Source organism: Catharus ustulatus, chromosome 14 (genome assembly GCF_009819885.2).
Source record: "Catharus ustulatus isolate bCatUst1 chromosome 14, bCatUst1.pri.v2, whole genome shotgun sequence".
NCBI classification, from domain to species: Eukaryota; Metazoa; Chordata; class Aves; order Passeriformes; family Turdidae; genus Catharus; species Catharus ustulatus.
Genome location: NC_046234.1, coordinates 19729523 through 19873701, shown reverse-complemented (window position 1 = coordinate 19873701; position 144179 = coordinate 19729523).

Sequence of the window (144179 nt, the reverse complement as noted above, 5' to 3'; positions counted from 1 at the left end):
TAGAATGCCAGTCTCAGAATCCACAGAAATTAGGTATACATGTGAAATGAACAGCCATTTAATTTTTGCAGCCCACATCTGTCTGCAAATCTGAGTTGGAGCTCCCCTGACAATAAATGCCAGTAACTGTTGTTTTCATTTTCTGATCTGGTCAGACACACAGTGGCAGTTGGCACCAGGCTTCCTGCATTTTCAAATCCAGTTCTGGTTACCAGTATAATTATAATACATTATCAGGAGTAGATTTGCTGCAGTTCATAAAATGATAACAGCATAAATTACATCATGTTTCCAGATACTGATCTCACCTTGAAACTAAACAGAAAGAGGAAGTGAAAGAGTTGAAAACAAAAGAGCAAGGGCACTTCCATTGCTGCTGATATTGGCACTAAAGCAAACAATTTATCCCGCTAATTACAAACAAAATTGTGCTAATTACAGAGTTTTTGTTTATAAATCAGCCCTAAAAATTAGTGTGTGCATTTGTGTGTGTGTGTGTAGGGGTGGGGCAATCTTTTTCCAAAACAAAGACGTTTGTTTCATATTGAGCTGATGTTTTATTTGACTGAAAAAGCCCTGGCAGGGTTTTGTTTCTGAGCAGGACTGAAGGGTCAGGTTCACCTGTAATTCTGGCTAGGCCTTACCTGGCAGCTGGAGATGGATGTTTGTGTCTGGCTCTGTCTGAAGGACTGGGAGCCTCCACCTACCCCAAAAAATGATCTCAGCTCCGGGCCATCCTTGCATGGATTTCACTGAATCAGGCCAGTAAGTCACACAAATAATCATGTTTTTGGATTTGTGCTGTCACATGAGCTTCTGAGCAGGGCACTGCACAGTTTACCTCCCTGGAAAATCACATTTCCTTCACCACAAGAAGAGCTCCTCAAGCCCTATGGAGCCCAAGGAAGCCCTGGGCAGGCGGTTCCAAGCTGGAATTGGGGTTTGTGTGATGCAGGGATGAATCACCACAGCCCAGCCAGCAGCAGGCTCTGCTCAGAGAAGGTGGGCGAGCTGCTGCTCCTCCAGCAAGCTGGGCAGACAGAATTTCCCCCAATCTTCCTCCCCCTGCCTGTTTTCATTAGCTAAGCATGCTTACTGCCTCTGACCTACATTTGAAACAGTTCCAGAAAGCACAGAACTGTGTTTCTGGGGAATTTGATATTTGCTAAAAATTTTCATCCAACCCATTTAAAAATGCTATATGCTAACTGAGCAAACACAGCCATCAGAAAAGCACACAAACCCCAAGCAATTGTCCTGGACTTGTTTACAACACACTGCTATTAATGAGCAGCTGGGATGAGTATGGGATCTCGTACTATGGATCTCATGATCTGTACAATAATGGCTGATTTTAATTGACTTTTGCTTCATATAGCAAATCCCAATTGGAGAAGTTCCAGGATGCTGCTAGTGAGGAGCTGTGGGCGGGTGCATGTTTTGAAGTGATGGTAAACATTGTGACATATACTGTGTGTGCCACATATTCTCGCATGCACATTTTGACTTTTGTTGCCTTGGCTTTCACACAGCATTTCTAACATAGACATCCCTATTTGCCAGTTTGAGTGGAAATCTGTTAATATGAGAGCACTGCTCGCCAGCACCTGACTCTCAGCTCTCTGCTCTCCCACGGACAGCCAGCCCTGAGCCCCCGTGGCACCTGAGGCTGGCAGGGCTGTGCAGCACAGCTCTGGGAAGGTGGAGCCCAGCTCAGGGTGAGCCACTCATTTCCCATGAAGTCACATCACTGAGAAGGCCTCTCTCTTCTGCTGCTCTCAGTTCTGTTTTCCTTTCAGGAGATGCTGGATGCCAAATTTGGTCAAGCTGTTTTAGCACTTGGAGTGCTGTGGCTATTAAAATGCCTCTAAAGGTCTGGGACTGTGAGCCAGATTACCTGTATGATGTATTTTAATGATTAGCCAGCCCTTCTGCTTGAACTGAAATTTGTCCTGAATCCACATCAGCTCTTTGGGAACCTGAACACAGCCAAGATTTGCACAGGTTTTTTAATCTGACACATTAAAACCTCCCCTGCTGCATATCCCATCCTGCCTGGCTGCAATATTGTGGCCAATATTAGACTAACAATTTGGGTTTAGGCTCTTTCTACAAAAACATTTGCATCACACAGAGCAGAGCTGTGAGGTATTTACAGACAATGTGTGTCCTCTCCCTGGCCATGAGGTGCCCCGGGCACAGGCAGGGTGCTCTGCTGCTGCCCATTTCCCCAGGGATGTCACACCACTCCTCCATTTTAGCTCTCAAATAATTTTTTGGAAAAGAAAGGAAAAGAAATAGGTTTTTGAAAGAAAAGAAGTACATTTTCCTCACTGCAGCAGAACCAGTTCTCACAGAGCCCACCTGGCTGCTAGACAGGATTCCTGCAAGGGAGATTTGCTTGTGTGAGGAAAGCAGGGCGAGGAACCTGCTGGGATCTCCTGTGCTGCACACGGTGAGAGAAATGCCGAATGGTGAAGGGGTGTTTCTGCAAGGTAACACTTCCACACGGCCAGCTCCAGTGTCACCCAGCACTGCCAGGAGCCAGGAGCCATCTGTGATGGCAGCTGACAGGGAAGGGAGCAGGATTCCAATGAGCCAGCACCATCAGCATCATCATCAGCAGCAGCAGCAGCAGCATCATCATCACAGCGTCATCATCACAGCATCATCATCATCACAGCATCATCATCATCATCATCACAGCATCATCATCACAGTGTCATCATCATCATCATCATCACCACAGCATCATCATCAGCATCATCATCAGCAGCAGCAGCAGCATCATCATCATCGTCATCGTCATCATCACAGCATCATCATCAGCATCATCATCAGCAGCAGCATCATCATCACAGTCATCATCATCATCACAGCATCATGATCACAGCATCATCATCACCACAGTGTCATCATCATCATCATAGCATCATCATCATCACAGCATCATCATCATCATCATAGCTTCATCATCATCATAGCATCATCATCACAGCATCAGCATCATCAGCATCATCATCCCATCATCATCATCACAGCATCATCATCATCATCATCAGCATCATCATCATCTCATCATCATCAATCATCATCATCATCATCATCATCACAGCATCATCATCATCATCATCTCATCATCATCACAGCATCTTCACAGCATCATCATCCCAGCATCATCATCATCATCATCTCACCATCATCACAGCATCACCTCAGCATCATCATCATCATCCCAGCATCCTCCTCCTCCTCCTCCCAGGCTGCCAGCAGCTCTGCAGGAGGGGAAGGCCCTGCCCAGCCCCAGAGCTGCCCCAAGGGATGCTGAGCTCCCCTCCTGTCCCAGGCTGGCTCCGCAGAGCCCCGTGCCCTGAGCCGTGCCCTGAGCTGGGCTGGGAGCAGGAGCTGCCCCGGAGGTGGTGCCAAGGCTCACGGATCATTCTGAGCACGTTATCTAAAGCCTTGTTTGCAGTCCTTTTAACATGTCTCCTGGTAGCAAGTGCCCATTGTTTTCATTGATCTTTGCTGCTTCTGGGTTTATTTTTCTTTCTCTATCTCCACGAGCCTCTATCTCGTGTCCCTTTCCCTGCCAAGCTATTCATTTGCTGCTGAACAATCATGTGTTTGTGTTTCAGGGAGTTTCCTGTTTTGTGCATCTTTCTGTTCTATTGGCCATATATCATTTTCTCTGCAGATTTTTCCTTATTGTGCAGTGGCATGTGGCTATCTGCTAATGCCAATATTACTCCCTGAGAATTCTTTTTCCTTGCATCATCAAGGATTTAAGTGGAAAGCCTTCAGCACAGTGCAAATTTCACTCCTGAGAAAATCCATCTTTTGAGGTAGCTGATTTTAATTAAAGAATACTCTCTCTCCCTCTCTCTCTCTCCCTCTCTGGATTATACTTTAATTTCGGTTTCTATCACAACATTAGATACTTCTTAGATAAAATGTATTTTTGTCTCTTTTCATCGGTGATTATCTGTAGTTCTTAAACACTTGGGGTCAGCAGCTGGTCCCCAGTTGATGTAGTTCAGGAAAAATTCTATTCAAAGGAATTAATTCAGAACAAAATTGGTTTTAAGTTCAAAATCAGGCAAAATGTTCATAAGATTCTGCCCTTATTACATACGTGAGAGTGAAACTCTCAGAAATATCAGTAACAGCAATCATGGTAATAAACAATAATCTCTGAAGTGTATAACACCTTCCACCTGAGCATTTTAGACATGAACACTTTAAGCTACTGTCATAGGAAGAAATGTCATTATCCTAATTTTACACAAGGGGAAAAGAGGTGACAGGAAGTTAAGGAAGCAGCTGAAAATCTCTTAACAAGAGCTGAGCCTCCACCTCCTGATCTCCTGTTTCTAACACCCTAAGCACAGAGGGAATCTGTTCCCAAAGGATATCAAATTGAGGTCTTGAAAGTTAATAGTTATGAAAGAATCAACACTATTCAAGCACAAGTGCAGCTTGAGTTTCTGCCTCCATCACTTTGCCAAATTAAGACTGAAATATTATCGGTACCTAACTCGAATTGTTTATGCATGACAAATTTGCACAGTTAAACACTTTCCAGGCTTGTCAAAGAAATGGTTGAGTAGAACCCTGGGCAGGGAGAGCCTTGCTGCAGATTTGAAGTTTTACTGCAAAGGAAGCTGGAGTGAAACTCTCCCACTTCTGAGGGCAAAAATTCCTCTTGTGGCAGGAGAGGGATTTTGGCCAAGGTGCCCATGGCCACCAGGACTCCTCAAACCCCATCAGTGCCAGGGCTGGGTGTGCCCGTGCCCATGTCCATCTCCGTGTGACAGAATGCAGGCAGATGCAGCTAAACCCACACAGAAAGGATGGGATGAGAATTCAGGCTTGTTCTATTTTTTGTGTGCAGCAAGTTGTTAAGTCATTGCAGCAGCCATTACAGAGTTCCCCCTCCTTTTGTCTGCTTTTTTGCCTGTTTAATGCCCCTCCAGCCTGTGCACAATGCAGATATGTATCTCTGCTTAGTCATGCATTTCTGTGCTGAACAGAATTAAAGGAAAAAATATCTATGTAGGATAAGGGTAGGAATAAAATGTGCTTTGGCAAAGTGCTTTAAACTGCCTTTCTGCCAGTAAGCCATTAATTTGTGCTTCTTTGTTTTCTCCAAGCTCAGAATAATTCCCATCTGCCTTGACTCACTATCTAGCTCAGAAAGGAAGAGGTCCTTTTTTGAGCATGGATGAAATAGGAAACTTTATGTATAAATGAAGAATGGAGCTTGGGATTCTGGTGTTTCTACCACTGGGACCTAAAATAACTTGAGGTCCTGCTCTTTTAATTAATTTCATTATGATGAGCCTGCCTCTCCTGCTCTTGTGTTTTTTCCAAGCTTTTGTGTTCCTGGCCTGCCTGCAATCCATATGCATTCCCCTTCCTTCTTCCTGCTGAAGCTGAAGACGCAATCACATCTTAGAACCATCTGGTTTTTAATTTATTATTCTCCCCCATTGCATTGATGGGCTCTCATTTTTCTGTCAGGGTAACAAGTTGGCTCCTGTTTATCTAAGATATGTTAACATGCTGTTCCTCTTCTGGGCGCCCGCTCAGTCTATTGTATTTCCTGAAATTAAACACCAGGGAGGTTTTAATATTATTTTCTTCATCAGACCAGGGAATACCCCCTACCTTTACAGCCTCTCTTCCTCCTTTTGTTGCTCCAGTGAACATTTTATGACTCTTGCTAAATTTAAGCTAATATCTTATTTTTCTGTCCTCTCCACATCATTGGCAGGACGATTCACTGGAGCCAGGCTGGGCACGTTCCTGGGTGAGGAACCTGCAGAGGAACCCACTGATGTGAGCTCCCAGGATCCCCAAATCCCCACAGGGAGCCCTGCAGAGCTCCTGCTGTGTCCCCACAGGGCTGGACACGAGGTTTGGGAAATTCCTTCCCTGTTCTGGTTCACTCACCCCCCAAAGGAGCAGCTTGGAGCAGCGGGGTCCCTGCCAGCAGTGACAGGGAGCTGTGCATCCCAAGGGTGCTGGAACTTCCAGGTAACCACAGCGTGGAGAATAATGTGGATTTATATTTGTTACTTTACTTTCCCTCCCGAGAGCCTTCTGAGGCATTCCATTCTTTAATAAGCTGAAAGTGCTCCAAGATTTTTCTAATGAAAATGATATAGGAGCACACAGTGTTATTATTACAACCTCTCTCTTTTTCTCTAGGAACTGCTAAAATACATTTACAGTTTATATCCTTTTTGGTGAGCATTAAAGTTTCTAATTTAAAATAATAAAGCCTGGTTTGCTCACTTTCTTTCCCTTCTATTTCAAAAATATAAAACCCGACAGTTTTCTAACTATTCTTATTTTGCTGAGTGATTTTTGGATTTCAATAAAAGTAACACTGTGGTTACAACACTTCACGAGATAAGCAAAGAGATTTTTAAATTTTTTTTTAACAGCACAATTATGGAAATTTCAAAGAATCTTATAAATATCCTGCTATTTGCATATATGAGATAAGCATATTTTAGTGATGGTTATGACAGGCTAGCAAGGAAAACGTGTGGGACAGGCACACAGTAAATGCATGCACACATGAGGGGGTGTCTGCAGTGCTCAGGATCCTGGGGGTCCCCAGGAAGGCACCAGCCCAGCCCCGTGCCTCAGTTTCCCTGGCAGCTGCAAGCCCAGCACTATTTCCTGATGCCACAGGGCAGTTTGGTGAGCCCAGGTGGTGGCAGAGGAGGGAATTCTGCAGCTCTGAGTTTTGGGTGCCCTTAGCAGAGGCTCTGCAGGGATCCCTGGGGGGGTTTGGGGATCCTGGGCACTCACAGCAGAGGGTTCCTCACCCAGGGGTGTGTCCAGGCAAGCTCCAGCAAATCATCCTGGCAATGATGTGGAGGGGATGGAAAAATAGGATTTATCCTAAATTTATCCAGGGACAAACACATGGAAGGTCTGCCAGCCCCTGGGGACATGGGGACAAGGGGACACCTGTGCCCTGTGCTGCCACTGCCTCCCTCTGCCACAGCCCTCGCACCTCAGGGACGAGGCCACCACTGCCAAAAAGCCAGCACAGCCCCAGTGCTCCCCAAAAACCAGCTGGAGCCAGCTTGGTCCCCAACACACACCCAGGTCCCCATGAAAATTCCCTGAGAATGGAGCCAGAGCTGCTTTGGAACAGAGCTGTGCTTTTCTTCTCTTGTTTGCCTTTGTATTTTTTAAGTTGGAAATTGCTCTTCTGGTTATTCCTCAGAGCTGCTGGGAAGCTCCTAGAATTAGTGTGGCAATTTTCTCAGTCCTTTGTTGAAAAGGGAGAGTCCACACAAAAAATGCACTGGCGTTCCAGCTGCATAAATAGTGTAAATTGCTGTCAAACAAAAAGGCAATTTAGCTACAAGAAACCCCAAACAAACAACCCCCTCCACACACACTTGTGTGTCCCCATTAGAACTGCAGGTTTCCATTCTGTAGATCTCCCAGCCATCTGCCTGGCCCTTGAAAGAGTCCTTGAGAAACCGAAAAATGAAAACCACTTACTTTCTGAAAACTAATCTTGGCTTCCCGGTGCCTGGCTTTCAGGGGAGCTCCACTCCAGCCTTGATTTCTGTAAGTGCAGACACTCACCATGGCCTGAACAATTAGATGCCTTTGAGGATGTTGAAAGCTAGACATAAAAAAACCAAACCAATCTGGAGCCTTGTTTGACAACCGACACTATTTCTAACGAAAAAAAAATAAAATTATACATATATATCCAACCATCAAATAAAATAGTAATAAAATAACACCCAGAAAGCTCAAAACGTCAAAGAAAATCTACCAAAATCTACCTCCACTCTTTAGGTTTTGAACCACACTTTTTTAAAATCAAGTTTTCTTTAGCCTGGCTAGAAAAAAATGACAGAGGTGCAGACCCATCTTTGTTCCTCCTGCTGAAGCTGATGACTTTTTCCAGAAGCCAAAGTCCCCTGCTTGTGCAGCACAGCCAGGGACCCTCAGGAGCTTCACTGAGGGCTGGTAATGGATTTCTCCTGGGGTCTGCAATTCCTTCTTCCTTGCCAAAAGCTTGGGAAGAGTTGGGCTGACAGCAATACCTGAGCCTGGAGAGTCTCTGGGTGCATTGGCTCAGCCTTGGGCTGGAAAGCTTTGGCAGGAGCAGGGCTGGGGCTGCCCAAACTGCAGGAACTCTGTTATCATTTGTTCCCCAGCCCCACAGAACCCTCTCCTGAGCTCAGGGACGATTCCAAGCAGCCACTCCTCCCAGGCTGATCTTCACAAGAAAAACAGCAGAGCAAGGCAAGGGCAGCTGTGCCTCGTCAGCTAATGATCCTTGACTCTCTCACTTTGTGTTTTTGGGAGCAAACAGAAAGAGGTCACACATGAAACCCTGGCAGAGTGAGGTGTCTTTATCAGAGCTATCAGTGGGGTTTGTGCAGGGGAAGGTGCAGCAGGGGCAGTGACACCAGCCTGGCTGGGCTGGGGTCACTCGGTGTCACCAGGGCTGGGTTAGTGCCATGAGCTCACAGCGTGGGCTTGATGAGCAGGGTTTGATGAGCAGGGTTTGATGAGCAGGGTTTGAAGGGCAGGGTTTGATGAGCAGGGTTTGATGAGCAGGCAGGGTCCCTTGTTTTGCCTGTGCCCTGTGGCCAGGCTTTGTGTGCAGGGGGAGCAGGGAGCTTTTCACTCATCCCCCAGGCCAGGCTCCGAGCGCTCCCCGCCCGCAGGAGCAGAGCACAGAGCTCAAACCCATCTGAAATTGTCACTGTGATTGTTTGGGCTCAGGAAGAGTCTTCCTTTTTGAGCATCTTTTCCTTTTCTTGATTTTTTTTTAATCTTCCCCCCACACACCCTTTTCTTCTCATTTTCAACGGGCACCAGGAGGGCAGAACAGAAGAGGCTGCTCAAAGACGTTTTTCGCTTTCTCTCAAGAGATCTGAGCTCATGGCAGAAGGAACAAGCTCCTCTGACAGGAAAAAGAGTCCCCACCACAACAAGGCAGTTTTCCCTCCTCAGCTCTGGACTGCTGGCACAGGCTGGGCAGGGCAGAGGATGGAGAAGCAGAGAAGGGGAGAGGAGGACGTGGTGTGATCTCCAGGAATGCAGGGGGAGGAAGGGACTGAGCATGGTGCTGATGGCTGTGATTGGAGGTGACAGGAACAGCAGTGCATGGCTGTGTCTGCACTGCTGTTAGACACAGGCTGGCCTCTCAGGAAAGGGGGAGCACAATACTTTTAGATTGAAGTGGATGGGGCTGTGAAATGGAGGGAAGAGGAAAGGAAATTAAACATAAGGGCATGTGGGGCCAGTGTTTTCCTTCCAGCCACAGCAAGGCACGACTGGCTCTGGGAAAGTGGGGCTGATGCAGCTCTAAGCATCCAGATGTGCATGGCCAGGGAGCTGGGACACCTCAGGGATGAGAGAGCTCCAGCCCAGCCCTTGGTGCTGCACAAGCTGCAAACTGCACAGTGAGAAGAGCCCTGGGTGTCTCAGGGAACATCCCTGAGAGCTCCAGTGTGGAACACAGGCAGCACCACACCGACACAGCTGGCAGGACACAGACCTCAACACCAGAGTGCCCAAATTCAGTGAAATCTGTGCTCAGTACAGCTGGCAGGACAAAGACCCCAACACCAGTGTGCCCAAATTCAGTAAAACCATGCTCAATACAGCTGGCAGGACACAGACCCCAACACCAGAGTGCCCAAATTCAGTGAAATCTGTGCTCAATACAGCTGGCAGGACAAGGACCCCAGAACCAATGTGCCCAAATTCAGTGAAATCCGTGCTCAATACAGCTGGTGGGACACAGACCCCAACACCAGAGTGCCCAAATTCAGTGAAATCCGTGCTCAGTACAGCTGGCAGAGCTGCCCTTACCCAGCACAGCAGATCCAGGTTTCTGTGCTGATAGTGAACACTCCTTTCTGTCTTTGCCTGGAAAGTAAAGATAACTTTTCTTATGGCTTTTCTTATGTTTTTCTCCTTTCCAAAGCTTTGGCTGTGATTGATGAAGCTGCCTGACATTGTCAGAACTTACTTGGACTAATAAACAATGGAAATGCCTTGATTTGTGCTGGTGCCAGCTCCATCCCACTCACAGCCCCAGGTGTGCTCTTTGCTGGGCACCCATGATGTACTACCTGAACCCCTACTCACCATCCTTCATCTTGATTATTTACCTTTTTCTGCCTTTTATCTATTCCAGGAACATTTTGCCCTAATTGCTCAGCTATTTGTTGATTATCCTGCAGTCGTTTGTCAGATCCTCTTATTCATTAATCTGTGAGACCCTTCAGTTGCTATTCATCTGATAAGGAAGTTTTTAAGCATCAGTTCTCTCAGAGTCATATCTCACTTCATGACAAGATCCTACAAGGAATAGAACCATGGCAGACTGCAGCTGTTTGTGGAGTCATTCAGATGGGGACACCACATCCTACTTTTGGCCATTCACCTGTACTAACTTCCTCAGAGCTTCCTTCAGAAGCTAAATGCTTCACATCCTGAGGTTTGTGGGCATTCTGCTCCGTGCTTTGTAACCAGGCAGGCAAAAAACTTGTTCAGCAAAATGCAATCCTTGCTCCTGGTTTGCTCAGCCCGTGGGGAAGCACACCTGACAATGCCTGTGGGATTGCTGCCACTCGTAGTGAGCTGCCCCACTGCCTCCTGCTCCTCCCTGCGTGTGCTGGAGCACATCTTGTGCCAGCCTCGCTCTGCACAGCCCCAGCCACCTGTAAAGCACATTTCTGGTTTATGTGGATGCATTCTGACAGAGGCAATTAAAGCTGCACAGGCCACTGCACATCAGGAGCTGCAATACCTGCCTGCTGCTGAGCACCCTGCTCTGCTGGAGCCCAGAGCTGCCCGTGCCTCGTGTCCTGCCCCAGCTCCCACTGCAGCCACCCACCAGGGCTGTGCTGCCAGCCCAGAGCTCCTCAGGCACCACCCAGGGCTGCCCTGAACACCTTGTGTTTCAGGGAAACACGGCTAGGGTGTTGTGCCATTGGCCTCCCTCCAACAAGATAATCCAATTTTTCTGATTCCCAGACTAAATATACTCATTCCTTTTGACAAGGAGTTGCGGTGTCAATAAGATTTGAGATGCACAGACAATAGCCTGGAACACGGTATCTCTCTTTTTGTGCCAAATTGGCACTTTTTTCCCTGGCTGACAGAGGCAAACCATGCATGAGGAGCCTTCCTGGGTCCAGACAGCCCAGCTCTGCAGCTCGGGCTGGGCTGGCTTCAGCTTGGCTGAGCTGCTGCTCTCCTGCACCCTGCTCCCACTGCCTGGTTTTCTCTACAAGCTTAGCTGGAGGATGACTCACTTCAGTGAACATCAGAATAAAATCCTGCATACAATTAAATGTGCTGTGCAGTGCTCTTAGCCAGGCAGAGCAGCGGGGCTGGGCAGCTCTGGAATTAATTCCACACTCTGTTTATCAGGAGCCCGGCCTTCAATACCTCGTATTGCTCCTAAATATTTTACCTCTTGTTGCACTAATTGAACCTTTTGTCTGTTGACTTTCAGTCCTTCCTCCTGGATGGCAGCCAAATCTTCCAGTCTGCTGACATGCTTGTTCTTCAGCATCTCCCCAGTTCAGGTATGAGCCACATCTGATGTCACACACTTGCAGGACCTGCAGGCTAATTTCTCCCACATTTGGCTGATGTGGATGTGACAGATCACAGGAGCTTGTGAAATCCTTGAGGAACTCAAGCGAAATGTTCTTTTTCCCTCCTGAACTGTAAACCCCAAACTTTTACCAACATTTCTCTGCTAAGGAGCTAAAGAAAAATGCATTTGCTAGATCTATGGCCAAAAACCACTTAGCTCCTTGTACTGCTGCAGCCGTAATTTCTGGCATTTTAACAAGAAGAGGTGATGTTTGCAGAGTTACAGCGTTTAATGCTCTGAAATCCACAGTCAGATGCATCTTTCTATTTCCCTTTAACAGCAGCCCCACAGGGAATTACACACCCTGGGTCACTGCACTGGCACTCCTTGATCCAGGAGGCTCTCTGGGTATTTACAGCATTCTGCACTCTTGGATCAAGCCCTGCTATTAAAGCACAGGCATTAATCTTCCCATACTCAACTTATCTCCAGCTTATACTTGCAGAAAGGTAACTGACCCTCATCCCAGCTCTTCTGGCTGCTTCAGGAGCCTTTACAGGAAAACATCATTTTGTAGGTAAGGTAATTATGACTCTTTCTATTTCTGTATTATCCTTGCACAGTTAGTCAGATCTAAACTCACCTATTTTGTTTAAGAAGCAGGCTGCTGAAAAACCAATTTTTTATCCTGTACATGATGCTGAATACAAAAGCCCTCAGGCACACTCTCCAGTGAGCAGTTTGCAGTTTGTGTGGGGCAGAGCTGGGGCTCTCCCTGCGCCACAGGAGACCCCAGTACCCCTGTGTCTGCTGGGGCTCCTTGTGGGCACCCTCACTCTGGCACAATGCTGATTTCAGTAGTCATTGAGGCACCAGAATCTAATAACTCTTTGGGCTCCCAGTAGCTTGTTTTTCATTGCTGTTGCACAGTTCTGCCAATTTATGCATTAAGACACTAATGGATTTCATATTCCATCTAGCCAGATCTTCTCCCAGGCTCTAGCTCCCTCCAAGCCCTATTTCATGTCCACTTCAAATGCCATTTCCAAGATTTATCCAGTCCAGACAGGATACCCTCTGCCTTCCTATGGGCAGAGAGCCACAAACTGCAGGACAGTCAAGGGCCCTCTCCTCCTGCACAGCTTTGGGTTTGTCCTCTGCACCCTGATCCATGAAAGCAATCATTGCTGGTACCAATTGCTTTGCCCAAGGACTTCCAAGTTCCTTTTGTTTCCAGAGAATACTTCCAGTCCTCCTGGCACGTCCTTCCAGCCCTGTCCCTAATTTATGTTAGCAGTATCCCCAGGTCCCACAGCCATGCCTCACATCCAGCAAATTCTCAATCCCAGCTCCTTATCCCCCAGCAGCAGAGCAGAGATACACCAGGAGCCATTTTCTAGGAATGTTTTTTTTTCTACTTCTTGGCTTTTTTGAGTTTAGGCTCAAAGCCAGCCCTCACTGGTAACCAGCTGCAGTTAGCTGAGTCTCTCACTGTCTCTCTGCCCCTCTGTCTCTCTGAACTAACAGCTTTCTTTACCATGGGGGATCCTCCTTGCCTGTATCCTTGCCAGGCAAAGGAGCACAGGGGTGCAGGGTGTGTTCTGGGTGAGACAGGAGCATTCCAAAGATCTCCATCCCAGTCACCAGGAGCATTCCAAAGATCCCCATCTCAGTCACCAGGAGCATTCCAAAGATCCCCATCTCAGTCACCAGGACCTTTCCAAAGATCTCCATCCCAGTCACCAGGACCTTTCCAAAGATCCCCATCCCAGTCACCAGGAGCACTGCTCCTCCTCCAGTTTGTGCTGCAGTCAATATATCCAGTTTAGCTGACAGCCTCTGTTTATTTTTCTCACTTGCTTTCTCAGTGGAGTCTCAGAATTCAAGTGTTCTTGTTCACTCTGTGTGGCAATGATTTGATTTCTGCTGCTGCCCGCTCAGCCTCTCACTGCTGGGTTCCACCAATCTGCCCCAGGTGAGGCACAGCCTGTGATGCATTCAGACACCCCTCCTGAAGGAAACTGGAGAAGTGCTGCCCTTGCACCAGACCACTTTGGGGCATTTAAATGTGCATTAAGGTACCCAAATGCCAAAGTCAAGCCCGAGCCTGCCAGTGGTGAGTCCTTCTCAGATCCCTGGATGGTAGGTGGCATCTTCTGGCTGCCGAGGAGGATTGTTCTTTTAATGATGATAAAAAATAAAATATGATTGTTCATGTCACAGCCTTGTTTTCTTCCTTCTATTGCCTGGTTTCAAGGGCAAACACTCCTGATCTGCCTGTCCAAGCCTTTATTTTCCAGGTTAACTTTGCAAATACAATCGTGTTACAATCTGAGTGCAATGAAACGATCCCTGTGAGACAGATCCCAGCTCCCAAACAGCTTCCCAGCCCACTCCAGACCCACCTAGCACCTTTGGGCTGGCAGGAGCTGGGTGACCAAACAGCACAGAGGTCACTCTCTGTGCAGTGACCTCTCAGGATTGATGTCCCCCCTTTAACCCCTCCTTGCCCAGCTGCACAGAGCTGCACACACAGAGCTGCTGACCACACAGGGATCACACTGCCCGTCCCTGGGGCTGCTGCCCATGGAGGTTTGCCCTCCCCAAGGTGTCCCTTGAGCAGTTTGGGGGTCCCTGGTGGCCCTGCTCCCTCTGCAGCCTGGGATCTCCCGTGCCGCGCTGTGGCAGCGATGCCGCGCGTGCAGAGAAGGACTCTGTGATTTGTGGTGCCATAAAAGCTGAAAACCTCCATCATTGCCTTTTATATATAATTGAAAACACAATAATTGAGTGCAGTGCCAAGTGAAGAAGGCAGCAGCCCCTCGGAAGCACGCTCAGGCGTCCGCGCACACGCGGCCGCCGCCAGCCGCTGCTGCGTGACTCGTCTTAATAGAAGGCTTAAAATAAATCAGAATTATTTCCAGATTAGAGGGAAAAAAATCCTGTGAAGATGTTTCAGTTCAGCACAAAGAACACAAAGAGAGCAGTCTCTTTGCCAGTCAGCACAGCATCTGCTTTCCTCTGGTCCTTTGCTCTCCTGATCTCCTCCTGCTCTCAAAAACAAACTGGCTTCATCTTTTTTTCTGTCTGAGACAGGTGAACACACAAGATTGTAAAGCTGCGTCCACACTGGTGGGTCTGTGAGCGAGCTATGCATCTCCCAGACTCTGCCTTTTAATTTTGTTGAAGGAGGTCTCAGCCAAACTCACCAAATCGTGGCTGCTTGCTGAACTCGGTTTCAGCCACAGAGAACACCACCTATAGACCCAGTACCCAAGGCAACACCTCTGCTCCTCCTGGAGCAAAAACCTGCCCAAATCCCAACCCAAGGAGCAAAAACCTGCCCAAATCCCAACCCAAAGAACCCTAAGCCATGTCCCTGAGGTCCCAGAGGGCTCAGGAGCAGCTGGCAGTGCTGTGTGCATCTCTGCCAGCCCAAAGGTGCCCGTCACACGGAGCTGCTGCCCTGCCAGAGCAGAGGGAAAAGCTCCTCTCTCCTCTCCAGGGCTGTGGAACTGGGGACAAAGTCACTGATTGCAGTCTTGGAGCTCATGGGGATCTCACACAACTTCCTCGGTGCTGCTGCTGGAGGACAAAGCCTGGAGATGCGCTGTGTGAGGAGTAGGGAGAGGGGGAAGGGGAGAGAAGGAGGACAAAGGCTGAAAGAAAAGCAAAAATCCCTCTCAGGACACCACCAGCACCCTCCAATCCAGCTGCTCACATTGGGAGAATATTCCAGTTTTGACTGCTCAAGTGTGTTGTTTTGTTTACCTTGGGGACTTTAGGGTAAATTATAGAAACAGGCCAGTTTACTTCACTCTCATTTTTAGACAGGTTCACTTTCAGCCTCTTCTGCACAAACAACATGCTACAATTTGGGGGCTGCAAAGGCTGCAGGGAAATATTGATTTCCTCACAATAACACTAAAACAGTGTTCGACCCAACATTTTCTGAAGGCTTTTACAAAACATACATTTTGAGGGACAAGTTTGGCTTGACAGGCTTGTTTTAAAGAGAGCTGCCTTTCTCGTGGGCACCTTAGAACCCGTATTTACAGTAATTTCACCATTATAAGCTGCACCTTTTGACTAAAATTTTGGTCCGAACCCAAAGTGCAACTTATAATCAGGTGTGGCTTATATATGGACAAAGAACAAAAAGTTGTTGTTTTAGTTTGGAGGACAGGTGTCTGCTGAGAGAGGCAGAAGCTTCTCTCTGAAATGTAGAATGTAAATCCCCTCCCTCCAAATTATTATCATTTTGAAATCAAGGGGCTCTCAGGCAAAGATATGGGAATTAGGAATAACAGTTCTGTACTAGGGAAATTAAAATAGAAATACAGCACTACAAAGAACAAACCCCAAACCCTGACACAGTCAGAGTACAACCTGACACCCGTCAGGCAGAGTGTTGGCAGCAGTCCCATCCCATGGTGGCTGCATCCTCCTGCAGTGACAGATGTGGCTCAGCTGGAGCAGTGCTCCTGTACAAGGTGCAGTTTCCCTCTGGAGCTCCAGTGGGGATGTGGAGAAATCCGGTTTTCCTCTGGAGTCCAGTGGAGAAAGGGGCTCCCTTAGTGTCCCAAAACCTCTGTTTTTATCTTGGTAAGAAATGTTGGGCTCTTCCCCCTGGCTGGAGCAACTCCCAATGGGATGCAGTAATTTTATCAGTCCCACAGTGGGACTCAATGGCCATGAGCAGAAAATGACTGGCTGGAGGAAGGATGGGTTGTGAAAAGATAAAGAACAATGCCCTGCCTGGTTTCAATGGATGGCCCATTAGCAGAATATCTGCCGTGGAGATCAGGATCACTGCCCCACCCTCAACAGATTGTGATAGAACAGATACCTTTTATCACACTCTGTATTGTAATGTGCGGTTTATAATCAGGTGTGGCTTGTTTATGGACAAAGAACACCTGGAGTACGGAATGGAGTCACCCGGTAATTTGGAAAACCCGGACTGGATTCCGCCTGGAGTCCGGAATGGACTCGGTAATTTGGAAAACCCGGACTGGATTTTGCCCGGAGTACGGAATGGAGTCGGCCGGTAATTTGGAAAACCCGGACTGGATTTCTCCTGGAGTACGGAATGGAGTCGGCCGGTAATTTGGAAAACCCGGACTGGATTTCTCCTGGAGTACGGAATGGAGTCAGTCGGTAATTTGGAAAACCCGGACTGGATTTTGCCTGGAGTCCGGAATGGAGTCACCCGGTAATTTGGAAAACCCGGACTGGATTTCGCCTGGAGTACGGAATGGAGTCAGTCGGTAATTTGGAAAACCCGGACTGGATTCCGCCTGGAGTACGGAATGGAGTCGGCCGGTAATATGGAAAACCCGGACTGGATTCCGCCTGGAGTACGGAATGGAGTCGGCCGGTAATTTGGAAAACCCGGACTGGATTTTTCCTGGAGTACGGAATGGAGTCGGCTGGTAATTTAATATATCTGCTTTATATTACAGAAAGACAATTGTGGATGCAAGAAATTTCTCAGGTAAATCCCTCTAAAGTTTCAGGTTAACTGACTACATGAAAAATCTGCATTATAATGCAAGAAAAATTTCAATTATTCAGCTAATTAGAAAAGACTTAATTATAATATGGAATAATTAATTTCTTTTGATACTTACAACTCAGAAACTCCCTTGTATACCTCAGGGGCCCAGAAGTTTTAGCAGATGCAACAATGGGAATTGCTTCTCAGAACTGAGGTTTTTCTGAGCCTGGCATGAGTTCTGTATACCAGAGTAGGGACTGATGGCCAGCGTCATAGCTGGAGATCCCTGAGCCATCAGATCTCAAATGCAGAAGGTCAGGTGCCACCTCAACTATCAAAAGCATTCTAAAAAAAAAACACCAAAGTTCCCCAGCTGCAACACTGCTCCTGCATTGTGTGAAGTGCAGCTCTGCTCATCTCATCTCATCTCATCTCACCTCATCTCACCTCATCTGGCCATCACAGCCCAGCCCAACTCCCCTTGGAGTGCCACTGGACTGGAAACTCCAGAGGCAGTGTCCCCTTTGATCCCTGTGAGCCAGGTTTCAGCCCAGGGAGAGCCTGCTGACACACAGCTGAGCATTTGTGCTTTGCTGACTCTTTTCTCCCAGAAAACATTGGAACTGAGAGATTGCTGAGAGCCTGGTGGGGTGTCAGGCCCAGCACCTTGGCCTGGGGCTCTGTGACACCCAGCAGCACCTCTGTCCCCTGTGAATCTCCCAGCACACCCCATAATGGGATCCTTCCCCATCCCCTCATCCTCCTGGACATCCCTGGAGATGGAGGCAGGCCAGTAACACATCCCACACCCAGGCACACTGCTGGACACTCAGTGGAACAGACAGCTCATGCTGCTCACACAGAAGCCCCATTTCTGCTCTTGATGGAGCACTAAATCCCAGTGAAAGTTATTGTGCCATCTTATTTCTTGCTCAAGGCTCTAAATCTCCTCTCCACCCCTTCATGTGGCACAGATAAGAGCTGCATTTACATCCCTTCAGTCACACCCTGCTGCACAGGAAGGTAAAGCCACTTTGCACAGGTTTGTTAGCAATGCAAGACCCCTTCCCACGATGGAAAACTTCTTTCTGCCATCTTTGATGGCAAAATAGGAAAAAGAAAATTCGATTATATTTCAATCCCTAATAAAATTCACTTATCTTTCATCCTTTTCTATTTTTAAATTATACCTGCATTTGCTGCTTTGACTGGATCTTCTCCCTCTTAATATTCAGTAAACTGTGTGTGCATCCTCACTCATCTCCTCCTCTGTGAAGAATTAGAAAGAATTAATAAGCTGGGATATTTGAATAAAATCCTTTTTATTTCATGGCCTGATTTTACTTCCATAAACTCTGCATTTATAGCAACCTCATAAATTACCAACGTATACAGAAAATAAATACTCCTTGTCTCTCCTCCTAAGCCTGCAGACTTAGCAAACAGATCTCTCAAAATCGCAGGAAAAGGAAAGGATATTTTCTTTTCAACCCATTCAACTGGAAATACAATTTTGAGAAAAGCAAAGCAGTGTTTCCCTTTCGCTGTTTCCATTTCATTTGGGCTGATAAATGCCTCTGGGACATGGCATTTCGGGTTTCACCTCTTCTCAGCTGTCTGTCTTTCTCTGTTTCCTTCTCTTTCCCTCTCCCCTGCTTTTTCAACTGGCCTGGAAAACCAGAGGCACCTGGCAGCTGCAAGGAGGTGGCTGTCACTGGTTTGTGACCTTCTGGACTGGTTTCCTTCAGACTGGGAAGGGGCTGAGCTCCTTGCTGCTGACAAGAACCAAAGGATGTTCCAGGAGGTGTCAAAGTCCCACGGTTCAGTGGGCACCAGATGGGAGTGACAGGACCTCATTGCAAACAGCCCCATCCCATAAAAGCAAGTGATGATTTGAAGGAGAAAGTCACAGTGAATTCGTGTCCTTTTTTGTACTTCTGCTGGCAGCAAGGCACTGAATTAGTGTGAAAATTGAGCAAAAATTAATCTTTGCCTCATAATCCATTATTTAAAAGGGAACACTCACTCACTATAATTTTCAAGTCACTGCTACAGTGAAGTCATTGTGAAATCTGTAAGTTTGCCATAGGGGAAAAAAAGCAACACAAGACTAGGTCTTGAGATTTGCCAGAGTGCCAGACTCTTAATCTGCTTACTGCAGTCACCATTTGCAATTTTGTGTTGTACTTAGAGCCTCCCCAAGGTCACCCCAAACACCTCAGAGCTCTTAACCATCTGTCTGATTCCTAAAATCTGACACGGAGGTGGAAGGACTGAGGCACTCCTTAGGGTCACTCACCAGGCAGCACTGACAGAACCAGAGGACACTGGGGAGATACAGGCTGGATATTAGGAAGAAGTTTTTTACAGAAAGAACAATAAAGTATTGCAATGCTTTGCCTGGGGAGGTGGTGGGAGTTAAGGAGAGACTGGATGTGGCACCTGGGGCCAGGGTTTAGTTCAGGGGTTAGAGTGTGGGTGATCTTGGTCATCTTGGGGGTCTCTTCCAACTTGTGAAGATTCTGTGATTCTGTGATTTAGTGCTAACAAAGAGCCCCTGGCAGGCTGCACTGCTGGGGCAGGAGAACAAATCCCCTGAGTCCTCACAGCTAAGGCCACACCTCACCTGTCCACAGTGTCCACTCACACATCCCTGCTCACTCACTGACACATCCCTGCTCAGTCACTGACATCCCTGCACACTCACACTCACACATCCCTGCTCACTCACTCACATCCCTGCACACTCACACTCACACTCACATCCCTGCACACTCACACATCCCTGCTCACTGACATCCCTGTTCACTGACACATCCCTGCACACTCACACATCCCTGCTCACACTCACACATCCCTGCACACTCACATCCCTGCTCACTCACACATCCCTGCACACTCACACATCCCTGCTCACTCACACATCCCTGCTCACTCTCACATCCCTGCTCACACTCACACATCCCTGCACACTCACATCCCTGCTCACTCACTGACATCCCTGCACACTCACACATCCCTGCTCATACTCACACATCCCTGCTCACACTCACACATCCCTGCTCACACTCACATCCCTGCTCACTCACACTCACACATCCCTGCTCACTCACACATCCCTGCTCACTCACACTCACACATCCCTGCTCACTCATACATCCCTGCTCACTCACATCCTTACTCACTCACCTCCCTGCACACTCACACATCCCTGCTCACACTCACACATCCCTGCACACTCACATCCCTGCTCACTCACATCCTTACTCACTCACATCCCTGCTCACTCTCACATCCCTGCTCACTCACATCCCTGCTCACTCACATCCCTGCTCACTCATACATCCCTGCACACTCACACATCCCTGCTCACTCACATCCCTGCTCACACTCATTCACATCCCTGCTCACTCTCACATCCCTGCTCACTCACATCCCTGCTCACTCACACATCCCTGCACACTCACACTCACACTCACACATCCCTGCTCACTGACTCACATCCCTGCTCACTCACTCACTCACACCCTTGCTCACTGACATCCCTGCTCACTGACACTCACATATCCCTGCTCACTCACTCACATCCCTGCTCACTCACTCACATCCCTGCTCACTCACACTCATATCCCTGCTCACTCACACTCACATCCCTGCTCACTCACACATCCCTGCACACTCACACATCCCTGCTCACTCACATCCCTGCACACTCACTCACATCCCTGCTCACTCTCACACATCCCTGCACACTCACATCCCTGCTCACTCACATCCCTGCTCACTCACACATCCCTGCACACTCACTTACATCCCTGCTCACTCACACTCACACTCACACATTCCTGCTCACACTCACACATCCCTGCACACTCACACATCCCTGCTCACTCACTCACATCCCTGCTCACTCACATCCCTGCTCACTCACATCCCTGCACACTCACACTCACACATCCCTGCACACTCACACATCCCTGCACACTCACATATCCCTGCTCACTCACTCACATCCCTGCTCACTCACATCCCTGCTCACTCACTCACATCCCTGCTCACACTCACACATCCCTGCTCATACTTACACATCCCTGCTCACTCACACTCACACTCACACATCCCTGCACACTCACACTCACATCCCTGCACACTCACATCCTTACTCACTCACACATCCCTGCTCACTCTCACATCCCTGCTCACTCACATCCCTGCTCACACTCACACATCCCTGCTCACACTCATTCACATCCCTACTCACTCACATCCCTGCTCACTCTCACATCCCTTGCTCTGTCTGGAGGTTTTGATGCTGTTTGGGCTCCCACGAGTTGTTTTGCAGCCTGGGATGCCAGGCTCTGTTGGAATCCCTAAGATTTAATGTAATATAACAACCAAATACATATGTTACTGAGCTCACAAATCCAGCTCCTGCTACCACACAAGAAAGGACTAGCAGGGAAATTCGTGTTTTGTTTCTGCTTTTAGGAAAACGCAAAGGAAACAAACAATAATGGTAGACTATAAAACAGCAATAAAAAGAATGGAGATTAGACTGCAGCATGCAGGCACTTAAAAAGAAATAAATAGCAAAATATGCCTAAATTTGTTTCAATTGGGTCTGAAAAACAAATCTGAGACAAAAAAAACCCCTGCTCCCCTCCCCAAAAGCTACAGGCTACCTAAAAGATGTTATGGAAAGAAAAGACTGATGAATGCTTTGAGAATGTGTTAACTTTTGAACAGCTTGAATATTCAAATTGGAATAAAAATATTCCTTCAATTAAAAATTATTAAAATTAGCTCAAAGTATTTTTTTGGTGTGTTCACTGCAAGAATTTAATAGGATCTAGTACTCAGCAAAGCTTTGAAGCAAAAATAACATCTCAGGAGCTCATTACGCATTAAATCCTATCAAAAAGCAGAATCCCACTATGAAATTAGCACAATTTGCAAATCATTATTGCAGGTTACTCCTTCCCCTGCTCTTTTGGTCACTTTTTACTCGAATCTGTGGTGTTGTCAAAAGCAACAATAACAAAATCCACTGCCAGGAAAGGGGGGATTGCATCTGCAGCACCCTGAGCTGGGAACAGCATGGTACAACAGTCACACAGAGCAACAAACACTGCAGAAGCTGTCAGGAAAACCAGGAGGTAGAAAGTGAAGTGAATCAAGGGATGTGCATGAAAATAATGTTTGGGAACTTTTTATCCAGTAGGAAATGTTAAACCCTGTGCCTCCCCAGACTTGTGTTAATGCAGTGGTGTGGTTTTCAGGCTGAGCCTTAGCATGGCTGGATTAATTGGTTATTTTATGGGATGTGTTCACTCACAAGTATTCATGAAATATGAAACACTGGACCAAGTCTCCTTTTAATGAAATGCTGGTTCTTGTTTCCTCTTGCTGAATTGGAGGAAGAGGATAAAAAAAGGCCAATCAATAGTCTGAAAGAGCAATAGCTCATTAAAATTGGAGGCTGTCAATACAGAATGTGTCTATCACTTGGGGGTACTGAAGTGGTGCTGGTAATGGCACTTTGCTCTGTGTTTGTTAAAGTACTGCTGCTGTCTGCTAAAACTCATCAGGTGTTGGTGCCTTCAGCATTTCTGGGGGCCAGAGGGAGGGGACAAGAGAGGGAGAGTCACCAACCTGTCCTGGGGTAATGTGGCACCAGTGCAGCTCAGTCAGGGGATTCATCTCCACAGAGCCCAGCTGTTATTTTTAATGCAGTATGTGGAATATTAAACTGTTTATCTTGTTATTGAAGCCATAAGAAGGCTCTTTCATGTCATCATTTCTATTTTATTTTGTTTAGAGTCCTTCATTAACTTTTCATATGAAAGATCTGTAATTTAGATCTTCAAAGAACTTTCAAAATGTAAGTTTTAGGGACGACAAGTGCTGGATGTGTGCAGCTCTATTCTAAAGGCAAAGTCAAATCGCAAAAATATCACCAAGAATGTTTCTTCCTTTCCTTTTTTATTTATGAGTAAAACATAGGGGATTTCTCTGGGGAAAAAAAGAATTATTCTGACTTGATACTAACCAGCACATGCAGAAGACTAAACCAGTGCTACCTCTGTCAGGGTAAAGAATGATCTGTGGGCCAGGGCAAAAAGCCTTAAATTAATTAGAAGTGGTTTAGGACCAGGAATACTCTGCACATAAGTGTGGGGCTTGTTTTGCAATCCTAATTCTTAGCAATCAGAACCCCAAAGCCCCTCAAACCTGCAGGGGTTTCCTCCTCCTAGTGGGACAGTGAGCACAGCCTGGTTTTCCCCCGGGAGCAGAGCAAACCCTGGCCAGTGCTCTCAGCTTTGTTTCTCTCTTGCAGTGCTCAGCCCTGGCAAGAAGTGCAGCTTGGAAGGGAATTTCACTGGGACATTTCATCAGCAGGGCTCAGAGCCTGCAAGCCAAATCCTTGCCCCACTCAAGTCTGCACTGACATCCTGACAAATCCAAAAAGATTTATTTTACTGCAGCCCAGGCTGATAACCCCTCTTGGGTCAAGTCCCTTATTATAAATCAGTCGATCAATCCCCAAGATTGCTAAAGCATCTGGTTTCATGTTGTGATGGTGAAGCAATTAAAAGCTCAGCCCTAAACAAATTAGATTTTGTATGTTTGGTTTTACAAACATCCAGAAAGGGGTCAGATCTTTTATCACTGTTGTCACGGGGGAGGGAGAGAATCCATCAAGTCACACAGAACTAATTTACACCACTTAGTGAAAAAAAAATGGAGCTATAAATGGTAATCCACGTAAAAAGGTTTCTTTCAGCACAGAAATGCACCAGGCTCTGCTGAAGCCTGACAGATCCTGAGCTGGTACTGGCTGAGAAATCAAAAGAATTAGGGACACGCTGGAGAAAAGGGACCTCTAACAGTGACTGGAGAAACGCTGGGATCTGGAGCTGTCTGGCAGTGTTTGTACAGCTGTCCTGCTATCTCCAGCTGGTATTTCCTCACTGTGCCCTGGCTGAGCTCACAGCATCACCTCCCCTGCAGATGTGCCCAGCTGTGCTCAGCTGGCATCTCACAGGGGTGCTTGTGATCTCACAGGGGCTCTCAGCTCCTGTTCCTGCATTCACCCATCCTGCTCTCAGTTCCTGTTCCTACATTCACCCCATCCTGTTCTCAGCTCCTGTTCCTGCATTCACCCATCCTGTTCTCAGCTCTCAGCTCCTGTTCCTACATTCACCCATCCTGCTCTCAGCTCAGCTCCTGTTCCTACATTCACCCCATCCTGCTCTGTCTCTTTTCATACATTCACCCATCCTGCTCTCAGCTCTCAATTCCCTGTTCCTACATTCACCCATCCTGTTCTCAGTCCCTGTTCCTACATTCACTCATCCTTCTCCCAGCTCTCAGCTCCTGTTCCTACATTCACCCCATCCTTCTCTCAGCTCTCAGCTCCTGTTCCTACATTCACCCATCCTGTTCTCAGCTCTCAGCTCCTGTTCCTACATTCACCCATCCTGCTCCCAGCTCTCAATTCCCTGCTCCTACATTCACCCATCCTGTTCTCAGCTCTCATCTCTCAGCTCCCTGTTCCTACATTCACCCATCCTGTTCTCAGTCCCTGTTCCTACATTCACCCATCCTGTTCTCAGTCCCTGTTCCTACATTCACCCATCCTGCTCTCAGCTCAGCTCCTGTTCCTCACATTCACCCATCCTGTTCTCAGCTCAGTCCCTGCTCCTACATCCACCCCATCCTGTTCTCAGTCCCTGTTCCTACATTCACCCATCCTGCTCTCAGCTCTCAGTCCCTGTTCCTCACATTCACCCCATCCTGTTCTCAGTCCCTGTTCATACAACCACTCCATCCTGTTCTCAGCTCTTATCTCTCAGCTCCCTGTTCCTACATTCACCCATTCTGCTCTCAGCTCAGCTCCTGTTTCTACATTCACCCCATCCTGTTCTCAGTCCCTGTTCCTACATTCACCCCACCCTGCTCCCAGCTCTCAGCTCTCAATTCCCTGTTCCTACATTCACCCATCCTGCTCTCATCTCTCAGCAGGGCTGGGCAACCCTGACAAAACCTGGGGGCTCTATTCAGCCTTGAGTGATGCCAACACATGTTTGGGTTAAATTTCTCCTTAAATTCTGCCAGCAAGTCCACCCAGGCTGGAGAGTGCAAACTGCTCAGGGTAGGGACCATCACTCACTGTGCTTTTACTCATCAAGGCACAAGGCTAATGCCTTATCTTTAATGAAAGTCTCCACATGTTCCTGTACTATAAATAATAATTTAAATATTGTATGTCTCAGCTCCAGTGGCTGAGCTTGAAGTGATCATTTTGGAAAGATGGAGCAGCTCTCATCTAAAAATACGGATCTGAAAAACTATTCTGGAAGAAGCGAGACTTATAAATTGATAAATGAGTTGAAGCTGGGATGGAGACCATGATGAGAGGAAAAATTCAGCTCTCAGAAGGAAGGAAATGAAAGGAAAGCAAGAACAGTTCCAAGAGTTGCATTGTTTGGAATTAAGGATTTGAGGCGTAGCGATGTAACAACTGGGAGCTGGCACTCTGCAAATGCTGACCTAGATGAGGAGCTTCTGAATCCACAAAAACATCATTAAGGAGACTTTCCACTTAACGAAAATAAGCAGGAAAAATGGAAATTTTTTTTTATGGAAATGAAACTTTGTAGGAGATTAAAGAAGCATGACAGAAACCCAAAATGAGGATTCAGAGGAAGCACATCTCAGCCAGCTCAGTGGCTTTGATCCTAATTGATAGAGAGCCCAGGCACCAGCACTGTCCCTCCAGTCCCTCCAGCAGCAGCAAGGCCAGGAGAGGGCAAGAGTCCATCCCTTCATTGTATTTACCTGCTCCGCCCAGCCTGCTGCCACTGGGGCAGGACACTTGCATGACTGAGGCTTGGGGTTGGACAAAATTATACACTTTTCATAAATAAACAGTGTTTTTATACCTTAAGCCTACTTTTCTTCATCGAAAAAATGTGATATTTCACGTTTTTCTGACACTCAAAAGCACAGAGTAGGAACAGTCCCTCTGACATATTTCCTTTAATAATCCAGTAAAATTCTGGCATATTTTTTTCCACGTTCCATGTAAAGAGCAGAAAACATTTCTCATTTCCATTTGAATTTTATCGCTTCACTAATACAAAAGACATGTACTTCTAAGCATGACCTACCAAAGGTCTTCGAATTTCACAGCACAGACCAAATTAATTGCTTTATTAATGATTATGATAAAACCAGAGCTCTGCTTCCTACTTAGGAAAACCTTTTTCTCTGAGAGTCTTTCTGATGTAAACACATGAAGGTGAAAGCACCGAGCAGCACTGGCACTAGGGGTGGTGGAATCTGGGGGAGGGAGGGTGCAGAGAAATGAAAGAAGAGAAGAAAGCAGCAGAACATGGAGCAGGATCCACTTCTGTGGTCATGATGGATGGGCAGATTTATTTTCAGGAACAAAAGAACCTCCCCACAGTGCTACCCCAACCCAGCCCAGAGATCTCAGGGTGAGCTGAATGGGACAGAGATTCATCAGAGGGAAGCTCCAGCACTGCAGAAGGTTTTGTTTCAGCCCTAAAAACTTCTAGCACCCACCTAAGTTTCAGGGAAAGTTGCAGCTTTACAAGCACAAATTACATAAAACCACTTTGTTGGCTCAGAAATTCCTCACTTTGTTAACTCAGAAATTCCTCAATTTATTGACTCAGAAATTCCTCACTTGCAGATGGAGAGGAGGGATGAGCAGGAGATGGAGAGCCTGAGCAGCTCAGGCTGAGCATGAGCCCCAGCCTTGGCTTTGGGTGTGCTTGGGCTCAGCCTCACCCTGCACTGCAGCTCCAGCAGGCTTTTCTGCTGACACAATTCGGGCTGGAAAGGGAAAAGAGAGAGGGCTGATTGATAGGAAAGAATCAAGCAAGTGAAAGTGAATAATAGGGGAACAGACAGTAATTGTTGAAGGAGATTTGATAAACTGTTTCAGAGCAAGACAAGGAGCAAAGAGTCAAATACTGCGCTGCCATAAAAGCCAAAAGTCAGAAAAGAATAATAAAAGCTATGATTTTTTTTTTCCTTCCCTCTCAGAAAATTCTTAATAGGGGCTACATGAGAGAACAATCAATTGGGCTGATTTAAACTGCGTTAAAAATTATTTTTGAAATAATCCAAATTATTCCACTCGATTTAATTGGTGAATCAGCAAGATCTACCATGTTGTATTTGAGAGCAGGGTGGAGGATTATGAAATGAGGCACAGAGAGGAGCAGGGTTCCCACAGGAGCCCTTTGCAAGAAACCTGAGAAGGAAAACATTAGGAAGGTTTGAACAAGAACCTTTTAGCAGGCACTAAAACATGACCAAAATGTCAGCCTTGAGGAGATCCCAACCCAGAAGAACAAGAAGATAAAAGACAATAATTAAAGGGCCCAAACTGGAAGAGACAGGATCCTCTGTCAGGATGGAACAGCACAGGGTGTTCTGCTGGGGGACAGCATTCAGAGCTGAGGGGTGCAAACCTGGCAGCAAGGCTGGGACAGAGGGGCACAGGGTGTTCAGGGTGTTCAGGGATGAGGGACACAGGGTGCTCAGGGATGAAGGACAGAGGGTATTCAGGGATGAAGGACACAGAGTGTTCAGGGATGAGGGGCACAGGGTGCTCAGGGATGAAGGACACAGGATATTCAGGGATGAGGGGCACAGGGTTTTCAGGGATGAAGGACACAGGGTGTTCAGGGATGAGGGACACAGGATGTTCAGAGATGAAGGACACAGGGTGTTCAGGGATGAAGGACACAGGATATTCAGGGATGAAGGACACAGGATGTTTGTTCAGGGATGAAGGACACAGGGTGTTCAGGGATGAAGGACACAGGGTGTTCAGGGATGAAGGACAGAGGGTGCTCAGGGATGAGGGACACAGGATATTCAGGGATGAAGGACACAGGATGTTCAGGGATGAAGGACACAGGATGTTCAGGGATGAAGGACACAGGGTGTTCAGGGATGAGGGACACAGGGTGCTCAGGGATGAAGGACACAGGATGTTCAGGGATGAGGGACACAGGGTGTTCAGGGATGAAGGACACAGGATGTTCAGGGATGAAGGACACAGGGTGTTCAGGGCTGAGGGACACAGGATATTCAGGGCTGGGGACAGAGGGTTTTCAGCCCTTCTTGCCACCAAGGGAACCACGAGAGCTTGGACAGCCTGGACTCTGAAGGAGGAAGTCAGCAACAGCCCTGGGTTTTTTTAATTCAAGAGATTAAAAATGGTTTGAGCCATTGTTTGTGGTCCCTGTGCATGATGTCCTGAGAGAGGACACAGAGCAGGGAGTGCCCTGCACCTGCCAGCTGTGGCTCAGAGTGCTCACACACACAGGTTCCATCACCAGGGGCGGTGCTGCTGCTCCAGGAGGTGGCTTTGGTGTCCTGTGCCTGCTCTTGCACTTGGCATTTGCCTTTGCCAGTGGCTGGATGCTGGTTTGGAAGTGGAGCTGGGCTGCAGGGGGTGGGCTGGCACTGCCAGGGGATCACCCAGGCTCCCTCTGAAGGATCCCTGCTGGCCTCCCCAGCCCTGATCTGCTGTGTCCTGAGATCAGACAGGATCTTAGAGCTGGAATCAGCTCAGGTGTAATGCTGCAGTTGAGAAAGCTGAATTTCTTTAAGGCTGGCTTTACAGCTGTGCTGCCTTGCCCCCATCCCAAACACCTCTGGCAAAGCCCAGATCATCTCCAGCCCTGGATAATCCCATGTTTTAACAAAGGTAGAGCAACACTGGCACCGGAGACAGGATTAAAAAAGAGTTGTTGCCTCCTTCAGAGCACAGAACACCTTTAAAGGTAAAAATCAACTACAAAAAGAATCTTGGGAGCGTGGGGAAGCAGCCCTCAGAGAGAGTGCAGGCTGGAGCCTCGCACCTCCCAGCGTGTGTGAAACACAAGCAAGTGTAAAAGCAATCAGTGATTAAAGTCTGCCTTTTCACTGTTTGACTGGCCTAAGGGAGACAATAACAGGATAAAAAGGAATAATAACAGCAATCAGCCTATGGGGGTGATTTTTAATAAGAAGGCTGTGCTGAGGAGGAAGCTCTGCCTGCACCTGGGTGTGCTGCAGCTCTGGGATCAGAGGGAGCTGTGCAGGGACAGGGACAGCGTGGGGTCACCCCTGGGGGACACAGACCCGTGGGCAGGGCAGGTTTGGTCCCAGGCACACGAGCAGAGAGTGCAGCAGAGCAGGGACTGTGGGTGAGGCTGAAGGGCTGCTGGAAGCACTGCCAGCACACAGACACTAATGAAGGCATGAACCGTGTGCCAGGGCTTTTTTTAAGGACTGCCTAATGAACTCCGCTTTTAGATACATCAAGTGAAATATGTAAAATACTCACTACAGGGGTGAATCTCTGAGAGAGCAGGAATAGACACCACTGGGAAAACACAGCTGCACCTGAGCCTGCAGAACTGCTCAAAGGGGCCATCAGACACCCCCAGCTGCCGTGCTGGGCTGAGCCAGGCTGACTCCACACAAGAGGTGACACCAGTGCCACACATGCCACAGTGGGGGAATCATCTCACTCCAGTCTCTCATTCTGCCAGTCTAATAATGGAACTAATCATATTTACCCACCTTACAATAGAGCAGTGAAACGTAATGGGGCGCTTTGAATTCTTGGACAATGCGCCCTATAGAACTCCAAAATGATAACAGAGTCCTTCCCAAAGATCCTGCAGTGTTTTATCTTACTGCAACTGCCATGGAAACTCGCTGCCCTGAAAGCCTTTGATTAAAACCTCAGTTTGCTGTTGCACATCTGCTTCCAAAGCAGTGATAACCCTGAGTGGCCACTGCTGTGATCAGAGACAACTCTTCCCCGATGCTTTTTGATGAATGCCCTGCCAGAGCTCTGGCCAGGCCCTTCTGTGGCCATTCCAGGACTGCAGGTAGATTTACATCCCCAAAACACAGCTGAGTAATAAATGTGACTCCAGGGTTGATGGGCCAAGGCAACTTTAGAGATGCAAACAAAAAAAGTGCCAGACTGCCCCCAAGTTAAGATCATAATTAGGGTTTGCTAGTTCTTTTCCCTATGCAGGAAAAATCTGCCAAGGGGTTGCTACAGAGCAAAATCGTGAGTATGCATTCCTCTCTCCAGGTGTGGATATGTCATGGAAAGCTCTGTGCTGCCTTTTAAACTTTTTGACACTCATTTTTCTGACTCTCAACCAACGTGCCAACACCTTCATGGGCTTCCACCTTCTTTAAAGGAAAATAATGCCAAAATGGCAGAAACAGAAAACCTTACCCTTAGTGTACAACTCACACCAGCATCAGTTCTGTCTTTATTCCTCACACAATGGTGCCAAAAGTACAAGGGAACTTATTTAGTCAAGTTCAAATGAAACTTATTTTATCTTTGTCCCACAGCAAGAAAGGAACCTCCAAGTCCTTAAGCTGTGGGGTATTGAGTGCAAGCTTTTCCTACAGCACCAGCTGATGGTGCCAGGCCCTTCAAACGGGGCTGAAGATGAAGAAGATTGCTCCACTTGACTAAAATTCACCAGAGAAAGGGCTGGAACCCGAGCACAGAGCTGATGGCAGCCTGGCTGAAGAGCGAGCATCAGGCAGAACATCAGCAGGGAGCAGGATGGGGCAGGAGCAGCCTGGTGAGGGCAGAGCTGGCAGGTTGGAGTGCTGATCTCAGCAGCCACAGCCTGGCCAGACCCTCACCCTGAGCACTGAGTGACAGCAGGGGCAGTGCTGCTCTGGAGGGGACGCCTCGCCCAGGGCTGTGTGAGGACAAGAGGGCTCCACACAGAAAATGTGTTTCCTCCACACATCAAAGCTGCTCCTTCTGTCCACGAAACACCCTTTGAGATAAAGCAGCAGAGAGCTCCATTTGAGATAAAGCAGTGAAGTTGTTTCCAAGTGCTCACAGGTGTGCAGAAATCTGCAGAGCCACCTTGCCCAATCTGCAGTGCAGGGGTCTCTGCAGGGTGGCAGACACTGCTGGGCTGTCCCCTGTGTCCCCAGCTCCACCAGGCTCAGGGATGCTCATGGAAACCCTGCTCAGGGCTGTGGCACCTGGGCCTTGGCCCTCAGCACAGGGGCTGGCACACAGCAATAAAAATCCTGGCTGGCTCTGCTGACAACACCTGCTACTGCGTCCTGATAAGCTGGGCTACACAAGGACAATTATAAATGTCTCCAAGACATGTTAGAATGCATGTTTTAATTTAATCAGAGAGAACAAAAAAGCACATTAATCACTGCTCTCTTAACAGCAAAGATGTCCAGATATTTGCCAAGATAGCAGCGTTTTTCCCAAACACATCAGGTACAAAAGGACAACAACAACACAAAATTGCAGCCTTACAGGGGTGGGTACAAGGCCAAGCTGCACCTCTTGTTGTGCTGAGCTGAGCCAGCACAGACAGCTGGGGCAGGGCAGGAGCCTGGAAAGGACAGCCCTGCACAGGCAGCACCAGCAGCTCTGACATCCCTCACCCAGCACAGCTCTGCAGGACACGGCTGCTCCCTGATTCTTCTGCAGGGGGAACTGAAAACCAGCGAGAAACATTCCCCAAAATGACAAGTGCAGGCTGAGGTACCAATCTGGGCTGATCAAGGAGCTCTCTGGCGTGTGATGGAAGGATCAAGGAGCTCTCTGATGTCACAGTTTAGATTTGTCCTTTCCTTACCATTCCCAGAGGAGAAAATAGCTCTCACCATAATAACTTATTTCTTTTTTTGCATTCTGTGCTCTGCTTGACTCCCAGTTGTCCCTTTACAGCACCCACCATTTTTAAATGAGCTCTTGAGGCTTGTTCCTGCCTGCTGATGGGGTTTGCAGTGGGACTGAGGCTGCAGCTGCCTGTCTGCCTCCAGGAGATGCATTCAGGTTGGAAGCTCACCTGTGCATCCTGTGGACACATATCAGGAGGTGCTGGTGCCCAGGGGCAGCCAGGGTGTATTAACACCATGAAATATCTTCTCAAGTCTAAAATAAAGAGAATCAGCTAAGAGACCTCAGCACACAGCTGGAGAGGCACTTCCCAAAGACAGGGCTGAGCCCCAGTGTTACAATACCCCATGCAGAAAGGAGCAAGCACAGCTACCATTTTTTAAATCCTGAAAACCAGCTCTAAACCTCTGTTCTAAATTAAATCTGTTAAACCTGTAAAAGTTGCACTGGGCCCAGCTATAGCAGAGCAGGGCCTGGCTGGACTGACCACATAATGTAAAACCAGGCACCTCCAAACCATTCCAATGTAATGGAGCAGGTGAGCACACAGACAGGTTTGTGCTTCCCAACTCCCTGGGGGAAGTTAAACTTCTCAAATTGAGCTCCTTGTGACACGAGGTTTTCTTTCTTCCTACTCTTGTTATGTTTTCCTCTTTCAAATTACCGTGTGCAGCTGAGTCTGGAGGAGCAGGGTAGGGAGGAAAGAGGCACTAGGTAATAATCATCTTCCCTCTCTGTCAAAGGATTGGTTTTGTTAATGCAAAATGCAGGCAGCTTATTGACAGAGAGGCTCTGCAGAGGGATGGTTTTAGCTGGCTCTCACAGGCTAAGCAAGCACACAGAGAAGTGGGATGGATGCTCTGGTTTGATCTGCAGTGGACAGCAAACCATAATGATATGTTCAACCGAGAGGCTCAACTGCATCGACAGCCGAGCACGTTTGGCAGTGAGAGATAAGTGATAATGATCTCCATCAGGCATTTCCTCTGCACCTCTCTGCTCCAAATCAAAGAGCTCCTTTGCTTTCCCCTTCTTCCTCAGGGCTGCAGCTCTTGGGGGGAGAGGGGAGCAGGGAGGAGAGGGGCTGGGCTGGGTCAGACAGGGCAGGGTGGCAAACCAAGGAGCCACAGGCTGTGCTTTGATGGCAACACTCAGGTGCCACCCTGGGAGAGCACAGCTGAGGGCTGGCAGAGTGTTCATGTGAGAAATGATGAGGAGGATTAGGTGGAGCTGGAGCTCACTGATAGCACTGCTGAGGCTTTCCCAGCCCTCGGAGCCGGGCATCGCTCGCTCGGGTGACTGAACTGAATTACTCCAAATGTAAACTCCAAAAGGCACAAGGCCTGTGTGTCCTTCAGGCTGGCTGCAGAAATGCAAACTGGTTTTTGTTTTTCTGGCCATCCTCAGCTGGGAAATATCCCACATATCCCTGGGAAATAAAGAACAATTTCCCTAAGAACACTGCTCAACACCCATCCAGAGAGGCAGTTGTGCTGTGGTACATGTTAGCACCACCCAACCCATCTGACAGGAGCTAGAAAACATCTTTTTCTTCTGAAACCACAAGGGAATTTAAAGAGGGAAAGCATAGAGCACAGAAAAAAATGCAGAAAGTACAAAATCAATTCATCTGTGGCATTTGGCAATTCAAATTAACCTCAGCTTATTAGCACATGGCTATTCATTAATTTTCTCGTTTTACTCTTTAGGTTGGCAAACGAATGATTACTGCTTAGTCATATTTGATCAAATAAGCTATTATTGTTTTCATTCCACTTCCTCCAAAAGTCTGAGGAAAAACAGTAAATACCAACAAGTGAGGAACTCTCTGGAAACACAATTACAGGAAAAGCCTGGTGTATGTTTCTGCATATTTCTTTTCTGGAATCACACATGACAGGAGGTTACCAAAATGGGAATTGATTGGAACAACCCCTGACAAAAGTGCAGACACCATCTGAGAGTGTGTGCTCAGGGCCTGGCTTTATGTGTCATTGCAAAGATTGCATTTTTGTGGCACAAATGTGCCATCATTCCCCCACTGGTGATGGTTCCTGGCCTGGCCATTCCTTGGCAGCCCCAGACTGAGCACCCTGGATTACCCAGCCCTTGTGTGAGCTGGAATTGTCCCAGGGGGAGGTGGACAGAGAGAAGCTGTGGCAGAAATAATTTCTTCATCAGGAAGAAGCTGCAGTGGCCATGCAGCTCCTGGGACTCTTTGGCCTTTGCTCCTGTGACAAGTGGGGCTGGCAGCTTGTGACAAACATCCCTGCCCCAGGATGGATGTCACATTACTGAGAGCACACAACAGCACTGGGCAGTGATGGAAGAGCCCTGTAAAATGAATAGGACTCGCATCCAGAAGCTTTTGCAAGTGCTCTCTGTGTGTCTGAAGGCTGTGCAGGGCTCTGCCAGCTCTGGCTCCTGCCTGTGATGTGCTGGCACACCTTGACACAGTCTCCAGAGAAGGCAACTGGGTTCCAGGTCTGTAACTAGACCTCCTACCTTGCCAGTTAAATTGGGAGGCACCAATTAAAATGTAATTACTGAATATCAGGAACAGCAGGTGAATGGCCTCAGCAGTATTTACTTACTATTCTTATTAAGGATAATAATACTATTATATTAAGTCTTTATTTATAGGACAAGGGGTAACCCTCTTTAAACTGAGAGGGAAGGTTTAGGTTAAATATTAGGGATAAACTGTTCCCTGTGAGGGTGGACAGCCCTGGCACAGGTGCCCAGAGCAGCTGGGGCTGCCCCTGGACCCCTGGCAGTGCCCAAGCCAGGCTGGACACTGGGGCTGGAGCAGCCTGGGATGGTGGAAGGTGTCCCTGCCAGGCAGGGGAGTTGGAATGAGACAATCTTTAAAGTCCCTGCCAACCCAAACCACTTTGTGATGATTGTGTAATTTCAGAGGAAGATTTTATTGCTGTCAGGTTAGTAAGGGAAGAAAACAAAGAAGGTCTTTTGTAAAAGAGCTGGGGACAAGCAGAGGGTGGGACCCTGAGCCTGCACTCTGTGGCTACAACTGAGCCATTCCTGAGGTGCACAAGTGTTTGTAAACGACAGGTGAGTGCCTGTGGGGCACTGAAAGCTGCACTGTCAACATCCAGCTCTCCTCCTGAGGGAGGGGCAAAGCTCTGCTCCTGCTGCAGGATGCTCTGGGAGCCAGCCCTGCCTCCAGCTCCCCTTCAGCCCAGGGAGATTCCCAACCCTGCCAGGAAGGCAGGCAGAGCTCGGTGCTGGCTCTCAGCAGCACAGGGGTGATGACAGCAGTGGGACAAGCAGCAGCTGTGGAACCAGTGTCTGAGGATGTCACAGAGCATCAGGGATGTCAGCAGGCTGCTGCCAGCACCTCTCCCTTCCAACCCCTCCTTGTGCTGCCTGTGCTCTGAGCATATGCCTGCACACTGCCAGCAATAAAGAGGTGGGAAGTTGTGCTTTCTTTTCCTTTCATACACACATAAATCTGCGTATCCCCATCCTGACTGACTTTACTGGGTCAAACCAAAATACTTCTGGTGTGTTCACATCAGTGCCTTCAGAAGGATGCACAGGTGGGTTCCAAGCCATGGGTCACCAGGATGGGACCTGCCCTGAGCAGAGGAATGCTGTAGCTACTCCATCCATTCACCTGCAATTTAGGAACAGAGGCTGCAGCTTTCTCTGGGCTTTTCCCTTGGATTATTCCAAGGTTAATACCTAGGCACTGATAATGAGCACTGCAGCTGCAGAGAGATGGGAAAGGAAAGGTCAGGTGTTTGCTCTCATAGCAAAAGCATTTGTCACGTGTGAAGCTGAATCTAGACACAGAAAGATGCTGCCTTCAAAACTCCTTAATTTCTTTGAGGACTTCATTCCTAAGGCCCTGTTTCCTGCTTCACCAGGAGCTCATCAACACAGGGGATTTTTGTCCTCCTCTCTCTCTGCTCCAGGCTCTCCTCACTGCACAGGTATCACAAATCTCCTGTTCCATTCTTTACCTGGCAGGTCATCACCACCCTGCTCTCACATCACCTGATCCAGTCAGCTTGAAAACCCCTTCTGCTCTTTGTGCATCACCTCCCAAACCTGTCTGACTTTCTTTTGAGGGTTAAGCACCTGCCAGAGCCCTTCAAGAACAGCAGACAGGGCTCTCCACCCCCGGGTGGCAGACCCAGGGACAAAGGTAAGCTTCTCAACAAGGAGCTGTTCCCAGCCCTATTCCTTTTCCAGGCACTGGATTCTGTGGAACCATCCATTCCCACCCCAAACCTTGGAGCCTGGAACATGTAAGAAGAGGGAACAGGGAGGCACCACATCAGTTTGGGGCCGGGGTACATGAGGGAAGGCTGAGCAAACTGAGTGTGGTTGGTGTTAAAAGGGAAAGTGAGGATCCCACTGCTGCTCAGTGCTGCTGGCAGAGAGCAGAGAGCTCAGAGCTGGGCAGAGGTGACAGAACGAGGGGCAGAGGATGAGAGCTGTGATACAAAAATTCTGAGGAGATGCTTGGAAAAAAGCAATTATCAGTCCAGCACTGGAACCTGCCAGTGAGGCTGTGGAATTTCCATCCCAGGAGATCTCAGGAGCTGGACTGGCAGCTCAGCCCAAGTGAGCTGTCCCACCTTTGGCACTCGCTTCCCTTGGAGCCTCCTGCTCTGTCAGAGCTGCCAGGCCGTGCTGGCAGGGCCAGGTACCCAGCCCAGGTGCTGCCCCATCCCCAGCAGCTCCCCAGCACTTCAACCAGCTCCATTTCCCTGATGGAAAGCCCCCCACAGAAAGTGCCCTGTCAGCAGAGAGAGGCTGCAGAGCCTGTCAGAGCTCCTTCTGCAGGGGTGCCATGATTATGATCATCAGTTTGCAATAATGATAATGGAGCTAACCACAGTTCCATTTCCAACTGAGGTAAGCTATGGATTTGTATAAAATACGTATCAAATTATTTCTAGATTTTTTAAGTTCAGAGCCGACAGGAGTTTTTTATTATAATGATTTTGTATTGACAGAACAACGACTCTAAGCTAAGCTGTTAGGACTATATATTTCCCTCATGGCCTCCAAAAGCACTGTAAATTGAAATGTACATTAAAACCAGTCAATCTTTGTTTGCTGGCAACATTGAAGGAGAATTGACTGTGTTTTTATTAAAAAGCTCATATCTTATAGTGACTGGACTACAATGAGAAGGGGTATTAAAGTGCTCATTAAAGATAAAAAAAATAAATCCTCTGTTTGACTAAATCCATAGAAGCATCACTGTGTTCAACAGAAGTGTGAAGATGCTCGTTCATGTCTTCTCCAAACTGGAGACTTGACACCAGCCCTGGCTGAACCATGACTGGAGCTTTGTGAGCCCAGGAGCACTCAGCACAGCCAGCCTGGCTCCTGCACACACCACAGACTCACAGCAGCCTGGAATGGATCTCTGCAGGTCCTGCCAGAGCAGGGACCCTTCCACCAGAGCAGCTCCAGAGCCCCTGCTCCCTGAACTCCAGCGCTGCAGGGATGGGGCAGCAGCAGCTCTCTGGAAATGCAGTGCTTCACCACCCTCACCTGCAAAAAACTTCCTTTTGTCTGATCCAAACCCACCCTCCATCACTGCCCTGGTGAACGGTTTGTTCCCATCTCAGCTCAGGCTCCTTTGCTCAAACCCCTCAGTACAAAGCCAGGCTCGTGGGGGCAAACAGAGCAGGGAAAAGCTGGGATTGCTAATGAAAAAAATCCTCCTGGACCTTAAAAACTTCACTCAGGTAAAGCAGGAGAATAGCATCTGAAAACTGAAAAGGATGAGTGACAGGGCTTGGCCAGGCCCTGAGGCTGTCTGTTCTGCAAACAAAGTCAGCCTGCTGAAGTGATAGGTGCTAATTAATAAATAGTGCTGGCTTTCCTTTGCCAATTACTTATTGATACCCCGATACTCCTCTTTGATAAGCCACCCTCAATTGGTAATAGCTTTTATCACAGCTGTGAGTAAGCTGAATCAAGCATCCAGTGCCTTCCCTTTTAAGTTGTTTATCTTCTGCTGTTACGGAATTCTCTGCAGAGTTTGTTTGGAATCGCAGTGAATTAAACACCTTATTTTTTAATTATTATTATTTGTATTGTGGTAATGCCTAGAAATCCCACTGAGGACAAGGGCTTTGCTGCTGTGTGACTGCACAGGAAAAGCTGTGTCCCAGAGAGCTTTGTGATTGATTGCTTATTCCTATTCCTTCCAAATGTTATCTCTGAGCGCTGTTTTCTGTAATTTGTGTCATATTCCATCTCCTGCCCTGGTTTGTGTCTGTATTTGGGGATGCAGCTTGCACCAGGCAGCTGTGATTGCACAGGCCAGCAGACACCCTCCAGTGAGTCCTGAGCCCTGCACTCTCTGGAGAATGAGGCCAAATTCAGAGTAGAACTGAATATTTTCAACCATGCCATGTAAGTTTGTGAGGGAAAGACCACAGGAAAAAAAAATAATAAAGAGGAGACAACAAGATCCTTACCGGGTAGGTGGCATTGATTTGGAAAACTCAAATACACTGCCACTAAATGTGATCATTTCACTTGGTTTTCTGCAGGGAAAAGCCCAAAGCTGAAGCCCAGCTCGGTAAACAGAGCAGATTGCTGGCCTTGGAGCACTGAGCCTCCAGAGCACGGATTGGAGACACTCACCCCAGCACACACAGCTCCTCCAAGAACTAAAGATATAATGAATGCCCTCACAACCTATTAGCAGGCTTTATATTCTGAACAAGAGAACCCCGGGGCCCAGCCCTGAAAGGTCAGGAAGTTTTTTTCAGCTCAAACCAGACCTAATCAAGGTTTTCCCAATAGCAAATGCAGAAAAATACTGATTTGTAAGGGGAAAAAGCTGAAGAAAGAACATAATTCTCCTATTCTTGAGTCTCTGAGCAGAGTTGCAAATGATATGGGACTCTGAGGAGGAAAAAAAATTAAATTTGGTCTGGAAAAAGACAGAGAGACTTGTTTCTGAAACGGGGCAGGGCAGTGATGGAGCCAACACCCAGCAAGTTGTGCTCCAGTGATGGAGCAAGGTTTGGACATACTCTCTGTCTTCTCTACCCTCCCTTTGTTATCCTCAGCAAATTTCCACATTCCATTTGAAGAAACAACCTTTTCTTTGTTACAGAGAGGTTTATTTTCTTTTTCTTTGACTGCAGATGAAGTCTCACACCCAAACTGTCCTCTCACACATCGCTTTCTCAAGAACACAGAACACCTTTTCAGACACCTCCTAAATTGTCACTGGTGATATTACCCACAGCTTTTGTTAATGACAAAGAATTAAGTTGGGCTCACAGTACCAAACAGGACAAGCTAGAAAACTGGATGGTTTATGGAAGAAAATACATCAAATTACAAAACGGAGTTTACCACACATATTTTGACCTTCTCTCCCTTTTTTTTTTTTTTTAATATTCCAAAACATCCCACAAGGACTATTATCTGCAAAAGAAAAGCATTTGCTAATGATGCAGCTTAAATGAAAAATCAAAAGGTACAGCTGTCTGCCTCAAAAATGCCCTCCTACAGTTCATGTATGGCTTTTCAAAGTGAAGGGTTTTAGAAATGTAAAGAATAACTGACACTTTTTATATCCATAATGCATTCCTCCCCAGGCACATTCACAGCCTATATAGTCTGTGGTATTTAAAAAAGTATCCTGAGATTAAACCCAGCGAGTTAAACACAAAATCACTTTCTGAGGCTAATGCAGTTTTATCAGTGGCGAGGATCCTGAGCTGTCTCCTGGACTGTGACCTCTGCTTCCCTTGCATTAATCTGTGTGTTGGCCAGCCCTGCTTATCAGGACTTGCTGTTTGAGGTGAAGTTCTTTCTCAGGCTCTTTCCACTGCACCATTTGTCTTCACAGCACAGATTCTCTTTTCTCCTGCCTATTGCTCTGACATCTTTGCTTGACTTGGTGTTCTCCCATCCACCCCCCAGGCTATGGCTGCCTGCTTATTTGTGCTGTCGGCTTAATTTCCTGATTGATATTCTCACATTCCCCCTGCTACTTACTTATTTACATCCTCTGCTTGTTTCCAAGTCCTGCTCCTTTAAGATCTCGGTGCTGTTTTATTTATGGAAAAGAATCACTGTTTTCCACAGCATGTTCTTTATGCTGCTGCCACGACCTTCTCCAGCACCAGTTAATCATCCCAAATATTGCCACGCTCCAAGTGCTGTGTTTTTCAGTCCTCTGAGCCTCTCTGGTGGAATTCTCTTCCTGGGGACACCTCAGCAGGTGAAGCAGTGCATCTATTTTATTATATTCATTATTTAGCACCTAAACAGCCCTGCATTCTCTAGGTAAATAAAAGGGAAGGTGCTGGTGCTTCGTTACTCAGGACCTGTGATTCTGGGTTATCTTTCTCCAGGGGAAAACAGCAAAGTTCCCACAGCCAAGGGGTTCACCCTGGGTAGAACAAATTGGCAAAGAACAAAGCACCACAAGAGCTTGTGGGGTGGTGTGATGGCAAAATCCTGTAGGGGACACAGAGAAGGGCTACTCTCATCTATAAAGGAAATATTTTGGGAGTCTGTGAACACAGGGGGTGAAATGCTGAGGAAAGGCAGTGGTGGCACAATTTCACTGGGCTTTTGTGCAGGATGAATTGGGGTGTGAGTACCAGGGCTGGAATCTCTAAGGACTCTTTGGGGTGACAGAAAGGGTGAGAGAAAGTGAGGCTCACCTGGCCAGCAAGTCAGAGAGTTTCACCTTGACTGAGGAGCCAGAATGACCCCACCCCAAGGGCACTGCTGCTTCCAGCTGCTGCCAGAGCATTTCCACTGCTCCAGCCAAAGCTTTGGCACGAGGAAGGCTGCACTGAGATCTCCTTGTACATAACAAAATGTTCTGTGGGCTAGTCCTGATGGATGCTGCTGATTTCTGTTAAAGTGATGAGTGTGCACCTCCCACCCAGCTCAGAGGGGACAAAGAGCTCAGGATCATCCTGCTGCTGCTGGGCCATGTCCTTGGGAGCATCCCTGGGCTGAGTGGTGAGCAGGAGAACACACAGGGAATGTGACTCCTTAGGGGAATTCCCAAATGGGCCTCACATGATTCTGTTTTAGAGCTGAACCCAGCACACCTGGAGCCATGCCTGGGTGGTGTCTGGCCCTGGTTGTACCAAAGCTCTCCTCAGCTGCAGACACAGCCTGGGCTCCTCTGTGATGCTTGTAAAGCACAGTGGAAGCTCTGAGATGGACAGGCTGAGCTGAGGGAGGGCAGCCTGCCTCTCCTCTGCAGATGTCAAACGGGGGATGCTCTAACGACCCAAGATGCAGTTAGTTGGTAACACAGAATAATTTGTGCCCCTGTTTAACTGCCTTGCCTAATTTGTTGGCTTTTGAGGAGCTGCAGTGTTTGTTTTGCTCTGGGGTGGAGAGCAGAGTCCAAGCCCGTCCTGTGTTTGTGCTGTGCAGCAGGGGAAGGAGCGAGCAGAAGCTTTTCATTTAACAAGAGGCAAAGTGATGCCTCAAGGGGAAAAAATAGATGCAGCTGTGCCTGCAGCATTACTTAATCTTTCTCCTTCCATTTCCTTCCATGAAGATTGAGCCCCAGCCAGCAGAGAAATAGCTGCTGGTGGTTGTACAGAGTATAATGCCCGAGTCCAGCCTGTAGCTGGGAGATATGTGCCTGGCTTTTTGCATTTACAGTTCACAAAACTGCCCTCACTGCCTGCCCCAGGACTGGGCAATGCAAAAAGGAGCTGGGTTTGGACAAAGTGCAGCTGACAGCCCTGCCCTGGTCACCCTGCACACCCTCAGTGCCTGAGGGATCCCAGTGCAGCCCCAAACCCTGCCTGCACCCGGCCACACTGCTGGGAAATGCAGGGAGGGCTCCTGGGTGACACCCTGCCACTGCAGACAGGCTCTTAATCACAGAGCCATCAGGACAACAAAAAGGCATAAATACCCGTTCTAATTCCCAGTTATATAAAGGCACATCCAAATATAAATCACAATGGAAACTTCAAAGAGAGCTAAATTGCCTGATCCGGTGAATCGGATCCAAAGCAGCCTACCATCGAAACACAGCCCACAAGACATTAATTAATACAGAGCAGAAGGGAAGACTGGTGCCAGATTTAAATAGGTGTACTTCAAATCACAATCTGGCCCAAAGGATCTTGAGTTATATTCCTGAATGACACAGCTCGTGTGGGTGTAGGAAGTGTCCTGCCCAACTGGAACATTGTCCCTGCAGTTTTGGCTGCACCAAACCTCAGGGCACTGAGATTTCAGTGGCCTGGTTTTACTCCTTCACCCGTGACCTCATCCTCTCACACAGAACAGAAAACTTTGTCCTTCCATTCTTTGATGTAAAACAAAAATGATGAAAATTGACAGAGAAATTCAACTCTCGAGAGTCTGACAGGACACGCAAAAAGAAGAGAAACAGAGATTAATGGATCCCAGCACCATGTATCCATTTTATGTCCTGTTTGGAGAGGGACAGTGGAGACACCATGGCTGTGGCTGTCCCTGGATCCCTGGAAATGTCCAAGGGCAGCTGGGGCAGGGCTTGGAGCACCCTGGTTTAGTGGAAGGGGATTTCGAATGAGATAATATTCAATATACTTCCCAACCCAGGCCATTCTAAGGTTCTGAAATTTACTTAAGAAAGGGCTTTCAGTTCCTCAGCGCAGCAGTGCCTGGTTCACACCACATCTTTAATTTCTGCAGCAGTCACTTCTGCCACGGAGAGAGCTCCCTGAGGAGCTGCACTGCTCCTCAGCATATCATCCTGCTCTTCATCATATCCTCCTGCTCCTCATCACGTTATCCTGCTCCTCAGCACATCCTCCTGCTCTTGATCATATCCTCCTGCTCCTCATCACACCATCCAGCTCCTCAGCACATCCTCCTGCTCCTCAGCACACCATCCAGCTCCGCAGCACATTATCCTGCCCCTCAGTACACCATCCTGCTCCTCAGCACATCCTCCTGCTCCTCATCATGTTATCCTGCTCCTCATCACCTCCTTCTGTCCCTAATCACACCATCCTGCTCCTCAACACGTTATCCTGCCCCTCAGCACGTTATCCTGCTCCTCATCACACCATCCTGCTCCTCATCATGTTATCCTGCTTCTCAGCACCTCCTCCTGCTCAACACACCATCCTGCTCCTCATCACATCATCCAGCTCCTCATCACTTCCTCCTGTCCCTCATCACACCATCCTGCTCCTCATCATATCCTCCAGCTCCTCAGCACACCATCCTGCTCCTTATTATGTTATCCTGCCCCTCAGCACACCATCCTGCTCCACATCATATCATCCTTTTCCTCACCACACCATCCTGCCCCTCAGCACATCCTGCTCCTGATCACCTCCTCCCATCCCCCAGCACATTTTCCTGGGCTGGATGTCTCTGGGGCAGGCAGGATGGGAAGGCACAGAGCTGTGAGCAGCTCCTGGCCCAGCTGGAGCTGCTGTCCCTCCATCCCAGAGCATCTCCCAACCCTGCCCCAAGGGCAGAGCAGGCTGGGGGGCACAGAGCCCTTCCAAACCCTGGGGCTGCTCAGACACCTGTGCACACACACAGTGAGCACCTGGGAGATCCCATGTCAGGAACAGCCTGCCTTAAATCCTGGCTCAAGTGAAGTGAGGATGAGCATGTGGGCGTATGGGCAACGCTTTGCAGAGACTTAAACGATTCATGAAAGAAAACCTGGCTTGAAAGGAAAGCAAGCAGTTGGTTTAGTCAGATGCTTATTAAAAGCTTGTGCATTATCTCTTGACCAGGCTATTTTTAAGATCTCACCCTACAAAGCCCTGGTACCTTCTCAAAGGTAATGAATACCTGACAGCGAAGCTGGACAAAGGCAGCACTCGGTGACTCTCACAATAAAACTCACAGAGAGGATGGAGGAATTAGAAAAGCAAAGCCTCAGGCTTGGATGATCAGAAAATCCTGAAGGAGTTCAGATGCTTTTCTGAACCTGCTCTGCCTAGAAATCACAAAGGATCTGCTTCTCTCATGTGAATCACAATACTGTTCTGGTTTCAGCTGGAAACTACACCATATTTCAGCAGATTTTTCTGCTTTCAGCCTAAAAGCAAAAATTGCAAGAGCACAATAAACATTCTGTTAAGTCTGACCAAACTTCTAGCCTCAGAAAAAATACTTATCCTTGCTTTATTAGACCCAATTTGGATCACCCATCTGTTGTCTGAGGGAGTTTGAAAGCTCATGGGTGGAATAAAAAAAACCTTTCCATCTTCTTAACTATTCCACTGGCATTTGCTTACGAGTTTGCTGCCAACCAAGAAGTGTCTGAAGGGGACAGCACCTGAAGCTTTTTGGAACTGGCTTAGTTCAAGCTCTACCTAACAAGCAAGTGACAAGTGTATTGTGTATTGTCACGGGCATCTTTCCTCATAAAGCAAGAGAGGCATGTATAGATCTGCAGTTATTTCCCCCACTCCTCTTTATTACTTTTCCTTTGTTCTCTTGCTTATCTATTCCTTTTTAATGCAGAAGATAATACAATTTCTATTCTCCTGGCTTGTGATGTTCAATGCATTTTGACATGTGATGCTGGTTGATGAAATTGGAGGAGAAAAGCTGCACGATGATTTAAAGTGTTATTTTCATGATTGTGCCACTCTTGAGTATGGCACAAAGGCAAACATGACACATGAGTCTCCCAAAGAAAATAATCAGGATGACAGAACGTTAAATTAAAAATTAGACTGTCCTGGTTAAACCAGGATGTCTGGACATCTAACCTTATAGGATTATATCTAACATCCTTTTACCAGCGACAGTTAATGCTTGAAGGGATTTTATTCTCATGTAATCCCTGCATTGCTTTCAAATCTGCTTGTTTGGGGAGATATAATTAAAACTTATTATTCCTCCTTTCTCTGCCAACCAACTGTCAGAGAGCAGGAACAGAGAAAACAAGATTTCTTTACCAGTGAAAACCCTTGTTATTTTATAACTAAACCCTTCTATTCCTACTTAATTTAAAATCAAAGGATGAGCTCAGCCTTTTTCACTGGCAAAATGTAGTGGACATGTATCAAATTTTCTTTAAGGAAAAATAAAATAAAATATTGACAAGTCCTCGGAGAAACAGAGTTTCAGAAATGATATATTTCTCATCCTCCCTTCTCTTTGTTCTGCATCTTTGCATGTATCAGCTGACTTTTCCATATGATGCAGTAAAATGACTAGACAATTACATTTTCCATAGCATTCCACCTGTCTTGTCTATTTAGTGGAAAAGAATAAAAAAAACTCAAAAAGACATTGCATATGGGATAAAACATCACTGGATCAAAGTGGAAACCCCCATGAAATTTGGGAGGAACTCTCTGAGCACACACAGCACACATGAACAGTGCTGTGCTGTTTAGATCCCTGAAGGAGTTTCAGAGATTTGACAACCTTAAACCCGGGGATTCAGGACTTTTTCATTGCTGATACACTCTCTCATGTCAGTTCAGGTTGATCTTAGCAGCATAAATCCAGGATATGAAGGCTGGCATCTCTGCTGGCTTCAGGGAGGACAGAGAAACCTGTGAGGAAAGCCTTACATACCACCTGGCCAGAAGAAATTACACTTTTTATGTTGTAGGCATTTAAATAAACTTATAGTGGCAAAACTCAGTGTGGAGTAGAGAGCTGGGAAATCCCTGGTGTCTGCTGTTGCATTAGAGCAAACAGATTTTTATTTCTCCTCTCTACAGACATTTGTCTTCTTGGTAGTGATGCAAACAAATTTCTCCCTCTCTTGCAGTGCCCTCCTGCCAAGTTTTCCTGTCCCACGGGCACTGGTTGATTTTCCAGAAGCAGGGCACAGCAGAGCACAAACCCTCCCAGCCTGTGCCAGCCCTGCTGTGTCCCTCTGTCACTTGTGGCTGTCCTGGTGCCCCATCACCTCCCCCTCCCCAAGGCTGGCACACTCTGCTGGGCTGTGGGGGTTCCTCAAACCCCACAGAGTGCTCACAGCTTTGCTGCCACTGTGATGTTGGTGTTGGCCATCCCTGGGATGGGCACTGTGAGTGACCCCAGCACCCCTGTGCTCCTCACACTGCCTGCAAGAAGGACAATGTGACTTTTCTGGAAGGAAATAAGGGCAGTGCCCAGTGCTGAGACACGTCCAGAATGGGCACAGCCATCCCAGTGTGTCCTGCAGGGTCCCAGCCAGGGCAGCCCTGACCCCACAGCCTGGGCACAGCAGGGTCCCTCAGAGAGGCACTGCAGCCTGCCTGCAGTTATTCCTCGGCACATCCCAAAGGACAAGCCACTCATTCACTCTTGTAAGGAGAAAGCCACAGCAGCAAACGATCCTGTCCAGTTTGGTGCTCAAACAGAGAACGAGAGTGCTTCAATAAATGCAAGACAGAGGTGGGAGGGCACTCCCAGGATCTCAGGGCAGCAGCAGCAGCTCCCACATGGCACACGGGGGGATGCAGGTGCAGGAATCACCAGGGGTACCTGGCAGGGATGGAGGGGATGCAGTCAGGAATCACCCAGGGGTACCTGGGAGCTGTGGGGAATGCAGCTCAGGTATCACCAGGGGTACCTGGCAGGGATGGGGGGATGCAGTCAGGAATCACTCAGGGGTCCTGGTGGGGATGGGGGGATGCAGTCAGGAATCACCAGGGGTACCTGGCAGGGATGAGGGGATGCAGTCAGGTATCACCAGGGGTCCTGGCAGGAGTGAGGGGGATGCAGTCAGGTATCACCAGGGGTCCTGGCAGGGATGGGGGGATGCAGTCAGGAATCACCAGGGGTACCTGGGAGCTGTGGGGATGCAGCTCAGGAATCACTCAGGGGTACCTGGCAGGAGTGAGGGGGATGCAGCTCAGGAATCACTCAGGGGTCCTGGCAGGGATGGGGTGGGATGCAGGGATGCAGTCAGGAATCACCAGGGGTACCTGGCAGGGATGGGGGGATACAGTCAGGTATCACCAGGGGTACCTGGCAGGGATGAGGGGTATGCAGTCAGGTATCACCAGAAGTCCTGGCAGGGATGAGGGGATGCAGTCAGGTATCACCAGCACTCCCTGGCAGATGTTGGGTGCCCAGTGGCAGTGCCACATCCATCAGGGCACGTTCTGCACTCAACCACAGCAACCTGAGCAGCAATGAGGGCAGGCCAGAGGCAGTGCCAGGGTACCACAGCTCCTTGTTTCCTTCAGATGAGATTTTCTGAATAGCAAAAGAATAAAAATACTCAAGCCAATCTTGCCTGCACAAGTGTGGGTGTGATTATCTCATGGTGTGGATCACTCAGCTCAGCCCTGTGATAATTGATGGGGCTGTACTCATTTAATACCAGCTCAGGTCTGATGCATAAACATCCAGCATTCCCTTTAGCAATCAAAATTAAACAGGACTTTTGGAATTCACTGACTACTTCATTTTTTAAAAGAACGCTATTGATCATGTAAGTAAAGAAATTCCAAAAGAAGGAAACTTCCTGACAGCTGTTCCTTCAGAAAAGGAAAACAACTAGGTTTTTATTTACCTGGGAAATCCTCTAACTAGCAATTCTCAGTCACCCAGATGTGGCTGATTGAAATATTGATTAAGGTTTATTTGCTGCATTGTGCTCCAGTGGCAGCTTTGCTGGTTTTACATTGCATTGCTTGGGAAAAAATGCAGTAACTAGACCAAGCTTTTGAGTCATTTTAAGGCTGAACTAAATTCAGCCTGACTTTTCTAAGTCTCTAGCAGACACAAGCAATACAGGTCTTTGTCTTGGGGTGGAGAGTTTCTATTTCTAAAGGATGAGAAGCTCTGGGTAAGGGATGGGAAGAGCTGGATAAAGCAGAAGCATTTGAGCAATGCTCTGAGGCTCATGGGGGTTTTTTTGGGGGGTCCTGTGCAGATGCAGGAGCTGGAGATGATGATCCTCATGTGTTCCTTCCAGCTCAGGGACTCTGAGATTCCTCAGGCTCAATGTGTTAAATAGCTGGCCCTGAGATTAATGTACAGCACAGCCTCAGCTATTTATACTGGTGGTGCAGAACTTGGCTGCAGTCCTGGATATGACACATCTCACTCTTCTTCATTCCTTCCTGTTTCTCCTTCTTCCCTCTTAGATCCTGAAATTCAATCCTGTGTTCAGATACATCCCTATTCAGAACAGACCATGAATCACAAAATTCCTTTTGACCACTCTAGTCTGAATAAGGAGCTTAGCAGCAAAGCAAACTTTCTGAAATCTTTCAGGAAAACTCAATCTTCTGGGCACAACCCCAAACACGAGTGATGAGAGCCAGAAGCAGCTGGCAAAAGTGCTGTAGAGCTTCCTGATGCAGACAGTCTCTTCCTTACAGCAGCTCCAAGCAGCAGCAGCTTTCAAAAAAGTCTAGGCAAGCCTTCAATAATCCAGAGAGTTCATACCCACTTTTCCTAAGCCATGAAACAGTTATTGGACTGTAAAAGTTAACAGCTGAAAAAACAGCTCCTTTCATCCATGTAAAAGCTCTTTGGGTGGGGGACTGTGAAAAATAATCAGCTTTTAATTGGTTTGTGGCTATAAAAATAAGCAAAATTTGGATAGATATTGTATCCACTCACAATATCCACTGGTGTGCAGCAGTGAATTGAAGTTGTCACTGAGACAGGGCCAAATTCCACTCACCAAGGTCGATGGTGGTAAAGAAGAGATTTGTACCAGGCAGAACCTGCCTTGTGGCATGGGTTTGAGCCAGGTGGTTTATTCAGGAAAAGCTCCATCCCCTTCCTGGGACCCCTGTTCACCTCCCAGGGTTGTGGGACTGATTTTATTCAGGAAAAGCTCCATCCCCTTCCTGGGACCCCTGTTCACCTCCCAGGGTTGTGGGACTGATTTTATTCAGGAAAAGCTCCATCCCCTTCCTGGGACCCCTGTTCACCTCCCAGTGTTGTGGGACTGATTTCTCCATCCTTCCACCCCCAGAGTCACTGAGTGGGCACTTTTGCATCCTATTTTTGCTATGTTATTTTATATATGTTACTTTATCTACTTTTAAGCAGTAGATACAGACCATATCAAAACTGCTGGAATCCCTCCTATACAAGGACAGAGAATTCTTTTTATTACACAGCACTTTCATAACCTGCTCTGTGAATAGCCCATCCATTTCAGATTCTTTGACATGGCAGGTCCCAGTTGGATTCAGTCGTTAGCAAAAAGCTGTGTTATCTTTCCAGAAATGCAAATATATTATTTCAGTCCTGTATGTTGATCCATCCTCTAACCTAACATATGATTAAGGTTGTGTGAGGATCTTTTGGCAGCAATGTGTTTTTCCAAAATGCAGCCTGAGTTAAAAGCAGAGCTGGGGAATCTGTGACTTCTGCTGAAGCAAGCAGGGAAATGTCCCATGGCAGCAGCAGGATGAGAGAGGGGAAGAGCAGGAGAGCAGAGCCAGCAGAGGAACTCAAGGAAGCAGCTAAATGCAGAGGCTGGAATTTGGCCAGCAGATCCAGGTTAATGGTCTCACCCTTGAGAAAGTTGACAGCAAGAGCTCAGCACGTGGGTTGAGCACTCATGGCTGGGTGCTCAGGAGCCCTGTGAGGATGATTTGGCTCAGGGTCAGGGGCTGGGGGAGGAGAAAGGGACAGGAGCCCTGAGAAGCACTGCCAGCTCTCTCTGACCCTCAGGTGCTTCCACTCAGCTGCAGTCCAGGATCCAAATGTGTGGCCCAAAATACAGCCTGAGGTCTTCAAAGCACTCAATCAGCAATATTTAAATACAAAGCAGAACAGCAGAGTGTCTGGTTTGTCACTGCCATAGGGTTCAAATAATTACCTAAATACAAGGCTCATTATATATTCAATTAAAACTTTGTAAGCCACAAAAGCTTAGAATCACAAACCTACCCCAGCCTGCGTTCAACAAAATGCAACCCAGTTAACTAAATACCAGAAGACTCAGTGGGAACACTGACATATGTGTGCAAGTTATTTTAATTAGACTTTGCAGGAGAGACACACACAATCTGCTCCCTCATGAGCACCCAGCTGTAGGCTCAGAACTCACCACACCTACAGTGAAGAGCACCACCAGCACTGAGGCTCCTCAGGAAAACATTCCAGCCTCTGGAAAAAATATTTCTGAATTTCTAAAGCAGTGCAGCCTCTCCAGCACTCACCCTCAAATGACTCTTGCATCCAACCAGTGAATTGCTGCAGCATCTCTCCTACTTGCTTTTATTTAAAGCATCAGCAAACAGTCAGATATTTTGACATCAGCAGGTGGAAGAGCTTCATTACTTTGCAGACCTAAACCTACAGTTTAATTAGGAGCATGAACACCTCTGAAGGAACAAGAGGTATGGGACAGCTTGTTCAGCCCAGCTCCCATTGAGATGATTGCCTCAATTTTTGTGTCCTGATCCAAGAGCTTGGCCTGTTTCTCCCACGTTCTTCTGCCAGGCTCAGAGCAGGGCTGGTGCTGAGTCAGATGAGAATGTGGGGTGTCTTATCTGCAAAAGCACACTTCCCACTGCCCCTGCATTTATGGGATTCACACCAGCCACTGCGAATTCTGCTGACTCGAGTTTTGTGAGAAAGCAATCAGAGGTGAGCAGCAGTGCCAACCAAAATTCAGAAAAGAGGAAATTCAGATGAGAACATGGATGAGCAGCTCGCTGGAGGAAGGAAGATTTGCAGCCCTGGGGAGGATCTGCATCATGGCAAAGAACAATCAGGTGCAGCCATGCCCAGAACCAACTGGGTGAGACCAACACTTGGTAACTTTACCAACTGAAAGTTGCATTTCTTTCTAAAATGGGTGGAAGTCAATAAATTCCTATGGATAGAAGTAGCTAATTGATTTTGCTGCCACCTGTGAGCCCAAATAAGCTGAGGATATAATATTACTTTCTGCCTTCTTCACACTACTGCGAATATTTCACACAAGAGAACTCCAGACAAATTATTCTAGTCCTGTGTCTTTTTATTGCTGCTAATAGCTTGTTTCAACAAAGAGTCAGACATTCCAAAATTGATGGGAAGAATATTGACATTGGCTTAATAAATCCTTCCAACCAGAAAGAGTTGAACAAAGGGAAATAGGTTACAGTTTTCCTTGTGGACCTGTTCCGTAATTAAGGAGCTTCGGGCAGAATTTTAAGACCAAGAATTCCAAAACATGTGTCAGTTTGTAATTCCTCTGATCATTTCTTCCCTCCGTGTGCCCCTCTGCCATCTAAATGCCTTTTAAAGTCTGCCCCTTGAACGCTTCTTTCCTTGGCAATTTGTGCAGATCCTTTTTGATATGCAGGGAGCTCAGACATGCCTCACACTGATGGGCTGCAGCAATAAAGCTTTAACTAAGACAAAATCAGAAAATCTGGAAAACCACAGGGTCAGGGCTGCCTGAGCAGCTGGTTCCAAGATTAGTGGTGTGCAAAGTGAAGGTTTTAATACAGCCAGCCTTAAATTCCTCAGATATTCAGAACAGAAATGACGTGGCCTTGAATTCAGCCCATCAGGGGCAGCTTAGCTCCACTTGACTGCCAGAGCCAGGCTGATTTCTGTAATGATTGCTAATATCAGCTGCATAATAAACTCCTGTGGGAAGATCCCAGGCAGCATTGATCAGTGTTTATGTGACAAAGTGGCAGTGAGACAGGAGAGGGGTCCAGGGACAGAGGGAGCATCGCCCACGCTGTGACCTGTGTCACACAGTGTGGGGCTGCTCCAGCTCTCCCAGCTGCACAGGGAGCAAAAAACAACACTTTGGTAAAAGAGAGTTTTACCAGGATGGCAGTGTCTGAGGAGAACAGAGGAACAACACAGGGAAAGATAGATAAATGCTTCTTAAACTCTTTGTGGGCACTTGACAATGAATCTCAGGGTACAAAGTATTAAAAATCCTTATGGTTTCCACATCTTGTAGATAGAGCTCTGGCTGGTGAGGTCTATAAGAAGATCTTTAAGAATATACCTTTGCAAGCAAGCTTCCTTCTATCCTGGGCATTAATGTAAAAAGATCCTTTCCTCAGCACCTCCTCCTGTGCCAGCCCTCTGCTCTCTGAAGGACGATCCCGTGTTCAAGCAGGTTGGGATTTACAAAAATCTTAACAAGCACAAAGGATTGGTTTCTAAACCCTACTCTGCTGTGGCACACAGAGTTTTGCATGGCTCATTCCCCTGTTGTTCTCCCTTCTCCATGGTCCCTTTCATCTCCCCTTGCTCAGCTCCTCTCAGGTTCTGTTCCCTGCTTGGCCCATGGCTCAGCTGTGAGCTCTGCTCACTCACCTCTCTCCATCAGGATGCTTTGGGCACTTTTGGGACAGATTAGAGGCTGTCTGCTCTGCCTTCCTGTGCACCTGGAATGCCACATCCCAAAGGGATGGTGGAGATATTTGGGAGGAGAGCTGGAGCCCTCCCACGCAGCAGGACCAACGCTGCCTCGCATTTCTGCTCCGTGTCTGGAGGGACCTGTCACCACTGCAGCAAACAAACTGCCAGGCTAGGTGTGAAAACTGCCTTTCACTCTGCTCTGAAAATAATTTCTGAGCTACAGGAGCCACAGGGTTTGGGGCTGGCTCTGAGGAGAAGGGGAATAAGGGGAAGCTCTGGTGCTTGGGCTGGGCACCAAAGGTCTGAGGATTTGCTTGGCTAATTTTCACCTCTCAGTGAAAATTTCCTCTCCCTGGCTTGTAGAAAACACAGGTCTGTTCCAAATGGCTGTTTGCTCAAGAACAGAGCTCTTTGAAGTCCTGGCAAAAGGTCCCTGTGAAAAGTGCTGGAAATTGCAGTACCCATGCTTTAGAAAAGGGCTTTTCATAAGCAAATATCAAATTACCATGCTATCTTCATATGAGGCATTGTTCAGTAAATAAAGAGTGCTGATAATTGACACTAAAGCCAGACATTCAAATTCCAGAAGGTGAAAAAAAATTCCTCCGTATGGGCCCTTTGATTCCACCCCGAAGCAGCTGAACTCTGCCTACAGAGAACTTCTATTTAAAAACCAGCAACAAAATAGCCTGTTCTTTCCTTTGTACTTTTTTCTGCTTTTTGTTAGGGAGTTGTGCCGACTTTGTGGAGTCACTGCAGTTACTTGTAAATGATGTATGATATGAAAAGAACAATTCCTGTCCTTTCCATGCACCAAGAGAATACTGGCAGCTCTCAGCAAGCCCAAGTTTGCTGCTTGTTTATATTAAATTCGAGCCCACCAAGCTCCTGAATTTAAAGATAATTCTCATCCATACATTTTCCTCCATTGCCTCTTCAAAGGGGACACGTTTCAGGAGAGCCTTTACCCCTTCACCTCCCCTCAGCCCACCTCAAGGTTTGAAAGATTTTGTTTTGAAAGGACAGTTTTTGACATTTGGAGGTGGGAATTGCCGAAGACCTGGGTGTGGTTCTCTCTGACCCCACAGGTAAGAATTCCCCAAACCTGATCCTAAATCAGAACAGCCATTGGTGGAGCTGCAAAAACCAGAAAATGACCCCATGACAGAGAACATGAGACAAACTCAGCTGCTTTCCCCTCTTCAATTCCCCCTCTCTTAGTCCAGTGGAAATCCAAGTTATTTTGTGTAGGCACTGGATCTTCACTGGGTAACTACAAGAGCCTGTGGCTGAAAAAAGCACAGAAATGAATATAACCCCCAGTTCTGCAGGAGCACCCCCAGAAGTGCCAGACCCCCAGTTTGGCTGGGTTAGATTGCTGCTCTGTGACAATTGGGGGTTTTTCACACAGACACACAGCTCAGCACACGGTGTGTCTGCTCTCAGCTCCAGGTGAAACCACAGCCTCTGCTCGCAGCTCTGTCCATCCCAAAGCCTCGGGATTGCATCTCCTCTCCCTGCCACACCATTTGATTGGGGAAAAGTCACCACAGCTCTGCTCTCTGCATTTCAGCACCTTTAACACAGCTGACAAAACGACCCTTGAACATCCAATAGTTCACCTCCCCAAAGCTGCACGTAAAGGGGAATGCAGATTTTTACTTTACTCCCTGCAGATTTTTATTTTAGCCCCTTTCAGTGCTCAACAAGCAGCCTATTCTTTCAGGGACTGTGCTCCCTGCCTTGCCCAACATGCTGTTCCACTACACAGGCATGTAAATAAATTACCTTATTTTTCCCGTGGGAATAACAGACTGACATTTAATTCTAACTAATGCTTTAGGGGGTAAAAGATGGGAAGAGCTGGGTCAGAAAAAAGTGTTCTCCTGCTGCTTGGAGTGAGAAGCAAGGAAGAGACAGATGGCAGCTTTCCCTTCCTTCTGAAGCTATAGTGTCTTAAAGCTCTGGGATGCTGCATTCTTAAATCTATAAAGAGGTTTAAAAGTGGCTGTGTGTGTGAGAGGCTGGCAAGGGTGTTCTTGTTTATGGGGAGAATTCCTGCTCTGGATAGGGCAATAAAAGAAAAGGGAAGAAGTGTCTGGGGTGCCTGGACTGTGGGTTTGCACTGCTCTGTGCTGAGCAGGTACATTTGGATTTCAGTTCAGCAGCTGGATATTAGGGGGGGAAAATATCTCTAGCCAAACAATTAATCTTTTAAAATATCAGCCCTGCAAATGCTCCTCCATTATTGCTTTTGATCTCTCACCACCTTCCCCTCTGCCTCCCCTGGGGCTTTAGAAAGAAAGCTGAAAGAGCTCCAGCAGGCAGTGATCCTTCACCTCCTCCCTGGCTGCTCCACTCCTGCGAGCGATGGATGGGAGTCAGGCACAAAGGAGGAAATCCACCCACAGAACCTGCACACTCATCTCCCCTCTCCTTCCACAGCACTGATCATCCTCTGCTGCAGCCTGGACAGGACACAGCGATTTCTGAGGAATCCTGGCTTTGGGATCCTGCTCCAAGGAGAGGCACGCTCTGTCTCGTGCTCTGCGAGGAGCTGTGATGTCTGTCCACAGAAATCCCCAGCTGGGCTCCTGACCCAGCCTGGAAACAGTTTGAGTGAGAACAGAGAGCATGGAATGATTAAAGGTGTTTGGCAGGAACTCTTTGCACCTTTCTTCACACTCCCTGCATCATCCAGTTCTTCAGTAGTCTGAGCTTGGATCTTATCAAAGCCTTCAGTGGCTGAAAGCCTTTGCCAATTCCTGCTTGCTCCAAGTAGCTCCTGTGGTCTAGGCTCAAGTACAAGGAAAATTAACACTTTATTTAGCTGTTCTCTGCTGCTCTGAGGAGCCTCCTTTGTCTCCTGGGGGATATGAAGCTGCTCCAAGACACCCAGGGGCCACAGGGGTCCCTCCTGTCCCACACTGGGGGCATCTCCGAAAATAAATAAAAATAACAAATGTCAGAATTTCCAGAAATCAGATCTTACTGATTTTTCAGGAAAGAAGAGCATTCCAGAGTCACATTCAGCCTTACACTGTCCAACACACCCCAAGGATTTAGAGCAAGAAAAGACACCTTGAATTCACTTGCACCATCCATGGGGTGGACAGAGGACTTGGAGCTGCACTGGCGTCTCTCCAGCATCCCTCAGACACATCAGATTGATTCAGATAATGGAAATAAGGTCAAGGCTTGCTCTGGAGCAGATCTTGCCTGCTAACTGAGTAACAATTGCCACAGTTTGTTTTTTGTCTGAGGCTGCCAGATCTCAAAGGCTTTACCTGGCAGGGATCTTTGTACCAGCAAGAAAAACGAGGCACTTCACAATACACTTGATTGCATCCATACAGAAATGTTTGGTGCAGAAAGACCCGACTCTGCAGGGCTCCTCGTGAAGGAAGACACTTGGAAAACAAGATTTTTCTGAGTGAAGATGAAGAAATGACTTTCTGTTTGCAGGAGTGATGCTGTCTTGCTGGGCAAACATCTTGCTGTTTGAGTTTGTGTGCTCGTGTTTACTTAAAGTTGACATGGTTGATCTCTGTGCCAATCACACACAAATATGTACATCAAACTCTATTTGCATAAAGCAACTTTGCAGTTAATTAAGAAATACAGAAAGATTTAATCTGGATTTATGCTGCCAATTTAGCTAAAACGCAGGGTTGTGTTTTTCTATTCTCTACCAGCTCTTGGGTAAGGAATCCCATATTTCAAACCTGTGTTTAGCTTCAGCCATTCACATGCACAATCACTACAGACTTACAATTACACCAGAGGCACGATGCCAGCCTTCCTAGGTGACATTTGGACTTTTTGCCAAGTCATTAACCTTACATCCAATTCATTTTCAATCTACTCCACCTCCTGAAGGCTCAGGATATTTGTTTGCTCGATCAGTTCTTGTAAATCACAGATTCATCTGAGGTTTGGCCATGGTTTTGCCACTGGAATAAATCTCAGCCCTAAACACAAGAACAGCTCTGCCCTGTAAAGATCAAGCTCAAGATCAAGATCAAGACCAGGTGCTCCAGCTTTACCTTCCCACCTTCAGGGAAGCAGAGTCACACATGGACTGGGAGATGGTTTGCTGTAGGTAGCTCATGCAAGCCATAAACTTCCTTCAGATGTTTTTAAAGAATCATATATAAAACACTAAAGGAAGTTCCACTCTGGCATTCTTGAAAGAGCTGGAACACTGGACGTTATGTATGAAATATTTAAGGAATAGAGTTTTGATGTGTTATTTTCCTCTTTTTGCCTGTGAGTGGAGAGGTGGATGGGATTCCCAGAGAGTCTCTTTTATAGATTCTGCTGACAGCTCTACAGATCCAGTTCTTTTCAAGCCCCGTTGATTCACTGTCTGAGGAAAACACAACACAAAACACAACAGGTACACGTCCAACTTTACAAAGAAAAATGAAAGAAACTTTTTACAGGGAAGTTGGTTTTAAACCATTTCTATTTGATGTGGTTTCATTAACTCTGGGTGCCCTGAAGCACTAGATACAGGTAGAAAACAAAACCCAAATTTTGCCCTCACACAAATCATGTTCCTTGCCCCCAACATTAGGCATGGCAGCAGGTTTGGATGTCTTTGAGACAATACATGATGGATAAAGAAATACAGAAAGACTTCTAAAAATCTATACTCCATTCCTTTCAATAAATCCCTAGTGGCTGGGAAATGCCAGACAAATATCTAATGGTTCAGTGTCCTTTTTTTTAATGTTCTCATAGAATGGCCTGGGTTGGAAGACACCTGATGGCAGGGCCACCTCCCACTGTCCCAAGCTGTTCCAAACCCAGTGTCCAGCCTGGCCTTGGGCACTGCCAGGGATCCAGGGGCAGCCCCAGCTGTGCCAGCCCTGCCCACCCTCCCAGGGAACAATTCCTTCCTAATGTCCAATCTAATTCTGCCAGTTTAAAGCCATTCCCTTTCCCCAGTTCACTCGAGAACCAGTTGTGCCAGCAGAAAATGTTTTGAGATCCATGGGTTAAGCTTCCCAAAGTTTCACCTCCCATGTAATTACCAGCTGTAACTTCCCTGTCAGATGTTAGGGGAAGAGGCAGAGAGGGATGGGGAACAATCAATAACATCACAAATCTTCCACCTTCAGGTCTTCCAAATTTCTGACCTGCATGGTGGGGTTTTGTGTTTGCTGGCATTTGTCAACACTGAGAGTGCTGCTGGAGCCTGGCACAATGCAGAGACAGAAATCCAGGGATCAGCCTGAATTGCAGTGCCAGTGCTACAAGGAGGGAAGGAAGGAAGGAAGAAATATTACCTCTCCTCAGTTTCCTCTGCCATTCTTCACCCCTGCAGCATCAGTCCCTGTCAGCACCCTGATGGCAGATGCCCTGCTGCACCAGGGATCTCACACCCCAACACCTCTGCAAGGGTCTGAGGTGGGCAATAAATCTGAGATCTTCCCAGAGCTCATTCTCATTCACATTTTTGCTGCAGGTATCTGCTCCTGCCCACACAGCTCTGAATTAAAACATGGAAAAGTTGGTGAAGTTCCCTTTTTTGCCAGCACTTTGTCCCCTCTGCAGAGCTCACTGTGAGCTGGCACCACAGCACTGGGCCTTTGCCAGCATCAGTTTTTAAAAAGCTTTCCTTGAATCACTGATGCTTGTCACACCAATCCCTGTAAACAATGGTTTATAGCATTACTCAGGTTTTGCATGTCAGGACAACTGCTGCATAATATTGTTTTGTCCACTGAAGCTTTTGCAGGAGCTGGAGTCAGGAACATTCTGCATCTCAGCTGAGGCAGTAAAAGAACCCGCTAAGAAATTATTTGTGGAGCCAAACAATTGGCAATACTGAACACAAATGTCCAGTTTTCTGAGCAGGTTTTTCAGTTCAGCAGCCCCTAGTTCCCGTTTAACTCCTGTTTGCAAACACCTGCTCACACTGGGGCTCACACTGGGGCTCACACACACCCCAAACGCTGACAGAAGCCAGGTACACCTTGTCTCACAGGTGGGTTTCACCTGTGTGCAGCTCATCCATCACAGCAGCAGTGCCAGCAATGCCCCGTGCTGCACTGCCATCCATCACAGCCTGCCCACCCAGAGCAGCTGCCAGCCTGGCCCCATATGGCTGAGCTGACCACACTGCACAAAGAACGAGCCCCAGCACAAGATTAATGGGGCCCAGAGCACAAATCAGCCGTGCAAAGGGCTCTGGGGCTGGTGGGGTTGGGAGCAGGGGACACAGGAGCAATGGGGCTGTGGGGACAGGGCTGTGAGAGCCCAGCAGGGCAGCACTGCACACTGAGGGGGAATCCTGGCAGCAAACCCAATGGAAATTTTCACCAGGAAAATCAGTGAGTAATAAGTCTGCCAGGAAATGCTGTTTTAGGGAGATTCAGATTGAATTTGATAAAACTGTTTTGGCTTCAAACAATGAAGAATTTTTTTCCTAATATGTGCAAAATGTTTAATCCTTTTCTAAGGGAAAAGTTGTGGCTTTTTATTTTTCAGTGAGAATTCTACTTGTGCTGTAAGCACCTTATTTTGCAATTGTAATAGGATGTGTTTATCATGCTGGAAATTAAATGAAATATTTAATTTTGGACCGAATTGTTCAAATTTGGATCTTCAGCCACAGTAATAAGAACACATATCTAGATACAAGTACATGTACACATGGCTGTGTGCATGCTTTCCTTTCAGCTGGTTAGGCCAACCAAGTGGAAAAACCCTTCTGACAGCTCTACCCAAATATTTCTATCAGACCTGCAAAGCCTTTCCTTGACACCCAGAACATGCAAAGGGCTGGTTTGTTTTTCTGAGCTCTTGCAGATGCCCAGGCTGGCAGTGCAGCCCCGCTCTGGAGGGTGAGCTGAGCAGCTCTGATGGGTGTGCAGCTCCTGGGGGCTCAGAGCACAAATTCCCCAGGTGAATGTCCCAGCTTTTGGGACTGCAGCAGCTCAGATCCTCCCTGGCAAACCCAGCAGACCCCTGTGGGTGAGCAGAGCAGGCTGCTGGGGGAGCTGGGGCTGGGATTGCACCAGGCTGCAGCAGGAAGGAGACGCTTTCTGAGAGCGCACTGAGCGAGAATTCAAGATGAATTTTGTACTTGCTAATTTTAGATTGCTCCCCTGAGGCACCAGCCTTCAGGGATTTCTGCTGTGGGGAAGAAAGTGGCAGGGGAGCTTGCTTCTGCTCTCCTGAAAGCCTCCCTGAAATGCTCTGGGGCAGGGCTGACATTGGAGCAATTTCCAAAGTCTGGAGCTTGAGCTGCCCTGAAATGGAGCAATTTGTCACTGGGTGCAAAGCACTGCTTCTGACCTTTGACATGTACACTGTGTACATCAAATTACATCTCTTCTGGCATATTCCCCTCTCCCTCCTCCACTTGAGCTGCAGCACACCCATGGAAATAATCACGGAGAAAACAAGCAGCCACTGAAGAATTCCCAGCACAGGACACGCACCCCTGGTTAACAGCAGTGTCACAAAGGAGCTGTAAAACCCCCAAAGTCATTTCCTCCTTCTGATTCACAGTGACATTAACAAGATGTGAACCCTGACCTGCAGGTGACTAAATTATGTTGCCAAGCAACTCCACTTTGAATAAAGAGGGAGAGGGGAGGACAGGCAGATCCCACCCCAGAGCCAGCCCCAGCTCTCAGGTGTACCTGCTGCCTTTCATTTTTTCCCCTTTTTTCCCTTGAAATTTCACACAGATAGGTATACAAGAACATTGCTCCAGCTAAAAGTGACAAAATGAAATATAGCAGCCATTTTTCTTTGGAGAAGAGGTGCTTATAAATTCACTTCGCCCAAAGTATCTCTCACTTTGGCAATACATCAAACCATGCAGCCCCATCAGTCTGAATCAATTAGAAATTACTCCCCAAGTAAATTACATTGAAAAGCTTTGATTTGTTACTGGAGTTTGTTACTGTTCTCTTCAATCTTAAAAGACTGAAAGCAAAAAAGTAATAATGTGACAGTGATAGTGAAATGTAACTTTTATTGAGATTGATGGGAACCTATTTGCCACAATATTTGCTTTTAATAATTTAATTTTTCAAACTCTCCAAAGAGAGCCATAAATATTTGACTATGAAGTTCTTCCAATTTAAGGTACTTTTGCACCACTTGCCTATTTTTTCACAATTTTTGTATCTCATTTCTAAAAATAAATCGACCAACCATATGTTCATAACCACCTTTTGCTTTGCCTCCTAACCATATCCTTTTAACTTTCATCTGTTGCAGGTTAGTAACCTTTCTACAAAAGGCACTGAATGAAAACACAAAAGGACGACTCCCTTAAGAAAATATTGGTTTTTGCAGCTTTGGTTTATTTTTGAATTCCAAAACAGGCCCAGCTCTGTGTGCCCCAGAGGTCAGGGACAAATTTGCAGTGCTGTTGGTGGGAGCAGGGCTCGTTTTCCTCATTAGCATCATCACTTCTGGCACTGGGGCTGCTGAGTGACCTGAGCATGGAATTGTGTGACTGGCACTGCAGAGAGCCCTGCCATGAAATGATGGGGTTTGGAACCACAAAAATGGGGATTTGGAATCACACAGTGATGGGGTTTGGAACCACAAAAATGGGGATTGGAACCACAAAAATGGGGATTTGGAACCACAAAAATGGGGATTGGAACCACACAAAAATGGGGTTTGGAACCACACAGTGACGGGGTTTGGAACCACACAGTGATGGGGTTTGGAACCACACAGTGATGGGGTTTGGAACCACAAAAATGGGGATTTGGAACCACAAAAATGGGGATTTGGAACCACACAGTGATGGGTTTGGAACAACACAGTGATGGGGTTTGGAACCACAAAAATGGGGATTTGGAACCACAAAAATGGGATTTGGAACCACACAAAGATGGGGATTTTGAAGCACACACTAATGAGAATACTCACAGAATTGATGTTAATCACAGGCTGAGTTTCTAGCCAGGAGTATTTCTTCTTGCACAGAGAGTTTCCAAGTGCCCAGAGCAGAGGATCTGGCTGTTTGTGAGCACACCAGAGCAGACTGAGCTGCAGGACTGGGCTTTACTGAGTCACCAGCTCCACAGGTGAGCAGACAGCAGTGCAGGGGCTGGCCTGTCACCCTCCACTGTCCCCAAGATGTGCTGTGGAGCAGCTTTTGTGTCCTGTCCCCCCAGGCTGCTCACAAAGCAGGGGGAACACCAGGGCTGTGCTGCTGTGTGCACACTGCTGCTCCCACACAGACACTGCCCCAGCTGCACACCAAACCAGCTCCTCCACAGGAGCTACAGGTTTTCTGCTAAAACACCCCCTGAGCCTTCTGTTAGAAATAATTAATAATGTTAATAATTCCAGGTGAGTGATTCCTCCTCGTACATGGCAGTTTTGTTGTTGGAGTTCCCATGTCCACCCCCTCCCCACTCCCAAACCTCTGCTGACCCCACAATCCCAGGGGGGATTAGACTGAATGTGGTAAAACACAGCAGTGTACAACAGCAACACCTGAAATTAAGACAAATGCAAACTAAAAGCGCTTCTAACATCAGTGTCCTATGTAAATGTCAAATCCTAAACTGTGTCATTTGTAGAGAAAATGACTCAGAAAACTGAAAGACAAGGCAGAAAGAAGAGTCAGGTTAAGTTCTTTTAAAGGCTAGTAACAGACGACAAATGTAGTTCAAATAGCACAGGTGAAGAATGAGTCATTATTAATGACCAAGGGCTTTAGCTGGTGTTGAATGGAAAAAAAAAATCATTATGTTTGAAGCTTTATACTGGCATAGAGTGGAAATTATATGCAATCCCTGCTAAGTGCCTGATTTTACTGCTAGAAAATCCCTCTGACTGAAATGTACTTCAAAGTAAACTACTTTAGAATTTCTCTGCTCTGTTGGATGCCCAACCAAAGGTCATTTTCTCTCTCTCTTTGTGCATCACTTTAGCAATTCCTAAAATTTTTTTCCTCCCCCTCTTCTGCGGCGCACTTCTATTTTCCTACACTTCAGAGGGCCTAAACTGAAAATTGGATAACTGCGTTTGGAAATGAAATGCGAAATCAGAAGCCTAGAGTGGTTTAAAATGAAGATGTTTATTCATTGCAGACCTTTCCCCACCAGCACTGGACACCCCCTTGTGCCACAGAGCCCAGCCCTGAGTGGGAGCTCTCCCCTCCTCCCTCCCCAGCCCAATTACTCCCAGGATTTTCTTTTCCCTACAGCAAATTCCCACCATGCCCAGAAAGTGCAGAATCCTTGGTGGAGGATGCTTTTTTCTCGGCGTGCTGGGATCCTCTGGCTCTAACAGCCTGCTCAGAGCCTCGGTGTGTTTTTCCCTCTGCTGATAATCAGAGCACTGATAGCACACCCCGGTTGGAGCCTGAAAGCAGAGCTGCTCCCTTTGGTGTTGAGCACATCTGCTGCCAGGGATGGAGCAGCACTTGAAAGGTGCTGGGTTGGAGGCAGGCAGAGGGCTGTGCACAGCAACGAGTGGGCATGGGAGCCTTTCTTGTTACTTCAAGAGAAACCCCATCCCAAAGCTTCCAGAAGCAGCATCAATTGGGGTGCACTTCAGTGTAGTACAGACTCACTGCTGCTCTGCTCAGGACACTGCAGAGCAGCCTGGACGTGACTCTGAGCTCATCCTGGCTCAGTGTCGAGGCTGTGTGGGCTCTCCTCCCTCCCCAGGCACGATTTATGTGATGGGAACACAGGATTTAACACCAGCAGAGCCCGAGCATCCCTCTCAGAGCAGGGCAGGCTCTGAGAACAGACCACAGCACAGCCAAGCTGCTCTGATTTCATGATTGCTTCAAGACTCTCTCCTGGACTCTTATCAAGAGCTAATTCAGCTGTAAATGAATGCTGCCAACCCTATTCCCCCAGAAAAGGGAATTTAGCATTGCCCTGCAGTGTACAGGCACTCACACAGCCCAGACCAGTCACACCAGTCCCTGGTGTGTGGCTGCTCCCTCTGGCAGCTCCCACACTCCTCAAACACCTGCACTGGAAAACCTCATCCCTTCTGATATTTTCTGTCCCATGGGCACAAACAGCAAGTGGTTTTTTGAGCAGCATGGGATGCTAAGGGAAGAAGGAAACACCAGGAACCAAAGAACAGCCAGATGTGATGAGAGCAGGACAGGCAGGCACGCTCCAGCCACGTGCACTGATGAAATACATGGCACTGGGTTTTCTCTTGCTGTTTTCAGTAGCAGCAATACGACTTTTGTCTTGCAAAATGGCATCACAAACACAAATACACGTGGCAAATACAGTGTGTCCTGAGGCCCTGCAGTGCTCTGGTGGAGCACAGAGCTGTGCCTACATGGATCTCTGTGCTACACTGACAGCAGGAAAAGAAACAGCAAAGAAATAGGACAAGAAGAAAAAACTCTTCAGGGCAAGCTAGTAATAAAAGAAATGTGAAGTTTTTAAACTGGCTGGGGGATCAGCATAACACCCAAGAGAAACCTTCCTTCAGTTCCCAATTTCTGGTGCAGCTCCTGACCAGCTCTCTTCATCTCTCACTTCTTCCATTTATTTATTTATTTTTTTAAGACCAAAAATGTCACTACTAACCACCTTGCCTTGTATTTGTGTTGTGGAGACTAATTCATTATTAATAGCAGAGAGGTTCAGAAGCACAATGATGCGTGCCACACGAGCCAGCAGAATCTCTCTTCTCCCCCCTGCACCACTCTTCATACAAAAGGAGATAAAGGGCTTGATTTCTAGCAGGAGAGCTGTGACTTCTGCAGATAAAAGTTCCCTACAGACTTGAGAAGGCACTATTTGAAGGTATTTAATGCTATAGCTTTCCTAACACACCCATCTTTATTCTACATAAAAGCATATTTACAGAATCCAGACTTCAATGTGCTATGAAGGGACAGGGTTTTTTTAAAGGGATTTTTAAAGGGATTCTTAAAAGGAATTTTTTCCCCCTGCTTTTCCTCCCTCAGCTTTTCCCTAAGGGTGCCCTGGTTCTATATCCTGCCCCCAGCCCTTCCTGGGGCTGCTCTTTTCCCCTGTACCCTCCTCCAGCCATGAAATCCATCCTTCAGAGCACAGGCTCCCTGTCTCTGAAACCTGGTGAGTTTACCCAATAACACAGGGAGTGGATCATGACTTGAAACTTGGATTTGTCCTCAAGAAAACCATGTCTGAAACAACAAATCCAAAATCTCTCTGAGAAAATGTGCAGTTCTCCTCTAGGCACGAGTGCAAAGGAAGAGAGGGGATGGAAAAAGGAGTCAGGGATGCACAGTGGGACCTCATCTGCACATGTTTAGAGTTTCAAAGAAACCCTCCATGGGAACTGGGCTGTAATATGTGTATATATAATATATAGATCATATTGGGGGCAGTGCAGAACAGCTTGGCCATGGGGAAGGGACTTGCCATGAAAAAACCCAGGCTGAGAGGTTTTTGCATGCACAGACATAGGCTCAGAAGCAGGGTGATCATTTGGCATTTAACATTTGGGGTTATTTCTGCCTTTTTTGTAAATTTTTTCTCATTTCTGAAAGATGATGTGAAGCTGAGCTGAACCACACAACCACAGCTGTGGCAATTCCAACATCTCAGAGGAGCCGTGGCTGGAAGTTCTGGCACTTCAGCTTTCAGAAAAGTATAAAAAAAATCTCCAAGAGTTACCAGGACTGAGAATAAGTTGGAGTGGGGATGCCAAGGACAGGTGAGGGGGTCTGAGCAGTGCCCAGGCAGTCTCAGGACAGTTTGTGACACTGCAGCAGACGAGCTGAGTGTTCACAAGGACAGTGGCACCAACTCAAGGTGTTCAAGGTCGGGAGGTTGGGTGGAGCTTTGAGCCTGGACTGGTGAAAGCTGGGCTAGGTGACTTTTAAAGATCCATTCTCTAATTTGATGATTGTCCTGACCTCAGATTAGGCTGCACAAGAGCAAGGATGGCACAGAGACCAAAGTCAAGCAAATACACTGCAGCCCTTGGTAAATGCAAACACTCCTCCTCACAGGATTTATGCCAGTTGACATTAGGATTAACTTATTTCTTAATTAGGATTACACACACTTGGCTAATACCAAATGAAAAGACATCCACTGCCTGATAAAATATGGCCCTGTGCTGTCTCTAATGTAAATCTCCAGCCCTGCAGGAAAGGCTGGTGGTGAAAAACGAGCTGACCTCCATCATCTGGGGACTCTGTGTCCTTCAGCTGGGGAATGCTTTGGGAAGGGAATGACACCAAGTGCAGGCTGGCTCAGGGGCAGGAGCAAGGTCTGTGTGATCCATCCCTTCCCCATCCCTGGGCTGAACCCATTTCCCACCATCAGTCCTCTCATGCCAGAATTTGTCTTGTACTGGGGTGAAAAATGGTGGGTTGGGCAGACTCCAACCCAGCATACCCATAATGGAATTATTTCTGTAAATAACACCTTGAAACTCACAAGAGTGTCTGGAGAATGCCCTCTGGTTTATGTACACACACAGAGGATTAAATCCTCCAAAAATCCACACCGCATTTTACAGAGCTTCCTGCTGGTAAAGAAGTTCATGATTTTTAATTAGTACTATGCAGACATGAGGCCAGACATGCAATGTTCAATAAACCAGTTAGTTTTTACATCAGTAATGAGTCTTAGAATATTAATGTGGGGCCTTCAAAAGTCAGAAACAGAAGAGTGAATGTGCAGTGATCCCAACATTACCCCTAGGTGCCTGTGACTAGCAGAGATATTAACCACCCCAACAACCTAAAGTTAAAAAAAAACACATCCAGGGAGGTGGAAATGTGTATTTCACATGGGTTAATATAATCAGCTGCAGGTAGATTTCAGAGGATTATTTCCAATCTTTTGAGAAGAGATTTCTTTTGTGGGCATGATAAAAATTGTTAATATATTGCTGCTGTTTTATTCAAGGTGAAAATTTTGCTTTAATCACTTTCAAATAAATGCGAAACTCAACCATTACTCCCTTCTAATAATACTGAAGAAAATAGTTCACACTAAATCTAACATAATGAACACAGCATGTTCATAGAGAACTGAGTGTTCTGAGCTTAAGTCCCCTTTAATCCATAATTCCTTTGGAGCTACATATTACATCCACATGAATACCAAAGAGGTTTATGATTAATGTTATTTTAATGAATAATAAAAAAAAAAATTGATGATGATTTACACAGAGTTATTTTCAGGAATTTTTTTTTTTTTTTTTTTTTGCATAAAGATTTGTTGGTTAGAGACTAGCACATATAAACCAGAGCCCTACAATCCGCTTGGGGTGGAAATGTTTTTGCCAAAGCCTCAGAGCAATGTGAGCGAGCAGCTGAGCTGAGCTGGGAATCGCTGCGGGCTCTGACAGGCCCCAGGTTCTCCCTGGATCCCTCCCTCCCTCAGCCAGGCTCTGCTGAGATAAGAAACTCAGGAGAAGTGCCTGTGCAGGGTTGAGTGGCTGGGCCTGATTCTCCCCTGGATCCAGAGTGCCAGAGTGCCAGAATTCCAGAATCCCAGCATGTGTCTTCAGAATCCCAGAATTCCAGAATTCCAGAATACCAGAGTTCCAGAATCCCAGAATCCCAGAGTTCCAGAGTTTCAGAATTCCAGAGTTCCAGAATTACAGAATCACAGAATCCCAGAATTCCAGAATTCCAGAGTTCCAGAATTCCAGAGTTCCAGAATCCCAGAATCCCAAAGTTCCGGAGTTCCGGAGTTCCAGAATTACAGAATCACAGAATCCCAGCACATGTCTCAAGAGTTCCAGAATCTCAGAATCCCAGAATTCCAGAATCCCCGAATCCCAGCCTGTCTCCAGAGTTTCAGAATTCCAGAATCCCAGCATGTGTCTCCAGAATTCCAGAATTCCAGAATCCCAGAATTCCAGAGTTCCAGAATTCCAGAGTTCCAGAATCCAAGAATCCCAGAACATGTCTCAAGAATTTCAGAATCCCAGAATTCCAGAATTCCAGAACATGTATCAAGAATTCCAGAATCCTAGAATCCCAGAATTCCAAAATCCCAGAACATGTATCAAGAATTCCAGAATCTGAGAATCCCAGAATCCCAGCACGTGTCTCCAGAATCCCAGAATTCCAGAATTCCAGAATCCCAGAACATGTATCAAGAATTCCAGAATCCTAGAATCCCAGAATCCCAGCAAGTGTCTCCAGAGCTCCAGAATCCCAGAATCTCAGAATCCCAGAATCTCAGAATCCCAGAGTTCCAGAATCCCAGAGTTCCAGAATCCCAGAATCCCAGCACATGTCTCCAGAGTTCCAGAATCCCAGAATCCCAGAATCCCAGGGCAGGGGCAGCCCCTGGGGCTGTGCCAGGGATGCTCAGGGGTTGCAGATCTCCGGGGCTGGGGCTCTCAGCCCCTCCCTGTGCCCTCCCTGCCTCTCCCCTGCTTTCCTGCCCTCCCTTCTCAGACTCTGCTCCGGCCAGATCTGCCTGGCTCATCTTCCCGAGGAAGCCAAGGCAGTGGCAGAAGGGCTGTGGAGCAGTGATAGCACAGCATAAGCCTGTCTATACTGCATCCAAAGAACCTATTAATGAAAACCCTTTGGCAGCTGTTTAAGTGCTGTGAGTGTGGAAATGTCTGCAGTCAGAACTCTGTGGGATCCCTTCCTGAAAATGTCATCACCATGTTATAATTAAAATAACATCCCTTCCATGCCAGCTATCTTTATTAGGTACCAAACACTGAACCTCTTCCCAAATCACTGGGGTGCAAATTGCTTTTCAAAAACATTTCTGGAGCTGATAACCATAAGCTTTCACGCTGGAATGAACTTTCCCAGGGACAACCATTCTGTTCCCTTCCCCAGGCTCTGTGCTAGAGACTCCTGACTCATTGCCAGCACCTGGCTGGATGCTGGAGCTCCTTTTCTGCACTTAAGTCTTTGTAGACCCTACATCATATTCCATAATGATCATTTTTTGGATGTTTTTGTCACTTTGATTGAACAAAGAAAAACAGCCACCACAACATCTCCCAGGGGAACTCCAAATCAAAGTTAGGTCCAGGAAAGAGATTGCAAGCCTAGAAGCAGGAAAGGTGTGAATGGCCACCTAAATTAACTCAAGTGCTACAATTTACTGTGAAATAACTAATCAATCATTCATGTTTTAGTGTGCAACAATGAAAGTTTCTCACTGGAGGAAAGAGAAGTGTTTTCTGCTTTCCCACACACCTGTCTGGAGTTGAGATCCAGGTCAAATCCTGTGTCTTGCTTCCATCAGCCCACTTCCAACACTGCCTTTACTTGAGTTCTTTACTCCAACAGGGAGGAGCAGCAGCCTGTACAAGCTGCATTCCTACTCACAGTTGGCATTTGATTCTGACTGCCAAGGGATGCCCAAGCATCACCTCTCCAGTGACAGAGCTGGAAACTCCCTCTCAGGACCAAGTGTGGTTTGGCAGAGCCTGGGGCAGAATTGCTGAGTCCTCCTCCTTAAAACAAAGACCCCTGAAGGATTCTGAGTCCCCAGCCTTGAACTAGAGCAGCTATTTAACCATTTCTCTTCTCTTCTCTTCTCTCTTCTCTTCTCTTCTCTTCTCTTCTCTTCTCTTCTCTTCTCTTCTCTTCTCTTCTCTTCTCTTCTCTTCTCTTCTCTTCTCTTCTCTTCTCTTCTCTTCTCTTCTCTTCTCTTCTCTTCTCTTCTCTTCTCTTCTCTTCTCTTCTCTTCTCTTCTCTTCTCTTCTCTTCTCTTCTCTTCTCTTCTCTTCTCTTCTCTTCTCTTCTCTTCCCTTCTCCCACCTGCACCTCCCAGCCCATCCCTGTGCCCTCTGTGCTGCAGGACACCCCCAGGGCTGTCTGTCTGTCTGTCTGTCTGTCTGAGCAGCCTGCAGCAGATGGTTCCACAGACAGAGACCTGTCCCACACCTCCCACAGGGCACGGGGAGCTGCAAACAAACCAGCCAAACACTGCAGGACTCTCGAGGAAATGACAATTTGAAGGCTTTGGATGCAACCCCACAGGCTGAACGTGCTCAGAGTTTGTGGGAGGTGATGGCCGTGCCCTCCCTCCTTTCCAATGAGCACAGGCTGCTGTGAAACTTTCCCCATCCCCATGCACACTGCAGGACCTTTCACAAGTAAATGACCACTGAAATAATTACAAAGCATTTTCATAGTTTGAATTTGATATTTTACAATTCAATCTAGGTTCTGTCAAGCATCCACGATGCAGAACACGATGTGGTCTGCAGGAAACAAGAACAGATTTCCTGAGCAGCATTCTGGCATCAATTCACCCTGGATTTTCTGAGGGCACAGACCATCGGACTGGAGAATATTTAATTCTGAAAATACATCCTCTTGTAACTTTTATATTGCCACTTAAATTATTTGGCCTTCTTCCAGGTTTTTAAATTACCTCAGTTTTCTAGAGCAACTCGGGTACTTAATAAACAAAATGCCATTTCTGTGCCTCACAAGATCACAGTGCATATCTGCTAGTAAGGTCAAAGCCATCCTTCAGAAACTTAGGCAAGCAAACCCCAGAATGGCTTTTCCTGCTCAAAAAAAAAAAAAAAAAAAAAAAAAAGCGCCCTGGACCACATTTTGTTGCAACTAAATGTTTAAAACTCTTGTTGTCGGTGTTTAGAAGCATAAAAAATACATAAATGCTAAGGGAGACAAGCAAGCAGGCTGTGTGTGCTGGGTGACCTCATTACTCCTCTGTGACCAGCGGGAGCTCTGCTCTGCATCCAGCCCCTCTGGTGCTGTGAGAGCAGCGTGGAGCTGTCCCAGCCTGCACTCTGAGCTCCACTCTGGCTCTGCTTCTTCCTAAAGGGTTTGTGTCCTCCCCAGCACAGCAAGGAGCAAGGCATTTGTCTCTGTCTCCCACTGAGGAACAGCTGAGAGCTCTCCTGGTTCCCACACATCTCCAGTCTGGCTTCACTGTCTGGGCTACTGCAGCTACTGCCAGCTCCAGAAATACCATTTCTAACAGACACACAGCAAAAGTTTCTATTTCATCAGCACCGTTTTCTGCACTGGTGTTTCACCTTCAGTGTTTTGCTATCATCTCTGCCACAATCACGTTTTAGCATCTGCTGTGTCAGCATCATGTTTCAGCATCAGCATTTAACCATCAGCTGTTCCACCATATGGCACGAGCCTCGCAGCCCTAGCACACATCCCAGCAAACAAAATGCACTTGGAATTCCCCTCCATCCCCCCACTGCCCTCTCCTGTGCCACTGCCACCTTTCCCTGGGACGATGCCTTCTTTATCTCTTTTTTCCACGAAGAAATAACATTCTGCAGAGAATTAAAAGCAAAACAAAAGCAAACAACTCAGTTCCTCTAGGCAAATTCGCAGGAGTCTCTCCTGTGATCTGCTTTTCCTCTGAGGTTCACTGAAGCGTTTTTCAGGTCCTGTGCTACAAGAGCAAACTCAGGGTCACTGCCTGTCACACTTTTAATCACTGCTACCATTTGGCATGGGAGCTTCCAGCAGCGGTGACAGGAAACCTCCTGGAGAGCTGGACTGAATTTCCAGCTAATGCAGCCTTTTGCTACCTTGGGGGATAAATTTAGGACAGTCTTTAGACTAAAGTTCTTCAGAAGGACCCAATGGATTTCACAAATGTTGGCTGAAGGGAGCACCTGGTGCCTGGGAAACATTTCATTCAGATGCTGGGTTGGTACAGAAGTCTGGGAGGAGGCAGGCAGTGTGAGGATGACTCAGGAGCCCTGCTATCCTGTTAGTCACATCATTCACCATCAGCCTTTTCAGGTTAAACCCCAGCAAATTCCAGCAACCATTTTGGGGGGCTGCACTCTGCCAAACCAAAGGGGGGTTTAACTCACCAAACAAATTCCATATCTGCTCTGCTTACAAGCAATTATCCCTCCAAGTTTGTTCCTGGCAAAGAGTGACATTTTTCCACCTCATTGTAAAATTTGACAAATGCAAATTTTGCAGGCTTCACTGTGAGTGTGAAATTCTCCAGCACGGTGCCTGTTTATCTATAGAAAGCTGGAGCTGGTGAGATATCTGTAAGGAAGATGCAGCAGAAAGAGAATTGAGTGAGGCACGAGGCTCTTCACCACTGTGGTCAGTCCAATCACTCCTCCCCATGCTTTGAAGAACAGTCAGTATGAATCAGTAATTCTCCATTTCAGACACACTGAGGAAAAATGTTGATCTCTGGAGACACTCAGGAGCACAGAACCACAGCTCCAAAAAACAGAGAGCTGCCCAAGCCTGGAAGGGAGGACAGCCTCAGCTGGGCTCTGCTGTCAGGCACACTTAGCAGTGCCATGGACAGCAGAGCCAGCAGCTTCAGGGAGGGACATCAGCATAAAAACTGCCAGAATCCACTCCTTTGCATTATCAGCTTGTCAACTGTGCAACAATCTCATTCAGAGAACCACAGAATTGTGTTGGGTTGGAAGGAATCCTAAAGAGCACCAGGTTCTAACCTCCAATTTATTAGGGTTCAAAGTTTTAGATCAGAAAACCTGAATTTTCAGCAGCAATAAATAACTAGTAATAGTTTAGTTGGCAGCATGGTGGTGTCTAAAGCACCATTTTTCATGAAAGGAGAGTCTGATCAAGCTGCTGGAGGAGCTGGGAGCCCAGTGCAGGTGTGAAGGTGTCCAGAACAGAAGTGTCTGTCTCTACAGCTGTAGCTCAGTGGAAATTGAGATTACCTGTGCAGTTCTACACCATCAGCAGGCTTCACAGCATTCCTCCTGTGTGGGCTGCCTGGGTGAGGGATGGCCACAGCTTCTCTCCCAAAAAAAGCCTCTGTGGTGGCTGCCAGGCTCTCAGCCATGCTTCGTGAGGAAATTGTGCACGAGAGCTCCTGACTCACCCTCTGTGGGGATTACAGGGATTTGCCACTCAGGTGCTTTCAGAACCAGCTCATTCCATGATTTCTGGAATGCACAATCCCAGGGAAGAGGGGGAATCCTGGCAGTGTCACCAATGGATATTTTCATCTAATTTAAGGATCTGTTCTCTCTGTGAATAGCTCCCTAACGAGGCCAAGATTCTCCACTCCCAGCAACACTTTTTACTGTAAAATACTGTATTTTCCTTCCATAAATATGAATCCACTGTTCTCCCCAGCCAACAGAAGCTTTTGTAACCAGCAGAGCCTGCATCTGCACTGCTAATCACTCCAACCTTGCAAATTGTAAACAGGTCTCTCACAAAGCCACGAGTAACACTTCCAGCTGTAATGCTATTAACCTAATCCCTGGTAGTTATTACAGAAACTCATGGCACACAGCTTAGCAGATACTAGAAAATGCAGTTTTTTCCTCAGTGAAGTTGGAGCTGATCTTTGTGTGTTCGAGCATTATTAAAACCAGCTGAATTAAAATGTTGAAAGTTGAAGCTTGTGAAGCTTTGATGCCCAGATGTAAAAGGGGCTCCATCGACTTTCCTGGGGCACAGAGATAATGGCCCAGGAGCATGTTCCCTGTGTGGCACATTGGCTTTCTAATGTTTTACATACTCCAAGAATTTCATTGTATACAACTCAATTTCCCCAAATTCTCTACAATCTGTCATCCTGTTCCTCCACCCTGAGAAACACAGGGCAAAATCCGGCTAAGGCAGAAGATAATGATGCTTTAAATTGTCTGGTGTTGGTAGATTCCAATTTGTTCTGATAAACTTCTAGGTTGCTCTTACCATGCAAAAAAAAAAAAAAAAGGAAACAGGACTTAACTTATCCTAGTGCAGTTGAACATGTCTGTGATTGCCACAAATGTATGTTGTTTTTACAACTGCCTGGAACCAATCAAATCTCACACATTTCCAGGGGTGCAAAGAACCAATCCGTTCTACAATTACTGCAGAGAACTTCAGGAAAGGTATTTCCTGTGGCCTTTCATGGAAACTTTGTTTTTGTTGGTTTTTAATGCTTTTCTTCCACTAAATTAAATTACTTTAGACTGAAAGCTCTCTGTTTGCCTTTTTTCTGGGGAGCTGCAAACTCCCACAGATGAAATTCTTGGCAGTCCTTCTGCAGAAGAAGGCTGGGAGCCTCACAGATGTGATGTGAAAAACAAGGATTATTTCAGAGATAAATAATGATACACCCTGCTCCTACATCACACACTGGTGCAGGCTGCACTCTCCCTGGGGCCAGCTCCTTGACAAACCACCGTGAGGCTCCAGCAGAGCCTGGCAGCACTGGGAGCCCCACGGGAGTTCTGCTGGGGTGTGGGATGGGAGATGTTTGACACACCCAGGGTTTGGGGTTCCACAGGTGCACTGGCGCTGATTTGGGGCTCTGGGGTGAGCTCTGGGGTGAGCAGCACAGCCCTGTCCTGCTGAGCTGTGCCAGAGGGATCTGTGCCTTCCCCAGCTGCAGGATCCAGCTCCAGGCCAGGCTGGAGGGAGGCAGGACAGGGAGCAGCGCTCACAATTAATTTTAATTTCACGATTATAAGCCGCACCTGATTATAAGCCGCACGTCTGGGTGTCAGCAATGTTTAGTTCTTTTTCCATACATAAACCACACCGGATTGTAATCCGCACTTTGGTTTGCAGCGAGGATCCGCGTGCAACTTTCACAAAGTAACCAATTAGTAACAGAATTGCGGGATCGCGGGGTTTGCTGGCTCAGCTCAGCTCAGGGCTGCTGCCAGCTTGCACTTCCAGGCTGGCAAATTTCTGAACTTCATCCATACACTGGCCACTCTGGAGTATAAGCTGCACTTCCAGGTTCGGACCAAAATTTTCGTCAAAATTGTGCGGTTTATAATCGTTAAATTACTGTAATTTTAATTAATTCCAGGCCAGGTTGGGGGATGCTGGGGTGACTCAGGGCAGGACACAGCTCTGGCAGCAAACCCTGCTCCAGTGCAGGCTCCAGAGCTGGCAGCACAAATTCCCAACAATCCCAAGCAGCAGAGCAGAGCCCAGCAGAGAGAGCAGGAGCAGGGATGAGCAGGAGAGCTCCAGAAATCCCAGCACTAACACGCTCTCCTCCTCTGACAGTGAGGCTTTCAGCTCTACAAAGTGGCCCACAGCAGAGGTTTCCCTCCAGAAAAGGAAGGAACACTCTTGTAATTTTAAATTACAGCATGCAATTACTGCTTTTTATTGGTGCCAGTTAGAAGAGACTTGCCCCAGTTGCTCCCACAGACTACAGGAGCTGGGAGAAAGCAGCAGATTCCACAAGAAGGTTTCCTCCTGAGAGGTGGGAATTTCACAACAGCAATAAAAATGTTTGCTGCAGACTGAGAGCTATGATTTAAACACAGACAAATGCTTATTTCCCTTCTGATAGCATTTTCCTCGGTTCATTCTGGCACATATAAATACACTGCTTGGGAAAAAGACCTGGAATATTATTTTAAGATAAGATAGTACAGGTTCACAGTAATTAAGTCAAACTCTTTTTTCTATGAGGAGAAGTGAGCATGTTTCCATGGTAATTCTTTTCTTACCTTTTAAGACAAAGGACAGCTTAGAACTACAGAATTAAGTCATTTTTATCCCTTTCTTCTCATCCTTAACAGAAGCTGTTTCTGTTTTAAACCATCAGAGGCTCATCTTTTCTGATAAATCCAGCTTCAATATCAATTGCTAATGCAAATTTACACTAAATATTTAATGATTTAAAATTGAAGGCATACAAAGAGTTAATGAAAATACCAACTCCTCATTTTTCTCAGCCAAATAATTTTCAGGTTAGCATTGGAAGGAGGGTGGAGGTGGCACAAGTCTCACTGCAAGAATTTTACCTAATTATTGAGTTATTCCAAGGCGCAGCTTCAGTGAGTTAATTGGCACTGCAGCAATGACAAATTTGGCCCAATGTAAATTCATCTCTTCTCCATTGTTAGGACTGCTCAAAAGAATGTTTTTGTAACCTATTTCTGAATCCAACCATTGTATTTCATTATGATTTTCTTTTGATTCTGTTACCATGTGAACAGTGAAATACACATAACCACAGCTCATGATCTCAGAATGTCAACCAAGGGGTATTTTGTGCTTCAGAACTGATTGGAGTGACTCAGAGTGCCCTTTGAAAGTCCTTTGAAAAAGTCACATGTGTGTTTGGATCTAAAAATTAATTGGGGATTAAGGAACCAAAAAGAAGGCAAAGGAAAATTTTGATCAGCTCAAACTCTCTACAAGAACTTTGCTTTGAGAAAGCCTTTACTCTAAATCCAGTCTTTATAGCGGATTAGATCCTGGGCTGAAGTAAACTTGATTAGTTGCATTGACCAAAATTACTCAAATTCAGTGGAGCTCCAGCAGGCAGAGGCTGAAGCCAATTTCCAGGAGCTGAAAAGCTGTGTACATTATGACACTAGTTTGCAGATTCCCAGAATATCAGTAATTGACTCCATTTATACTTTATTTGTGCAGACAGGACAATAAATTCACCCTGCAAAGTGGCACACTGTCCATTTACTCCTCACAGGAATGCTGATTATTGTTTTAATTGTGCTATTGAGTTTCTTACAGACACAGGCCATGGAGAGGGGCTCATCACACAGCTCCCTGCTCAGCAGCTCCAGTGCAATGCCGGACAAGCAAAGGGGGTCCTGGGCTCTGGGGGCTGCCTCTGGAATCTCTGCTTTGGGGCACTGCAAGGAACAACAGAAACCAGCAAGGACTTCAGATCCCATTGGAATTCCAGGAGATTCTAATGATAAAGGCAAACTTTTGGTGCTAACTCTGTATTGAACAGCCAATATAACTTTTGGTGCTAACTCAATATTGAACAGCCAATATAACTTTTGGTGCTAACTCAATATTGAACAGCCAATATAACTTTTGGTGCTAACTCAATATTGAACAGTCAATATAATTGCTGGCTCCATAAAACTGCTCTGGCCTCCTTTTCTAGCCTGACTCTACAGCAAAGTGAAGAGGAAAGTTTGGGATTCTCATGGGGACAAGTGAAAATGCAGGTGAGGAATTGCCCAGGGGACAAAGTGCAGATGAAGGTTTGGGATTCTCATAGGGACAAACTGAAGAGGCAGGTTTTGGATTCTCAAAGGGACAAAGTGAAGATACAGGTTTGGGATTCTCATGGGGACAAAGTGAAGATGAAGGTTTGGGATTCTCATGGGGACAAAGTGAAGATGCAGGTTTTGGATTCTCATGGGGACAAAGTGAAGATGCAGGTTTGGGATTCTCATGGGGACAAAGCCAAGAGGCAGGTTTGGGATTCTCAAAGGGATAAACTGAAGATGCAGGTTTGGGATTCTCATGGGTACAAAGCCAAGAGGCAGGTTTGGGATTGCCCAGGGCACACCACAGCACTGGGCAGGGTTGCAGAGTGGCTCCAGAAGCCTGTGTGTGCACTGAAGAACATCACTGCTCTGTTCCACGTCCTTCAGCTCCTCCAGCCCCTGGGATGAAGTCGTGTGGACCTGGGCTTGCTCCCCACAATGGGGGTTAGCAACAGGAGGAAGACACTGGGTCCTGTGTGTGCCAGGGAAGCTCAGTGCTCTCACCAAACTGGGGAAAGCTGGGCAGGGGCACCAAACCTTTCTTTTGTAGCCAAAAGGTCACTCCATGGTTGCAATCAAATGCATTTGTCAGAAACTCAATGGAATCTTTTCAGGGGCTGCTCAGCTTCTGCTGCTCCTTTCCTGATTTAACTTCTCCAAGCTGCATCAATCATTCCAAGGGGGATTATTTTCCTTGTTTCCTTCATGCAGTTACCTGGGAGTTACCAGCCATGCACATTGACAAAGAGTTTTCTGTGTGACAGACACGGATAGGGGAGCACAGCAAGGCTCTGAGCAGCAGCTTCCAAACTGCTTTTAGACCTGCCAAAACCTCAGCACAGACCAAGAGCTCACAGGTGAGAGGAAAACATCCATCCCCTCCATGCCCTTTGGACTGTGACCTCTTTTCTTTACCAACAGCTGTTCTTGACCTGCATTTTGAAGCCTGCCACAAACTCCGTGTTTTACTTCTCCAGCCATTTACGCAGCAGAACCCTCCAGAAGAACTTCTGGGAAACAGGGGATGGGAAACATTATTCCCTTCAGTAATTCATTTCTCCCTAGGAATGCTGAAGGGCTTCTCTCATCTTCACAGGAGAAAAGTAAGCAGTTCAAAACTCTGCCAGAGCAGAAAATCCACTGGGGCTGTGCAATTCCTGCAAAGAGGAGAGGAGGAGGAATTGCTTGCATTTGAGAGAAGCTGTGAGAGGTTTCTGGAAGTGTTTCTGGACCAGGAGAGACAGATCTGGGATGCATTCAAGAGAGATTTCTGAGTGCCAGCAGAGGCATTGGGCTGGGTTCAATGACCTGACTGTAGAATGAGGTGGGAAATGCTGCCAACTCTTTGAAAGAAAGATTATCTGGGTTTATTCCCAGCTGTGCTACAGAATCCCCATGTAACTCGGGATGAGTCACTTAAATTCAATTTTCTTCTGTTTACCTGTCTGAGAAATCAGAGAGCAGAGTAGATAATTTTCTCTATTCAATTCCTATTCAGATTATAAATGCTCTGGTGCAAGATTGCTCTTCCTTTATGTGGAGAGCCAAATGCCAGGTCAGCAAGGCTCTTGTTTCTAACATAATACAAATTCCAGTGGCTGCTCCCATCTTCCCTCCTCTGCCAAAATCTCCCTGCCCAGAGCTGATCCCTGGTGCTGCCCCTTCTCACTGTCCCTGGAGAGGCACAAGCCATGTGTTCCCTCCTCTCCCAGATTCAGCTGCAGAGAGAGCAGAGGGCAACCAGCTCCCCATTCCAGCTCCACTTCCACATTTAAATGCCATTCCTTCCCAAGGAGAACAAAAGGAAAACCAATTATAGATGGCTGTTATTTTTATTTAAGAGCAAAATCAATGACTTTTATGTAACTTTCCTTGTATTACCATAATGTTAGCAACTTTAGCAAACATCTTAAACTGGAAGAGCTGCCAAACTCTCAAGTGGCCACACTTGATTTATAAGCTGCAATTATGTTTGTCAGCTGATAACCAGAGACCAGATCAGCTTTCACCAACTCAGTAGATTGGAAGTGAATATTTTATTACCTTTTCCCAATCTTTCTTTTCAGATACAAAGTGCTTTTCAGATACAAAGTGCTTTTCAGACACAAGGCAGTGACTTTTCCAAGGAGCAGCAGAAGATGATTCTTGGTCAGGGCAGAAGCCGAATGCCTCTGCCACGTGGCAGTGCTCAGAAACCACAAAGCAATTCCAACCCTTCTAATACTTAGAAGGGGCTTTAAGAGCTGTTCTCCACACACTTCTGGGCTGTAAAACTTCTCCTCAGGACTCTCCTGCCCAAGCAGTGTCATTCACAGCCCGATTTTCTGCTGTGGACACAGAATTGTGCAAACAATTTCTCTGTTTCTTCTGGATGTGTCTGCCCACCAACCTTACAGTCTGGATGCTCTATGACAAAAGAATCCTAGGTGAGCTCCAGAAACAAATTAACTTTCTATTTTCAGATAATAACTTCCTGGAAAAAAAATAAAGCAAGCTATTCTTCCTGTAGTTCACAGTAAGATTGACATTCACTGAAAATTACTGTTCATTTCAAACATATTCTTTTACTGCAAAGCCTTCATCCATGGTGCATGCTGGGGTGAGATACCACTGCAGAGCCCAATTTCCACAAAAACACAGTGAAATTAAAATTGAAATTAAAAAGAGGTCTACCTGAAGCAGGAGTTCTAGGATAACCAAGAATAAAGATTGAGCAGAGGAATATAAGTGTGATGTCAGCTCTGCAATCCGGAGCAAGTGCTGGTTTTTTTGACTTAATAACAATGAATGTCAAATTCTTCAGGAAAGGAATTTGCAAAGTCCTGGTAACAAGTCTGCTGAGGAACTAAATTGCAGTACATTCACCACAGTAGATTATCTGTCACTCACAAAATCTGTACTTTCCAAGTCCCTTCCTAGCATGGCTCAGTATACAGGCAGAGATAAAAATATTTACAAACCCCAAGCACATCCACCACTGTGACACCACTTTCTTAACTGATTTGTAACTTCAGGCTTTAAAGGGAAGCTCTGCAACAAGCAATCTTACACTGGTGTGAGAGTAATTAAATTATCCATTTATATGAAAACCACCATTTTCATTGGTCAGATAAGAAGGAATGGAGAAAACAACAGCTGGATCCTTCTCAAAACAGAAGCAAACCCCCTCAGAACCTATCGGGAGGGATCAAATTCCTAAGCTGGGGAAAGTCAGATAAACTGGTTCTCATCCCAGACAGGCATAAATCAGGACTAAAGCTGCCAAGAGCCAGACCAGGGTGTTAATCACGCTGATGGAATTGCAGATGCCATCAGTGGGATGGAAACAAGGAAAGTAGTGTTAATGAGATTAGAGCCCGTCCAAACGCTCCTACTTCCATGCAGAAGGATAATCAGGCTCTGATTAGACAACTCCTGCATTATCACTTCAAAGCAGAAGCAGAAAGTGCTGGTGGAAGAAGCAGAGTGGATGGGGAGCACCCTCCTCTCCACTGCTGGATGATGGATGAGGGAAGAGTAAAACAGAATCACCAATGGACAAGAATAAAAGTGCAGCTCGAGATAGGAGGGACTGAAGCTGTCAGGCACAAAACAAGCAAAGATTGTTTGCACATTGCTGAGCAGGGGTAACAGCAAAATGCCTAATGAAGATCAAAATTTCAGTTTGGCATCACTCAGTCAAAAGGGCATTGGCTCCACTGAAAGCTTGAGCCACAGGTACATGGAATTACTGCTGTGCTAATTGTTTTGTGATTTAGTCTGCCTGTAACTCCTGATGGAGCCTGAGCTAGCAGGGTGCTGCAGCAGCACTGATGTCCCCAAACACGGGGCTGCTCAGGGCCCCAGGGTGTCACAGAGGGCAGGAAGGGTCTGCTCAGGGCCCCAGGGTGTCACAGAGGGCAGGAAGGGTCTGCTCAGGGCCCCAGGGTGTCACAGAGGGCAGGAAGGGTCTGCTCAGGGCCCCAGGGTGTCACAGAGGGCAGGGATGCCATTCTGGAGGGTGTCACAGCCAGGAATGGCCACACCTGCCCCTGGCACTGACAGGAGGATGCAGGAGGGCTGGGAAACAGGAGGGTGGTCTGAGCAGCTCTCTGCTGCCCATCTCAGAGGTGATGCAGGGTGAGCACAGATCCCTGTGAAATTCTCCCATCTGAGCAGAGCCTGGACAGGCTGAGCCTTCCATCCTGCCGTGCTGGGTGTGCACTGGGTCTGGAGTCACAAACAGCAGCAGGGGGCTCCCACCCAAAGGAAGAGCTCCCAGGTGCCACACACCATCAGTGACCATCAGGAATTTGTGCTGCCTCTGATCCCCAGGTCCTGTGTAACTGGAAACACTGCGGGTATGAACTGAAAACAGCTCCCTGCTGCAGCATCTACAAACTAAAAATACCTTTTAGTGTTTGAGTGAGATGCACCAGCACAGCCCTGCTGCCATCCCTCCCTGCTGGCTGCTGCTCTGGGCTCACACCTCACCTCACTCTGCTTTAACCATTTGGCAACACCTCCAAAACCAAGGGAAATCACTGGGAGGTGGAGGAAGCTCCAGTTCCTATCCCAGTGATGGCACAAACGAGCCCTGAGCTGCCCTTTGAGAAAGAGGCTTACTCAGATAATTTCACAAATGCTTAATTCAAAGTGGGGGCTGGTTTTAACTCATCACAGTCCCCCTGATTTCAGGGGGATCGCAGGGAAATCTGTCCTTCTGAGCATGGGTTGCCAAATTAAGCTGTGGAGAGCTATTTCCATAGTTTGAATGGAGATACACAGCTTCCTACCTAGTGGTAATTTAATTCTCTGTCTGATAGACAGGAAAATCCTTTCAGTGAATTATATCAATGTCTAGCTTTTCTTATATGCTGCCAGTGCAGGTTTCTTGTAACACAATGGCCAGAACTGTGAAATTTCAAGATATTTGCCAGGCAAATTGGAGCTACAAATGATGCTGTAGCTGCAGTCCCTGCTTGGCTGGTAGACCTGAAAAGCCACGCTGATCCTTCCTGAGTGCAGTAAGATGTAACCTTTACTTTCTCACTGCATCTTCTTTCTTCAGATCATTTTTGTCATTCAGAGCGCTGGCAATCTTTCTGGCTAGGTGAGCACAGAAATGTGCAGGTTGTAATGTATGGAGCCTCTGAGAGGTGTGACAGGGAAGGGAAGCATCCTAAGCACCTCGAGGAGATTACAGGGAAGGGAGATGTGGCATTAGAAGAAGTATTTGAGAGGCAGGACCAGGAGCAGATATGCAGTGTAAGGAGATCACTGACATAATACCATAAAGAGCACTTGGCATCAAGGAATGGAAGGGGTTTGAGAGATACAGGAGAGAAGAGAATTACTCAGAGAGTGTCTGAGTGAAGGCACAAGAAAAGGAGATAGGAGATATTCCTGAACTTTTTATCATAACTGCAGGATCCATCACCATTGCAAGATGTTGAGGAAAAGCTGAATTCCCAGGGTGGTGTGGGGTGGGGTGAGCAGAGAAAAGGCTCTGGCAGCTCTGGGGCTCTGACTGGAAATGTGCAGGGGGAATGGGACAGGCAAGGAGCTGAGCACCTGCAGCAGGGACAGCAGGGCACAGCCACAATCCCACTGGCATCACTCAGAGCTGCAGGGAGTCACCACCTCTGCAAAATCAACTTGTGGGAGCTGAAGGCACCCAGCAGGTTCTGCTCTGAAGTGTCACATTAGGGGTGTGACTGCAAAATCAAATAAAATCTCTCTCCACACACACACACACCAGCTAGCACACACATCCTCAGACTCTGCCACACTTCTCCATCTTCCCTTGTTAGAATGATGGCAAAATTATCAACTAAATTATAAATTAAAAATGATAATTATAAACCCGCAACATTTAGTGAGGGCAATCAGAGAAGTGGTAATTATCACAGTGGGTCTGAACACCTCTGGTGGCCACGTAATGGAAAGGAAATACAGCATATCTTGAAAAACAGTGCAAACATGAAAACTCTCCTTAGCTACAGCAACCTGCTTTTGATTATTTCATTCCTGCTTTAATAACCAGAGTGGTGAATTGCAGCTGTGCACGTGCCTGGGGATGAGGAATTCTCCTCTTCCATCCACCAAACAGCCTCAAACCCTGACACTCACACTAAGCCAAGATCTTCAGCAATCCTCCTGTTGGTTAAACATTCCCTGCCCATCCCAAAGCCCTGTCCCACCCTCCCAGGCACAGACTTTGTACAAAAATGATGCTGTGCAAGCTCAGTGTGACAGCAGGAGTGGAAATGTGGGTCAGACACACCCAGAGCCCTCCCTGAGCAGGGACAGACACCCCTGGAGCCACCAACCCTGCGAGGACACAAACTGCAGCACAGTGACACACCTCCCTTCCAAACTTTCTCACCTGCTGTTCACTGAGAGGTGCTGAGTGGCCTTTCCCACAGGTTTTCCTTTTTCCCTCATGCCTGCACACAGATGTGTGTCCTGCTGGAGCTGCAGCTCAGGGCAGAGCACCCTGTGCCCAGCACTCTGCTCTCAGGGTTCCCTGAGCCCCCCTTTGCTGGGATTTGCTGCTCTGCTCCTGCTGCAGGAGCACAGAGAGCCCTGGGAGCTCTGGGAGCCCCAGCCTGTGTGGGGAGTCAGCCTGGAACATTTTCTGGGATTTCTGGAGGGATTCCTTCCGCAGCTCTGAGCAGACACTTGACAAAACGTCTCAGAACTCAGTCACAGGCTGATCTTTTCTTTGGGACTCAATCCCTAAAGATCACAAGAAGGGCTCTTCAAACTTGGATTAGTGCAATTTGCCTTTTCCACCTTTCTTTTGTAGTTTTAAAAACTGCTCTTATAGAATTCCTTTTGCAAGAAGTGCAGCACTTCTCAAACCTGAATATAAAATTAACTGGAACTACTAACCCTGTAAAATGACTGTTCTTACTGATCAGCCCTCAGATGTATTCTGCTGTCTCTTCCCTTCTGTACAACATGAAATGCAGTTCCACTTGGCTCAGAGTGATGCCTCTTCATGATAGCACTTTCCATAATATTTGAGAGAGCTGGACCAGTCAGTCAAAGCCTTTCCTCACCCTATTGTCTCTCCAGGCTCCTTGGCTTACACAAGGAGGTTTCTGAAGAAGTGTCAGGGTTGTTCTTGGAGCTATCAGGAAGTTGAATGAAGGGAGGATGTGGAATGTGCCCATTAACAGGGAGCTGCCAAAGCAGCGTGCTGGGGCTGGGGAGATGTCCAGCCTGACTCCAGAGGGGAGCAGAAAAAAAGCAAAAAAACCCAAAAGCAGAGAGCCTGCAGTGCCAGGGCTCAGGGACATCAGCAGGCTCCCCGTGCCTGCTGTTGGGTGAGCACACAGGGGGTTCCAGAGCTTTGTAGGATGGACAATCCCCACCCTGAGCTCACCCCACCGCAGGGTTTGGGGTGTCTGACCCAGGGCAGGGCTCTGCTGCAGAGCTGCCCAAAGATAAGGCTCACCATCGTGATACCAGCTCAGCTACTGCCACAAACCCACTTTTCCACTCTGAACACCCCTGGATGGCTCTGGATAAGGCACAGATTCCCTGCTCGGGCACACTTGGCCTCAGCACAGTGTCGGGAGCTCTTCTGCCTTTTGCTGCTCCTCCTCTCGTCCTGGCACACGTTTGTTTGTCATTAGCACAAATGATGATGGGTGTCTGTTCGATTTGGACAACCTTTCCTCTACCAGCATCATCTCAGGCTTTTTTCTCCCTAAGCTGCAGTTCACTACAAGGGCTGCGACAGCTTTTATGTTGAACAGAATCTTTAGTCTGGCAATCATGATTAACTCGTCTCTACAGAGAAGTGCTATTTTAATAAGACCAAGTGAAGAGTTCTAAGAAAATCTTTTCGTTTCTTTTCTTTTTTCTTTTTTTTTTCAGAAGACTTAGACATCTAAGAATTAAGAGTCTGTAACTAAAGTTTAGATACAGCATAGCCAATTCTTCTGTTGGCCCCTTGAAATATTCTGGAAGGTTTCCAGCAGACCCAATTATTTCAAATAAGCTTCAGAAGTTACATTAAGGGCAGCGTAACAGAATCTGTGAATGTATTCAGTCTCTGCTCGCTGCCTTCTGACCTCTGATTTATTTCCAAATAAAATATTTAACATAACTTTTTTCTAATTTTTATAGGAGCTTCTGGGGCTCAGGCACTGACATTATTTGACATGTAAATTATCCCAAAAATTCAATAGGGTCATGAAACCTTGTTCCACCATGCTTAGCCAAAATAAGATATTGTCCTTTCTTAGGAGGGTTTTAGAAAGCTCCACAGACAGCAGATTTGTGTGCCTTGTACTTGCCTCACTCTCCAGGAACTGAAGCCACTGTCCTAAAGAGCCAAACGTCCTCCTCAGAGTTTGAGAAGGAGCAGTGCCAGGAAAAGGCAGGAACGAGGGGATCCCAACGCTGGAAACCACCTGGTGTCCCCCAATGCCATTCACAGCAAGGTGAATCTCTTCTTGTTATACAGGGAGGTTTGGAAATTAGAAAATAATGCTGTAGGAAAGCAAATAGGAGTCTCCATCTCCCTCATCCCTCTTCCCAGTCCACAGCCCAATGCTGTTGGATGTTTGACCTCAATTTTAGGATTTAGCCAACACCTGCCCCAAAAGTTTCTGGAGGGCTGGGCCAGGCAGAGGTGAGGTCAGGTTGGGAACAGCTTGAGAAAGAGGAGAAAAGCCCAGTAGGGCTCCTTGGTCAGGTTTTATCACACACCACGATGGCACACAGATTTTTAATAAGGAGAAAGCTGGAGTCCCTGCTAGCTGTGTGCCTCCAAAGGCTGGCACGGTGCTTGTTGGGCTTGTTTTACTGGAAACCCCACCGAGATTGATCTGAGAGCAGAGCAGGGGCTGGGGCTGGCTCTGCTTCTGACACAGCTTTACCCTGCTCCGTGCTCAGCTCCAGCCAGGCTTGACACAGCACAAAAATCAATATTCAGCAGAGGCTCTGATGCTTCCACAAGGCAGGAAGAGCAAAGGAAGAGGCTGTAGCTAACATGAATCTCCAGGCTGGACTTCCTGCAGAAACTCATCTCTTCCATGGAGCAAGGGGATTCTGGTCCTTGTCTCCCTGTAAAATTCATTCCTGCACGAGCACTGTAAGATAATCACATTGGAACTGGATCAGTGGAGAAGTGTGAAAAATGTGGCAGCATTCAAGTTCCTGTTTGAGAAGAGGCATTTACCAGTCTTGGGAGAGAGAGAATAAGAAAGTGTATAATTCAACATTTCCTTTTGATCTGTAAACTACTTTTTTCTTCTGAGTTAATTTGCTTAAAAAATGCACAAAGAGGGAGGGCAAAGCAGAAAGTAAATGTGCTAAAATGTTTGACAGAAATTCAAATGTTTGTGAAGAAATGCATTTGTTATTCCACGCACAGAGAGCATCAGTGTTTGCTTTGCTTACTTGGGCGCATAAATCCAATGGCAGGAGAGGTCTGAGCACAGCATTGGGCTGCAGGAATTCCCAGAGCTCTGCAGGAACGAGATCCCCTCTTGCAGGGGCAGTGCAGGGCACTCCCTGTGCTGGGCACTGGGGCAAGCCTGGCTTCTCAAAGATATTGCTTAATGCAGCAAATAAATGATTGCAGGCTGGGCTGCTGGAGCCACAGAACGAGCACTGTGCTGGGAGCTGCCACACACAGAACCTGGCCTGGGGAAAGGACAAAAATGGGGGAAATCCCCAGTGAATGGAATCTTAAAAAAGTTCTTTACATTCACTGCTCCTGCCCAGACGGGCATTCCTGACCCATCCCAAAACCCAGCTTAGCACCCAAGGTGAGAACCAAGCAAGGCCAAGCTCCCAGGGAAGAACCTCAGAGCAATCTCCAATTACCAGCATCACTGAACTGTTCAAAGTTTTCAATTTTTATTTTTATTTTTAATTTTATTTTTTATTTTATTTAATTTTTAATTTTTATTTTTAATTTTAATTTTAATTTCTATTTTTATTTTTATTTTTATTTTTATTTTTATTTTTATTTTTATTTTTATTTTTATTTTTATTTTTATTTTTATTTTTATTTTTATTTATTTTTATTTTTTTAAATTTTTTAAGGGTTTTAAAAATTATATATGTATATATATATATATATATATATATATATATATGTAATGCAGGTCCGTACTATGCTATAATAAATTACAGTGCAACCCTGCATCAGTCAGTTTGGACTCTGGAGTATTTAAAATCTGTATCCCAGTTTTGTGATTTAGACCTATTTATATGTAAATTAAAAATAATAAAAAAAAAAAGATGGCTTCCCTATTATTTCCCTTATGATAAATTAGTCTGAATTAGTGATGAATATAAAGAATTAACTCTTATATTCCTTATGTTTTGGCTCATTTACAAATGTCATAAGAGCCCATTAGACACTTAAAAAAGTATGTCAAGTAAAATAAAATTCTCTACAGAAAACAAAATAAAATGTTTAATGATATAATGAAGACTCATTAATGTAATGCTTATTTTAATATTAAAAATTCACAAGAATTGTCATAGCTCTTGTCTTAATCAGATGAGCTTTTGTAATATTTATTTCTGTTGTAATTTCATAAATATTTATACATCCATTTCCAAACTTTACTGGTCTTTGCTGTATTAAATACGTTTTAAACTTGTTAATATTTGAGGAGTGTTTTCTCCCAGTGTGCCAGTGCCATGAGACCCCAGCTGTGGGGACAGAAACTGGAGGTACAAGCTCTGAGAGGAATCTTCCCAACCTGCTGGGGTTAAAAGCTCTTTTTTCAGGATATGCCTGCCCTTAGAACAAAATTTAGGGTGGAGAATCAGTGTCCCCCCTGCTCCCCATCCTCTCTGCTCAGGTGCTGGGAGTTGTTCCAACAGAAATCCCAATTTCCAAGAAAGAAACAATCCCTTCCTGCGGATCTGCTCACAAATTCAGGCTCCCAGTGCCACAGACCTTTTCATTTTGTGCCTGAGCTCATCAGCACCTGCAATCCTGAGCTGAGCTAAGGCAGCATGTGGGCACGAGAATTTCCTGAAAGACAAAAGTATTTGAGATAGCATTCTGAATTTAATGTACATTTAATTTTCTGAATTTAATATACATGTAAATAAATGTGCTATGGAGCCTTTCAAGTGAAAAAAAAATAAAATAATAATATAAAAATCAAACACTCTCCCTGACTCGTGGAAGTCCTTGGAGAGTTCTTTCATTAAAGAAAATTCCCCAAACAAGGAACTATCACATCTGAAGAAATCAGCAGCATCCACTGTGGGTGAAAAGTGGCACAGAACACAAAACTGCTCTGCTCTCCTCTCACCTCTTCTACATCTTCACTTGTGGGCTGAAATCAGATTTTCCATTTGATTTATTGGCTACCCTCACTTGTGGGCTGAAATGAGATTTTCCATGGAATTTTCTGGGTGCCCAAGTCCCACTGTGCTTTCTGCAGCAAGTTCAGGTTCCAGCAGCTCAGGCCAGCAGGGAGTGCCTGACTCCCAAACTCTGCAGGGAATTCCATGGAATTCTGAGAATTCCTTGGCACAATCAGCCCACAAAATCCCCAAATCCACAAATCTGCCCTGCTCCTGAGAGCTGAATACCTAGAGATCCTTGAGGAGAGCTTTACACTCCATCTCTCTTGATTTGCCATCCTCTTTATAATTTGTGCAGTAATATTCATAAACAGTAATTATTTATACATAGTTACGGACCTCTTGAATTTGATTCTCTTCTCACTTAAGCTATAAATATGGAATAAAATTAATATGAATCAGAAAAATGAGGACCCTGAAGACTGAAATATATATATAAAATCACTTACAGTCCTCTAACTTTTTTAAAGAGATTTTTCACTTTAATATTCTCCTGGGTTGCAAACACTAGAGGGGAAAGTTTACATCCAATCAAGAACACATTTACTGAAGTGCTTAAAAATGCACGGAAGCAGTTCTGCTAATATTAAGTTTTCTAACTCTCTCTCTCCTGGATTAAAAACAAAGCAAGCCCTTTTATCCCTGACATTTTAGCATTTGGAACACATCAAAATGTTTCTTCTACTGCTGTGGCAAGAAATTCTAATTTTCCTGTCCTCCTGTGTTCGAGGCGAAGAGGCCAACACAGAATGTACAAATTGAACTCCTTTGCATTTCCAGGGGAGAGGGAAGGGAGATGCAGAATTCATCACAGTTTTCTGTCCCTCTGGGCTGGCATCTCAGGCACAAACCTGACCTCTGCACCTTCTGAACCTCTCCTCGGTGTCTTTTTGAAATGCAAGTTCAAATCTTGCAGATTTGATTGGGCTTGCACAGCCACCAAATAAATAGCTGTGCTACTGAGGGCAGGTTGGGCAATTTAACCCCTTCTGGCCTCCAAGCTTGGAAATCAGAAGATGAGCTCTTCTGGGATTTGCACTAAAAATGGAAGAAGCTCTGGAGGCTCAGGGGACATCAGGAGGATTTCACCACTTCGGTTCAGAGCTGATGGAATCTCTCTCAGCACAAAACAAGCCTGAATCACTCTTCTCTCAGGCTTTTCAAACCCTCTGGAGCACAGTGCTGCTCTGGGTCAGGGCAGGCTCTCCTGCCCCACTCCTGGAATTTAACACTCAACTCTGAAGTTCCCAAATCAGGCATTTCTCTTTTCTTGCACTGCACTGAGAACTGAAAACAGAGCAGGTGAAGGAAGGGGAGAACAAAGAGAAAACAATTCAGAGAATGAGCTTTGCACCATAAACCTTGTCCTGGGCTGCAGCATTTCCCATGGCTCCAATTCTGACTTCTGTAATGTGTTCATCCCAACAGCACTTCCACACTTGCACTTGCTGCTAATTTTAATCTGCTTCGTTATTACCCTTGCAATTTTATAAATATGAGCTCAACTGAAAAGGACATTCAAAGAGTTGGGTGGTTGTTTTTTTATTTTTTCTCTCTCTCCTGGAAATGAGTGCTGAGTGATGCTCACCACAAATTAATTTTTCAAGCTTTATAGAGGTTATGTAAATTTGCAGAATGTTCTTCTGATGTTTAAGCCACATTCTGACAACAGCTTCAAAAACTGGTCAGAGAACTCTTCCTACTAACATCTGCTTGTTGAAATATGTGTAATGACATGGTTGTGTAACACTTCCCATTGATCTCTGGATGCCAGGTGATCACTCAAGCTAAAAAAATGCATGTGCACACAATGGAAAAGGGGAATTTAGATCTTAAAAGCATTGGAATGAGGGGGGTGGGGAGAAAGCAGTAAATTTCCTTTACCTTCTTCAAATCTGTGTTTTAAAAGACCCAACACAGCTACAGCTACAGTGACAATGGTAACTAAACTGCCTTGGAGTCGTTGTTCATTCTTGGTAACTATTTTATCTCCCTTATCACAGCCTAGAAAAGGAATTTAAATTGGGATCCTCAAAACCCCTCCCAGTTTAGGCTTTTTTTTTTTTTTTTAGTAAAGTTTAAAGCATCTCAACAGTTTGTGGACAAATGGGAATCGCTGTGATTTGCTTTGAGGTTGAGCTGTTTGAGAAACTCTCAATTAAAGCAGAAGGGAAAGTGTTTTACAGAGCCTGACATTCAACGTCTGCAATGCTTTTGTCACAAATGATGTCTCTTTTCAGCAGCATGGTCTCCTTGCCACCAACATAAGGCTCAGTTTAATTTAAAACACAATTTAAAGTTCTGTACACGGTGGGAACTCTCTCTGTCAAAACACTCTGCTGAGCACAATGGGTGCAGCCTCCTTTCAAACCTGCTGTGCTGCTTTGGAGAAGCACAGACACACACACACACGTCCCCAGAATCACATTTAGAGGGTGGCTGGTGCAGCTGGGCATGTCCAGTGGAGAAAGATTTCAGAATATAGGCAGATGTGACAATAAATCATAGAATTCCACCGGGATCAAAGCAAACCTGCCTTGTTTGGTGAGCTGCCTAATGTTCACATTCAAATATATAATTTTTAATTATACTTCTATATAGCAATGTAAGTAAATATGCAACTTTTCTTCCAGGAATTTAAAGGAGTTTAGACTCTCAATTTTAAATGCATCAGAAAAAGCAATGCAGAAAATATTTTCCCCCCACTAACAACTCCACTTTGTTTCCAAACATCTTCCTTTTGTCATTGAAGTGAAAAACGCAGCACAACTTGTCTAAAAAGCAGCAAAGAGGATTTGGGATTAGTTATCAGGGAGGGGAATTGTGGAAAATGCTGCAGGTGACAGAAGTGTGCAGAGAGAGTGGCCTGGGTTTATCTGTGGTTGAGAGCAGCAGGGTGTGTGATCCCCAGAGCATCACTGCCACGCTGTGCCCCTCCACCCCCCAGACAACAATACATTATTTAGGCACTCTCCAAATAATGAATTATGGTTTTTTTCCCTTTTTTTGTTTTGTGAGATGTGGTTTTGATTGTTGGAACGTCCTCTTGCTCTGGAGGGCAGCAGGTGATGTTTGCTGGTGGCCAGAGGAGCCCTCCCTGCAGTGACACCCCTGGGAACCAAACCAGCCTCAGGGAGATGTCCTGTACCCCAAATTCTGCTCACCTACAGTTTGGAGTGATGCCAGGGCCACCCTTTAGTCCAAGTGACCTGAATCCTTTGCTCCAGAACACAGGAACACAATTTGCACACCACAGCACAGATGACACAAGACAATTGTGGATTTCTACCTAAAGAAATGAGGAGCAGATCTGACAAACCCTCGTGGCAGAACACTTTTGGCAGCATGGAGAGCCTGAATTTGAATTTTAAAATGTGGGGCACTGTCACTATTGGCTGCTCCTGATGAACCCTGCCCTGCTGTGGGTGAGGCATGGTGTCACTTGTCACATCCAGCAGGGAGGGTGAGTATCCACACCCTCAGTTCCAGCAGTTCCTGGAGCATGGAGCAGAACTCTCCACCCCACCCTGACAAATCTCAGTGCCTTCCTCTTCACCTGGCAGATGGCAGTGGCTCCTTGCTGGTTGTTTTTAATGCTTTCTTCCTTCAATATCTATTCTGTCAGTGTTCAAACAACTTTTTGGCATGTTGTGCCCTTGCTTATTTTCAATGAATTCTCAGGTTAATTATTTATATTTATCTCGAAAAGTGATGAGATTTTGAAAGCTGTGTCACACAAAGTCATTGGAAAAGTCAGTATCAGCACCAGATGTTAACTTTTATAAAAGGACACGAATGCAGATTTAAACAGTAATTGGCAGAGTCCCAAAGTCTGGAGGGGAGCACGTGGATAAGCACCAAAAAAAGGAGTGTCCTACTCAGACCATCATCTTTTTATTTTCTAATTCCTTTATTTTTTCCAGATTTGGTGTAAAATCTTTTTAGGGGTTTGGCACAAGTTTTCCAGTGTCACCCACGTCTGGTCAGGTTAGTCCAGCTGTCAGGACAGACTTTGCAGTGGTGCTTCAACACTTTGTACGAGCTGAAGCTGGCAGCAGAGGAACGTGAAAATGCAGCATGACAGGAGAAAAAGTGACAAATGTCTTCCAGAATCCAGAGATTCACTCTGAATTTCTGGAAAAGTTTTGGACCGGTTATTTCTCTTGACAAACTGGTGATGAATTTCCATGGAGCCAGACATTGAGTTTGATTTAGAAACGCTGCCCTTCCGCTCATGAAGCTTTAATTTAGCTGTTGTTATGAAACAGGAATCCAGCAGGGATGACTAAATAAATCCTCCTTTGGTTTATAGAAAATACTGCACGAATAACTTCCCTGAGCTACAACCCTCACTATTCCCCACATAAAACACTGAAATAAATTAATAATAAAAGAGTGCTTAAAAGTCAAAACTTCAGAACACCACCGAAGTGCAATCTCCTCTGGTTTGAAATACTTCACCAAGTTTTGTATTTGTGTGTTGTGTATCTTTGTGTCATCTTCCTGCCTCTGAAAATCTTCCTCTAAAATGTTCACCTGCACGTTCTGCAGGTGAGCACTTTGTGGAGCATCAATCATGTGTCTCCCATCTCCTTTTCCTCTGAAAGTAACTAATTTCTGCTGCTTATTTAAACTGGCACAGCGCCTGCTTTATTATCAGTTAAGAACTTGTGCACAAAAATGACACCAGTTTGCATAATTATCATGAAATAAGACAGGCTTTTTTGGGGGTAACAATCTGGTAACTTCATAATAAATCTGTCTGGAGCAATCGTAATTACACAGTAACTCATCCTAATACATTTGTATTCGCAGCAGATCAGTGTGGTGATAAGAAGTCCCCCCATCATCTGTGTTTCACTGAAATGAGAAATTGCACACAAACCCATTATATGCTGAATTTCTAGAGCTTTCCACCCTGTCTTAAAGGCTGACTGCAAGAGCCCAAGGGTTTGTTTACCTAATCTGGAAAACAGCTTGAATTTTGTTTTTATTTTTTCCCCATAACCAATGATACAAAACCGGTGTCAGAAGCCAAATTTGCAGTCTGTGTTGGAGTTGTGAACACTCCAAACCGTGAACACACGCTCCTGGGTTCAGCCAGCACCACCAGTTGTGCATGTGAATGGGTTAATTAATGTTTTAATTAATGCCTGCTCACCTCTCCCCAAAAGAGCCACTCCAAGATCCAGGGACATGGCATGCACACATCCTTTGCATCACCCAAACGAGAGGCTCTTTGTAAACAGAGCAGTGTGGTGACTCTGCTTTTGTAGGGGATGAGGACAAGAAAAGGGTCTGAGGAAAAACTCTTTGTTTGGCAGAGGAGCAAAACAAAGGCAGGAAGAGCACAAGTTGTGATATATTCCATAATGAAAGGATGTGCTAAAACTCACTCCTGTGAACAGAGAGCTGAAAGCAGCTATATAAGCTCACCAGGGCTGATAAGAGCACAGAGGATGAGACAGATTTTACCATCTAGGAGACAAGAAGGAAACTGCACAAAGTTGCACAAAGTTGGTTGGTAGGAACCAGAAGCAAAAACTTGAGGAAGAGCAGCTCAGAGAAGCACCACAACATCTCCAAGACATTCCTACAAAGTTCTGAAACTGGGGCTCCAAACTGGATCCTTCTTCCCTCTTGGCCTTGTTTGCTGCTGGGTCTGGCTTTGAGCAGAATTTGTGCCACTCTGCAAATTGTTCTCGCTGTGCCTTCCCAGCTCTGCTTGCTCTTCAGCCCTGCTCTCCCCTCCATTCACCTCCCAGCCTAATCAATCACACAAAGCAGATGCAGAGAAACCACACGGTCTGTGCCCCTGCCTAGAGCAGGAATAAACACACCCAAGACATCCCTGACAGATGTTTATCTGTGCTGCTTTTAAAAATTTGCAGTGAGCATAAATCCATAACCTTCAGAACTGCTGTCACCAGAAGGAACATTTTCTTCATGTTTGTTTTAAATTCTCCTTGCTAAAATTTGTCTCAAGCTCCTCACACTATGCACTTCAATTCCTCTAAGTCTCCCCAGTCCTTTTTCACTTATTATTTCACCTCTCTTCTTATCAGCCCCATTTATTCCTCATAAAATAAATCCAGGGTTTTATTTTCAATGACAGGCAAAGCTCAGAAAGACACACACCCACCTCCATTCTGCTTTGGATAGTACTTTTCTTTCCTGGTTCCTTCCACTTTTTTTCCCCCTCATTCATTTTAACCCTTCAGGCTGTGTAGGAGAGCAGAGTTCAGAACCTGAAGCTATCAGTGACTCAAAGAAAAATCACTGCAGCTCCCAACCCCTGAGATCCAGGTGGGATTCCATGGACAGAGTTGTGAGAGGAGAAGGTGCCAAGTATTTAAACAAAGGCAAAAAAGTAAAATAACATTCATATATTCCACAGCAGTTTATAATCCCTGGCTTTACAAATATTAAGCACAGACCTGCCAAAAGAGATTTCTTGGCTGGCAATCTGATCCCCTCAGCATGGACTGGGTACAGCAATTCTTAATTGCCACTGAGGAAAACCTGAGAAGATTCAGAGAAGTTCCTGTGCAGTGAAATTTAGTGGAAGTTGTGGATGAGGGAATGTAAAAGATATATAAGATTAATTTAATGTTGATGAGAAAATTTAAGATGATGCTTGGGGAATTAACTCCAGATGAAGTCTGAACTTTTATGACATATAACTAATTACACAGGCAATAAAAATAAATTAAATTGATTATTTTCTTTGACTCTTTCGTTCTAGGATTAACATGTAATGCACAATATTTGGTTCCATTTTCAGAAAGCAAGAATGACTTTTCACCTGAAGTGAATTTGGAGATGTAGAGAATGTTTTTCTCCACTTTGAAGAGACAGAATTGAGACTGGAAATATTGAAATATTTTACTGCCACACATAAACCAACAGGACTGAAAGGAGAACACAGGCTCAGGGAAGAATTTCTTTGTCAATATTTCCTCTCCAAACCCCCAAGGTGAATCTCTGCCACTGCATTTCTGGTGACCCACAAGGTGTCACTGGCACATGGACCAGGCTCAACAGCCACAGGCAAGCACAGGCTGTGGAAACTCCTCCCCAGAGATTAAACAGACTTTGATATCAGCTGAACACCATGTTTTCAGTGAGTTAATAGCATGCCTTTTTAATGATTACCATGTCCTCCTTGGAACACCTTGTTTTAAGGCTCTGAGGATGCTAAATGTGATCTGTGCTGGCTGAGATGATTTTTGGAGATACAGGAACACCACCATCACTGTGATTTGTGAACAAGCACTCATACAGAATAAACAGGCAAGAAATCCCAACATTACCAACACATGCAATTGGCTGAAACCATTTCTAGCACATTTAGAGCCCTGCTGCATTTAGCAGATTCCCACAGACCTGACTGCAGAAGATTCATTGTGCTGGGAATGCCCCAGTGCTCATTTCTAATATTTCCTGACCTTGTGATGTTCTCTGACTACTCACATAATATAACTATATGATCTCCTGGTTCACTTTATTGATCTGCTCTTTAGTGTTTTAATGGGAACAGGGGCCAGGTGCCTTCAGCTGCCTGGAGCTTCATTAGCCCAAATTCCTGCACAGATTTCAGTGCAGAGACCCCTCACAGAACACACCTGGGCACCCAATTCCTCAATCCTGGTAATAATTGTGGAATTCCCAGGCTTCACAGCAAAGCCTCACAGGTTTTTCTCATTTCCATGGCGTTCATGTGAGGAGAAACTTGGGAAAAAAGCTCCAGGTTCTGTGCTGTTTGTCCCTGTGCCAGCTGTGGGGAACACAGAGAGGCTCTGAGGTTTCTGCACTTAACTGAGGTGCTGGGTCTGATGTGGGAAGGGGATTTTGGTGTCTGCCACCGTCCTGGCTGCTCTCAGGGGGTACTTCCAGAGCAGGGTCCTGACTTTGCTCCTGCAGGAGTTGGGAGAGCATCAACAATCCTGACCAGGGCTCTGCAGACCCAGCCCTGCCTGGGGAACACAAAGCTTGGTCAAGGGTAAATCCTCATTTCCTGCCCACTCTCCCCTCTGGGCCATCCACACCTCCACAGTTCATTGATGTAAAGCCACGGTGACTTTCTCCTTTAACTCTGAAATATTCAAATGGTGGCCAGTAATTTTATTTTTTTCCAAATTTCAACACATGAGCATTTATCTCAAGGACTGGATGAAACGATTCAGGTAACCTCAGGATGCAGATAGCTCAGCAGTAACTCATTTCCTATCTTTGATACACCAGAGGTGAACAGATTAAGCAAGCTAGTTTTCTATCTACTAGATAAGAGAGGAATGTATTATCATTTTCTCTGATTAGTATCTTGTGCAGGTAATTATACTTCTCCTTTGCACATAATTAAAGTGAAGGTTGATTTCCATTCATTCTTCACAGTGGTAAAATTATCAAGTTACTTCTCAACTAATTATTTTCTGTAGTATAGCCCTGTTTCAGATCGCTGTCACATTCCATTTAGCAAACACAATAGCTCTGAATAAGACTTATCACAGTCTGGGACTTTTATGCTATTAATTTGTAGGGGAAAAATCTTTAGATGGATGCTATCCAAGCCGAAAATGAATTTCATTCTAAAACACCCAATTGCTGTGTTGGTTTTTTTGGGTTTTCTTTCTTTTTTTTATATATTTTTTTGTTCCCAAATCTAGCATAGAATCTTTTGTCTTTTTACAATCTCTACCTTTTGTTTGTTTGATTTGTCCTTAACTTGTTCAAGTTCACATCATTTTTTTTTTCTGGCTAAGATTCAGTGAATGAATTTATGCTAAACTTTTTTATTTTTTTTTCTGATTATATTAATTGCAGATGAGCTACACCTTGTTTTAAAGCTCTCAGGATGCCAAATGTGGAGTGATGTGTGTTGGCTGAGATGGTTTTTTTGAGATGCAGGCAGGAACAGCACCACCACTGTGATTTGTGGGCAAGTAGTCATGCAGAATAAACGGGCAAGAAATCCCTACATTATCAACACATGCAATTGTTGGTTGAAACCATTTTTTAGAACAACAATTTCTTTTATTTTTTGCTTCCTGCCAGGAGCACTTAAAGACTCTGATTGAAACTGCTGTCATTTGCAGAAGGAAGATTTAGCTCCTGCTATTATTTTCCATCTTTCCATTTACCGTCCTCTTGAAACACCTCTAAATTACATGGTCTACCCCAGCCCTGATTCTTAGATTTTATGTCACCCCACTTCGATGGTTTTCCCCTTTCTAACAGTAAGAACAAAACATAATTACTGCTCCCATTCTGCAGGTGTCAAATTTAAAGCCATCCTTCAGCTGCTGCCACTTGTGATTTTTCTTCTCCTGCCCATTGTCCTGCCTGGCCATTGTGGCTCTTTGTTGTGTTTCAAAAGCACAAGTTCTTCACATTACTTTTTCTGCTCAAATGTAGCTCTTCTCTGCCAATTGGATCAATTTGATTTTATTACAGACCACTCAGAGCTGGATTCTTGCCTCTTTTTCTGGGGTAGCTCCATAGAAAATGATCTTTTTCTTTACTTCCCTTAGCAAAAATTAGAGTAGAATCTCCCTGTCCCTTTTACCCCTTTATTTCTTTTTTCCCTTGCATAGCACTGAGGTGCAGTATTTGTCTGCACAGTCCTTTATCCTCTAGAGAGTGACAAATTCCAGTTGTACCCTCACTGCTCCATCCCTGCAGACACACCTCTGGAATTTGGGGTTTCCTCATGGCCACTGCAGTCATCTGGCATTTCTGTGCCAGGAATTATTCTGAATTCTCCTTCCTCTCACTCTGTGTCATGAGAATTGGATTTATTGTCTCCAAGATCTGATTCCCTTTGCTCCCCCGTGTCCTGTGGCTTTTTGAGTCTCTTTTCCTTGAACAATCCTCAATTGTTCTGGTTCCAGTTTCCAGCTGGAAAATTTGGATGTTTGCAAATCACAGAGCAAACCAACCCCCCTTCCCTGTGAGCCCCTCATTTATGACTCACTGATGATACAAACAACAACTTTCACCCAGGTACAGCCCTCAATAACCTTTTTCTTCCCCAATTAACTTAGTGCCAAGAGCATTGCTGGACAGGCAGCCTGGAGGAATTAAAGCAGCACCACCCACTTCCCAACCACTTGTGGGCATCATGCTTCAGTCCATGCAGAAACCATATTTCAAATTGAATAAACCATATTTAAAATGAAAGAAACCCTATTTAAAATGAAAGAAACTATTTAAAATGAAATAAACCCTACTTCAAATGAAATAAACCATATTTTAAATGAAATAAACCCTATTTCAAATGAAATAAACTACATTTAAAATGAAAGAAACCCTCTTTCAAATGGAATAAACCCTATTTCAAATGGAATAAACCACATTTAAAATGGAATAAACCACATTTCAAAGGAAATAAACCCTATTTCAAAAGGAATAAACCATATTTAAAAGGAAAGGAGCAGGGCTCTGTCCCCAGTGCTGCAGGCACTGACCCAGCAGAGCACTCGAGCACAGCCCCAGCCTGATTGATTTCAGGGAACTATTATATGCTCAAAGTTCCTCATGGATTTAAGTGTTTTGATGGATTAAAGGCACAATCCCCTGATTCTGATAAAAACTGGCCAGTGCCTGTAAAGTTCCTCAGAGTGGGGTTTGGAGAAGATATGATTGTTCACTGGGACATGGATGTGATCACCAGTTTGATCACACAGCTGGCATTCAACCATCCAAAAATAACTTTTCTGTTCTGGAGGTAATACCTAGCAGTAAAAAAATAAAATAAAAAAAGAAAAATATCCTCCAGTCATGTTATCCCTTACCTAAGCTAGCCAAAAGAAGTTTTTCCCTCCTCAAACTTAGCAAGTTTATTTTACAGAAATTAAAGAAACTGTTTATGTTCATACTTAGAAAATGATCAATTAAGAACTGCAATTCAAAATTTGTTTTTGTACCTGAGCATTTTAAATGGCTTTTATTAATGCCTGAGCTAGTCCTTTGTTTGCTTCTTCCTTAGGAGTATTGCACATGTGTCTGATTTTGTTCTACAAGAAATAATTGTGAATATATGAGAGCGAAGTGAGAAAATACATTCTATCTTTTTCACACCTGAAAGCAAATGAATGGCATATTTTTCTGGTTTTTGTTTGTTTGTTTTTAAAATCTAAAAATAGATTTAAGAGCTACTTCTCTCAAAAGAACTCTGTCCCTGGATATTGAAAATCTGAGTCAAGCTCTCAGGGGAAGATCCCAAGGGCAGAGCTGAGAGCAGCTGAGCAGGGCAGGGCAGGGGGCTCAGAGGGACCCAGGGTGGCACCTGTGCCAGGGACATCCTGGGACACTCACCCTGCCTTGGCATTCTGGATTTTCTATTTTCCATCTATTTGTAATCCTGCAGTTCTTCAGTGTAGAACTCCAAACTCCACACCCAGTGTCACTGCTGCTCTCCCATTCTGGGCAGACACAATTCCTCTCCAAGGAATCAAGGACACCAGAAGGATGTCACAACAAACCTCAGGAAAAAACTTCCTCCTAAATCTTAACATTAATCATTTACAGTAATTTCACGATTATTAGCCGCACTGATTATAAGCCGCACTTCGGGTTCAGACCAAAATTTCAGTCAAAATGGTGAGGCTTATAATGGTGAAATTACTGTAATTATCTGCCCCTCATTCCAGAGGAATCCTGTAAAAGCCAGGGCTTTAACATCCATCTTCCCTCGTGTTATCACTTACACAAACCTAAAAAAATTACTCAAAGCAAACTCATAAATGCTTTTGGTATTTTTTTCCAAAATTACCCTGTAATTCATCCTTCATCACAGACATCACTGTACCAGGGAATCCAAACACAGAAACTGCTCCCATCTGACCTGAGTCCTCATCCCAGACTGCAGCAAACCCAACTCAGAAATTCCTCATTTCCAAATCTAACTTAACCAAGGCTTTCTCATCTGAATGCACTAATAAACTCAGACAGAGCAGGTGTGCTTTTCCACAGCCCACTCTAGGTGACCAGTAGCAATTTTCTAATTAATTTTATTTTCTGTCCCAACAGAAAGTCAAATATGATGTGTTTGACACTAAAGCTGCACCCTAATGCCAACCTTGATTCAGTTTGTCAGGTATATCTGTGTGACCAGGGCAGAAAAGAAAACACATTTGTCATTCCTTTTGTTTGACACAAGACCTATAAACCTCCTGGAGATCACCTCTGCTTCTGTGCCTACAGGAAAAACAGTCTTTCCTCACTTCAATATTTCCATGCAGAATTTGGAATTAAAATCAATTCAAACACCACTCCTTCCCAGCACTCACCTCTCTCATAACCTTTTATTCCAAAGTGAGCTGTTTTAGTCTGTGGTGTCTGGCAGTATCTGCAGCAGCCCTGCAGCCACTCCTGCACTCCCAGAGCATCCCTGCACAACTCCTGCTCATCTGGGACCTGCACTGGGCCAGCAGGACACACAGACACCTGCCCCCGGTGTCAAATGCAGCTTAAAATATTTATAAATGTGTAAATCCACCTTTACCCAACTTCATCTCTACCCTTTCCCTGGTTATGACTTATTTTGACCAATACTGGGGCCAAGCCCCCAGCCCTTGCAGACACAGTGGAGCCCACACAGAACAGATTTGATAATTTTGTGTCTGCATCTTCTCTAACCCCAGCCTTCTCTAAACCCTTGATCACAGCAAGAACTTGCACTGAACAGCACCTGTTCTCCATCCCTGCCAATGCTGCTCCATCCCACTCTCTGCCGTGCAGACTGCAGTGACAAAAGCTAAATTTACCCACCCTGAGCTCCCACTCTCAGGCTGGCACCTCGCTCTGCCTCTGCAGGCAGCCCTGAGCAGTACCTGCAGCACAATTCCTCATCAGCCAAGTGCTCATTAGCCACCCTTCCCTGGGCCATGAGCCCTGCCCAGAGCCCAGGCTCTGCACCAGGCACAGCCCTGCCTGCCTGGGGCTGAATTCAGGCGGCAGCACCCATGGATGTACACTACAGGGAATTTCCTGCTGGTTTTCCCCCTCCTTCCTTTGTCACTGAACGGCCACAGCCATCAGAAGGGTTCTGTGGCTCAGGCAGGCTGAGGTGTGAGATCAGATATTGGTATCCAGCTGTTTCTGTGGACACAGCAGGGTGGGGAGGGGTTAAATGCCTGCTGGTAATTTGTTTTACAGCAGTGGTCAGGAAAGAACAGCTCTTCCTTGGGCTGGGGATGCCTGGAGTTGTTTCTCTGGGTGGGGATACAGATTGTTCAAGCTCTGCAATGGAAGATTTGCCTCCTGGCCTTTCCCAGTGAAGGGAAAAGCAGCTAAACCCGTGCCTCCCATCATCTCTTGGTCATTTTTCATCCCAAGCAGGTAAACACAGAGTCGTTGGAACAATCCTCCTTTATCACCCCGTGGCTTCTTCACATTTTCTGCTCCCCTGTGACACGGGAGTTTTATGGACAAGAGTTATGGGGACAAAGCTGTGAGTGCCCATCCCTTGCTTTGCATAGAGCTCAGCTAAATGCCAAAGTTATGGCATGTCCTGTGCTCATGAATGCATTAACTGCTCCTCCTATTGAACTCTGAGGGCTGCTGCTCCTCACTCGGATGGAGGATCCATTACACATTATAGATGAGGCATTTCTTAAATAATCTTGCATCTTGTATATAATGCAAGGAATGTAAACCTAATAAACACAGAATATCAAATAATCAATGGAACACTCTCACTGAACTGCTCTGCAAACAGTTTATCCACCAGATCAAATAAAAACTATTAATTGAGCAACTTTGAACAAACACATCCATAACAGTCTTGATCTCCTCAGACAATCTGCAAACACACTTTAAATGAGCTCAGTCACACGAGTTCCTCTTCACAAAGCCTTCCTCTTTGAACCTGCCTGCTGACAGATCTCTCCCACCTGCAGCTGGAGGCACCTCGGGGTGTGGGGATGCCAAGGAATGGGATGGAGCTGCCCTGGTGGCCACAGAGAAACCTGAGTGACAGGAGAGCCCTGGGGCGTGGTGTGAGTGTCACCATCATGGACTGGGTGTGACTGTCACATCCTGACCCCTGTGTGACTGTCACCTTCCTGATCCCTGTGTGAGTGTCACCACCATGGACCTGGTATGAGTGTCACCATCATGGACCTGGTGTGACTGTCACCATCATGGACCTGGTGTGACTGTCACCATCATGGACCCTGGTGTGAGTGTCACATCCTGACCCCTGTGTGACTGTCACCTTCCTGACCCCTGTGTGAGTGTCACCTTCCTGACCCCTGTGTGAGTGTCACCTTCCTGACCCCTGTGTGAGTGTCACATCCTGACCCCTGTGTGACTGTCACCTTCCTGACCCCTGTGTGAGTGTCACCTTCCTGACCCCTGTGTGAGTGTCACCTTCATGGACCTGGTGTGAGTGTCACCATCATGGACCTGGTGTGACTGTGACCATCATGGACCCTGTGTGACTGTCACCATCATGGACCCTGTGTGACTGTCACCATCATGGACCTGGTGTGAGTGTCACCATCATGGACCTGGTGTGAGTGTCACCTTCCTGACCCCTGTGTGACTGTCACATCCTGACCCCTGTGTGACTGTCACCATCATGGACCTGGTGTGACTGTCACATCCTGACCCCTGTGTGACTGTCACCATCATGGACCTGGTGTGAGTGTCACATCCTGATCCCTGTGTGACTGTCACCATCATGGACCTGGTTTGACTGTCACCTTCCTGACCCCTGGTGTGGCTGTCACATCCTCACCCCTGGTGTGAGTGTCACCATCATGGACCTGGTTTGACTGTCACCTTCCTGACCTCTGGTGTGACTGTCACATCCTCACCTCAGTGTGGCTGCGACCCTCAGGACTCAGGAGTTCATCCCACACACACTCAGCAAGCCCAGGCAGCTTGTGGGGCTTTTACCCTGAATTTTTCTGCAACTGATTTGCTGTCATTCCCCGTCCACAAGAAGAAAAGCAAGAGTGGAGCAAATCCATGAAAAGACAAACCAACAAATCAGCAGCAAGGCTCAGGGGGGCACCAAGCACAGCCAGAGCAGCTTTGCCATTCCTTCTCTCAACATCAGCTTTGAATTTGGTTTTTCTTTGGAGTAAACTCTCTGGTGGGTCACTCCCCACACCAGCAGCCAAAATCCCAGCCAGGAGCATCTCCCTGCACCCAGCCAGGTGGGCAAGGAAGGAATGAGCTAAACCATCCCTCTGCTGCTGCACCTGTGCAGGGACAGGAGTTTCTGCTCTGAATTTGTCTCACACTCAGCAGGGCAGAATGCTCAGCCTAACCCTGAAAATCCAGTGTACACAACAGCACTGGCACAGCATCTCTGTCTCTCAGCTCAGGCTTCACTGCCACATCAGCAGGTAAAAGCAGAGTTTGTTTTCCTTTTATTCCCATAAACATTAATTATTATTGCCATGTTTTGCAAGCTATAATTCCCTTCCTGCAGCAAAATAGGTTTGTGCTTCTTATTCCAAGAGGCAGGGCCTTCTCCAGTGACTCCACGTGCTTGAGGATGCTGGGATGGAAGTCTGTGAAATATCTCTGGGTTCTGTGTCATGGCAGAAATTAATTAACCACTCAGTCTCTTAAAGCTCCTGCAGGTTGCTAGAGAGCTTCCTAACCTGTCAGGGTTCACAGGCTAAACACAAAAAAGTGAAGTTGAGCACATGCAGAAATCAGGAGTCAGAACTGAGAGCCAGGAGCAGGTGAGAGTCACTGGGAGACACCTCAGGAATTCTTTCAAACTATCTATGAAAAACATTTTTTAAAGATTAAATGCTGTGAGACTTAAATTAACCTTGTTGTGTACAGCACTGAAGAATGCAAAGCACATCTCATTCATGAGATCTATCCCCCATGGAATCAGCATTCAGCTCACACAGCACCAGAGTGGAACATTGCAGTTTGCTCTCTCCGGTCTAACTTATTTTCAAAATATTCAGCTTTTTGGCTTTTTCTTATTTTTTTTTTTTAGCTCTGTAGAGGGTTGGCTAATAAATAAACACCTCAGGTAAAGTGATGTGAAGCAGATGAGGAAAATATGAGATTAATTTGGTAATCAAAGAAAATCTTAAAATCAAGGTAAGGCAAAGAAATAAAAAAAAATTAAAAATGATGATAAAAAAGAATTAATAGAGGACCAGCGTATTCCTGAGTGCTAGAATTGGTTGAATGTTTTTGAACCAAAAAATACTTTTGTAACAGAACATTTTCTGTCACAGAAAGCAACAACTTTGGCAAAACAAATTTTAAACCGAAAATATGATTTGCAGAAAATGGAGCTTTCGATGTTTTCTGTGAATGGCTTGCATCTCCTGGTAGATGGAAAGCAGTAAATTAGCTGAGGCTGTGCTTTTCCTTATTTCTGAATTTCTTGCAGTTTGCTGTCTATAAAAAAGCAAGTATGAGAAAGCAGAATGAAAAAGTTTTGTACTTGCACATGGCATTCCAGCAGATAGGAAAAAAGTCATAAAAAATGAGAAAAGTTTTCCCTTTCCCCCAACCTTCCCCTGTCCTTTTTAATTTTCACAGAGGAAGAAAGTTAGCTCTCCAGAAAAATTTCAGTGATGTTCTTTCTGCAAATCCCCCTGGGAGAATTCTCCTTCCTGCTCAGCTCTGTTGAGAGTTATTCTGGTCCCTGGAGATGAGCATACCTTGTGCCTGTGCCACGCTGCTTTACAGATTCTTTAGTATGACAGATGCTTAAGTCAGTGATTTTATAGCCCCATTTACTTCATTGGCATTTTCAAGTACTGAACTCCAGGGCCAAGCATCAATTTTCACTTATTTATCAATAATTGAGATTGCACACAGGAGGCTTTTCCTCCCCAGCAGCTGTGCAGGAGGGAGCTGAGCCCCCCCTGCCCCTCCAGCTCTGTCCAAGGTTTCATCTGAGTAGCAGAAAAACGAGGGGCAGGGAACCCAGGGAGGGTCTGTGATGGACTGCAGGAGCTGTGCTGGGCTGGGATGTGCTTGCAAAAGCTGCTGCTGCCTTAGGGATGGAGATACAGGACTCACAGAGCTTCAGGTGGGAGAAGTGCAATGGTCCCAACAGCAACAGGTCCCTCTTTGCTCCTGCAGAGCCTCAGCTGGCTGTGGGAGCCCAGCAGGAATGCCTGCACCTATCCCAGGATGGGCCAGGCATCCAAAACTCAGATTGTCCTGTTCACTGCACCCTGCACTGTGTCCATCTGTCTGTCCTGGAGCGCCCTTCCAAGGCATCACGAGGCCAAATGGCATCAGAGCAGCAGGGCACAGGAGCCAGGGACACTGATTTGAATTCCCTTTTGGTGGGGGTGTGTTTGACAGGAGCAAGAGCAAAGCAGAGTGTGTTTGTGTGGCTCTCTGCTGAGCCCAGGGCAGTGCTCAGCTCCCAGCAGGGCTCAGGGGCTCAGCAGCAGAGACCAGAGCTGCTCACCAGGAGTGCAGGTACAGCAGGCTCACAGCTTTCCCATCACTGGGAATGCACAAATTCCCTAAAAACCATGGCCCCATCAATGTGGGAATGCACAAATTTCCTAAAAACTATGGCCCCATCAATGTGAATACACAAATTCCCTACAACTCACAATCCCATCACTGTGGGAATGCACAAATTCCCTACAACTCACAGCCCCATAACTGTGGGAATGCACAAATTCCCTAAAAACCATGGCCCCATCACTGGGAATGCACAAATTCCCTGAAATTCACAGCCCCATCATTGGGAATGCACAAATTCCTTACAACTCACAGCCCCATAACTGTGGGAATGCACAAATTCCCTAAAAACTATGGTCCCATCAATGTGAATGCACAAATTCTCTACAATTCACAATCCCATCACTGTGGGAATGCACAAATTCCCTAAAAACCATGGCCCCATCACTGTGAATGCACAAATTCCCTACAACTCACAGCCCCACCACTGCAGTCTCTGCCATTCCTACCAATTTTCCAGGCATTAGGATCTGTTTCTTTGCGTACAAGTAGAGCATGGAGAGTGTGTTAAATCACATCTAAGTATGATCCTACAGTCAGAGGTACCTGAGCTGGACATCCCTCAAAAAATGGAAATAATCTCTGAGCAGGCAGCAGCAGCAAAGCAGGTGTCAGAGCAGTTCAAGCACGGAGAGCAGGAAATTAAAGAGGGAATTTGAAGGCACTGCACATCAGAAAGCTTGTCACCCCTAGCAGGTGAGAGGGACATGGGGAGGCAGTAGAGGGGGGATCTGGCACAGCTCTGGCACCCCCGTGTGCCACTTCCAGCCTTCTTGCATTCCAGTGAGGCACAGAACCTGCTCTATGAACGTATCATGATAATGAAAATACTTTGCACTTCAAAAGCATCTCCTCTTGCACAGTCTGAAAGATTAACGAATGAGACTTCACAAGCCCATGCTAGTTAGCATTTAACTGATCACAGTGTTCACACTGACACACACATCTTTATTTCTGAGGAATAACTTCACTGAAAGCTTCAGTAAATTGCCAGGAAAAGGGAGTTATAATCATCAAGGGCCAAATCCTGCCTGCTGGCTCCACACTGGTTCAGACAGCACCAGGATTTGGTCCAGTTCATTTAGCAGTAATTTTTCCTTTCTCTTATATCCTCATGCACCACAAGGTTTTTTTTTTTCTTCATTCCCTCACTGTTGATTTGATATCATTATTTCTCTTTCTTCCTCTTGCAGTAGTAGCTGTGCCTGAGAAGACTAAAGTGAGATCAGTCCTCGAGTTGCTCTCCTTGGCTGCTGAGTTTTCTTTTTGAGCTGCAAGCACTCCAAAATCTACAGCATATCTGTGGAGCAGAAAGCACAGCATGCAAATCAACAGACATGCCTGGGCTGCTGGGAGAGGGAACTCCTGACAATCCCAAAATAGAGCCTGGGACCATGTCCTGGTGCATGGTGATTCCTGCTCCCCCAGTGACCATGTCCTTGTTATCCTCACTCCAGCAGCACTCGGCCACTCCAGGCTGGAAGCTGCAGCTCTTTATTCTCCCATCTGAGCTATTTTAGCCACTCCTGAGGATGGGTTTTTGCTCCTGAGTGTTCAGCTCCTCTGAGACATCCAAACCCATCTGAAGCACGTTCAGAAGATGCAGAGGACAGACAGAGGGGAGGGTGGTGCTGTCTGCAGAGAGCTGCCAGCCTAACCTGCAGGAACATCTCCATCACTCACACCGATCCTTCCCTGCAAACTCCAGCAGTTGTTTGCTTTTCCCTGCTGGTTACAATGGCAGCCCCATCCTGTCCTGCTCAGGCACAGCTCCCAGGGACATCCCTCTCCCTCTCCCAGGATCAGAAATGTTCTCTCTCTAGGTAGGACAGTATGTCTGTGCTGACTGAGGGTGACTGGCCTCATTTTCTCATTCTATCATCACAGTGCCACTGATTAAAGCCAAAGAACTCCAAAGATACACCTGAGTGCTGTGGGTGAGCACAGAACTCTTCCTGAGCTGGTTTGGATCCAAGAGCAATAAAAGTGATGAGTGCCATCCCACAGGAGGCTGAAACAGCCCACACAGACATCACCTGCTTGTAAACCATGGGCACACTAGGGGAAAAAAGTGTTTATCTGAAGGAAGAAACAGTGGGGACAGTTCAGAACAGGCCTTGTTGAGGTGCCCTGGAGGTGAAACAGTGCTCAGAGTGTTTCCATCTGGTTTGGGCAGGAGCTGTGGTGGCAATGTGAACCCAGAGCTGCAGGGAGGGACTGCAGCCCTGCCTGGCACAGCATCACCCACCTGGGCAGAGCCCATGGATGTCCCCCAGAAACCCTGCAGGGCCAAGACAACCTCTGAGAGATGAACACCGTGCTGGAACCACTAATGAGAGAGCTAATTGATGCAGCAGGTTAGAGCTGCAATGAAGAATCATCTGGATGCCTAAATCAGATCTGACACCTGCAGAGTACGAGTGTGCCTCGTCCAGAGTGGTGGGCCTGCTGTTAGCCTGGTATTAATTTCATTGTTCATTCTTTGCTCCTTAATCTGTTTGTTGCACCCAACTTTGTGTGCTTGATTACACAGAAAAGCAAACAAACAAACATGCTCTCTGCCTGTAACCATGGCAGTTCACAACTGCTTGATTAATGCAGTTTTCAACTACTGGCAATGAGTGGAGTAATCTGGTATTTCATAGATCTTAACCATCATTCTTTTCCAAGGTAGAAATGGGGCACCCTCAGGGGATTGCTGCAGCTTTTAGATGCTGTCATTTTATATATTACTTTATACACTGGCTTTTGAAGTACTGGATGTTTCAGTTTTGCCAGGAATTTGTTCACTTTCCTTGGTGTTACCACCAGTTCTCCTAGGTGACCGAAAAGGACAGAATTAAAATTCTATCTGGCCAACTGCAACCTGTAATTGTTGGCAGAAAGCCTGCATGGGAATGAAGCCTACCTGGTGAGTAAGAAATGGAATGTTTGAATCTTTCTGCTGTTCCAAGGGTGGGCTTCTGAAAGCAGAAAACCCATCCAAGTTTCCAGCATGGGATCAGGAGCTAAGTCAGGTACTGTGTGTCAGAAATTCACCTGTGCTGCACATTTTATTAACAAAGCACCCTGCAGCATTTTATAACCCAGATTCAGCAGGCCAAAGTATCAATATCTTAAGAGCCATTGCAGAAAAAGAGGCACAATTGAGAATTCCCCATTGCGTGAAGCATGCACTTATCCTTGGGAAGGAGGCAAACATTCCTGCCTCTCAAAGTGGGTGCATCACAAAGCACAGACCCTGCAAGGTCCCCCTGAGCTTCCCTGAGCGGTTTCTCCTGGGACACAGGGTCACTTGTGTGAGCCAGATGCATCTTCACAACAACAGACAAAATTATCTTCCTGCAAATCCAAATGAAAGGAAAAAGATCCAAAGAATAATCAGGAGTTTCTTGTTCAGAGAGCCAAGCTGTTTCAGCATTCAGGTGCCATGACAAAAGAAACTCTTCTCAGCTTATTTGGGGGGCAATCCTTGCACTTGCTGCTCTAGAACTTTGGCACACTTCTTTCTCTTTCACCCACCTTCCTGCTCCTGCAGCTGCAACGAGGCACAGAGAAATCTTTAGGGTTTTTCTCAAGTCAAACCTCTCTGTGTTTGATATTTTGAGCAACAAGACCACCCTCTTCAGCTATAATAAAATGAAATTCTGCTATTTAGTATGAAAAAACAGTGCCTGGTAAACCAAGCTGCTTCACTGAGGTTTACCATGAAATCAATGTGTTTAAGTGAACATCCAACATGTCAGCAGAGAAACTCTATGGTGGAAAAAGCAGGTCCCTCATGGAGCAACTGAGGCTTTAATAGTGATGGAAACATTTAAATCATTGTAAAGACCCACATCAGACTTTGAAGCCACTTCTCTCTGACCCTACTCAGGATACAACACCAGAACATTATTTTACTCCAACTTTCAGATCTATCAATTCTATCTGTGTCTATTTACCACCCTCATGCAAACAAAATGAGCCAAATTCCATTTGTGTTTCCGCTGGGTGGAAGGTGACAAGGACATGGACACTGCTTAATCCAGCACTGCCACCAAAAGAGCATTTGTCAGACTTGCTCTAAGGACACCCCAAGAGCAGAGAGAGCTGTTTGCTCCCCTCTGGGGGATGTTTTCCCTGGGCACAGACTGTCAGTACCCCATTTACTGCAGGGTGCACACAGGTGCACCCTCCCTCCTGCCCCGTCCTGGCTCTGCTTTTCCCTCTCCTTGTCTCCTTTGTCACCCTGACATTTATCTGAGGCTGGCCTTGCCCACACACCTTCCCACTGGCATTTGCAGTTTCCTGTTCCTGTGTTTGGAGGGAGTCAGACTCAAATGTTGAACATTTTGCTGTAGCAAGGTATTCTCTGCAGGGACACTTGCAGCTTCTGCTCTTAGTGCCTTCCAGAAATGTTTCTTTAATAACACATAAATATTAAAGGAAGAGAAGGAAAATTGGGAGGAAGAGAAGGAGGGTTTTGTTATTTTTTTCTGACCCAATTTCCATCCTTCACTTCAATTAGGTTCTCAGAGACAGATGAACTTCTGCATCCTTTTTCCCTCCGATACCTTCTGCACAACTCCATATGGATCTTCAGAAAATCCTGCCTTGCTCAACCTTCCCTCCCTTCTCTGTCTGCATGAGTGCCCTATTTCTATTCCTTATTTCTTGGTAATTGTATTCAAACACTCTCTTTGTTCTTTGTTTGCTAACCTGCATTTTTTTTTCCTCTAGTCAGCTTATCTCTTTTTTAGTCCTTTTGATTAAAGTTCTCAATTCATTTAGTATCTTTCTGTTTCTCCCCAGTCCTTCTAAAGTGAAACTACAAAGCGCTGCAGGGAATGCTTGTATTTACCTCCCAGCTCTCTTAGCCAGGATTTCAGGCTGACTTCAGACCTGCATCCTACCATGTCTTAAAAACTTCCCCAGCCTGCACTTCCCAAGTGGAGAAAGTGAGGTGAGTTCTCTTTCTGCTCCCATCACAGCCTTTTGGAGCTGTGATTTGCTGCAGCCCTTCCCTGCTGACCACAAGAAGTGAAAGCTGCACAGTTTGGAGTGGCAGCCTGTGCTCTGGGCTGGGAGGGGACAGGATCTGTGCTGAGCCTTTTTCAGTGCACACACAAAGCCAGCTTTTCATCCAACGTCTGCCTGAGGCAGGAAGGAAACTGGATGAGTGTTCAGCTGGAATCCTCCTTGGATTTGTCTTGTGTTTTTAGACAAAATCGAGGGAAGCAGCGCAGAGGTGTGCATCACTGCTTGGTTTAATTTGGGCTTTCATTGTTATTCGGAAATGCCATTTTTCTCTCTTCCAAGGCAACATCCTGTTTTGCAGCCTGGATGTGCTCCTACTCACCACATCAATACCAGTGAGTTCATCTTTCCATTTTCACCCAAGTTGCTTAGTAACAGAAGATGAGGGGAAAGCGTGTCCAGACTGCATTGCAATGTCTCATCTTCAGGTTCATTGGAAAAGATGGACTAATGGACCACCAATGTGAAAATGCTCTTCACATTTGAATCACTGGATCCATCTGATATTCCTCAAGGAGCTTTTAGAGGAGTATTTTTGTCATATTTCTTTTCAACACATATATTTTTATGTGCATGCCCTTTGACTATGCCACAGCTAAGAAATAATAAAGCATTCTCTTATTTTATTTCCTTCACAAGGCACTCTGGCTGCTTTGGTAAATACACAGGATGAGAGCTTCTGTATTTTGGGCAGCCACACTTTGAATCACTTTATAGCATCATTTTGAAAGTGAACTTACAGTCCATTAAAAGGACAGGCAATCTCAAGACTTCTTAATAGTGTGAAGCTGAGCTTAATAAAGACACAGTCTCATGGATGAGTTCCTCCACTGCTATGATCCTGAGAATGATCTCCACTCCCACAGTGGCTGTATTACATCGTTCTAAAGCACTTCTGCATTAAGGAACTGCCCAGGTGGGATTTTCAACTCTTCAGTCTGGTCTAACTCTACAGTTCCTGAAGGCAAACAGCAAAAGCACAGCGCTCCCAAAATCTACAACAAGATTTTTACTTATGTTTCCATAAATTTTCCTATTCAAAAAACTCCAAACTAACCAAAACCCAAACCATACATAGACACACACACAAATAAATCTCAAACGAAACCCAACAAATAAGGAAAAGTCATGCAGAGAAGTCAAGAGAAATCATTCCTGATCAGCAGTCTCCAGACCTGGTTTGGGATAGAGTCAGCTCAGAATTCATCAGCAATCAAAGATGAATTTTCTGCCCATGTCCTTCCCTTTGATCTTGCACTAAGGAAAGAATTTCTCCTCTAATTTCTCTCTTTACTTACATTTATTCCCTACAGAAACAGCTCTTTTTCTAGAATTCTGGCTCACTGCATCCAAATCCAACAGCAGCAGCCATCAGAGCCACAAACTTATGTAGGAGCTGCTTCCTTTTAATCCTGCTAGGTCCAGGGAAAAGAGGGAATAAAGCCCAGGAGTGCTGTGCTGGTTTTGCCTGTAATAAAGTTAATTTCTTCAGAGCAGCCAATATGGGGCTGTGTCTTGGGTTTGTGCTGGAAACAGAGTTGAAAGCTCAGGGATGTTTTTGCTGTCCCTGAGCAGTGCTCACACAGAGCCAGGGCTGGGGGTGCCCAGGGGTCCCAGGGGGCTGAGGGGACACTCCCAGCACAGCTGGCCCCCAGTGACATCTCAGACCTTGTGGCCTCAGAGCACACAAAGCTGGGGAAGGAGAAGTTTGGAAGCAGTTTGGGGCAGTTTGGGGCAGTTTGGGATGATGGTGCCATCATTACCAAGTCACTGCTGCCCAGGATGGAGCCCTGATCTCCAGCTCTGCACTGCAGGGAAAGAACTGCAGGAAAGGAGCTGCAGGTAAGGCAGGGGCAGGTAAAGAACTGCAGGAAAGGAGCTGCAGGTAAGGCAGGGGCAGGTAAAGAACTGCAGGAAAGGAGCTGCAGGTAAGGCAGGGGCAGGTAAAGGAGCTGCAGGTAAGGGAGTTGCAGGTAAAGCAGAACAGGTGAAGGAAGTGCAAGTAAAGGAGGTGCAGGTAAAGGAAGGCCAGGTGAAGCAGTGCAGATAAAGCACTGCAGGTAAAGGCAGCCCAGGTAAAGCAGGGCAGCTAAAGGAAGCCCAGGTGAAGCAGGGCAGCTAAAGCACTGCAGGTAAAGCAGTGCAGATAAAGGAAGACCAGGTGAAGCAGGGTAGGTAAAGGAAGCCCAAGTACAGCAGTGCAGGTAAAGCATTGCAGGTAAAGGAGGTGCAGGTAAAGCAAAGCCAGGTGAAGCAGGGCAGGCAAAGCAAGCCCAGGTAAAGCACTGCAGGTAAAGCAAGGCCAGGTAAAGCAGGGCAGATAAAGGAAGGCCAGGTGAAGCAGGGTAGGTAAAGGAAGCCCAGGTGAAGCAGGGCAGATAAAGGAAGGCCAGGTAAAGCAGGGTAGATAAAGCAAGCCCAGGTAAAGCACTGCAGATAAAGGAAGCCCAGGTGAAGCAGTGAAGCTAAAGGAAGCCCAGGTAAAGCAGGAAAGCTGCAGGCTGGGGCTCTCTGTGTGGCTGCAGGGGTGGAATGAGTGGCTCAGCCCACACGGGGGTTGCTCTGTGATGTTGCTGTGTGAACAACCCCTGCTGGCTCCTCCTGAGCCTCTGCTTGTCATGGAGAGCTTACACAGATGAAAGTGGTGAGGGGAATAAATACTGAATATATGCTGGGATGTATGAGATGTACCTGGTACAAACACAGCTTCTCATTTGTCTGTTAACAGTGAATAATAAGCAGCACTTTTAGAAGATGAGTGCTGGGTTCAATGTTGGATGCATTTTTGTTTTGAAAGGCAGAAATATGTCTGTATATCATTACAGAATACTCCAGGTCTGTGTGAGACTACCTCTTGATCATTAGTTTGTTCTTTATTTCTGTGTTTGAATCTTAAGAGAAAATGTGTTTCTGCTCCACAGCACTACTTATTCAACGTCCTCAAATCCCCAGGGCAAAGAGTTTGGTTAGACACAAGCTGGCAGAGTACAGATCATAATTATACTGAAAGGGAACCTTTTTAAAATTCAAGATTAAAAAAAAAAAAAAAAAAAAAGGTGGTTTGAAATACACAGTTTGACTAAGAACTTAGAAATGGATGGTCAGGATCCTACAGGAATATCTTTAAATACTTAAGGGTGCATTATGTAAGCCCTTGAATTATGCATTTATCAATGCTCCCAACCTCAGTATTGTAGCAGAAAATAAGTGTGATAACAAATTACTCCTATAAATCTTAGCAAACAGTTGATACTTCTGTTGCATGTTTACCTCAGGAGTTTTCTACAATTCTTTTAAAACTACAGCCTCTGTGTTGCAGAGTGATAATTGCTTTATCTGTGTTGAGAATACAGGACTGGTTTTATTTGATAAATACATCCAAATTTGGCCCTGTGAAGAATTTTTCTGATCTACCAGTGAAACTTAGTCATACCTAAAAATCAAACACCCTTCAATGCACGGCGTCGCTGCAGACAGAACAGGAACAGAACATACTGAAAATAGGTGAGAGTAAAAGGAACAAAGATCTTAATGCGATACAAAAATAGCTTCAGCCTGTTCTTTCTGCCTCACCCAAAAGTCTCAGAGATTCTGAGCTGTCTAAACAGGCAGCCAAGGAGCTGAAACATCTGCCCCACGAAGGCTTTGTGGCAGCTCTGCCTCCTCCTCCTCCTCTGCCATCAGCACCCAAGCTCTCACCCCTGCACTGCAGGTTCCTCAACACAGCCACAAGAGCAATGAAGAGAACTAGACCGTGTCCCAAAGGAATGGAATGAAAGAGAAAGAAATAAAATTCTACTGCTGTGGTTTTTTCCCCCAACCTTCTCGTTTTTAACAAGGGAGGTTCCCTTCTTGGTTTGTGTGCTTTGTAAATAGCAGCAGCCATTATTTATTCAACATATTTGCCTTTTGTAAGGTTGGCTTTAATTTTTAAAGCTCACACTGATATTCTTTTTCCACAGAGTTGTGTGCAGGGGCATATCTGTTTGTATTTATTCATTAGCATGTTGCTAATTAAATATGTGTTTCATTAAACTCGTTTAAAAAAAAAAAAAAACAAACCAGGAGAAGTTGAGAAGGATGAACACACTGAGGTGCAACACCCCTAGGCTCTGAAAAAGCTTCCAGAGATGAGTTGTTAAAAGTAATGTGGGCAGCAGAGTGTCAAAAGCATCTGATGTTTGCTGCACAGCGCCGAGTTTAAACAAAACGCGTGTGCTAAAGGTGGCAGGTAACGCTGACATGGATCTGTCTGCTTAGAATATTCATGCCTGGAATCAAAGCACTTCAGTTACTTTTCCTCTAGCTGCTCCCCTGGCTGGCTTTTTGCCACATGCATTATTTTCTTAGAAGATTCCTTTGCAGAGCTGAGCAGAGATACCTCACGCATAAATGAGCAGAGCGCTCGCCCGCTTTGCCTGCTGAATGCTGAGGAATTCTCCAAAGCCCAAACCCTGCCCAGGTTTGAAATGCTCCTGGATGCTCAGTGCTGCCCTGTGAAGCTGTGTTCTGTTCCTTTGGTGTCCCCCCTTTGCAGCATCCCTGCATCTCCTGCATCTCCAGGGCAGCCCCTGGCAGGGGCACAGGTGGGAGCTCCAGCACCAAGCTGCCAGGTCCAGCCCAGCTCTGATCCTGGCCTAGCTGAAGTTCTCCTGAGATTTCTGCCGAGCTGTGCCGTGCAAGGAGACACCCACTGCTGCCTTCAGCACTCAGAGCAGCCTGACAGCCGGCAGGGATGCCATCCAGGAAAAGGGAATTTGCTCTGAATCCCAGCTAGAACCGAGCCCAGGCTCTGCTGCCAGCACAGCACAACAACCCGGGAGCATCTCGGGTCAGACACACGGGGAACTGCTAAAAACAAACTGTTCTGAGAGAGCCTGCTCACAGGAACGGGGTGCTTGGGAGCAGAGCCCAGGATGGGAACATGTCCCAGGTCAGAGAACACATCCCAGGTTAGAGAATATATCCCAGGTTAGAGAATACATCTCAGGTTAGAGAATATATCCCAGGTATAGAACATGTCCCAGGTTAGAGAACACATCCCAGGTTAGAGAATATATCCCAGGTTAGAGAACACATCCCAGGTTAGAGAATATATCCCAGGTTATGGAACATATCCCAGGTTAGAGAACATATCCCAGGTTAGAGAACATATCCCAGGTTATGGAACACATCCCAGGTTAGAGAATACATCCCAGGTTAGAGAACATATCCCAGGTTAGAGAACATATCCCAGGTTAGAGAATTATATCCCAGGTTAGAACATACATCCCAGGTACAGAACATGTCCCAGGTAGGGAACATATCCCAGGTTAGAGAACATATCCCAGGTACAGAACATGTCCCAGGTTATGGAACACATCCCAGGTATTGAACATATCCCAAATTGGGAACATATCCCAGGTATAGAACATATCTCTGGTACAGAACATATCCCAGGCACAGAACATATCCCAGGTTAGTGAACATATCCCAATATCCCAAACAGGGAACATATCCCAGATTAGGGAATATATCCCAGGTACAGAACATATTCCAGGTACAGAACATATCCCAGATTAGAGAATATATCCCAGGTACAGAACATATCCCAGATTAGGGAATATATCCCAGATTAGGAAATATATCCCAGGATGGTAAGGCTCAGCTACAAAGGCTCCATTTTTCATCCCTTGGGATAAAAACAAGCCTGTGAGTGGCACAGAGAGAATCCCAGCAGGCTGGAGCACAGGAATTACGACACAAACTCAGTGTATCAGAGATCTGCAGGAACAGCACAGCAGTCTCTAGGTCTTGCACTTAAAATCAAAGGATATTTCAGGGGAAATTGCTGGTTTATGCAAAACAAAAGGGTAGGCAGATGAGAACTATTTTCTGAAGGAACATTTAATATTCATTTGCCATGACTAGTCGTGGACAGGTTTGATGATGGTGGACACAGAGGGAATGACCTGGGTGCCAGATGAAGTGAAACTGTACCAGCTATAAAAATGTGCTTGTTAGAAGGAATAATGACAGCTTCAAGAAAACAGAAATAAAAGGTAAGTTTTAATAAAAGGTGTAGGGCATGAAGTGAATCTTACAAAGGATTTCAAAAAGCAGCTTTAACAGTCTCAGCATATGTGAAGAAGGAACTTGCAAGGATACTGTACCTGATAACACGAACCAGAGAGCAAGGAATGATAAACAGAAGAAAGATCAAGAGTGTGCAGAACAGACAGAGTGAGGAATGGCACAGAACAAAAGGTTTGGAGATAAACTGCTATGGAGCAGATGCAGAACACAAAGTGCAAGAATGACACTCAGCTCCACTGTCACAGCTGCACTGGCAGATGGAAAAATACAAATAAGATATAAAACAATGCTCCAAGATGCACGAGGTGTCTGTTCCATGCTTACAATGGTCCTGAATGCACTGGTTCCCTTCTCAAAAAGAATCAGTATTTAATCTCTAAGAGTTTAAATACAAAATGTTCTGTGAGCAGACAAGTGCTTCTCACACATGAATTTACTCTGTTCAGCCATTTACTCCTGACTTGCCCTCAAGGATTTGGACAGCAGGAGGATCCAAAAGAAAAACTGTGTGATAAAAGTTACAGATGATCACCCACACAAGGCATGGCCTGGTCTGTAGTAAATGTAATAAACTGATTTCTACGTACAGCAATTGGCTGAGACAAAAAAAAAAACACAACAAAATTGAATTCAAATTTAGGCACATTTAACAACATATGGAGTGCTTTCATTCAACTGGAAGATTAATTTTTTATTATTTTTTCATCAAATTTTAACTATCATCTGGAAGAACTCTTCCTTATTTCCTTGGGATATTTAATTCTTTTACAGTAAAATATTAATGTTCAATCATGTATATTTTCCTTCTGTTCCTCATTCTCTCCAGTTTGTGTCCATTTAAATGTTAAAACAACAAAATTAAATAATTTCTTCCTCAATGTTCAAAGACCATATCTATGATGACATAAAATTTATTTACCACTGCATCTTTATTATACATGAATAGACTGGAACAGAAACCTTTCTCAAAGTTCTTACAATTTCTTGCAAGCAGAAAAAAAAATAAATAAAAGTGCAGTTTGATAATGGAGAACAGTTTAAGTGACACTATTTGGGCTATTGATCAGGGAAAGGTAAAAGACTTGCTGTGGAATCCTGAAGTCAATTGAGTGTCTTTACTGATTCCTCTGGACCTGATTTTCTAGGCAGGGATTCTGGCAGAACTTAATGAAAACAGAGAAGTTACTCAGTAGACAAGAAAGAAAGATCATTCCAGATATGAACTAATTATCTCCGAGGCAGTCAAGATAAGGAAATAAAGGTCATATTAGGAAGAGGGATGAAACAGCACAACAAAAGGTTGCTGAACGAGGAGACAATTTCCAGTGAGGAATCCTGGAAGGAGCAGGAACAAAGGGACTGAAGTGGAAGTGAGACAATGCCTGCACATCTGCAGGGCAGCCAGGAGCTGGGATTGGAGGGGCATCATTAACAGGGAGATTCCAGGGGAAGATAAGGATGGAGTGAAGGAAAACAAGCCATCCCAAATGTCAATGCTGAAATATTTCCAAGGCAGACAGTGAGGAGGGAGTGGATCAGCACGGTGCTGATAAAGGGGCAGGGAGGGGTGATAGGATCAGCTGTAGAGATGGCAGCACTCAGATAGTGACAAAACAGCAGCCTGCATTTCAAAGTGCTAGTTCAAGGAGCTGCATGACAGGCCAGGAAAAGAGACGGTTATTTAGGATTTTTCTGACTATGAGTATTGACTGTGTCAGTCATGCATGTCAGAGGAGCTGGGAGAGGAGCAGAGACAGAGAAATTTCACTGCAAACACCAGAACTCTCTGTCTCTCATTTCCATCCCAGCACAGGTGCCCCCACAGCCCAGCTGGGAGGGTTCACCAATTAAAACTGAACTGTCAGCCTAAGAAACTGAAGAAAAGGCTTCTTAGGGTATTTTTGGGTTCTGTTTGGCTGTGCTAGAGACAGCCTTGAGACTGAGAGGGGAATGAATTAATTCAAACATAAAGTAACTGCTCAGAGTGATAGGACCTGCCCAGCAGTCAATCCAAATTAATATTCTGCACTTCTTTATATATATATATATATATATTTATATATTCTGTGACTGTGGATGGACAGAGTGGGGAACTCTTTCAACTACTGACACAAACAGCTAAAATCAAACAAAGCCCCTTCCAGCACTATGTAGAATGAACATTTGGATATAAAATCAATACCTGAAGCTTTGAGCCATCTAAACCACGGAGATGCTGGCACTCACTCACCCTGGAACCGTGAGGACACAGACACTTCACCCATCTGACTGAATTAAGCTACTCCTAACATGAATGCTAAAACAATAAAATTACTTGAATGTTTCCTGTGCTGAATATCACATATTTTATAACTCCATTACAGTTTTGAGCTAAAATCTCTCTCTCACCTTAGTGCTATATATATTAGACCAAAAAAAAACCAAAAAACCCCAACACATTATTTGTTTTCAATCCCTGCTAGTAAAGATAATGTTATTCCACTTATTATAATGAAGTTAAGTGCTTCAAAAAGTCCTTCATGTGGCAGCATGGTCTGTGTCCTGAGCTGAAGTGCCCATATCTGCCACTTCAAAAAGCATTCTCCTTGCTATGGATCACCATTGAAAAGCACCCTGGGCTAAAGACCCGCTCTCATTTCCTGAAAAACTGTTCAGCACCCATCTAAACTCACAAGAACATATCTAATGTTTGAGTACAAAGGAAAATGACAACTGCACTAACATGATTTCAGTGCATCTAGTGTTCATAAAGAAATGACAATTTCAAGCTGTCACGCTGCTGAAGAATTCTAAAATTGCTGTTGATGCACCATGTAACCAGAGAACAGGTGCTAGAAATGATTGGAGCAGTTCATATTAAATAGAGACCTTTGGAAAAGAAAGGCACATTCTGCCAGGGAAATTTGGAGAGGTTCAGCTGATAGCACATATTTATGAATACTGGCAAGCAATGGCAAAAGAACAGGAGGTAGAAAGGAAAAAAAAATCTTGGATGAACACAGTGATATCACAGCAGAAAAGCAGACTCTTTCTGCACTGAGACATTATTGCCATACACTGTGCAGGACAGTCAAACCTTTAATAATAACAATGACACAGCACGAACAAGGCTTCCCTCTTGAAAAGAAAAATCAGCGGCTGCAGTTAATGAAAATCCTATTTTCCTAACATTATCAGTATCTGAAGGACAATCTAGGTGCTTTGGGACACCCCACAGCCATTATCTCACAGAAGGTTAAATGGAGTTACCAACTCTTCAGCAACTTCTCTTTTTACTAAAGTCAGCAGCTGAAGGGATCCAGGTACAGATCCAAAACAAAGATAGCCAAAGGTGTGCAGAAAGCTGCTGCAGGCAGCGTGCAGAGCAGTGGGGAGCATTTGGCAGGTTTTAATCTGGAACTGAGACAGTCCCTTCCAAAGAACCCAGAGAGTTCAATGCCCCCTTTGTACCTCTCAGTCTCTGGAGCTTCTGCTGATTGTTTGACCAGGCTGCAATGCTGGGGATGCCAGGGTTCGTGGGGGAGAAAGAGAGGAAAAAATCAAAATCAAATAAGCTCATTCAGCTGTTGGAAGTGGAACTTGCTGTGAAACTCTTCTCCATCCTGTTACCTCCTCCTACAGAACACCTCTGAGATCTGGAGTGCTCACCCTGTGCCTGGACATTGTCCAGAGCTCTCAAACACAGCACATGTCATTTGTGCCACTTTGACCAGTCAAGCAGGGCACAAAAACAGCTGCAAGGAAAGCCAAAAACCACAGAGAATTTCCCTTGTTCTTCCCCCTCCTCCTGCTCCAGCCCCACAGCCCCTCAGAGCCTGGGGCTCAGGAGCCAGCACCTGAGCAGGTGCCACAGGCAGCACCCACCACTGATTTTCATGGACACAGGGATTGAAAAGGGCAAAACCAAACTCACCAAACATCCATCATACCCAGCCAGAGCCAGACGTGCTCTGGATAAATTCCACCTTGACCCCTGCTCACCTGCAGTATTTTATGCCTGTAGTTATCCTAGGCTGGACATAGATGTAAAAAACCCTCCTTTCTGAAATCCTGACAATGTTTGCCTTCATGACCATTTATTTCAGCTAATTCCAGATTTTAACTATTGCACAAACAAGCAATTTTCTAATATAAAACTGCTCACCTTTATTTCAGTGAACTCCTTGATTGTGTGGGATGGCAGCAGGAGGGGAATGATCAGATACTGTGCCAATGGAAATGCTGATAAGATCTTATCAATTTGGTATTTCAGTCATAGCCTTTAAATAAACCTGGATTTGCATAACTTCTATTCTTCTATCCTCTTGTACATGCAAATAAAACATCAGCACTGGGGAAAAAGAAGCAGGTTGACAAATAAACCCTTGGGAAAGCCAGGCACTGCCAGCTCCTCCTCTGTGCCTGAATATTCCCCTTTCTAACAGCCCCTGTGGGCAGCATTTGTCCAAGCCTAAAACACACAGGTTTGAATTCAGGAGCAGCTGAGGAGAATCTGGAGAAGTTTTCAGAGAGATCTAGACCACAAAATGTATTTTCAGAGCTTAACCCATAAACTCAAAGCTTCTGGATTTGGACCCTTCCTAAATAAGAAAAAACCCATTGGGTATCTCTTGTTATCTTTGAAATTTGGTTCTAGGTCAGCAGAAAACAAGGTGTGGTTGAGGCTTTAGAAGGGTAAAGAATAAAAACCCCAATATCAAACCTGAAGTGCCTGACAAGAACTCTACCAGTGACTTGTAGCTGATGTGACAGACACAGGTGATGAAAGCCTTGCACCCAACAGCCAGGTTCTGGTTTTGCTCTGCAGAAAAGGTTTCTGTTAATTCCTGGGCTGTCAGGCCATGCTCTGGTAAGAGGCACATCTCTCCTGCACCCAGTGCTCTGCCCTGGACATCACAAACCACTGCAACCCAGCAGAGGCAGGAAAAAGGCTCTGCTGAGATCACCAAGCACATCCATGGGATAAACACAAAGCAGATCCTGAAGAGCAAACAGCCCAGGGGAGCAGAGCAGCACGAACAGAATCCCCCAGCCCCCATGGACTGAGCTCCCTGCTAATTACATGGGATTTTGCTGATGTGCCAAGAGGGATGAGTGCAGAGAGCCCAATCACCCTGCTGGACCTGCTTCCCAAATCTTCCAAAGGTCACAATGAGACTGGAAGTAATCTAAAATGTCCTGCTCCTGCCCCTCTGTCCCCTGTGCCATTTTGGGTCTTTGCTGGGCTCAGCAGTTTGACACAGGCTGTGCTTGGCCATGTCTGCACAGAAGGGAGCCCATGGGAAATCATTTAACACTGCCCTGCCTGTGCTCCCATTCCAATCAGCTGGAAATCACAGGCTGGCCAGAAAGGGATGCACCTAAAAGCCCTACCTGTGAACAGCAATGGCACAAAATTTAAATATGAATTAGCGACACCAATGGCTTCAGTGCTCTCCCAAAGGAGGAGAAATGTTCTCAAATCCCCTGCAGGAGGCTGGGCATGGACAGCAGGGGACAGAGAGCCCTGAGCAGGTGCAGGGAGTGAGGAGGTGCAGCCAGCACAGGACAGTTCTGGGGCAGAGATGCTCTCTGGTACCTCAGGGACAGGCTGTGCCTTCCTACAACTGCCTGCAGAGTTTTGAGATAAATCCCTGAGCAGCAAAGGCTTCTTTGCTCAAGTATGACTTTTTCTTTTCAAGTCAGGCTTTAAACTTTCTTTGCCACGAGCTTCCCCTCACTCTCTTTACACTTTATGTGTGGTACAGGTTTAGTTTCCTGCTGAATTCACACTTTTTGTTTGCTTATATATTTCAAGATCTCAATCAATCATGTTGTCAAAACAGTCTTTTTGTATCATCTACCTACCAGCACTTGTCATTAGAGATGTTTAAAGCTCCAGTGCTGTAGAGTCTGATTTACGCTCTGACATCTCCCACACTGAGCTTATTATAGTCATGTATAAACTGCCCTTTCACAAGCTTTAATTAGGAAATAACAAATGGTTCGGGAGCATGCTGTTAGGCAGCTCATTCTTTCTAAATTCAGTATTTCCACTGTACTCCACTGATCACAATGTCGTGCTATGCAACAATCATGTTGATTTCTAAATTTTTACTTTAACATTTAAATCTCTTTGTGACCTTTTCTCTTCTCCTCTATCTCCTCCTCCTCAAACACATTTTACAGTTCCTTGAATTGTTCTAGATGCAATATTTCTGAGCTGAAACAGGAACAAACTAAAAATAAGCGCTGCACCATCAGAAAACATTTATTTTATTAAAGGCCCACTGGAGAGGTGGCTTTCTTGGTAACACACCATACTCTCTGCATTCTAATACACACTGCAGCCTTAGCACTTCACTAGGACTTTAATAAAAACTGAGATGAATTATATTGTTCAGTGGCTTGGAGTCACAAATTCCAGAAAGGGTTATATAGTTCAATTAACTAGTCACCACATTGCCAGGGCTTATTTTGTACAGTAAAATTAATGCTGGGGAACTTGCTGCAGACCATGGTGTTACATCAGTCTGGAGAGATAATCACAGAGCCCAAAGTAAAAGGGGGAGGAACTTCTAGAGGTCAAACATGAAAGCAATGTTTCAGATGTGTATCTTGCTTGCAAAACTTTGTTTTCCATGTCTGTAAATGGAATAGTTTATTTAGAGAAGATGATGGTTTGAACCTCACCAACATAGCCTATCCTGCACTACCTGCTCATTTCCCAAAAGAAAGTTTTGGTATTTATGAGGCAAAGTCCACCTGCAATTAGTCACTGCTGCTTTGCAACAAAGGATTCTGAACAGATTCATCACTACAACTGCCTAAGGATTATTCTATTCCAAATCCTGTTTTCACTGCACAGCACCAGCGACACCAACAAAAAGTCCAAGAGGCTCAGGATGTTTCTGGGGCTTGCTTGGCTGGCACTTCCCACCTGAGAGCTGCTCATTGCCTTCCTCTCCAGCACCAGCTCACACTATTTTTGTTCCTGTTCTTTGGGTACCAGGTTTGTCTCAAATTCCTTTCCCTGTTATTTCACACCCCCTAGTTTTTCAGAGAATAAAAATACATATATACAGAAATGCTACTCGGATACTTCATTAAACCCAGCACACAGCACTTGATAATGCACAAATATGGATTTATTTGACACATGAAGATGGATGCATCATTATAAAAGGGGTGCACTGGAGTGCACTGGTGATCAAACTAAGCCCAACCTGTTGAAAATTGTATTTCCACTTTATTAACTCCAATCATTCATCAACTTGCAGAGAAATTCTTGCTCAAACAACATCTTTCTCAAAGGGTGCTTTGGGGAACAGAATACATAGCTTGTTTTAAAAACTGATATATTTTGTTTTAATAAAATGTTTGGCTTTGAGTACACAGACTGATACACTCTGTCAAAATGTGTTAGATCCCCAGATAACTGCATAACACCAGAGTATTATCTGACACGTTTTTGAAGTCTATTTTTACTTAGTTTTGTCTATTATTTTATTTATGCTTGGCGGCAGGCTTTATTTTTATTTATTCGCATTTGTTACTTTCAAAGTTTAGTCCTGGCATTTCATCTGTGTGTTCTGTGTACTTTTGGTGTGCTCAGAGGGAAACTGCTGGGACTGGGATGAGCAGAATTTGTCCTGGCTGCTGCATCCCCCAGGATCTAAAATGGAATCAGGGCCACACTCAGCTGTGTGCTCAAGGACTTCCAAGGAAAGGGAAATTTCCACTTTCCAGGAATGGGTTTGCATTGCAGATATGAAAAACTAATCTCCAGTTCTTCCAGATCTGGCCCAAACTCTCATTTACTTGTAGGGCCTGCTATAAATCCTGGCTCTGCCTACATCATTTAGTGATGCAATGTGTTATTACCCTGCATAAAATAAACGTCAGGGAATACCTCAGGGGTGAATCAGCCTCTATCAAAGCAAGAAAGTGAAACTATATGTAAATTATTTGTGTCCAAAGTCCCAAGGAATAAAAGGACAGAATTTTAAAATTCCAGTAAATAAGTGATTAGTTAGCACTCTTCATGATCTCTCTGCTCTGCTGAACATTTTGCCAGATTGAGTTTCCCAAGGCAAAAATACATTTCTAGTTTATAAATAATTTCCTGAATCTACAGGAACACCTCTACAGAACTTACAGGCAATAAACAATCTCATAGACATCTGAAATATCCTTCCTTTTTTACCACAGGAGTTTTTCCCTCCGGTCTGTTTTTGCAGACAGACTCTGAATATGATCATCTCCTGAGTATTTGCCCACCCCTCCTTTCAGCACTTGTGCTTTTTTAGCAGAGAGATTTATATGCCAGCAGCAAAATACCTTTCGAAGTCCAGCAGGTAAAATTTGGTCTCATTTGGAAGGATCCATCTGGATTGATTTACAGCCACAAATGGCCAAATCCTGAATGTTGAGGCTGTTACATGAAATCCAAGGCAAACATAAAAAACTCAGGGGGGACCCAGAGTGTTCAGATACACCTTAGTGAGACACACAATTTAACCCAAATATATCACTTGTAAACTTTTATATCATTCTCTGTAAGGTTATTCCATTAATCTGCATTGAGAAATCCCTGTTCTTCATGTGCAAATGAGCAGAAGAATTGAGGGAAAGTTTCCCTTCCGTTCCATTCTGTGCCCATCTGCTTCTTCTCATGCAGAATCCATCCTCAGCTCCTCCAAACCCCTTTGTCACAGGTGAACAATGCTGGTATTTCTGCTGTGTGTTACAGGAATAGCACATCCTCCCTGTGAGTGGCTGCAGAGCTCAACAGCCCTAAATTGAGTCTCTGTGTGTTGTGAGGGTGCCTGGATTGCACAGCAGCTGCACCTCTGCTCCTCCCCGAGCTCTGGGTACACAGTGTACCATGGATGGAATGCCTGCACAAAACAATCCAGGTATTTGGACTAATATTCACTCTAGGAGATGCAGAGTTCAGTGTGAAATTCATCTGAGAAAGCAGCTTTTCAAAGAGAAGGACTGCCTGCCTCTCACTGAATGCAAGGCAGAGAGCAGATGCACAAACCCATTCCCTCTGTGGGTGCTTTTCGTGCCATCAAAAATTCCTTCCAGGAATTCAATTTTCTGAAAGGCAGGAAAAGCACAGAGAGGCCTAGAACCTGAGACAGCACCAGAGCACCAAAACATGGTGAAGTCTCTGAAAACACTGAAAATTTAATGGATTCCAGTAAAGAGAGGGAAGAAGCAGGGATATAATTTTGCTGTGCCCTTTGTTTCCTTCCCCCATTTCTCCGTTCTGCTCTGCAGTCTCAAGCAGGAGTGAGGATAGTCCTAATTAGAGCTGGAAGCCTTTGTGGGCAGGAAGAGCTGAGCCCAAATCTGGAAGGCTAAAGACCCCCAAGAAGCCATAGCTGGAGATGTGTGCTCTGCTCTGCCCAGGGATGGCAGCTCAGCGAGGAGCAGCCACCGAGCAGCGACAAGAAGCTCGAGTTAACAAGACCTGCTGGGAGGAATTTGCTGCAAACAAAAGGGTAGATGGGTCTTTCTGGTTCCAATATGTTCTGTCTTGACTTTATGAGCTTTTCCTCCTCTTTAAAAAAAAAAAAAAAAGGCACAGGGATCTTGGTGGGCAGCGTAAGGAAATCAGAAGTTAAACAGCAGCAGAAGGGCTGATGCTGCCTGAGGAGCAGAGCCAAAATCCCACATGACTGACAAACAACGAGCAGAGGGAATCAGAGGAAGGCACTGCAATGCCAGGATGCTGAGAACAGGAAGGATTACAGAGCCCATCATTTTTGATAAACAGCCCCCTTGAAATAAAGCTCTGGTGCCTGACTGGATAAAGCTGAACAGACAGGTCAAACGTGGCCAGGCAAATATCTGTGCAGCACTAAGGAGAGGGCTGGGGCTGCTGCCCTCTGCCTTTTGGGGTTTGGATCCTTTTGGCTCCTGCTGTGCTTGTGGGGACTGAAACAGGCCAGAAGCTGGCAGGGCCATGGAGCTGCCCCTCATTAATGTGTGAGTGCCTCCTTCCAAAGTGCATTATTGACAGGAGTCATTCCTGGTGGGAATTCACACCCTGAGCAAGGAGCACAGTCCTGAGATCACTAATTAGCCAAATACACTCATTAAATTATCCAAACCCAGAGAAGAGCTCACCACTGCTGTGAGTTAGGACTTGCCATCTCTTTATCCTGCCAAAATGGCACATTCCTAAAGCTCTCACACCTAACTGAGCTCTGCTGGTTTTCCAGGGGTTTCTGGGATACTCCAGCTGCAGCAGGTAAGATTTATAAGAGCACACAATATTTTATGTCATGCCTTTCATCCCGAGATATTTCAAAATCTTAAATTAAATTATTAAAATAATTTATTACAGCTCTGTAGTGCAGCCCTACTCTATGGTGGGATGAACTAACCATTATTTCAAAGACCACAGCACACCAGGTTTGCAAAAAAAAAAAAAGAAAAATCCTGAAATGACTGTTAACCTAAATGCAGATTAATATCAACAGCAAATCACTTGGGTATTTCTTTCAGGATTGACTAAGGAAGTCTGAAATAATTTCTCACAGGCTGCTAAATGCCAGTTAGCAGGGGGCCTTTTCCTTATTTGTTTGTCTTCTTTATGAAGAAAGACTTTTGCCTACCTGAGCTAGACCCAGAACTGTCAGCTCCTGCATAAACCACTGAGGTGTCCCGACCCTGAGCAGTATTTGAAATTAATATCTGAAACCATCTGGTCAAGAAAAATATACAGAAGCTCGAAAAAAAAGACAACTGGCAGGAGACAGAGGCATAATTATTTCAGTTTGAGCATCCACACAGAGGCAATGCTAAGGCAGGATCAGGGGAACCAAGAATTTAATTTCTCTGCTCCAAACTTTGTGCCACTCTGGAAGAATAACTGCGGCTGCTGCTGTCTGAAACCGCTCTCAGCAAAAGCCTTAACGTTCCAAATGGGCCCGCAAATCTCATTCCTGCATGGTTTTAAAGTTGTTTAGTTCTGAATCAGCAGTCTAAAAGTGTGTTTAAACACTGCAGGTAACCATTTCCCATGGAACAAATAGGGAGGAAATCAGGTTATGGCGAGGGCACCCAGCAGGACTCTGCCACTGTCTGCTCTGTGTCAATGAAAACTGATTCCTTTAAGAAAGACACTCGGGGAGAAGGGAACAGATTGTGGGAAACATGTTCTGCATGCAAGAAAGAGCCAGGAGATGGAATGCTGGATACTATGAGATAATTATGCACAGGGAAGAAAAGCAGAATCAGACAGGGCAGCAGCAGAATAACAATATTTCAGGAGATGGGAGCTGCACCAACCAGGCTGACTTGCAGCAGCACAAGGCAGATAATAGATGAGCATCCTCTCCCACTCTGTGCTCACTTACTAATTCATGGAAAATAACTGCCACACTGCAAGTTTCTGATGGTTTATCATTGTTCAGGCCACTAAAACTACTGGTTTTGCCAACCACTGAGTTATGAACTAAACAAGAAACACACTACAGCGAACTGTAAATGTTTATGCATTAAATTTAAAAAAAATACTTCCAGACATACTAAAAAAAAATGGATTATGACAGCTGGAAAATTGAGCAAAGGTTGCTGTAATAAGCATAAAAAAAAACCTACCTAGAAAAATGCTAAGTGAGCACAAATGTGAGCTGTGGGCAGCCCAAAACCTCTCTGCTTGTGACCTTCACTCCAGAGGGGCTGAAGGAACAAAAAACCTCCCTGGGGACAACCTGAGAACACAGCACCACACAGCCCACAAAAATCTGAGAGCACTCACAGGAGCACGGGGTGGAAATGGGGTTCAAGAGATTGAGATGGGTTTCCACTGCCTCTGCCAAGGGTCTAGCAGAACATAACCCATTTCATCTATCAAGAGTTAATTACTTTAGTGATTAATGGAAGACAATGATACTTCAAGTAGGAATTTTTGTTATTTTGTGGTTTTGTATTATGGAGTCACTAAAGGGGCTACAAAAGTGATGCACAGCCAGGAGGAATGACCCACCAGAAAACAAATCTGCTTCTTCTCTGTTTGCAAATCCACTTGATTATTGGGAATTTGAAATATCAACTCTTCATGAATTTATTTTTCAGAAGAGAGAATGTAATTAGAGAAGAGAGGCTGAAAATATATATTGGGAAAATGGCTCAGGGAAACAAAAGGTACTAGCAAGCAAAACAAAAAAGCATATATATATAATATATATAAAAGGATCTATATTTTTAATAAATTATATATATATATCTGGGCCAGGTGAGGACTGTGTATCCCTTTTCTTTTCCTGCATATGCACAAGAAAAAAAGAAGAAAAAACTTTTAAATTGACTCATTCTTGAGACAAACATAAGGCTTCCATGAGCAGTAAAAGTCTAGTCAAAGAAGTTCTTGAACCTTAAAACAGATGACCTCTTCCTGTTTTAAATAATCAATAAGCCCATGGCCAGGTCTGAGCTTTTGTTTATCTTCTTCTGAATCTGCTGTTTCCATTGTAAAACTTTTATAAACAGAGCAAAACCAAGCAGTGGTTCCACCACTATCTACAGCATGTAGCCTATCAAGAAAATAAACTCTAAATTTAGGATATGACAGGGAACAGCCTTGATTTTGCTTGGTTTAAGCTTTTGCTTTGGGAAAAAGGAAAAGAACATGGCACAAATCATCACTAGACAAGGCTCTGAGATTCTTCCCCCCAGTTCACAAATTCAAATTATCTAAAGAGCATGAAGGCAAGGTAAAATAAAACCAAAAGAGAACACTGGGGATGGCCAGCAGGGAATGGCAGCTGCCCAAATCCCACCTGACCTGCAGGTCCCCATCACATCCCCCAAAAAACAGAGAATTTGGGTGCTGATTCTGGGGAGTGTGGGAGGGAAGGGGCGACTCCAGCAGGAGCAAGGAGCCTTCAAGGAATCCAAATCATAGAGCACAAATCACAGATTTCAGAGCTGGAAAGGTCTCAGGACTAATGAAGTGAGAGCAAACAGCAGCTCTCTGCACTGCTGCAAAAGCAGTCAACAAAATTAGGGAGCAAATGAAACACTCTGGAATGGGTGGTAATTACCAGGGCTTACAAATGAGAAGTGTGATACTCAATCACAGAAAGCAGCAGCAGAAGAAGCCCAGATATTGTAATTGCAGGAAAAGATAATCATGTGTATAATAAAGTAACAAAGAAAATTGTGGTAACCAGGAGATCAGAAAGGATTCTGCAAGGGATAATACAAAAGAGGGAGTAATACAGAATAATTTCAGAGACCGAAATGAGGAAGCTGGCGAGAAAGAACGGTGAGGGAGTAGGAGGGATTTTATAACATGCTGGATAGAGTTGGTTTTTTCTATTTTAAAGACCAAGCTAATTAGACACTGAATAGTCATCTGGAACAAAGGTTAAGCATCAGCTGTTAAGACAGGAGAGAGCACTCAAGGTGAACCTATCACAGATTTCAAAGCTGCAGTAAAAAATAAAAAGAAGATGATGGAAGGCTGGCTTAAAATTTTAGGGACAGAAATTGCACATGAAGTGACAATTTCTCCTGTGGTTTTGTTATTGTTGGGAACAAGTGGCATGCATACAAATCCTGAGGTGTATTTTTTGATGCAGTTTTAGAAAGATGCATCATGCTGCGGTATCTTAAGTTAATGGAAATATTGTAATTATTGAATATGTGTGAAAATAACACCAACACACGTCAGAAGACTTTTATCTTGTAAAATGTACTTGGTTTGCTTTTCTGCTTGTTCTGACATGATTCCTGGAAATGTGATTGCAACCAAATATTCTCGTTAATGCAGAGCAGGACCTGCACGCTGCAGCTCCAAAGCAGAAGGGGAAATGGATCCTACACGAGAAATAATTACTCTGGGTAGCACCTCATCCCATAATTCATAATCCTTTAGTTTGAAATCATTATTCTCCCAAACCTGAAAAGTTTGGCTCTTAGGGCAAGTCTGGGTGTGCTGAAGAATCTCAGTGGAAACTCAGTCCTGTGCAAGCACCAGAGACAAAGCCCAGCTCAAACCTTCCTGTGCTCTGTGATCACCCCAAGCTCAGCCCAGTCCCTGCTGCCCTTTGGGCATTTTGTAAAAGGGATTTTTGCCAACCTCTACAACCACACTGCTGTGTCTTGGGCTCATCCCTGATATCCACTGCAGGGCTGCCTCTCTGCTTCTTTTTATCTCTTTTGCTCAAATACAACAGCACCCAATGAATTTATACTGTATGCATTTATTAGAAACATCTGCACTTCTAAAACCCTATAAAGACTTTCAAAGTATCCTATAAAAATAAGTAAAAGCATCATCAAGTTCATGGGGATTTTCTGTATGTTTTAAATTTTTTTCAGTATTTTTTCTAAGGAATCATTTTACTAACTGTAAAAGAAATCTCTGTGTAAATAATTCATTTTATCTGAACACATATTGGTCATTGAAATGCAACTTATCTTTATTTTGAGAGCCTAAATAGACTTCAGATGTTCTTCCTTTGATATACTGTAAGGTGATACATGTCTACTACAGGAATTATGGACTCTGGATTTCTCACTACATGTATATATTTTTGTGTCTTTTTTCCCTCTGAATATTTAACGAGGTTTTTTTTGGTTTGTTTGTTTTCTTGTTGTGTTGTGTTTGGGTTTTTTAAGTGGGAGTTGTGTTTTACAGTACCATGGGAAAACCCAGGCTAGATGCAAACTGGAGCAGTGGCTGATCCAAACTCCTGTTCAGAGCAGAGCCTGGGGTCAGCCCAGATCACCCAGCACTTCACCCACTCGTGCCATGAAAACCACCCAGGGTGGAGCCAATCCAACCCCTCTGCACAGCCTGTTTCTGTCTGACTCTTCCAGGAGTGAAAAAAAAAAAAAAAAAGAGAAGTAACAAATGTCAAAAAAGACTTTCTTCCACCCAGCAAGAGCCTCTCTGCCCACTGTCTCTCATCCTCCCACTGCAGCACTGACAGGATGCTCGTGGCCCCCTGTGCCTTCTGCAGCCTAAACAAGCTCACAGCCCTGCTGAGTTCACCTGGGGCTTTCTATAAAAATATTTTAAAAATAAAATAAAATTAAAAAACCCGCATTTTATTTGTCATGGGTGTGTGCAGGGATGGGGACCAAGCTGGGACAGCCCCCTGGCCGTGTGCCCCATGTCCCAGGAGAGGTGGCTGCTCCCTGTCCTCTCCCTGGCTGTCCCTGTCCCTGTCCCCAGGTGCTGCTGGCTCCAGCCCAGCTTGCTGCCAGCTGCTTTTTGGCACAGCTGCTTTCTGGCAGAGCTGCACATCAGTGCCAGGGGCTCCCCCCTCCCTCTGCATCACCCCTTGGTCACCCCTTGGGCTCCTCCTGCCCCTCCTGCCAGCCTGGCCCCTGAAGAGCAGCACCACTCCAGACCTGCTGTCACTGCAGACCTGGGGAGAGCTCGGTCTCATTAGCTGCAGGAGATTAAACTGCCTGTTTGATAGGACAAATAAAATTGCCGCTGTCTTAAATGGGTGATTCCACATGTGGAATTTAATTGGCATGACTGATACCTCATTTCACCTGCACACACATAAAAAGATACGAGGATTGAGGCTGTCAAGTACAAATCTATTCCCCTAAAATGAAGGGCAGATCCTGAGTCCAACAGCTCACTCCTCTGCTGAAAGCATTCCAATTTACTCCAGAGTATTGCACATTCCTAGCACTGAGGAATCCGGGGGGAAATCAGTTCCATAATATCTGTAAGTGTGCAAAAACTTCCTAAATAGGAAGTGAAAATACAAACCCAAGAAGAGATGATTATTTCCCTGTATAAGCATTAGTAAACATGTTATGAGTGTAAACCACAAAGCAAACATATTTGAGGTGTGATACTCCAAATGCAGTGTTTCTGGAACAACAAATTTGGTGGAACCTGGAAAATGACTGGATACATAAAATATCAAGCTGCAGTGTCAGTTAAGTGACAGGTAAATTAAAGCACAACAGAACAAGGACACTGATTTGGTTCAAAATTCTATGTCTGCAGCAAGAATTACATAAATAAATTGGCAGGCAGGCACAGACATTTCATATAGATGACAACAAAACCAGCAGAGAGTTATGAAATCGTGAGTTGTTATTACAATTCTTGGAGACATTTTCTGACCTTCTTCAAACTATTTATGCTGGGGAAAGCTGAGACACAAACAGCAGAGCGCTGGGCATGCACAACTGAACGGGCTGGGTGGCGGTGGAATCTCTGGGGGCTCTGTGAGGACAAGGAGCTGGTTCCAAGCCCTGTAACCTGATTTTGTGCCCCAGCTGCCAGGACAGCCCAGCTCTCTGACCTGCTGCCATTCCCTTTCCTGAGCACTCAAAGGATGCCGATACATCCAATTTACTGTGGTGCTCAGAGGTTGTTCCCCAGCAGCCTCACTCCTGCAGAAGAGACAGTTCTGACAGGAAATTGTGTGTGCTGAGCAGGAGATGAGCCAACTCCAGGCTGTGAGCACAGCAGTGGCTTTACACTGGAGGAAGGGCCATGAAGGGTGTCCCTGCTCCAGGACACCCCAGCTGCTTTTGCTCTTGGAACACCCAGCACTGATGGAAGGGCTGCCAAGCTCTGGAGCAGTGCCCAGGGCAGTGTGGATTCACCATCCCTGAAGGGAGCTGAAGGGATGCAGAAGTGGCACTTGGTTTAGGGGTGGGCTTGGCAGAGCTGGGTCAGTGCTTGGACTCGATCTCAGAAGCCTTTTCCAACTAAATGATTCCATGACTCTTGGATAAACAGCTAATTTTGAGGTTGTTAGCTGAGGGAAAAAAAACCCTAAGAGTGGGAGGGGGAAAAAGAAGGAAAATGCATGTTACAATTGCCACAAATGTAATAGTGCTGCTAAAAATGTCCGGAGAAACTTTCTGTAAGAATGGCCAGAGACAAGGAAATGATCAAGTCAGGATGTCTCAAAATGTCCTGTCTGAAAACAGTCCCATCGTCAGCTGAGGCAAAATAATGCTGCATTTATTCCCAGTCCAAACTGTGTAAACTGAAAACATCTTCATTAAACGGGGCTTAACGTACAAGGTGTAATCTTATACTGTAATAAAGCAGGAATTTACTCACGGTCAATTATCCCATATCAGCTGGGGCAGGTGGAGGGGGAGGATGGAGCTCCCAGCTGAGTGCCAGTAATTTCTTAAATAGCTGCAACTCATTTGCTTGTTATAGCCCAAATATCATTTAATTATCATAACAGTGCAGAACATGTGGCAGTTAGTGCCCAAAATCTCCAGATGAATTCTCTGCAGTACAAATACGCCAGGTATAAACCAAGTGTGGATTTGACTTCTGGAAGGTGCAGTGTCTGCAGCTCTGCCCAGGATCCTGATGATTTTAGAGAGCTTCTGTGAGCAATGACTTGAATAAAGGTATCAGGAATTTGGTGCCTTGAAGAAGCAAACCTGCTTGAAAAGGTAAATTCTGTGAGCCTTGCACATGCAGAACTCTCCCAGACAAGTTTCAAACGAGCCCTGCTGTTACTGCATCACACTGCTCTATTCACAGCAAGGAAAAAAAGAAATGTAAACATGAAAGATCTTTAGAAAGTGTCCTTCCTCAGAGATATTTTTCCCCCTTTATATTTCCTTTTTCTATTTCTACTAAGCCTGTGTTTTTTGTTTTCTGTGCTGAGAGAAGTTTTAAGCTGATTGCTTCCAAGAATGCCAATAATCACATATCACTGTCCACAGGATCGTGTGTGAAGCTCTGCTGTGCCTGACTGCATTACCTTTGCCAACATTTTAGATCAGAATAGCAAGGAACTGCTGTTTCTCATGTCACAGAGGTGAGTTCTCTTGTGAGATTGTATGGAACAGCTAGTGAAAAGTCACTATTATCTGACTCCAAATACACAAAATAATCCTAAGTGGTTGCCATTTTACTGATAGTCTGAGAGACATGATTGTGTCATTTACTGAATTCAGCCACTAAATGACAACATGAGCTGGAACTGTGTGAACAATTCTTTTCAGAGCCATATGTCTGCAAATTGTCTGAAAATTGCCAGCACAGTAGAGGGAAAGAAAAAAACAAACCAACAAAACAACAACACTTAAAAAAATCTCCCAAAACAAACAAGCACAAAGCAGTTGCTTTGAGAATCCAATTTGGAATAATACCACTCCACCCAAGTGAAGTGACTTCGACTCTTCTCTCCAAATGCATACATGTGAGTGGAGCAGGATATGATTCAGGGAAATTGCACATGGAGCTGCAGACAGAACCAATAAAAGTCACAGAAAGTGACATTTCTTTGTGTGCTGTACATCAGTGTTAATGTGGGAGATCAAGATGACAGGACAAAATACAGCAAATATAGATAGAGCAGCATCCGTGGAGAGATACAATCCTGTAATCCCCCCAGAGACTCCAGAATACAGACATTATTTACACTGATTTGTAACAGAAAATAGTTTGCTTTTTGCAAGTAGAGGGGATTTTTTTTCCCCCTAGCAAGCACAGCAGAAGCATTTGCTCAAAGCTGAATAAAACTTAGGTGGCAATTAGTTACTGGAACCTTGTGAGAGCCAAATCAGACATGAAACAAGGAGGTGTAACTCACAGGAAAGGTCAGGACAGAGAGCTAAGTCAGGAGAAGGTGAGCTAACAGGAAATTTCTGCACAGTTTGTACAGGATGTGACCAAAAGTTTGCATTTTATTACCAGCTGTTAAACCAGGTGGGGCAGTGTTCCTTATCTCAGTGGGAAATATCTCCTGTTAATGGATTATCAGTTAAAAACCAGCTGGGGCAGTGTTCTTTATCTTTCCACAGCCCACCCTCCCTCCAGGAGATCTCTCCTGTTCATGGCCACTGAGTCCCAGGGCATGGCTGATAAAATTCCATCATCCCATGGGGAGATGCTGCACCCAGGGGAGGAGCCAAGCATTTCCTACCCTGATCAAATCTGAGATTTGGAACATCAGAGCAGCCTTTCCCACTGGATCCCAGGGGAACACCAGACCCTTCCACATCATCCCTGGAGCTTGAGAGGGAAACTGCACCTTGTCCAGGAGCACTGCTCCAGCTGAGCCACATCTGTCACTGCAGGAGGATGCAGCCACCATGGGATGGGACTGCTGCCAACACCCTGCCTGACTGATGGGTGTCAGGTTGTACTCTGACTGTGTCAGGGTTTGGGGTTTGTTCTTTGTAGTGCTGTATTTCTATTTTAATTTCCCTAGAAAAGAACTGTTATTCCTATTCCCATATCTTTGCCTGAGAGCCCCTTAATTTCAGAATTATAATAATTTGGAGGGAGGGGGTTACATTCTCCATTTCAAAAAAAGTCTTCTGCCTTTCTTAGCCAACACCTGTTGTTCAAACCAGGACAGCTGTGGTGTCCCCTGGGCATCCCCAGCCCAGAGCAGCAGCTCTGTCCCACCCTGTGCCTCTCCCATCACCTCCAGACCCCAAAGCTTCTCCAGCTCCCAACAAACCAGCAGCAGCAATGGCACAGAGCTGCCTGACACACTCCCAGCTCCAGCTTTTCAAGTGCAAACCCTTCAGAGCTGCAGTTGGCTCTCAGCGAGTGCCAATCCCACGGGATCAGCTGTTCTTTGGGACAAAGAACCTCAGGCTTTCATCCTGATCTCAAAGCTGCCCCACAGTGTGGAACAGGGCCTCACTTTAGCTCACTCCAGAGTGGAAAGCTGATCACAAAAGTCACTCTGAGTCAATTACCTGTCGCTATTAGCGGGAGATTTTAAATAAAGAATTTAATTTGTGACGTTTCTTGGTGGAAAGTGAAAAATGGAAAATATTGAGCACAGTTATTAGCTTGCCTTGCACGTACAATTATTTCACCATATTAGCACAGTTGTGACTATCTGAGAAAACAAATTGTTAAGCTTGTACATGTGAAGATGCACAGGAAATATTTTAAATTCAACTTCCATGAGCTCATTTGAATTATTTGAGTTGTTCAAATATTATTCAAGTTAGACTCATCTTATTGGCAACAGAAACAATGCCATGTGACTTGTTATTTCAGATTCCTGCATCTAATCAGTGCAGCTGGAAAAGTGAATATTGAATTAACAATTGATCATTAATTCATGACAAATGGTACTGAATAAATCCACAGAGAAAACAACTGTGAACACTCACTCTTCTGGCAAGTGAACACTCACTCCTCTCTCCATCAGCTGATAGGGCCAAAATCTGCCTCATAAATTTTAGACTAAATTCAGCTCTAAGTTGCAGATTAATACTGATGAAGAGGCATTTCATTTTGACACTTCATTTTCAGTGGGATGGGATGAAAAGCTGTTTTGTAGGTTCTACCACACAGATTTTTAAGATTATTTATTTATTTATTTATTTATTACCTGATGTTCCCAAAGGAATAAAGTTTCTTTTCCGTTCACTCAATTCCCTCAGCCTTGGTGAACATTTCAGGGCGTTGCCCTTTCTTGTCTGTACAGCCAGAGCTCAGCTAAGCTGGCCTGCTGAACCCCACCCCTCCTGCCCACAAACACTTAACCCTGCCCCTCTGACAGCCAGAATTTTACAAGTTTAAATTAAAATTTAAAATGTGCATGCTGATCGAGTTTATCTTAATAGAACTCATTAGAAAACAAACTGCAGAGGAATCAGGGAGCAGCTGCCCCCACGCACACGGCAGCACTGGGGAGCTGAGGGTGCTGACTTCTTCAGCTAAAAAAGTTACAGCTGGGAGAGAGCTTTGAGAGGATCTTTTATGAGATATCCATAATGTTTATTTTGGTATAAGATAGCCTTTTACTAGGTAGGTCACATTCATTCCTGATTAAAAGCATCCACATGGGAAATTATCCACAGGACTGCAGGAGCCACAGCAGCACTGATACAGCTCCACTGCTAAATCACTTCCTTCAGACAAGCTGTACATTTATTTCCTCCATGTATAAGTCCTCTAAAATCAATGTATCATCAAATTTACTTTGGGGGAGAGATAACCAGACTAGCTGGTGATGGAGGAGGCTGTCTGAGCTGAAACACCACAAACATGGCACGTTTTGCCAAGAAAAGGAGATGTCTGGGGATCTTCACCTCCAAAGTACCTCTGGAGCAGCTCAGGGAGAGCCTGGGGAGCAGAAGTGAGCACAGAGTTGAACACACAAGCACAATAAGATATCTGGAGTCCAGTGCTCTCCTGGCTGAGAGCTGGCTGAAGCCAAATGTGCTGTGCTGTTCCAGCTGAGGGCTTTGGATGCCTTTGCTGGCAGCAGCCCTGCAGACAGCAGCAGGTCACCCTGAGGAGCAGGAGCTGGCTGGGATGGGTTTGCCATCACCTTGGAGACACTGCCATTCAGCAGGACAATGGCTCAGGGACTCAGCCAGGGGCAGCCCTTCCTCAGCTCTGGCATTCTGCTCTCAGAGCAGATCTGAGTGTCTGGGACTGGCTCTGGCCTCAAGGAACAAAAACAGCAAGGCAAAGATGCAGGAACCTGCCCAGAGCTGGAGCAGGAGCTGTGAAATGCTGGCCACAAGAACTTTGATATTTGTGAGATCTGGAGCTCAGGTACCCAAAAACCATCAGCCACCCCAGTAACCATCAGCTCAGAGGATATCCACGAGCTGGGTCAAACTGGCCCCAGTAAGTCAGGCACAGGAGCACGAGGGAGGACAGAGTTTTGCTGCTGGCTCAGCCTGGCTGCCCTGGCTTTGGGGTAACCCTTGGGGTGCTCACCATCCCAGAACCAGCCCTGCTCCCCTGCAGGAAGGCACCATCCTGAGCCTGGCACACCTGCAGGCTCAGGGCCCCAAGGACAAGGAGCATTTTCTGTCCTGGGCTTGTCCCCAAGTTCAGAAAGGCACCAGGAGAACCAGGATGGCGCTACCAACAGCAGCTTGTGTTTGTATTTACAGAAACACACAAATAACAGATCTGCTCACAGAGGAACACTCGAGAGGCTGATAGCAGCACACAGCATTTCAGTTTGTCCTGCACTGCACAGGGGACATTTCCAGGTGAGCAAATGCTGGGAGGAACCACACAAACACCAGCAGCAATGTGAGCACTCACTGCTGCCTGACCTCCAGAGCTAACTTTGCTTGTGGAATGTTGGGATAAAATCCTCCCCAAAGTGCTGGGAGGGACCCTTTTAATATTCCATCTGTCTGCTCCACCGTCCTGGACTGTATGTTCTGCTCTCTGTGAGAAATGAGAACAGTGCATGATGAAAGTTAGCTGATCTCACCATTGTATTTAGGAGGAAAATGCTTTAAAGAGCTGAAGCAACCAAGACAAATCCCATGGAGGCATCACAATCTAATGAGCAGGGCCTGGCATGTTCCTGCAGATCGGAATTCTTTTCTCAATTAAACAGTAGGAGTGGACTGCTTTGCAAATATTTAATTTCCAAGCTTCTAATTACAGTGGCTGAGTATTTTCCCCTGAGGAAACAGGTGTTGACACAAGATCTGACAGATCCTAGCAACTGGCATTTGCTGGTCCCTTTCTCGGTTTTACAAACATGGAAAAAAGGAAAATGCACGATCTAACCTAAGAGACAAATATTTGGGCTGTGCATGGAGAATTTTCTGATCTGTGTTTGCATGGTGAGCTGTTTGTAATCTGGCTCAGCTCTGCCAGAGATGGAAGTTTCAGCATGCTCCATTCTGAAATGGCACCATCCTGGCTGAGAAAAGCTGCACACATGGGCCAGTTAGGAGGAAGTAATTAAATACATTCACAATGAGCTCCTTTCAGTGAGGGGGATTTAATCTTGTCATCTTCCCTAGACACATCAAAAAGGGAAATCAAATGCACAGAAGAAAATTATAAAGAGGATATCTGTTGTACTTCAAAAAAACCCATGAAAACCTATGGTGCTTCCAGTTCAGATTTAAACTACAAATGGAAATAAAGTCAAATTTAGGGTTTAAAGCATAACATTAGCATGCTCTAATACTGCTAAAATTTTAATGTATTTGATGGAAGCAAGATAACCATAAAAAATGCTACCTATTGCACATTGTTTTGCTGCACTGCCTGCATGGAGCTAATTACAGCCTCCCTGCCTTCACTCTAAAATGTCTTGCTTTTGTGGGTTTTATCCATTGTCCTTAATGTTAAAATGCAGGGGTTTGTCTGAATTACCATTTTATTGTAGTATTAAACTTGTGTTGAGGCACATTAACAGCACTATGCTATCACAAGTTCAGTTATTAATATAAGTAACCACTATATTTAGTTTATTTCTGCATCTGGTCCCCATCCTCCAAACCTCCATCCCCCCAAAAATTATTATTTACTTATCCCCTGGAACTGTTGTATTCTATCAGCTAAATACACACATTCTTTGAGCTGAGTACTGTTTTGGAAATGCACAGTACTTACCCATTTTAGTAGCCTATTGTCTCTGTTCCTACTGAGAGGTTTTTGCAAGTGCATTTCTGGCACAAAGCACTGAGAGCTCCATGGGCTGGCTGCTGCATACATGCAATAAATCCATCCTTTATTCATGCTTCTCAATCACATCAAAATCATCTAAGTCTCTTTTACACCACTGCAAAATGGCTGATGAACCTGCCTTGCCTGGGCTTGTTTCTGGTTAAAGATTATTCCTTGCTGCTCCTCCACTCCCCTCATCAGCTCCAGAAGGTTCTACTGCCACAGCCCAGCTCTGTGACATCCTCAGGGGCCAGGTGACAGCAGCAGTGGCTCAGCCCTCCCTCCAGCAGGCATGGCCCAGCCCAAATTCTCCGTGCCCTGGGATCCCCCAGCTCCAAGGGAGCCCTGGCTGTGCCAGGGGATCTGAGCTCCCAGCCCTGCAGGCATTCAGCTGCTCATATTCAGCTAGATATATATAAAAAATAATCTGATATATATATGTAATATTCAGATATACATAATATTCAGCTATATATATAATATTCAGGTATATATAATATTCAGCTCTATATAAAATATTCAGCTATGTATATAAAAATAATCTGATATATATAAAATATTCAGCTATATATAATATCCAGCTGCATATATAATATTCAGCTATATATAATATTCAGCTATATATATAATATTCAGTTCTATATAAAATATTCAGCTATGTATATAAAAATAATCTGATATGTATACAATATTCAGCTATATATAATATCCAGCTGCATATATAATATTCAGCTATATATACAATATTCAGCTATATATAATATCCAGCTGCATATATAATATTCAGCTATATATAATATTCAGCTATATATATAATATTCAGTTCTATATAAAATATTCAGCTATGTATATAAAAATAATCTGATATATATACAATATTCAGCTACATATAATATTCAGCTGTATATATAATATTAAGCTATATATATAATATTCAGCTATATGTACAACATTCAGATATATTATATTCTGCTATATATACAATATTTAGCTATATATAATCTTCATATATATAATATTTAGCTATATATACAATATTCATCTATATATAATATTCAGCTATATATAAAATATTCAGCTATATAGATATAAAAATAATCTGATATATATACAATATTCAGCTATATCTATAACATTCAGCTATAGATATATAATAATCTGCTGTATATATAATATTCAGTTATATATATGATATTAGCTATTTCATGGCTATTTGGAGGCTGCAGTGGCACAGGTGTACTAGAGAAGGGGTTTATTTCATCTTGTTCAAACCTTTTCTCTTTTATATTGAATTCCTTGCTATGTAAATAAGAAACCAGCCCAGGATCTGTTGGATTATTTGTTACTTCCACACCGTTCAAAGGCACGCCAAGCTCAGAGATGAATTCAGCCAGAAAGGACTTTTGAAAATGTCTGGTCTGACCTTTCATGTACCACAAAATCCAAAACACAAGAGCATAAAAGTTAATGTCTTTACCACAGGGATGGATCGAGATGATTCAACCTGAACTGCACAAAATGCTCCATTTTCAGTGCTGCAAGTCACACACACCCAGCTCCCCGTGGTGCATTACCTGGGCTGATCTTGCTGGGTTTTACAGAGCCAAGCCTGCCCAGAGCCACATGCTTGTTTATACCTCGTGTTTTTTGCTTTTCAATGCATTTCAGGTCAGTCAATTCTGTCCTGTCCATCTTGTTCAGAAATGAAGAATATTTCAGTTCTAAATTTCCTTAAATGTTGCTCAGTAGGTAAAGGAGAGACCAAGCCTTGAGCCTACAAAGTCAACATGGTCCCAACAGATGGAGCTTACCCATGCTGAAAAAAAAAAGACAAAACCCTCACCAGGTCCAATAATGAGAAAACAGTGGAAGCAAAAGTGTTGAGTGTGCATGCAGCAGGCAGTCTGCAGGAGCCCTGTGAGCCTGATGGAAAGAGAAGCTGCTCCAGCCCTGTCCAGGCACGGCTCCATCTCCTCCCCACCCCTCTGCCCCCTCCCCTGACAGCCAAGTCATCTCAGCCTCTTCCTAAATTAACTGGGTGATAATCTAAACATGAACTTCCAACCCCAGGAACGTTTGTAACCTGTTTAAAAACTCTCCTGGCTGTGTGTGTGTCCCTTTGGAGCTCTCACCAGCAGTGGGCACAGACATTCTGGGCAGGGCTGTACCCAAAACTTTCCCACTTGTAAACTTTCTCCATTTATCTTAGACCTGGTTCCCTTCCAACCACAGCACTGTGCTGAGAGCTCAGACTCAGGGGCTTTCTTCTGCCTAAACCTCAGTGGAGTGAATGAACAAATCCAGAGCCCTGAATCTCCACTTGCTGCTCCCACACAAGTTACCTTGCACTGGTTTTATTAGAGACAGACCAACAGACTAACAAACCTGGAGAACTCAATAAAAGCAATTTGTCTTCTCTTTTGTTACTACTCTGCCAATATTTGAAAAGCCTGCAAGCTCTGCAAAAAAAAATTACATGGACAATCAAATTCACTGAAAATGATGTTAAATGTTAGACCATGCTGGCCCTCCAGAAAGAGCTCTGCTCACTGATCTCTCTCTTCACAACTGTATTTTGAGATCTACCAGTGACTCAGTTTTTAAAAGACACACAGCTGAATCCAAGCTTCTAGTCCAAATGTCATGCAGTATTAAGTTCTGAAGCCCAGGCACACAATGTCAGTTGATCTGACTTCATCAACCTGCCCATAATCCACTTTACAAAAAAAAAATCTAACTAAAAACGATACTAATTGTCTGTCTGACAAGGTCTGTATTTTCCAAGTAACTGCTACTGTTAATGAAATTTTTTAGCTGCCAAGCCTTGCTGATGAACTCCTGAATCAAGTGTTTTGTTATTTTACACAGAATCAATATCAGGCCAATTTGCCTACAGCTTCCTGGTTCTTCTTCTCTATCTCTTTAAAGTAAGAAACAGTATATATGTGATCTCAGATTCTGTGACATTTCTTTGGTTTTCAACTCTGTTTAATTAGTGATTCAGAAACCCTCTCAACTTTTTAATTTTTTTTAATGAAAATCAACATATTTTTCCCCATTCTCCTTTGTTACAAAGGACAAACCTATTCCTGCCTCAACAGTATGGATGGATGCATCCACCTGCTTCATGCCAAATTCCAAGCAGATGTATCAACTGAACATCTCAGTGTATTGGTTCTGCATTAGTTATGATATTCTGGCAATCAGTATTTCAAACCTTCCCTTAAAGAAAGGCTGTGCTGTTACTGTCCAGCAGTGAATTTTACCTCACAGCAGAGGAGATGGACTCAAAGCTGGTACCACAAAACCTATGGGGAGGAAAATCCCACAAAGCTGGGCTCAGTTTGGGGGCTGCAATAGAAGCACAGCAGGGCAGAGGATGGCTGGGCTCAGTTTTGGAGCTTTAATACAAGCACAGCAGGGCAGAGGATGGCTAGGTTCAGTTTTGGGGCTGCAGTACAAGCACAGCAGGGCAGAGGATGGCTGGGTTCAGTTTTGGGGCTTTAATACAAGCAGAGCAGGGCAGAGGATGGCTGGGCTCAGTTTTGGGGATGCAGTACAAGCACAGAGGGTCAGAGGATGGCTGGGTTCAGTTTTGGGGCTGCAGTACAAGCACAGCAGGGCAGAGGATGGTTGGGTTCAGTTTTGGAGCTGCAATGCAAGCACAGTAGGACAGAGGATGGCTGGGCTCAGTTTTGGGGCTGCAATACAAGCACAGCCAGGCAGAGGATGGCTGGGTTCAGTTTTGGGGCTGCAGTACAAGCACAGCAGGGCAGAGGATGGCTGGGCTCAGTTTTGGGGATGCAGTACAAGCAGAGCAGGGCAGAGGATGGCTGGGTTCAGTTTTGGGGCTGCAGTACAAGCACAGTAGGGCAGAGGATGGCTGGGTTCAGTTTTGGGGATGCAGTACAAGCACAACAGGGCAGAGGATGGCTGGGTTCAGTTTTGGGGCTGCAGTACAAGCACAGAGGGTCAGAGGATGGTTGGGCTCAGTTTTGGGGCTGCAGTACAAGCACAGCAGGGCAGAGGATGAGCCCTGCTGCAGGAGGGGAGCAGACAGAGATCTGGGAGCTGCCAGCCCCATCCCAGCCCCTCTGGGACCCCCAGCCTGGGACAGCAGCCATCGATAACAGAGCAGCCACTGCTGGGCTCAGAGGGCTTGCCCTGGTCACAGACTCAAGGATAAGGAAAGAAAAGTGTGTTCTCATGGCACAGAAGAGCAGGAGAATTACACCTCTATGATTGTGGCAATAATGAGTTTATATAAACTGAGGAAATGCAAACTCCTGAGGTGTAAGAAGCACCTAAATCTGGGAGTATCTTAAAGCACTAACAGGCAGGGACAGAGAGCCCCCCTTGGAACCAAGCTCTGCACAAATGCACAAACAACTTCAGACTATAAGGAGGAAATAAAAATGCTCTTGAACTCTCCAGAGAGGCTTTTTGTGGCCTGGCACACACCTAAAAGGAAACAACGACCCTCACAGTCACCTTGACACAGAATTTCTGCCTCTCAAGTTTACTCCCCTCTCCTTTTTTTCTGAGCAATCTCTCTGCACAGTAGGGAAAATATCTGAGCTTTGCAGGCTGGTTTCTCTGGGAGAACAAAGTTAGTGACACAGAGGCTGCCAACACTCTTGTACCTAAAAATCCCCCAAACAATCCCATTTTCTGGGATTTGCAGCTCTCAGCTCTCGAGGAGCAACTCCAGACCCAGGACAGAGCTTAATTTGAGTTGGAGCAAAGACTCTTTTGCCTAACTCATTTCACCCAGAATTTTGTATTGCCCAAAGTTAATGGATTCTTTCTATCAGGACTACAAATTTACCAGTACACCAAGAAGAAGAAACTAAAAGTATTTGTGCAGCAGCATTGCTTGGCATTTTCTGTA